The following is a 105,188-nucleotide window of genomic DNA, read 5'->3' on the forward strand; positions in this document are numbered from 1 at the left end:
AATAACCATGTCCAGATTGAAGTGAACTATCACCACTTTCAGATGACATGATACTATGTGTAGAAAGCCCTGAAGAGTCACACAAAAAAACTAACAGACAAAAAATGAATTCAGTTAAGTTGCAAAAATTAATATGCAGAAACCTCTTTGTTTCTATACACTAAAAACAAACTATCAGGAAGGAAAATTAAGAAAATAACCCCATTTACAACTGCATCCAGAAAAATACCTACAAATAAACTTATCTGACGTCAAAGACCTATATACTCTTAAAACTGTAAGACACTAATGAGTAAAACTGAAGCCACTACAAGCAGAATGGTATACCATCTCATAGCCTGGAGGAATAAGTATTGTAAAGTTGTTTACACTACCCAAAGAAATCTATGAATTCAGCTCAATTCCTATTAAAATGTCAGTGTCATTTTTCACTGAGCTAGAAATATTGTAAAATATATAAAATAAACATTTCTGAGTTGCCAAAGCAATACTGAGGAAAACAAAGTTGGAGGCATCACCCTTTCCGATTTCAAATAATATGACAAAGTTACAGTAATCAAGTTAAGTATGATAGAATAGAAAGTCTGCAAAAATACCCACACACATTATCATCAACTGATTTACAACAAGGAATCAATAATGTGCAATGGGAACAAAATAATCTCTTCAATAAATGGTACTAAAAGAATGAAACAGTCACTTGCAAAATGATGAAACTGGACCACTGCCTAAACATCACACATAAATATCAATTCAAAATGGATTAGGACTTGAGCATAAGACCTGAAACCATAACATCTAGAAAAAAACAGGCAGTACGCACCTTGATGTCACTCTTGGTAATGAATATTTAGATGTGAACCAAAGCAGAGGCAAAAAAAAAAAAAAAAAAAAAGATAATTCTAAACAAGTGGTACTAAAGTAACAGGAAACAAAACCATCAACTATAAAAGGCAAATTAGTGAATGGCAGAAAATATTTGCAAGTCAGGTATCAGATGAGGGGTTAATATCTCCCCCAAATAATATACATATAATTTACATATGTATTTTAGGATATATTATACATATCATATGCATGCAGGTCCATACTGAAAACAAAAACTATTAACAAATGAGCATAGGATCTTAGTGGACATTTTTTCCAAGAAGACACATAGATGGCCAAGAGGTTCATGAAAAGATGTTCAACGTTACTCATCATGAGGGAAATGCAAATTAAAGCCACGAGGAGATAACACCTCAAGCCTATTAGATAAACTACTACCAAAAGTCAAAAGTAACATGTGTTGGTTAGAATGTGGAGAAAAGTAAACGCTGTGAGTGGTCATTGTGAATGTGGACTCTACAGTCTTTGGGAATCAATATAGAATTTCCCAGAATCAAAAATCTAACTCCCCCAACATGCAGCAATTCCCCTTCTGGCTCTGTATCTGAGGAAATAAAAGCTATATTTTATTTTATTTTCTATCTGCACCATATATTCACTGCAGCATGGTTTATACTAGGCAAACTATGGAAACAACCTAGAACCCATCGACAGAGAAAGAGACAGGGAAATTTGATATAAGTACAAACATAAACACATGCATGTATAAAAATAAATGTGCATATAAGTGTACATTATATTTTACTGAGCCATAAAAAAGGAAGGAAATCCTGCTTTCTGTGACAGAATGGATCAGTAGACATAACCATGTTAAGTGAAAACAAAATGCCAATTTTTTTTATATTTTTGTTGTATTTTATATCTAAACTCTTAAAAAGATGAAGAAAGGGAAGAAAAAAACCCACAAACTCATACAGAAGACATTAGTGGTTGCCAAATAAAGTATTTGGGGTGGGGGACGAAATAGGTGGAGGTGGTGAAAAGGTGAAAACTTCCAGTTATAACATAAATAAGTCCTGTGGATATAATGCACACTATGGTGACTACAGTTAATTATAACATATTGTATATTTGAAAGTTGCTAATGGAATAAATATTAACAGTTCTTACCATAAGATAAAAAGTGCTCAACATGTGATGGTGAATGTCACCTACATACTGTGGTGATTTCTAACACATACATATACTGAGAAACAAAAATAAGCTCAAAGTAAAAACTTTTCTAATAACTTAGGCAGAGATACAAAAAAGAAAAAAGGAATGAAGAAAAGTGAGGGCACCTAGGTGGCTCAGACGGTTAAGCGTCTTATCATGATCTTGCAATTTGTGAGTTTGAGCCCTGCGCTGGGATCTGTGCTGAGAGTGCAGAGGCTGCTTGAGACTTTCTCTCCCCTCTGGGCTCTCTCTGCTCCCCCTCTATCAAAATAAATGAACAAACTTAAAAAAAAAAGAAAGAAAAGGGAAGTATATCCAAAGGACTAATGGGACACAATCAAGCAGAACAAAATATGTATTATGAAAGTCACAAAGAAGAATGTGGGTGTTGGAAGGTTTGAAGAAATGCCAAGAAATCCTCAAACATTAGAAAAATTAACGTAAAATTAAAAATTTCACTGAACTCCAACCAGGATAAATCCCTAACACCTATCTATACAAATATTTATCACAAGTCAACTGTCAAAAGACACAAGAAAAAAGAAAGATCGTATCTCCAAGGCTGAAGAGAAAGGCAACTTGTCATATACAAGTGTACTCTTTTTTTTTTTTTTTTTTTTAATGTGTACAGAGAAGAGAGACAGAGCATGAGCAGGGAAGGGGCAGAGAGAGGGAAACACAGAATCTGAAGCACATCCAGACTCCAAACTGTCATCACAGAGCCCAATGTGAGGCTCGCATTCAAGAATCAGGAAATCATGACCTGAGCTGAATTTGGATTCTCAATGAACTGAGTCACCCAGGCGCCCCACAGGTGTACTACTGTTAAAGTATTCATAGAATGTTCAACAGAGACCATGTAGTTTAGAGGGTGTGGGATGATATATTATGGTGTTGAAAGAAAAATGCTAACAACTAAGAACTTTATATCTGGCAAAATAATTCTCTGAAATTCAGGAGAAGTTAATACATTTCCAGATAAAAAGCTGACATCATTCACCGCCTGACATGAACTACAAAATGGTGATGGTAGTTCTTCAAATTTCTTCCAGGTTAAGTTAAACTTACAGAAAACACAGAACTCTGGAATATTACAATGTAAGGGTAAACCACGTTAGTGTAACACAGAACTTTAAAAAAACAAAAGCATAATGCAATTAAAAATTTAGATTAATGGATCTGTATTTATAATTTTTTTATTTATTTTTGAGAGAGACAGAGAAAGTAAGTGGGGGAAGTGCAGACAGAGAGAGGGAAAGAGACAGAATCCCAAGCAGGCTCCATACTGTCAGCATAGCGCCAGATGTGGGACTCAAAATCATGAACCATGAGGTTATGACTTGAGCCAAAATCAACAGTTGGATGCTTAACTGATGGAGCCACCCAGGTGACTCTAATGGATCCATGTAAAATACATAGTGAATACAGAAGTAATAAAAAGTATATAAGTCAGAAATGTGAAAGAGTATATTTTACATGTGTTTGAAAGGTAAACTTATATCAGTTAAAATAAACTAATTTTAAGATTTTTCATATAATTGCAACATTAACCAAAAAGGAAACCTCTAAAGAATATGAAAAAGAAATGAGAAGGGAATGAAATCACGTAACTACAAAAATATACGTGAAACATGAGGGAAGGCAAAAAAGGTGCGAAAGGACAACAAGCTGCAAGACAGAAAATAATTAAGAAAATAGCAATAGCAATTTTACACCTGTAATTAATTAAATGTATATTACTTAAATTTCCCTAAATAAAAGTCTCCAACTATATATTATCCATAAGAAACTCATGTTTCACCTTAGGACACACACAAGCTAAAATAAAAGGATACAACACATAGTACATGCAAACATGTACTAAAAACTGGCAGGGACACTAATACCACTGTCAGACAAAACAGACTACAAGCCAAAAACTGTAAATGAAAGACAATGTCATTAAAATGACAAATTTAATATTAGATTTTAGTACAAATACACACACATGTATATATATGTAAAAATATATATACACACACACATATACCTACGTATATATATATATATATATATATTACCTACATATATATATATATATATATATATATATATATATATATATATACGTTTATATATATGTTTATATGTATATGTTTATATATATATTTAGTACATATATATGTACATTTATGTAAAAAAATATATATATTTAGTACAAATATAATTTAGTACAAGTTTAAATACATAGCTGACATTGGGGCATCTCAGTGGCTCAGGTGGTTAAGTGTCAGGCTTCACCTCAGGTCATGAACTCAGGGTTCATGGGTTTAAGCCCCTCATCATGGTTGTGCTGATAGCTCAGAGCCTGAAGCTTGCTTCTGATTCTGTGTCTCCCTCTCTCTCTGCTCATCCCCACTCACGCTCTGTTTCTGTCTCTCTCTCTCTCTCTCTCTCTCTCAAAAATAAACACGACAAAAATTTATATATTTTATATATATATATATACACATACATATATAAATATATAAATATAAGCTGAACTAAATGTTTTAGAGATGTCTAAAATGATTGTTCTATTATAGGTTAAATTTTAACATGGTTTACATATGTTAATAGTAAATTGTTATATGATTAATTTCACACCGAAAAACCAACATAAGGACAAATACACAGAAAAACCAATATAAGGACAAATAAATGGCTTTAATACTTAATTTGAAATAGAGTTTAAATCATCCAGATGTATAATTCACAGTGCGATTTTACACTTAAATATTTATGGATATATGTTGCTTTTTATGAAACTTATTCTTTATTAAACTAATGCATACTACATGTAATCAATATATACTGAAATGAAGGACAGACAGTAAACATTACGAAATTTTCCAGGGAGTTTTAGATCATTATGTATAGTTTAATAGCAACATTAAAAATACATGTCATTCAGAAAACTGTATACTTTAACTGAGAATGTTGATGAAAATTTAATTCTGCATTTGTATTTTAATGCACCGCTTTTATTCATGTGTCAGTGGAATATTTTAATCAATTAACAGGACTATGAGTCAACTACTATAAGTAGAAATAGTAAGGCCAGAAGTTCATGCAATATACTTGTACTCATTTGGATTTTCTTTATCTCTTTCCATGTAGTCTCTGTCAATTAAAGATTCTATTCTCGTCTTCAGATCAGAAGGCTACAAAATAAATTATTAATGTTAATAAAAATGAAATCACAGCATTTTATTTTCTACTCTCATCCTAAATATATCACATTTTGTATCTCATATTTTTATTGTTCATAATTTTCAGGAAACAATAAATTTCTTAACTAAAAAATTACTATAATCAAATCCGAAATACATTAGAAAGGTGCTAACTAGGAATAAAGTACAACTAATACATAAAGAATAGAATAAAATGCATCTGGGATGCATTTTGGTAAAAAATCATACTTTCAATTTCTTTAATAAAAAAGAAGTTATACTCATTAACTATTCCCCATAAGGAGGGCTCTAAAATATAGAAGACAGCCAATACCCTAGGCACTGATGTTTCTATTAGGCACATGGTTAGTTTTGGTGTACGGATTGCACTCACCAGAAATCACATTAAAGAAAGTAATTCTATAATTTACTAAATAATAAGCACCCCAGTTGAGCCATGTGTAGAGCACTGCAGAGAACTCGAAGAGTTTTTTTTTTTTCCTCAAAGGAAAAAACAGCTTTTAAATTTTAAAAATCACAACATTGATAAAGTAGCAGCTACAGCTAATAATTCCTTAGCACTTACTATATGCTTCAGGAAACTCTTTTGTCTTAGTAACATTTGAGTGAGTTGTTAATATTATCACCCTCCGTGAGGAAGTGGAGGTACACGCGTTATGTAAAGAGTTTGGCAAGAGTCAGAAAATGAGAAAGATATGAGACGAAGCAGGATTGAAAAAAATCATAGCTGACAGGCTTTGTGAACCAAGCCATAAACACTAGACTAGAAATCGAAGTGTTTGTAGCAATTCTATTTTGATTACTTAGGATACACAAAACTACAATTTTCATTTTATTTTATGACGACATACGAACCAATAGCTTGACATTTTTAATAATTATGGCAGAAAAAAGTTATTAAAATGTCTAACCTATAAGAATCAGACAAATTAGCTACATATTGTGTTTAAAAAGACTTTTTGAAAATGGCTAAGTAAGCGGTAATTTGCCAAATATTGTTAACAATTTGTTAGGTTGTAGTATTTAATAATGTCACAAAGATCAACCGTTATAAGATGTAAAAATAGACAAAGGACTATCATAGTAAGACCAAAGGCCACTCTGCTAGGAACTGTGAAGTATTTGCTCATAAGCAGTGCAAATAAAGGCAACTTCTAACTGTACTTCATCAAGAAGATACATCAAGGAAGTGAATCTAAACCATGGAGGTACAGTGAAAATACTTAAAATAGATCATGAGACTAATTTCTTTTTCTATTTTTTTGTGTTACCTTTCAAAATGTTACAACTTTTTATTTATAAAACTGATAAAATTTAATAACCTAATCCAGTAAACCATAACACAAAAAGGGACCTAAGTCCTGTGATAATCACACTCACAAGTTTTACTCCATATCATAGATAAATTTTTACTTGAAATTACCGTATAAACCTATGGTTTTATTCAAAAGTACTCAATGCCACTGGATTTTTGGTAGATTTGTTTACCTGTAGTGTAAATTTTAGCTGGTTATACAATTCTGAGAGAAGTACACTGTGGGTAAGTGTTTTCCTTATCTTCATAATGCGAACAACTGCAGCATCAATCTGATATCGTCGATCTTGGAAAACTCTCTGTGTGGTGATGGTACGTTCCTCTATCTAATGAAAATAATTAAAAGTTAAAATGACAATACGTAAAATTTCAATAATAATTAAACTGTTATGAAAATTAAAGGTTTCAAAAGATCACTTTTTGTAAAACCAGTAACAGAAACGATATATAATTCACTTTTGCTTCTATCGCAAACCTTTTATATACTACACTTTTTGGATTTAAGTTTGTATTAAGTCATCCTCAATTTTAGACTCCTTTTAACCAGAAAAGCTATTAATAGGAAAGCATCGTGCTATGATTTGAGCAGTTCTTTTAAACAAGTTAGTTGTATGACTTCGGTGGTAATAAACACGCTCTTGCAATTCTATGTTATAGGTTTCAAGATACGATATTTAAATGTCATGTCATAGATACAAAGTAAAACTTATCTTGTACATATAAAATTACTCCATTAACAATTATTCTATTTATTCAAGCTAAAGCTTTATTTTCTATTTTACTTTACATTAAATCATGTATTTCAGAGACTTTTCTTATTTTAACTTCTGGCAATTGGAAAAGGATATGTGTAACGAAGTTTGGTTTTTTTTTTTAATTTTCATATGTATATTATTTTTTTGAATTTTTTAAAATGCTTATTTATTTTTGAGACAATGCGAGAGACAGAGTGCAAGCGGTGGAGGGGCGGACAGAGGGAGACACACAGAATCTTAAGCAGGCTCCAGGCTCTGAGCTGTCAGCACAGAGCCCTACGGGGAGTTTGAACTCAGGAACCATGAGCTCATGACCTGAGCTGAAGTCAGACACTTAACGGACAGAGCCACTCAGGCACCCTATACGTATATTCTAAAAAAAAAACAATTTTTTTGAACTTCTAACTGCAAATATTTTTTCATTCATATCCTAAACCTTCAACAGTGATCCTCCAAATCATCTGAGTTTCCAGGAATATAGAATCTTTTGAATTGCCTTCTGGGTTCCAAATTCCAAATAAAGCCTTCCAAATTCTCAAAGCAAGAGTTGCTTATTTTTAATTTGTCAGTATTTTCTTCATTTTTACTACTTCATTTTCTGTGTGTGCTTTCATCATTACATTTTCTTAAATGCTCATTTTATACTTCTCATTTTTAAGATGATCTCAACTCCTGTTTTACCAGTAAAGCTTTAAATACACTATGTCTAATAAAACTATCTTACTTTATCTTCTACCATTCAGACATACATTTTTTATTGAAGTGGAATCACAAAATACAAAATTAACAATTTTAAAATGGTTTAAAAATTTTAAATATACAGTTGGAAGCATTTAAGCATACTCAAAATGTTGTGCAACCACTATCTCTCTCTAGTTTCAAAACATTTTTGCCACTCAAGAAAACACCCTGTGCACATTAAGTAATCCTTCATCATTTCCCATTCACTCATGATGTGGTTACCACTACTCTTCTTAAATATGGATTTTATGACTTTTCAAATATAATGGAAAGAACTATACTATAACTGACCTGTTATGTCTGCCTTCTGTCACTTAGCATAAGGTTTTATACACAAAATACTTCTATACACATAAATAATGCTTTTTATACATAATGAAGGGTAATTCTTACTGAAGGATGTATTGGTACTTTGTTTCTTTTGTATATATGAGTAATATTTCATTGTATGTGTACAATACAATTTACTTATCCATTTATCCAATGATGGACATCTGGGTTATTTCCATTTTGGCTACTATAGGTAATTCTGCAAGAAATTCTTGTGACAAGCTTCAGTGGACATATATTTTTTTCTCTTTAATGGTTAATGAGAATAGCTGAGTCAAATGGTCACTCTGAGTTTAACTGAGAAATCTCAAACTATTTTGCACAGATGCTGCAATACTACATATTCACACCAGAAATGCACAGGATTCATATTTCTTTTAAAAACCTCTTTGTATCTGATTTGTCGATTCAAGCCATCTGGGAGTAATGTGGAATCTCACTGTAATTTTGACTTAGGTATATGTGAAGACCAATGATGATGAGCATTCTCTCATGTGTCTGTGTACCATTTGAATAACTTCTCTCAAGAAATATCTACTCAAGTTCTTTTTTTTAACGTTTATTTATTTTTGAGACAGAGAGAGACAGAGCATGAACAGGGGAGGGGCAGAGAGAGAGGGAGACACAGAATGTGAAACAGGCTCCAGGCTATGAGCTGTCAGCACAGAGCCCGATGCGGGGCTTGAACTCATGGACCATGAGATCATGACCTGAGCCGAAGTCGGATGCTTAACCGACTGAGCCACCCAGGCGCCTCATCAAGTTCTTTATTTGTTATCTAGATTACTTTTTATTTTTTATATTTTTTATGTTTTTATATTGTTAAGAGTCTGTGAACTGGAATATATATACAGTTATATACATACACATACATATGCATATATAATGTCTAGATATATATAAATACATAGATACACAAATATAAGTACATACACACATATATATGCATACACACATATATATTCAATTGTAAGTAAAAAACTTACAAGAGACCAAAGGATATTTACATTGATGAAATGCTCAATTCATCAGGAAAATAAAATAATCCTAAACATATATATACCAAAGGGCCACAAAATAAAATGAAACAAATGCTGAGAGAATTATGTGAGAAAATATTTGAAAATAATTATTCGAGACTTAATACCACACTTTCAATAATACACAGAACATCTAGATAAAAGATTAATATAGATATAGGAGATGTAAACAACACTATAAGCAAATAGATTTAACAGGCATATATAAAACACCCTAAGCAACAAAATAACCCAAATGTCCGTCAGTGGATTGCTGTAAAATTACTCATGTATAAAAAAGGGAACAAAGTTGAGGCCACCTAGGTGGCTCAGTTGGTTAGCCACTTGACACTTGATTTCAGTTCAGGTCATGATCTTGCCTTTCACCCCGAGACTGACATTTGCTTTTGGTTCCATGCTGGATGTGGAACCTGCTTAAAATTCTCTCTCTCTCTTTCTGTCTACCTTGCCCCTTCCTGCTGCTTGTGCTCTCTCTTTAAAAAAAAAAAAAAAAAAGAGGGGCGCCTGGGTGGCTCAGTCGGTTAAGTGGCGGGCTCTGGCTCAGGTCATGATCTCGCGGTCTGTGAGTTCGAGCCCTGCGTTGGGCTCTCTGCTGACAGCCCAGAGCCTGGAGCCTGTTTCAGATTCTGTGTCTCCCTCTCTCTGACCCTCCCACGTTCATGCTCTGTCTCTCTCGGTCTCAAAAATAAATAAACGTTAAAAAAATTTAGAAAAAAAAAGGAAAGAAGTACACCAGGTAACAAAGCAGTAATACAGTTTTGTGAGGTCACTTGGGATGTTTCCCAGAACAAACCATATGTTAGGACAAAAAATGTCACTTAAAATAAGTTTTAGGAGAGCAAAATCATTAAAAATATTTTCTACAATCAATCAATCAATCAAGAAAATGACAAGGATATAAATAGCAGACGCTTAAATATCCAATAGACTAAAAACTAAATCATCAGGGGAAACAGAAGATATTTAGAAAAGAATCAGAAAGAATAGGAAGTCAAAAATAAAACCATGGAATGCTGCATAGCAGTGCTCAGAGGGAAATTTAAGGCTATAAATGCACACCTAACAGAGAGAGGGGGATCTCAAATTGATAACGTAAGAAACCAGAAAAAGAAAAGTAAACTCAAGCCAGTGGAAGGAAAGAAATAATAAGATCAGACACAAACACAATAAAGAATAAAACAGACAATCAGTGAAACAAGCTGGTTATTTGAAAATACTTGCAAAATAGGTAAAACTTACTTTTACTAGGAAAAAAGATGGATTTCTTTACCAAAGTCTTGCACAACTAGGGAAGCTGGGCACCGTCTCATCTGGCTTCCTTTCTACCATGGTAGAGCTTTTCAGCTTTTTCTGCTTCTCATCTTGAGTGAAGAGGTGATGTTACCTGTCTTAGCCATTTCACTGCATCCGAACTTACTTTATCTTTGTTTTGCTCTACCATAGAGGTGGAATTAATGTCTCCTGTTAATCCTTGACTTCTACCAAGACTCTTCCATTCCTGGGTATCTCTCTCAATTCTTTTGTTTTCCCCCCAGCAGTTTGTTCTACCCCCAGCAGTAACACTGTCATTTGTCTTACTCTTTACTTGCTAAAGCACAGCGATGGAGAAGGAAGGGATCATTCTGTTTTTCTGACTCACCGTCAAACTTAAGTTAGCCTTTTGTGCCTGTGTCTTGAAGGTAGCCCCTTTTATTCCATTTTATCCCACTGCAATTGCTAAATGTCTTCAAAAGGCTTAAGTGTACAATACTTTTCTACTTCTTTATAGTTAAGAGAAGTTTTCTCTTACATTTTCCCTTTACTATGTCAAAAGTTAAATGTTTACTGTTTCCCCCTGGTGGTTTAGGATTTTATTTGTAAAAGAAGAGTCCAGGCATTTCTTGCAGTGAAACTTGCGTGGGGAGAGCTCTCTCTGGTTTCTGTGTAACCTTTCCTCTGAGTTCTCACTTACTGAGATCTGTAGGATAAATGTGAACTCCTACTATGTCTTCATTTCCATGTATTTTATATCTCATAGTAATTTTATCAAGCCTTTAGCAGTATGTTAAAATATCATACCCACAGGTATAGAGGTTACTTCCTTTTAGGCTAACGTGAGTCTGTACTTGTGTTTTGCCTCTCTTTAGATTTAGCTCAACTCAATAAAAGTTGTATTTTGAAGACTATCCACTTGTTTTTTGCTGTAAAGTTAGAGGGATTATAGGCCAATATTCCTGATGAATACAGATATAAAAATCCTCAACAATATATTATCATATCAAATGCAACAATACATTAAAAGAATCGTAGAAAAAGATCAAGTGCGATTTATTTAAGAGATTCAGGATGGGTGGTTCAACATCTGCATATCAATCACTGTAACAAAACACACTGAAAATGCATGATGGGGCATGTGGGTGTCTCAGTTGGTTGAGGTTAAGATTCTCTCTCTCTTCTTATATCTTCTCCCCACTCTCTCTCTCTCTCTCTCTCTCTAAAATAAAGGCGAGGAAAAATATTTTTAAAATGGATGACAAAGAAAACAAGGAGTGGCAAAAATCATGATCATATCAACAGAGGCTGGAAAAGCATCTGATAAAATCCAAAACTTATTTGTGCCCAAAACTCTCAACAAGGTGGATAGAGAGAAATGTACCTCAACGTAATAAAGACCATGAATGACAAACACACAGCTAACATCACATTGAATGGTGAAACTTATTCCTGTAAGATCAGGAATAAGACAAGAATGCCTTCTCACCGCTATTACTTAACACAGTACTGGAAATCCTAGCCATAGCAATAAGATAAGAAAAAGAAACACAGGCAATCAAATTATAAGAGAAGTAAACTATCACTATTACATAAACCAACATGATACTATATGGAGAAAACCCTAAGGACTCCAGCAAAATATGATTAAAACTAAGTTATGAGTTCAGTCAATTTACAAGCCAGTTATGTGTTATGTTCTATACAATATTAGTTAACTATAAAAAATAGAAAACAATCCACTGACAATTGCACACAAAACACAAATAAAATAAATGTAAGCATTAAAAAAAAAGCAATCCAACTAAAAAGGGAGCAGAGGAAAGGAACTGTAAGATTGGTAAATGAAACTGATGATGACACAAATACATTGAAAGATACACCATGCACCTGGACCGAAAAAAAAATATTATTAAAATATCCTGGCCACCCAAAGCAGTCTAAAGATTCAATACAATCTCTATTGAAAACAATGGTATCTTCTAGAAAACTAGGGGGAAAAATCCTAAAATGTATATGGAACCACAAAGGACCTTGAATGATCAAAGAAATCTTGAGAAAGAAGTACAAGCTGGAGATATCAGGCTTTCTTATTTCCAACTATACTATAAGGATATGTTATCAAAGTAGGGTGGTACTAGCACAAAAACAGATACATGGAATACACAGTCCAGGGATAAACCCATGTTAACACAGGTAAATTAGTCTTTGGCAAAGGAGGCAAGAATAAACACTGGGGAAAGACCGGCTCTTCAACAAGTGTTGTTGGGAAAACTCAACAGCTACTTGCAAATAAAGTTGAAACTGGACTCCTTGCTTACATCATATACAAGATAAACTAAAAGGGGATTAATGAGTTAAGTATAAGACTGGAAACTACTAGAAGAAAACCACTAGAAGAAATCCCTGACATCGGTCTTAGCAATGTGTGTGTATATACATATATTTGATCTGCCTCCTCAGAAAAGTGAACAAAAGCAAAAATAAACAAATGAAACTAAATCAAACTAAAACTCTTTTCCATGGCAAAAAAAAAAAAAAGACAAAAAAAAACTAAAAACACAAACAACAACCAAAACCCCACCAACAAAATAAAAAGACACTACTGACTCAGGGAATTTATATATTTGCAAGTGATACAACTGTAAGGGATTAATAGCTAAAATACATAAAGAACTCACACAACTCAGTATCCACAAACATGCAAACAATCAATCCAACTAAAAACAGGGTAGAGGTCATGAACAGATATCTCTTCAAAGAAGAAATTCAGATGGTTAAGAGACACAGGAAAAAAGGCTCAACATCAATCATCATCAGGGAAATGAAAATCAGAACCACAATGACGTATCTCCTCACACCTGTCAGAATTGCTATTATCAAAACCACCAGAAATGAAACTAGAAAAGTCCCCAGATAGCCAAAGCAATCCTGAAAAAGGAAAACAAAACTGGAGGTATCACAATTCCAGATTTCAAGATTACAAAGTTTTTGTCATCAAGAGAGTATGGTACTGGCGCAAAATACAGACATGTGTATCAACAAAATCGAACAGAAATCCCAGAAAGAGACCCACAATTATATGATTAACTCGTCTTTGACAAAACAGGAAAGAATATCCAATGGAAAAAAGACAGTCCCTTCAACAAATGGGGTTGGGAGAAGGGAAGGGAAGGGGGAAGGGAAGGGGGAAGGGAAGGGGGAAGGGAAGGGGGAAGGGAAGGGGGAAGGGAAGGGGGAAGGGAAGGGGGAAGGGAAGGGGAAGGGAAGGGAAGGAAAAAGGGAAGGGAAGGGAAGGGAAGGAAAAAGGGAAGGGAAGGGAAGGGAAGGAAAAAGGGAAGGGAAGGGAAGGGAAGGGAAGGAAAAAGGGAAGGGAAGGGAAGGGAAGGAAAAAGGGAAGGGAAGGGAAGGAAAAAGGGAAGGGAAAAGGGAAGGGAGAAGGGAAGGGAAAAGGGAAGGGAGAAGGGAAGGGAAAAGGGGAGGGAAGGGAAGGGAAAAGGGAAGGGAAGGGAAAAGGGAAGGGAAGGGAAGGGAAAAGGGAAGGGAAGGGAAAAGGGAAGGGAAGGGAAAAGGGAAGGGAAGGGAAAAGGGAAGGGAAGGAAAAAGGGAAGGAAAAAGGGAAGGGAAGGGAAGGGAAGGGAAGGGAAGGAAAGGAAAGGAAAGGAAAGGAAAGGAAAGGAAAGGAAAGGAAAAAGGAAAGGAAAGGAAAAAGGAAAGGAAAAAGGAAAGGAAAAAGGAAAGGAAAAAGGAAAGGAAAGGAAAGGGGAAAGGAAAGGAAAGGAAAGGGGAAAGGAAAGGAAAGGGGAAAGGAAAGGGGAAAGGAAAGGGGAAAGGAAAGGGGAAAGGAAAGGAAAAAGGAAGGGAAACAGGAAGGGAAACAGGAAGGGAAACAGGAAGGGAAAAAGGAAGGGAAGGGAAGGGAAGGGAAGGGAAAGGGAAAGGGAAAGGGAAAGGGAAAGGGAAAGGGAAAGGGAAAGGGGAAGGGAAAGGGAAAGGGAAAGGGAAAGGGAAAGGGAAAGGGAAAGGAAGGGAAGGGAAGGGAAGGGAAGGGAAGGGAAGGGAAGGGAAGGGAAAACAAAAGCAAACCGGAACTAATTAATGGGAGTTCAACAAGATAAAAAGGTTGTGCAGAGCAAAAGGGAACAATCAACAAAACTAAAAGGAAGCTTATGGAACCTGGGGAATAAGCTCAGGATTTCCCTGGGCTTGCACTGATGGATTAACAAGGCATAAAGGACTATAAAGCTACAGGATGCTGACACCCAAGTCTGGGTAAATAAGATTAGGTAATTAGCATAAGGAGGGTGGGGCTAAGCCCCCTGTACAGAGAGGGTGAGGCAAAGGCCAAATATAGAACAAAGGTATATGAGGTAAACAAGATTAGGTATACAGGGCAGAAACGCCCCCCAATTTAGTACTATAGCACAAAGTTGTTTTCTCAGGAAGGAAGGACCACATTAGGTAAACTAGGTAAACAGGTAAATAGGGAGATAAATCACTGTGAGGTGAAGCTGCCCAGACCAGAGCTAAAGAGCAAAACAAAGGTGCCTTGTTGACCCTGACGTAGCATGCTCTTTCTTGTCCCCTCAACCAGTTTAGGTAAACAGAGGCCATGTCTCATGTTTGCTGTAAACAACCTTCTGCCTGGCCACTGGGCGCCAGGGTTTTGTTTTGTATTAGCCCAAACCCCTAACCCCACAGATCTTCAAAACCCTCTTTTCCTCATGTCCATGAGTTAATGTTAACAGTCTCATTGTCTCTTTGTGTATGTCCATTACAATGTTTGTAAGCCTTCAGATCCTAAAAAAATGGAGCAAGGACTCTTAATCAGGGCTCTTGTCTTCTCCCTGACATTAGCCATCTCTCATAGTTTAATCCTGCATCCCGCTTTCTTGCTAGACGAGAAAGAGCTCCAGACCCAGAGTCTACAACAATGGAATAGGAGAGGATATTTGCAAACAATGTATCTGATGAGGGTTAGTATCCAAACTCTGTAAGGAAATCATCAAACTCAACACCCAAAAAACAAACAACTCAATTAAGAAAAGGGAAGAAGACATCAATACAAACTATTCAAAGATCACATCCAGAAGGTGAACAGACTCATGCAAAGGTGTTCTACATCCCTCATCACCAGGGAAGTACAAATCAAAACCACAATGAGATACCACCTCACACCTGTCAGAATGGCTACAATTAACACAAGAAACAACAGGGGTTGGTGAAGATGCAGAGAAAGGACTACCCTCCTGCACTTGGTAGGAGAGCAAACTTGTGTAGCCATTCTGGAGAACAGTATGGAAACTCCTCAGAAACCTAAAAATAGAACTACCCAAAGGATACAAAGGATACAAAAATAAAAATTCAAAGGGGTCCATGAAACCTTATGTTTATAGCCAAGCTTATTATAAAGCCAAACTAGGGAGAAAGCACAAGTCAGTTTCACTGACTGATGAAAGAAAGGATAAAGAAAATGTGGTACAGATGTGCCTGGATGGCTCAGTTGGTTTAGCGTCAGACTTTGGCTCAGGTCATGATCTCACAACTCGTGAGTTCAAGCCCCATGTCAGGCTCTGTGCTGACAGCTTGCAGCCTGAAGATTCTGTGTCTCGTTCTGTCTCTGGCCTTCACCTGCTTGTGCGCGCTCTCTCTCTCTCTCTCTGAAAAATAAACATTTAAATTAAAAAAGAAAACAGATGTAGTATGTATGTACAATGGAACATTACTTAGAAGGTATTATGCTAAGTGAAATAATTCTGAGAAAGACAGACCATATGATTTCACTCATATGTAGATTTTAAGATAGAAAAGAAGACCAGATAGGAAGGTGGGGAGAAAGAGAAGAGAGGGAAACAAATCACGAGAAATGTAATCATAGAGAACAAACTGAGGGTTGATGGAGGGATGTGGGTGGGAGATGGGCTAGATGGGTGATGGGTATTAAAATGGAAGTTGTGATGAGCACTGGGTGTTGTTTATAAATCACTGAATTTTACTCCTGAAACCAATATTGCACTGCAAGTTAACTAAAATTTAAATTAAAAAAATAACTTCAGTGACTGTAATTTTGTAATAATTACCAATCAAATGAGTAATCTGTGACAGACGATGACAGTAAAGTAAGACAGATTAAACAGGTAGTGTTTTATGCTAATTTAAGTTACTGTCAATAGAATTATTTACTGTTACATCTACAAGACATTTTATATTAGCCCATTAACTACTAATCAAAAACCCACACTAGTTTCACAAAGAGAGAAAATCAGACAATGTAACTGTAAAAAATCACCCATTCTCAAAGGTAAGACAGTAATAGATGAAAAACGGACCAATGGTACTATAGCACTACCAGAAACAATTAGCAAGATGGCATTAGTTAGTATGTATCAATAAACAGCATATAGATGGATTGAATTTTCGAATCTACAAAGTGGAAGAGATTGAAAATAAGACCCAATTATTTTCTGCCTTCAAGAGATTCCATTCAATTTAAAGACTTAGATACAATATTAAGTGGAGTTATTCCATACACAGGAATCCAAAAGAAAGACAAAGTAGCTATATTAATATCAAGCAACACACACAGAATAAGCCAATATGGTAACAAGAAACCAATCAGTGTCAGATAATGATAAAGTAGACAAGTCATTAAGAAGATACAACATTGACAAATATATACACATTCAAGATTGATCAGATCATTTACATATATTAGGTAAATAGAGATCTGAAGGAAAAAATAGATACTAAAGGAAAACAGAGAATAAGATATAATAAATAATAATAGTGTGCACTTCAAAACCACTTCCAGCAGTGAATAAATCATACAAACAGAACACTGAGAGGAAAACACTGACCTTGAAAAATACATTCCATCCATAGTAGTATATTACACATTTCTTTCAAATACATATAGAATATTTTTCAGGACGATATGATAGACCACAAACACATTTTAGCAAATTTAGTAAGACTGACATATCAAGTACTTATTTGATCACAATGATTATTAACAATATATCAACAACTGTAAAGCTTGCAAACTTACAAATAGATGGGAATTAGCTACACATTCCTTAAGGAAAAAAAAACAAACTATGGACTAAAGAAGAAATCAAGGGGAATTTTTTTTTTAATGTTATCTGTAATTCTTTAAAATTCCAGTATAACTAACACAGTGTTAAATTAGTCTCAGGTGTACTGCATAATGATTCAACAATTCTATACACTATTCAGTGCTGATCACATTAAGTGTACTCCTTTATCCCCTTCACCAATTTCACCCATTCTTCCACTGAACTGTTCACTGGTGACCATCAGAATATTCTCTCTGATGAAGAATCTCTTTTTTTCTTTGTTCATTTGCTTTGTATCCTAAATTCCTCATATAACTTGTGGAAATCATATGGTATTTGTCTTTCTCTTATTTCACGTTTCTCTTATTTCACGTTAACATTTTACACTCTAGCTCCGTTTATATGGTTGCAATGGCAAGATTTCGTTCTTTTTTATGGCAGAATAACATTCACGTGTAGGTGTTTATGTGTGTCACATCATTACCCATTCATCTATTGATGGACCCTCCAGTTGCTTCTGTATCTTGACTGTTGTAAATAATGCAGAAATAAACATAAATAAACACAGAGGTGCATAAATCTTTCCAAATTTGTAGGGTAAAGACAACACTGGAATTCCTAGTTCATATAGTAATTTTATTTTATTTTGTTATTTTTAACATGAAATGTATTGTCAAATTGATTTCCATACAACACCCAGTGTTCATCCCAACAGGTGCCCTCCCCAATGCCCATCACCCACATTCCTCTCCCTTCCACCCTGATCAACCCTCAGTTTATTCTCAGTTTTTAAGAGTGTCTTATGGTTTGGCTCCCTCCCTCTCTAACTTTATTTTTCCTTCCCCTCCCCCATGGTCTTCTGTTAACTTTCTCTGGATCCACATAAGAGTGAAAACATATAGTATCTGTCTTTCCTGTATGACTTATTTCACTTAGCATAACACTTTCCAGTTCTATCTATGCTGCTACAAAAGGCCGTATTTTCATTCCTTCTCATTGCCATGTAGTATTCCATTGTATATATAAGCCACATATTCTTTAGCCATTCATCAGTTGATGGACATTTAGGCTCTTTCAAAAATCTGGCTATTGTTGAAAGTGCTGTTATATACATTGGGGTGCCAAGTGCCCCTATGCACCAGCACTCCTATATCCCTTCGGTAAATTCCTAGCAGTGCTATTGCTGGATCATAGCGTAGATCTATGTTTGATTTTATGAGGAACCTCCACACTGTTTCCAGAGTGGCTGCACCAGTTTGCATTCCCACCCACAGTGCAAGTGGGTTCCCGTTTCTCCACATCCTCTCCAGCATCTATAGTCTCTTGATTTGTTCATTTTAGCCACTCTGGTGTGAGGTGATATCTCAGTGTGGTTTGGATTTGTATTTCCCTGATGAGGAGTGATGTTAAGCATCTTTTCATGTGCCTGTTGGCCATCTGGATTTCTTCATTGGAAAAGTGTCTATTCACATTTTCTGCCCATTTCTTCACTGGATTATTTGTTTTTTTGGGTGTGGAGTTTGGTAAGTTCTTTACAGACTTAGATACTAACCCTTTATCCAATACACCATTTGCAAATATTTTCCCCATTCTCTCGGTTGCCTTTTAGTTTTGTTGATTGTTTTCTTTGCATTGCAGAACCTTGTTACTTTGATGAAGTCCCAATAGTTCATTGTTGCTTTTAATTCCCTTGTCTTTAGAGACATGTAGAGTAAGAAATTGCTGCAGCTGAGGTCAAAGAAGTTGTTTCCTGCTTTTTCCCCCAGGGTTATGATGGTGTCCTCTCTCACATTCAGGTCCTTCCTCCAATTTGAGTTTATTTTTGTGAATGGTGTAAGAAACTGTCCTAGTTTCATACTTCCGCATGCTGCTGTCGAGTTCTCCCAGCAACATTTGTTAAAAAAAACTGTCTTTTTTCCATTGGATATTCTTTCCTGCTTTGTCAAAGATTAGCTGGCCATACTTTTTTGGGTCTAATTCTGGAGTTTCTATTGTATTCCATTGGTCTATGCATGTTTTTGTGCCAATACCCTACTCTCTTGATGATTACAGCTCTGTAATAGAGGCTAAAGTCTGGGATTGTGATGGCTCCCACTTTGGTTACTTTCTTTAATATTACTATAATATTTGGGGTAATTTGCGGTTCCATACATTTTTAGGGTCCTTTGTTCTAGCTTTGAGAAGAATGCTGGTGCAATTTTGACTGGGATTGCATTGAATGTGTAGATCGCTTTGGGTAGTATTGACATTTTAATAATATTTATTATTCCAATCCATGAGCATGGAATGTTTTTCCATTTCTTTGTATCATCTTCAATTTCCTTCATAAGCTTTCTAAAGTTTTCAGCATACACATCTTTTACATCTTTGGTTAGGTTTATTCGTAGATATTTTATGCTTCTTGCTGCAATCATGAATGGGATAGTTTCTTTATTTGTCTTTCTGTTGCTTCATTATTACTGTATAAGAATGCAACTTATTTCTGTACATTAATTTTGTTTCCTGCGACTTTGCTGAATTCATTTATCAGTTCTAGGAGACTTTTGGTGGAGTCTATCAGGTTTTCCACATATAATATGTCATCTGTGGAAAGTGAAAGCTTGACTTCATCTTTGCCAATTTTGATGCCTTTCATTTCCTTTTGTTGTCTGATTGCTGATGCTAGCATTTCCAACACTATGTTAAACAACAGCGGTGAGACTGAACATCCGTGTTGTGTTCCTGATCTCAGGGGGAAAAGCTCTCAGTGTTTCCCCACTGAGGATGACAGTAGCTTAGGGCTTTTCATAAATGGCTTTTATGAAGTTTAAGTACGTTCCTTCTATCCCGACATTCTTGAGGGTTTGTATTAAGAAAGGATGCTGAATTTTGTCAAATGCTGCTTCTGCATCGATTGACAGGATCCTATGGTTCTTTTCTTTTCTTTTGTTAATGTGATGTATCACACTGACTTGCAAATGTTGAACCAGCCCTGAGGCCCAGTAATGAATCCCACTTGATCATGGTAAATAATTCTTTTCATATGCTGTTGAGTTCAACCTGCTGGTATCTTATTGAGAATTTTTGCATCCATATTCATCAGGGATACTGGTTTGTTGTTCTCTTTTTTTGCTGGGTCTCTGGTTTGGGAATCAACGTATTGGTGGCTTTATAGGATGAGTCTGGAAGTTTTCCTTCCTTAGTTTTTGGAAAAGCTTGAGAAGGGTAGGTATATTCTCTGCTTTAAATGTCTGGTTTAATTCCCCAGGGAAGCCATCTGCTCCTGGATTCTTCTTTGTTGGGAGATTTTTGATAACTGATTGAATTTCTTCACTGGTTATGGGTCTGTTCAAGTCTATTTCTTCCTGTTTGAGTTTTGGAATTGTGTGGGTGCTTAGGAGTTTGTCTGTTTCTTCCAGGTTATCCAGTTTGTTGTCATATAATTTTTCATAGTATTCCCAGATAACTGCTTGTATTTGAAGGATTGGTTGTAATGATTCCATTTTCATTCATGATTGTATCTATTTGGGTCATCTCCCTTTTCTTTTTGAGAAGCCTGGCTAGAGAATTAATAATTTTGTTTATTTTTTCAAAAACCAACTCTTGTTTGCATTGATCTGCTCTACAGTTTTTTGAGATTCTATATTGCTTATATCGACTCTGATCTTTATACTTTCTCTTCTGCTTCTGGGTTTGGGGTGTCTTTGTGCTATTCTGCTTCTATTTCCTTTAGGCGTGCTATTAGACATTGTATTGCGGATTTTTCTTGTTTCTTGAGATAGGCCTGGACTGCAATGTATTTTCCTCTCAGGACTGCCTTCACTGCATCCCAAAGCATTGGCCTGTTGTATTTTTATTTCATTTGTTTCCATATATTCTTCAATTCCTTCTCCAATTGCCTAGTTGACACATTCATTCTTTAGTAGGGTGTTCTTTAACCTCCATGCCTTTGGCAGTTTTCCAGACTTTTAACTGTGGTTGATGTCAGGTTGCATAGCCTTGTGGTCTGACAGTATGCATGGTATGATCTCAATTCTTTTATACTTATGAAGGGCTATTTTGTGACCCAGTTAAGTGATCTAACTTGGAGAATGTTCCATGTGCACTCGAGAAGAACGTATATTCTGTTGGTTTGGAATGCAGAGATCTAAATATTTCTGTCAAGTGTATCTGATCCAATGTATCATTCAGGACCCTTGTTTCTTTATCGATCCTGTGTCTAGATGATCTATCCATTGTTGTAAGTGGGTATTAAGGTCCCCTGAAATTACCACTTTCTTATCAATAAGTTTGCTTATGTTTGTGATTCACTGTTTTATGTATTTGGGGGCTTCCACATTCAGTCCGTAGACACTTCTAATTGTTAGCTCTTCCTGATGAATAGACCCTGTAATTATTATATAATGGCCTTCTTCATCTCTTGTTACAGCCTTTAATTTAAAGTCTCGTTTGTCTGATATACGTATGGCTATTCCAGCTTTATTTTGTCTTCCAGTAGCATGATAGATAGTTCTGCATCCCTCACTTTCAATCTGGAGGTGTCCTCAGGTCTAAAATGAGTCTCTTGTAGACAGCAAATAGATGAGTCTTGTTTCTTTATCCATTCTGATACTCTATGTCTTTTTGTCGGAGCATTTAGTCCATTTACATTCAGTGTTAATCTTGAAAGATACGGGTGTAGGGTCACTGTTATGTCTGTAGGTTTCATGCTTGTAGTGATGTCTCTGGAACTTTGTGGTCCTTGCAACATTTCACTCACAGAGTCCCGCTTAGGATCTCTTGCAGGGCTGGTTTAGTGAAGATGAGTTCCTTCAGTTTTTGTTTGTTTGGGAAAGCCTTTCTCTCTCCTTCTATTCTGAATGACAGACTTGCTGGATAACGGATTCTTGAGGGCATATTTTTTCTGTTCACCACATTGAAGATTTCCTGTCATTGCTTTCTGGCTGGCCAAGTTTCAGTAGACAGGTCTACTACTACTCTTATGTGTCTATCTTTGTATGTTTAAGGCCCGTTTATCCCTAGGTGCTCTCAGAATTTTCTCTTTATCCTTGTTTTTTGCCAGTTTCACTATATGTCATGCAGAAGATCAATTCAAGTTACATCTGAAGGGAGTTCTCTGTGCCTCTTGGATTTCAGTGCCTTTTTCCTTCCTCAGATCAGGGAAGTTCTCAGCTATGATTTGTTCAAGTACACCTTCAGCCCCTCTCTCTCTCTCTCTCTCTCTCTCTCTTCTTCTGGAATTCCTACGAAGGGATATTGTTCCATTTGACTGCATCACTTAGTTCTCTAATTCTCCCCTCATACTCCTGGATTTTTTTTTTCTCAGCTTCCTCTTTTTCCATATTTTTATCTTCTAATTCACCTATTGTCTCCTCTCCGGCTTGAATCCATGCTATGGCCGCCTCCATTTTATTTTGCACCTCATTTATAGCATTTTTTAGTTCCTCACAACTATTTCTTAGTCCCTTGATCTCTGTAGCCATAGATTCTCTGATGTACTCTATGCTTTTTTCAAGCCCAGTGATTAATTTTATGACTATTATTCTAAGTTCTTGTTCAGTTATATTGCTTAAATCAGTTTCTGATCAACTTGTTAGCTGTCGCTACTTCCTGAGTTTCTTTTGAAGAGAGTACTTCCGTTTTGTCATTTTGGGTAGTTCCCCTGGTAGTTCAAAATTTCATGGAACTTACCCTGTGCTGTCCGGAGTAACTTTTGGTGGGTGGGGCCACAGTCAGACCTGAAGTCGGCCCCCAGCCCACCACTTGGGCCACGGTCAGACTGGTGTGTTCTTTATCTTCCTCTGCCCCAGGGGTAGTATTCAGTGTGCAGTGGTGTGTCTTGCTGTTGTCTGGGCTACTTGTCCAGTGAGCTGTCCAGCTCCTGTCTGAGCTACTTGCACACTGCCAGGCTTGTGGTGCTGGTTCCATGGAATCTGGCCAAGGATGCATTAGCGGGGGTGGATCTGCAACGTTCACAACAGCAGGAGGGACAGGCTAAGCTAGTTTTGCCACTGGTGGTCCCAGGAGGGAGGGGCCCTGCAGCACTGGAATGGAGGCAGGCCCACCGGAGGGATGGATCCACAGAAGCACAGCGTTGGGCTTTCTGCGCGGTGCAATCAAGTTCAGTGACGCGAGCTGGTTTCCTCTGGAATTTCATCTGGGGGATGGGAATAGGGAAATGGTGCTGGCCACCACCTCTGTTCTCAGGCCGAGCTCAGCTCTGTCTTCTGGGCCTCAACAACTCTCCCTCCCAGCGTCCTCTCGTCCTCCCCGCTCTCCGAGAGCAGAGCTGTTGCGTTTTAACACTCCAGATGTTAAGTTCCACTGGCTGTCAGAAATCACAGATTCTGACCTTTCTGCTTTTGCATGGCAGACTTCGGGGGCTCTACCTCGCTGGGCGAGCTGCCCCTCTACCACCTCAGCTCCTTCCCGCCAGGCCCTGTGACGCGCACTGCCTCTCTGCCCTTCCTACCCTCTTCTGTGGGCCTCTTGTCTATGCTTGGCTCTGGCGAGTCCATTCTGATGGTCTTCTGGTGGTTTTCTGGGTTATTTAGGCAGAAATGGGTGGAATCTAAATGATCAGCAAGACGAGGTGAGCCCACCATCCTCCTACACCATCTTCCATGCCTCCTTGAGTAATTTTACTTTTAATTTTTTGAGGAAATTCCATAATGGATGTATGTTTGCATTTCTATCAACACTGCCTGAGCATTCTCTTTTTCCCACCTCGTTGTCAATATTTGTTGTTTCTTGTGTGTTTGATTTTACCCATTCTGACAGGTAAGAGGTGATCTCTAATTGATTTTTGGTTTTGATTTGCACTTCCCTGATGATGACTGATGTTCAGACTTTTTTCATGTGTTTGTTAATCATCTGTACGTCTCCTTTGGAAAAATGTTCTTCTGCTCATATTTTATTTGTATTCTTTGCTTTTTTGGTGTTGAGTTGTAGAGTTTGAGTTGTATAATTCCTTACATACTTTTATTTTACATACTTGAGATATTAACCCCTTACTGTACATATCATTAACAAACATATGAAGGTTTATAAATTACTTCTCCCACTCAGTAGCTTTGCAAAATCTTGTTAATTTGATGACGTCCCAATAGTTTATTTTTGCTTTTGTTCCCCCTGCCTCAAAAGACACATCTAGAAAAATGTTTCCAAGAAACGTAGATATAAAATTCTACCCCAAATTCACCATAAAAGAGAAGTTGACTTGTGAACTCAGTTCTCACTTTTCCATGCTGTGGCCATTACAAATAAGGCTTGTTCTCCTGAATACTAGGCTTTGATATTGTTTTTTGGCCTTGTAACACCAAACAGAGAAAGGACTCTCAAAGAGAGGCATGGGGTTTCTTCCCCATCATCCCTTGTTGGGGAAAGAAAAATTAAACAGAACCTCTTTGGGCACAGAACACAGCTGCAGTTTTAAACAACAACTAGTTTATAACAGAGACAGCCCTAGAACCCTGCCAAATGGCAGAGGACTTGCTAAAACTCCTTCTGGGTCAGAGAAACTGGACAGAAACATGGTTTACATCCCACTTTGAAAGTGCAAACCAGAGATGAGTAGGGATGCCATAACAAGCTTACTGCTTTAGCAAACTCCAGGTCTAAACTAGTCTATTTCCAGACATAGTCACACTTGGGTATATTAAAACACAAAAACAAAAACAAAATTAAAATCCAGTGGTTTAAAAGAGCAACTAGCACTAGAGAACCACCCTTAGAACTCCTCCAAATAGCAAGTGGACCTACTAGAATTTTCTCCGGGGAGGAGAGGTTGACAGATATGTCTATACTCCCCCTCCATCTTGAGAGCACATAACAGTGCTGCCAGGGTACCCTAACTAGTCTGTTGCCTGAGTGAGCCCCAGGGAAACAACCCATACCAGTCCCAGCCATCCTACAAAAGGAATATTGGAATATTCCTGGTTAATTCTTACTACACTTCTAGACTTCGTGAAAAGGTGAAACTGTAGCAAAGCACCACTGAATACTCCAGGACATGCACCACTTACACTTCAAGTGGATTTCAAGGGAATTACTGGTGGCGGGGGCACTCTGGGACCTCTCAGCTAATGTCTGCTACAGGTCCAGCTGTCCCATTAAGCACAAAGTGCCCCAGAACCTCAGCCTGTGCCAGCATCAGTTCCAGTCACCATAAGAGTACACCGTCTGTGTGGAAAAGTCCTGGCATACTCAAGTCTACATCCACTTCAGTGATCCTGCCAAAGTACTTTCTGTGTGTAGAAAATCCCCCACCCCAATTTACTTTCAGCAATCTAACTAGGGCACCCTCTGTGCTGAGAGCTCAAGAACATCATGGCCTGCCTGTACAATGCTTTAGCTACAGCAGAACTGCAAAGGCATCCCCTGCACAGAGTTCCCGAGGACGAATCTCAAATTCAGCTGTCTTGTGAGGGTGTATTTAATACAGAGGGTCCTGCTACATTCCAAATAACACCTACTTCATATTCAGCTATCATGCTAAGGAGCCCTCTGGTTGTAGAGCCATAGGACACCTGGCTTTGACCCACTTTAGTTTTTGCTGTTCTGTGAGGACACCCAGTGTGTGGAGAGCCTAGAGGCCACACGGATCTGTGACCAAATCAGCTATGGTAGTTCTTTTGGGGTGCCACTACAAATCATGCAAATTATAGCTCTAGCCAGCCAGCAAAAGTCAACAACTACACAGTCTACATGAGGGACAACTATACAGAAGACCATTTCTTCAAGATTAGAAGGAACTATTCAAAAGAAAAAAAATAAAAGAAGTGGTTGTTCCACCAAATACAAAAAACAAACACAGAAAGTCAAGCAGAATGCGAAGACAGAGAAACGTTATCCAACAGAATGAACAACAAAATTTCAGAAGAACAACCAAATGAAGCGGAGAAAAGCAATATGCCTGATAAAGAATTTAAAGTAATGATCATAAAGATTCTCATGGTGCTGCAAAAGAACAGTGAAAGATTTCAGTGAGACTCGGTAAGGAGACAGAAAATATTAAAGAGAGGCAATCAAAAATGAAGAATACAATAAATGAAACTAAAAAACAAAAACATGACAGGGAATCAACAGTAGATCAGAGGAGTTAGGAGAATGTACCAGTGATCTAAGAAAGTAATGGAAAACATTCAGGCTGAACAGCAAAAAGACAGAAGATTTTAAAAATGAGTATAGATTAAGATATATCTTGGATGGGCAATATCAAGGGAACAAACATTTACATTATTGGGGTTTCAGAGAAGAATGTGAGAGAGAGGTGTGTTAATCTTACTTGAACAAAATAATACCAGAAACATTTTCTCACATAAGGAATTAAACAGGTTCCAAATCCAAAAAGCTCACACAAAGATGAGCCAAAGAAGCTCTATACCACACACATAATAATTGACATATCAAAAAATAAAGATAAAGCGAAAATGTCAAAAGCAGCAATATAGAAATGAAAAGTTACCTGTAATATAGGGAAAACTAACAAGGCTAACCAGCAGATTTTTCAACAGGTTTTTCAGGCCATAAAGTAGTGGCATGATATATTCAAAGTGCTGAAGGGAAATCAAAACAAAACAACTACGATCAAGAATACTTTCCCCAGCAAGATTATAATTTGGATTTGAAGGAGAGACAGAATTTGCCAAACAAATGAGTTTATCACCACAAAGCCAGCCATAAGAGAAACGTTAAGCAGGCTTCTTTCAGTGAAAAAAAAAAAAAAAACGGCTATAAGTAGACACTGAATTAAAACACATAACATATGACAATGTTGGAGAATGAATGGACAATGGTAAGAGACAGGTAAAAATAAAAAAAAATTAATGTGTTTCAACTTAAATGACTATAAAATTAATACAGACTTCTACTTACATAGGACCTTATAGTACACCTCTTTGTAACCACAAACTACAAACCTATGAGAGATACAAAAAAAATAAAGAGAAAAGAAAGGCAAATATATCACTACAAAAATTCGCCAATCACAAAGAGCACAAGACAAGAAAACAGAAACAGAGAAAAACTAAAAAAAAAAAAAAAAATCAAGAAACTAATAAAAATAGCAACAGATACAAAGGTATCAATAAACTTAGTTAGCTAGTAAGTAAAATAGGCTTCATGCCAAGCTCAGAGACCAATGCAGGGCTTGCACTCATGACTATGTCCAAAACCTGAGAGGAGATCAAGAATCAGATATTTAAATGATTAAGCCACCCAGGTATCTCTGTCAATAATTACTTTAAATGTAAACAGTGTAAGCACTCCAATCAAAAGACAAAGGGTTGCAAAATGAATTTAAAAAGGTTAGTCCATATGCTGCCTAGAAAAGAGTCATTTCAATCCTAAAGATACATACAGACTGTAAGTGAAGTGCTGGGAAAAAATAATTATACAAATAGAAGCAAAAATAAGCCTGGGTAGAAATACTAATATCAGATGAAATAGACTTTATTTTTTTTTATCGTTTTTACAGTTTTTTAATGTTTATTTATTTTTAAGAGACAAAGAGAGACAGAGCACAAGTCGGGGAGGGGCAGAGACAGAGAGGGCGGGGGGGAGGGGAACACAGAATCCAAAGCCAGCTGCAGGCTCTGAGCTGTCAATACAGAGCCCAACGCGGGTCTCGAACCCCTGAACAGTGAGATCATGAACTGAGCCTAGGTTGAAAGATTAACTGACTGAGCCATCTGGGGTGCCCTAGACCAAACAGACTTTAAACAAAGACTACAGCAAAAGAAAAAAGTGCATCGCATAATGATAAAGGGATCAACCTAATAAGAGCACGTAACAATTGAAAATATCTATGCACGCAACAATGAAGCACTTGAATACAAAAAGCAAATATTAACAGACATAAAGACAAACTGATGGCAATTCAATATAGTAGGTGACTTCAACACCCACTTACATCAATAGAAAGATCATCCAAGAAGAAAATCAGTAAGAAAACAATGTCAGACTGAATCAGATGGACTTTAAAAGATATATTAAGCACATTCCACCCCCAAATAACAGAGCACACCTTATTTCCAAGGGCACATTGAACATTCTCCAGAATACACAGATGTTAGGCCACAAAACACATCTCAATAAATTTAAAATGACTGAAATTACATCATGCCACTTTTCCAACCACAAGATAAAACCAGAAAGCAATCACAAGAAAAAAAACTGGCACAAGCACAAACACACAAAAGTTAAACAAGAGGATACTAAATGTGTCAACAGAGTAATCAAAGAAGATATACAAAAATATGTGACAACAAATGAAAATGAAACCAAAATGATCCAAAATCTTTTGAACACAGCAAAAGCTGTATTAAGAGGGAAATATATAGCAACACAAGACTACCTCAATAAATAAGAAAAAGCTCAAATAAACAAATAAAGCAGACCAGAATCAGTAAAATAAAGACTATGAAAACAGCAGAAAGTTTAAATAAGTAAATCCACGCCTGGATCCTTGAAAATATAAACAAAATTGATAAACCCTTACCCAGGCTCACCAAAAAGGGAAAGAGAGCATAGGAGAGAGAAAATGGACCCAATATATAACATGAGAAACAAAACAGAACTTATACGACACAAATATAAAGAATTATAAGAGAATGTTATGAAAAAATCCCAACAAAATGAACAACCTAGAGCAAATGGATACATTCCTAAAAACATCTTCCAAGACTGAATCAGGAAGAAACAGAAAATCTTAACAGCCCAAGCAGTAGTAATGAAATTGAACTGTTAATTAAAAGTTACCAAAAATTAAAATCCCAGGATCAGATGGATTCACAGGGGAATTCTACCAGACATTTAAATAATAGTTAATATCTACTCTCAAACTATGCCCCCCCCCCAAAAAAAAAAAACCACGTACGATGAAGAAATGCTTCCAAATTCATCCTATGAGGCCAGGTTTACCCTGACATGCAAACCAAAGACACTCCAAAAAAAGAAAACTACAGGCCAATATACCTGATAAACAGAGGCAAAAACCCTCAACAAAACATTAGCAAACTACCTTCAATAAAACATTAAAAACATCATTTACTACAATTAGGAAGGATTAACTCCAGAGATGCAAGTATAGTTCAATATTTGCAATCAGTCAATGTCATACCCAACACATCAAAAATTGATCGAAAAAAATCGTATGATTGCCTCAATAGATGCATAAAATTCTGACAAAATTCAATATGTATTTATGAAAAAAACTCCCAAGAAAGTCAGTTTAAAGAGAACATACTTCAATATAAAACATCATCTATGAGAAAACACAGCTATCAACACACTGAATAGGGAAAAACAAAGCTTTTCTTCTAGGCAGCTAGGAGCTCAACACTTTTAGTTAGCCTAACATAAGAAATTCTAGCTGCAGGGGCGCTTGGGTGGCTCAGTTGGTTAAGCATCCGACTTCAGCTCAGGTCATGATCTCAAGATTCATGAGTTCGAGCCCCGCATCGGGCTCTCTGCTGACAGCTCAGAGCCTGGAGCCTGTTTCGGATTCTGTGTCTCCCTCTTTCTCTGACCCTCCCCTGTTCATGCTCTCTCTCTCTCTGTCTCAAAAATAAATAAACGTTAAAAAAAATTAAAAAAAAAAGAAGACATTCTAGCTGCAGCAATCACAAAAGAAAAGAAAATAAGAGGCATCCAAATTGGTAATGAAGAAAGAAAATCCTAAAGCCTCCACCAAAAATGATTAGAAGTAATTAGTGAATTAGGTAAGTGCCAAGACACAAAATCAATACCCATAAAATTGCACTGTTTGTAACTAATAACAAAGTAGAATATAAATTATGAAAATAATTCAATTTACAATTGCAACCCAAACCTATACAACACCTAAGAATAAACTTAGCCTGAAAGTCCTGAATTCTGAAAAACACAGAACAAAAAACACTAAACAGAGAACCCTAAAAAAGTTGAAGAGGAGACAAAGAAATGGAAAAACATTCCATACTCATAGGACTGGAAGAATAAATATGGTTAAAATACCTTCACTACCCAAAGCAATCTACAGATTTAAAGAAATATAATGAAATCAAAATATATTTTCACAGAGGTAGAACAAAATATCCTAAAATGTCTTCAAACCACAAAAGACCTCATATAGCTAAAGCAATCTTTAGAAAAAAAGGAAACAAAACAAAGCTATCACAATCCCAGGTTTTAAGATATGTAACAAATATGTAGTAATCAAAAGAGTACCATACTGGGTCAAAAACAGAAATACAGATCAAGAGAACAGAATAAATCCCAAAAATAAACCTATAATTATTTGGCCAATTAACATATGCCTCTAAAAGAGGCACGAACATGCGAATAGGGAAAAGACAAGTCTCTCCAATAAAACGTGCTCAAAAAACTGGGTAACTGCATGTAAAATAAAGAAACTGGACCGCTTTCTTACACTATACACAAAAATACACTCAAAATGAATTAAAGAGCTAAACATGAGACCTGAAAGCATAAACATCCTAGGATAGATAGAGCATAGGTGGTAACTTCCCTTGACATTGGCCAAAGCAACATTTTGCTAGATTTATCTCCTCTAGCAAGAGTAATATTATTATAAAGCCAAAACAAACTATTGGGACTACATGAAAAATTAAAATTTTTGCACACTGAAGGAAACCATCAACACAATGCAAAGGCAATGTACTGAACAGGAAAAGAGTCATGATATATCTGATAAGGTTTTAGTATCCAAAATATATGATGAAAACAGTAAAAAAGAAACGCAATTAAAAAATGGTCAAAGGAAATGAATAGGTATTTTTCCAAAGAAGACCTACAGAAGGCCAAGACTCATGAAAACATGCCCAAATCACCGATCATCTGGGAAATGCAAGCCAAAACCACCATAAAATATATTACACCTATCAGAAAAGACAGAAACAAAGACCAAAAATAAGTTATCAGTGAGATTATGTAGAAAAAGGAAATTTTGTACACTGTTGGTTGGAATATGATTTGGTACAGCCACTGTAAAAAAAAAAGCATGGACGTGCCTTTACAGGTTAAAATATTAATTCCGTATGATTTAGTATTTCTACTATAGGGTATTTATCCAAAGGAGGAAAAAAAAAAACCACTAATTCAAAAAGATACGTGCATTCCTATGTTTACTGCAGCATGATTTACAATAGCAAGATATGGAGGTAACTTAAGTGTCCACTGATAGATGAATGAATAAGAAATATGTGGTGTGTGTATGTATATAAACATGTATTCAGCCATATAAAAGGATGAGTTCTTGCCATTATCAACAGGGATGGAACTAGAGGATATTATGCTAAGTATCATAAGTCACACTGAGAAAGGCAAATGTCACATGATTTTACTCACAGGTGAAATCTAAAAATCAAATGCATTAAAAAGCAAAAAGCCAGAATCAAACCTATAAATTCCACAGAGAATTCAAGGTTGCAAGAGGGTGGAGAATGGGTAGGATGGGCAAACTGGGTGAAAGGGAGCAGGACACACAGGTGTCCAGTTGTGGAATGAATAATTCATAAGAATGAAAGACACAGCAGAAGTAACACAGTCAAAGCCACTGTAATGGCATTGTATGATGTCAAATAATACCTATACTTGTGGTGAACACAGCATAATATACGGAGTTGCAGAATTACTGAGTTGTAATTCTGAAACTAAAGTAATACTGTGTCAATTATATTCAAATTTAAAAGTAATTAAAGAATTAAATACTTACGATTAAATGGGAGATGAAAGACTTGTATACTAAGCACTAGAAAAACTCACAAAAGACATTTATAATAAATAGACATCCTGTGTCTCTGAAAAGTTAGACTTATTATTAAGATGTCCACACTACCCACAGCAACCTTCAGATTCAAAGCAATCTCTAGCAAAATCAAAATGTCACGTCTTACAGAAAGAGAAAAAAAGCCTATTAAAAGGTATTTGAAACCACAAAGACCCAGAATATTTAAGAAATATTAAGAACACCTAGGGGCTCCCGGGTGGCTCAGTTGGTTGGATGCTGGACTTCAGCTGAGGTCATGATCTTGCAGTTTGTGGGTTCTAGCCCTGTACTGGCCTCTGTGCTGACAGCTCAGAGCCAGAAGCCTGCTTCAGATTCTGTGTCCCCCTCTCTCTCTGCCCTACCCCTGCTCTGTCTCTCTCTGTCTTTCAAAAATGAATAAACATAAAAATTTTTAAAAATAAAAAGAACACCGAGATAACACTATGATTCTCCCTGATCAAAACATACTAAAAACTACTCTAATCAAAATAGTAGGATACTGGAATTTGAGGATTAAACTTAGGAACTCCCTGGGCTTGCACCATGGGTTAACAAGGCATAAAGAATTACAAAGCCATAACATGATCACACCCAACCTTGGGTAAACAAGATTAGGACCTGAGGATAGAGCAGGGGTGGGTAAAGGCCCCCAGAACAGAGAGGGGGCAAAGGCTCCCAATACAAAGTTATATGAGTTAAACAAGATTAAGCATTCAGGGTAAAAGTGTCCCCCAATTTAGTACTACAGCAGAGAGCTGCTTTCATAGGAAAGAAGGACCAAATTGGGTAAACAGGTATACGGGGCTACAGATTCCTGCTATGCTGGTTAAGCTGCCCAAAGTGGAGCTGGTTAGCAAAAGAAAAGGTGCCTTGTTAACCCTGAGGTTGCATGCTCTATCTGTCTTATCCCCTAGGCTAGCTAAGATAAACAGACATGGTACCTCCTGTCTGCCATTAACATCCATCTGCCTGGCGCCATGATTTTGTTTTATACTGACCCAAACCCAAACACCGATATCTTCAAAAACCCCTTCTCCTCATGCCATGAGTTTATGTTCACAGATTCACTCTCTCTTTCTGCGTGTCCATCACTTTTGTAAGCTTTCTGATAATAATAAATACGGGGCAAGGACCCTTATTCGGGGATCTTGTCATTTCCTGGACATTAGCCATCTCTACTTTTCATCCTGAATCTGCTCTACTGCTGGCCAAGAGAGAACTTCAGACTTACGAGTCTACAACACTGGAATAAAAAGAGATATATGCCAACAGAATAAAACTGACAGACCATTAAATACCCTAAAACACAAGACTATGCCAGGAGGCCAAGAAAACACAGTGGGGAAAAGGGATCTCTTCCATAACTGTTGGGAATACGGGACATCCATCTATAACAGAATAAAACTGGACCCTTAGCTCAAGTCATACACAAAATGAATTAAAATTAAAGATGTGACACACAAAACAATAAAATGTTGATAAGGACAGATGGGGTGGGGGATACCTGGGTAGTACAGGTGGTTGAAAGTCTGACTCGACTTCAGCTCAGGTCATGTTCCCATGAAATAAAAAAATAGTTTTAGTTATGCAAGATGAATGAGTCCTACATATTAAATATAGAGCAATGTTAAATATACTTAACAACTGTTGTATGACATGCTTGAGATTTACTGAGAGTGTAATTTAATATTCTTACCACTAAAATCACACACACAAAAAAGTTAACATATGAGAGAGATTTAAGGATATGTCAAATTAGCCTTATTATGGCAATTATTCCACAATGTCTATTTATGTCAAAACATCAAGTGTACAGCACGAATCATACAAGTTTTAACTGTCAACTGTACCTTAGTAAAAATGGAGAAACAAGAAATAAAGAAATGTACCACTTTCATAAGCATCAAAAGTAAAAACAACAGTTATGAGTTAAACTAGTGGAGTATTGGTAAAAGACACCCACTGAACTACAAAATATTGCTAAAAGAAATACATATGACAGACATAAATGGAAATCCATCCCATATTCATCAACTAGGTGAATATTGTTAAGGTATCAATAATACCTAATCCATCTCCAGATACTTTGTAATGCCTATCAAAATTCTAAATCAAATTTTTGCAGATGCAGAAATAAGAAACGATTTTAAAATCATGTGATTTTAAAAGTAAAATGAATAATGAAAAAAGAACAAAGAAGAAAAGAACAAGGAAGAAAACAATGGATGACCCCCATTGTGATTTTACACAATATTACAAAAGCTATAGTAATACAAATAGTATGGTAAAAGGGCAGAGAAACATAGACAATGAAATAGAAACAGAAGATGAAAGAAAACATACTTGCATATATGGTCAAATGATCTTGAACAATACTGAACACCCCTCAATGTATAAAGGATACAAGTGTGTTCAACAAGAAAAAACAAACAAACCGTTCAGTGAAACCAGGATCTTATTCTCTGAGAAGATAAACAAAATGGATCAATATCTAACCAGACCCATAAAAAAAAGCACTCAAATTAACAAAACCACAAACAACAAAGGAGAAATAATAACCAACACCACAGAAACAACTGGAAGACCATATTATGAAAAATCATATGCCAACAAATTAGACACTGTAGAAATAACTGATAAATTATGAGAAACGTAAAATGCCAAAACTGAAAATAGGATGAAATAGAAAATTTGATCAAACTGATTACTATCAATGAAATTACTCAATAATCTAAAAACTCTCAACAAACAAAATTCCAGAACAAGATGGTTTCATAAGTGAATTCTATCAAAACAGAAGGATAATACCACTTCTTCTCAAACTATTCCATAAAATAGAAATGGAAGGAAACTTTCCCAATTCACTCTATTAAGGCCAGCATTACCCTGAATCCAAAACCAAAGAAAGACAACACAAAGAGAACTACAGGCCAATATCCCTGGTGGACATGGATGCAACAATTCTCAACCAAATAACAGCAAACAAAATTCAATAATACATAAAAAATCATTCACTATGATCAAGTTAAATACATTCCCAGGATGAAGGATAGTTTGATATTCCCGTATCAATCAAGGGAATATGTTACACTAACAAGAGAAAATATAAAACCATACGATCATTTCAACAGATGAAGAAAAAGCATTCTCAAAGTACAACATTCATTCATGATAGAAACCCTCAACAACATAGCTTTAGAGAGAACATATAAAGGTCACCTATGAAACCTGTAACAAACTTCATACTCAATGGGGAAAAACTGAGAGTTGAGGAACAAGACAGGGATAACCCACTCTTACCACTTTTATTCAAATTAGTACTTAGAAGTCCTAGCCACATCAATCAGACAACAACAACAACAAAAACAAAAGGCATACAAATTGGTAAAGAAGGAAAACTTTCACTATTTGCATATGACATGAGGTACTGTATACAGAAAACCCTAAAATCTCCATGAAAAAAACTACTAAAACCGATAAATGAATTCAGTAAAGTTGCAGGATACAAAATCAACCTACAGAAAAGGCTGCATTTAAATACATTAAAAACGAAGTCACAGAAAGAGAAATTTAAGAAAATACTCCCACTTACAATTGCAGGAAAAATAATTAAGTCCCTAGGAATGAACCTGACCAAAGAGGTGAAGGACCTGTACTCTGAAAACACAAAACACTTATGAAAGAAACTGAAGATGACACAAAGAAACGGAAAAACATCCCATACTCATAGATTGCAAGAAGAAATATTGTTAAAATCCTAAACAACCAAAACCAAAACCTAAACAATGTAAATGCATTACATTTAATGCAACCCTTATCAAAATACCAAGAGCATTTTTCATAGGACTGAAACCAATGATCCTAAAATCTATATGGAGCACAAAAGACCCCAAATACGTGAAGCAATCTCGAAAAAGAAGAACGAAGTTGGAGGTATCACAATTCCAGATTTTAAGTTATATTATAAAAGTGTAATAATCAATACAGCAAGGAAATTACATAAAAGTAGAAAGAACAGAACAAAAAGAAACAGAGCAAAAAGAACAGAAAACCCAGAAATAAAACCATACATACATTAATATTCAACAAAGGAAGCAAGAATATGTAAAGTCTCTTCAATACATACTGATGGAAAAACTGGTCAGGGACATGAAAAAGAATTAAAATGAACCACTTTCTTACCCAAGACACAAAAATACATTCAAAATGAATTAAAGACCTAAAAATGAGACTTGAAACCATAAAAATCATAGAGAGAGCATGGGCTTTCCAGAGAGGTTTCCTATGTCAAGGGAAAACAAACAACAAACAAACAAACAAACAAACAAACTATAGGGACTACATCAAAATAAAAACCTTCTGCATACCAAAGAAAACAATTAACAAATTACAAGACAATGTACTCAATGGCACAATAACATCACTGCAGATGACATAACTGATAATGGGTTAGTATTCACAACATGTAAAGAACTGATACAACTCAGCATCCAGAAAATAATCCAATTTAAAAATAGGCAGAAACCTTGGACAGATATTTCTCCTAAGAGGACATCCATATGGCCAACAGACACGTGAAAAGATGCTCAGTATCATAGATCATCAAGAGAAATACAAATCGAAACTACAATGATATATCACCTCAAAACAGTCAATGGCTAAAATAAAAAAAAAAAAAACAACAACAGAAGAAAAAGCAGGTGCTGATAAAGATGCAGAGAAAGGGGAATTCTCTTACACTGGTGTAGCTACTTTGGAACACAGTAAGGAGATACCTCAGAAAGTCAAAAGTAGAACTACCCTATAATGCACCAATTTGGTACTTACCCCAAAATGCCAAAACACTAGCTCAAAGGGATACGTGCAGCCCTGTTTTTTGAAGCATTATTTGCAAAAGCCAAATTAAGGAAGTCACCCAAGTGTCCAGGGAAGCATAAAGAAGATGTGATACACGCACACAACCAGAAATCCTAAAAAAGAATAAAATCTTGCCATTTGCAACATGGATGGAGCTAGACAAATCCTGTATGATTTCACTCATTTGTGAAATTTGAGAAATAAAACAAACAAGTTAAAGAAAAAAAGCAAGAAACAGACTCTTAACTCTAGAGAACACACTGATGGTTTCCAGAGGACGGGTGGGTGCCTGTGGGAATCGGATATATAGGTGTTGGGAATTAAGGAGGGCATCTGGAAGAGCACTGGGTGTTGTGTGGAAGGGCTGACTTACTATACCGTCTACGTGAAACTAATATTCTAACGTATGTCAGCTACAACGGGATTAAAAGTTAAAATTTAATAAAAAATGGTTCAATAGATATTCACATGCAAAAGAATGAAAGTGGACATTTAACTCACACAAAAATTAAATTTAATTAAAACCAGAAAACAAAACAAAACAAAGAAGACAAATACACAAACAGAAACTCCTCAAAGGAAACAGGAAAAAAGCTTCAAGAGACTGGATTTGACAAAAAGCACGGGTAAAAGCAAAACAGACAAATGTTACTACATTAAACTTTTTTGTGCATCACGGGATAAAATCAAGAGTTGAAAAGCATGCTACAGAATGAGAAAATATTTGTAAATCATATACATATAAGTCATTAATATCTCAGAGGTATAAATAATTCCCAAAATTAAACAACAAAAATATTAAATAACTCAAATTAAAAAAAAAGGCAAAGTGCTTGAATACACATTTTTTCCAATATTGATATACGAACGGCCATAATGCACATAAATAGTTGTTCAAACTTATAAATTCTCATAGAATGCAAATCAAAATGATAATATCACTTTTTTGTCCTAGCAGAATATCTACTATAAAAATATAAATACTAATACTAATACTAAGACGACGACTGCTACTACTACTAACAATAATAATAATATCAAGAGAGAAAATAAGTTTTGCCAAATATGTGGAGAAACTGGTATTCTTCTGCACTGGTGGTGGACTGTAAAACTTAGAAAATTCTATGGAATACAGTATACTGGTTCCCCAAAAGAAAATTAAAATAAAATGACTCTATGATCCAGCACACCCACTTCTGGCCAAATGTCCAAACAATTAAGAGCGGAGCCTCAGAGATACTTGTATCTCTGTACAGGCATGTACACTCATATTCACAGCATCATTATTCACAACAGCCAAGAGGTGGAAGCAACCCAATGATCATCAGTGAATGAATGGATAAACAAAATGTGACATATTCATGTAATGGAATATTCAGCTGTAAATGAAAAAAAATCCTTTTACTTGCTCTGTAGCTACGTATTTTAATGAAATTTGAGGACATTATGCTAAGTGAATTACGCCAGTCACAAAAAGACACATACTTGAAATACTTATGGCTCTTCTTATATAAAGTACCAAAATTAGTCATATTCAACTAAAATAAAATAAAAATGTTATTTACCAAGGCTGGGGTATGAAGAAAACAGAGTCTTGTTAAAACAAATTTTCTATTTTTTGAAATGAAAAAGTTCTGCATATCTGTTGCACACAGTGTAGATATATTTAACATTACTGAACCATACACTTCAAAATGCTCATGATGGTAAAATTTTATGTTTTTTACCAAAACACAAAAAACATATTATTCTAACTACTGAACCAAAAAAAAAAAAAAAAAAAAAAAAAAAAGACTTCTTAAAAGGCATCAGAAAATTAAAGTGACATTAAAGTGAGAAAAAAAGTACCGTTTCTTTCATCTGGATTTCACTGATCTTTATCTTGAAGAGTTTGTGTTTGAATTCCTCATTACAAAAAAATACATCACCATCTTCCACATCTCTGCCCTTGGGACTTTTGATAAGAACTCTAGCTCTGCCACAAGCTAATGATTGTAGAGTTCTTCTAAGTTCTCTATCCTCTGAATGAGAAAAAAAAAATGTTTAGCATTTTTATTACAGCACAGAGTTAAACAATTACAATCAATACTTACCTACTCCAGTAGCCACCTTAATTTCTTCTAAGCTGAACCGATTTCCTTCATTAAACATCAACAGCACCAATGTTTGGAAAAGGGTTACCTGGAGTTCTTTTTTGCCCTGTTAAAAGCAACATTCTATTAATTTCTTATAGAAAAATACCAATTTAATGATGATGTAGGTATGATTTTAGCTACCTAAAATCCTCGCTATTTATTATATTAAAATATTAATAGTAATTGAAACTTGAGTCCTGTTGAGGTCAAAATAGAGCTAAAAGTGGCAGACATTAACAGAAAAAAACAGCATTGGCTGTTTCCACAATAAATAAACATACTTTCCACTTTAGAACTAACAATACATTAGATACTTAAAACCCAGAAAAAATATTTGTGTTATCACCACTCATAATCAAGGTACTAAAAGTGGGTAAACAATTTCCCAGATGCTTCTTTCAGTCACTATTCACTGACAGTAACAATAAAGATTACAAAATTGTTCTCCTATTTGAGACCATTCCAAATATTAACTTTAAATTAATTAAATGTTAAAGGTGAAATCTGAAGTTTCAAGCATAAGGGGAAAACTCCATGACACTGGTCTTGACAACAACTTTTTGGATATGATACCAAAATATATGATTTGGCGTTTACGAACCCAAAGGATGAACACAGAGGAAGGGAAGGAAAAATAAGATCAAAACAGACAGGGAGACAAACCGTAAATACAGTTCTCTTAAATACACAGAACAAACTGAGGGTTTGTTTGTTGGGGGCAGTAGGGTGGGGGCATGGGCTAACTAGATGATGGATGGGCATTAAAGGTGGCAACTGTCAGGGTGAGCTATGGGTGTTATACGTAAGTGATCATTCACTGAATTCTACTCCTGAAACCAATACTATGCTATTTTAACTAACTTGAATTAAAATAAATTTCAGAAATAAATAAACAAAAAACAAACATATCATAGACCAGATCATAATGGAAGTTTTTGTGCAGGAAAGTAAATAAATTCATTCATTCTTCATTTCAAGAAAATAAAAGGTAACCTATAGAATGGCAGGAAATACTTGCAAACCCATCTATCTAATAAGGAGTAATATACAAATACATACAGTACTCATAACTACTCAACAGGAAAAAAAAATCCAAAATAAATCCAAATGAAAATAGGCATAGGGCCTGGATAGTCATTCTTCCAAAGAAGCTATGTGAATGACCAACTACATGAAAACTGTATAAAACATCATTAGTTAGGGAAATAGAAAATCCAAAAGGGAAGTTCCTCATAAAATTAAAAATGGAACTAACATGCAATTCAGCAATTTTACTTCTAAGGATATAGTTGAAAGAAAAAAATAAAATCACTACCTCAGAGAAATATGTGCACCTGCTGTTTTGCAGGACTGTTTACAGTAGCCATGACATGGAAACAACTTAAGTGTCAATGAACAGAAAAATGTATAGAGAAAATGTGATAGATTAGCTTACACAGACAGGTAAGATAGGTATGACAGACACACAGGTTAAGATCAGTATAGAGATATATAAACAGAGTTTAAAAAAATAATAATACAGAAACAATGGAATATTATTTATCAATAAAAAAGAGAGAATTACGCCATTTCTGACAACAAAGATGGATCTTGACAGCGTAACTGTAAGTGAAATAAGATACAGAAAAACAAACACCATCCCATGGAAAGGGAGAACTACAGACCAATTTCCCTGGTAAATATAAATGCAAAAATTCCCAAGATACTAGAAAACCAAATCCAACAACAGATTTAAAAAATTATTCACCACTAGCAAGTGAATTTATTCCTGGGCTGCAGGATTGGTTCCATACTCACAAATCAAGCAACGTGATAAAACATACTAATAAAAGGAATGACAGGAACAACATGATCCTTTAAGTAGGTGCAGAAAAAGCATCTGACAAAATACAACACCCTTTTTTGACAAAAAAAAAACCCTTAAGAAAGTAAAAATAAAAGGAACACATATCAACATCATAAAAGACTAATATCCTCAATGGGGAAAACGAGACCTTTTCCCCTACAGTCAAGACCATGACAAGAATGTCCAGTCTCACTACTGCTGTTCAACACTGGGTTGGAAGTCCTAGCCTCATCAATCAGACAACAGAAAGAAATAAAAAGCATCAAAATCAGCAAGGAAGAACTCAAACCTTCACTCGTCTACTCTACATGGAAAAATCCAAAAGACTCCACCAAAAAACTGTTAGAAATGATACATGAATTCAGCAAAGCTGTAAGATATAAAATCAATGGACAGAAATCAATGGCATTACCACACACCGATAATGAAGCAGCAGAAAGAAAAATAAAGGAATGCCATTTATAATTGCACTAAAAACCATAAAATACCTAGGAATAAAATTAACTGAAGAGGTACAAGATCTGAATCTTTAAAACTATAGAAACTTTATGAAAGAAATTAAAGAAGACACAAAGAAATGGAAAAGGGTTCCATGCTCATGGATTGGAAGAAAAAATGCTATTAAAACATCAATTCTATCCAAAGCAATCTACATATTCATAGAAGTCCCTATTGAAGTAGTATCAGCACACTTCACAGAGCTATAACAAACAATTCTAAAATTTGTCTGGAACCAGGAAAGACTTCAAACAGCCAAAGTAATGTAAAAAAAATAAAGCTAAAGCTGGAGGCATCACAATTCTGGACATCAAGCTTTATTACAAAGTTGTAATTGTCAAGATAGTATGGTCCTGGCACAAAACCAGACACACAGATCAATGGAACAAAACAGAGAGCCCAGATGGAAGAACTGGAAGATGGTGATGTAGGAGGACACTGGGCTTACCTCGACCTGCTGATCACTTAGACTCCACCCACATCTGCTAAAATAACCCAGAAAACCACCAGAAGTCTAGCAGAATGGACTCTCTAGAGCCAAGTGTAGACAAGAGGCCCACGGAAAAGGGTAGGAAGGGCAGAGAGGCGGTGCGCGCTACACGGACTGGTGGGAAGGAGCCAGGGCAGTGGAGGGCAGCCCGCCTGGCAAGGTGAATCCACGAGTCTGGATTACAAAAGCGGAGGGGCTGGACTACGTGAGTTCTGACAGCCAGTGGCACTTAACATCTGGAATGTTAAAAGTCAACAGCTCTGCTCTCGGAGAGCAGGGAGGGTGAGAGGACACTGGGAGGGAGAGTTGTTGAGCCCCGGAAGACAGAGCTCAGCTCGGCCTGGGAACAAAGGGTGCTGGCAAGCGCCATCTGCCTCTCCCCCCCCCCCCCCCCCGAGCTGAAATCCCAAAGGGAACCCAGTTCCTGTCACCGAACTTGCTTGCACCTGGCAAATGCCCAACACTGTGCTTTGGTGGATCCATCCCTCCAACGGGTCTGCCTGCCTGCCTCCCTCCCAGTGCTGCAAGGCCCCTCCCGCAGGAGACCACTGACAGCAAAGCGAGCTAAGCCTGCCCCTCCTGCCCCATGCACCTTGCGGATCCACCCCGGCTAATACACCAGATCCCACTGAAGCAGCACCACAAACCTGGCGTGTGCAAGTAGCCCCGACAGGGGCCACTCCACTCCACAGTGAGTCCTGCCCCTGGGAGAGGGGAAGATAAGGTACACACCAGTCTGACTGTGGCCCCTGGCGGTGGGCTGAGGTCAGACATCCGGTCTGACTGCGGCCCCGCCCACCAACACAAGTTACTCCACACAGCACACAGGGGAAGTGCCCTGCAGTTCTGTGCCAGTCCCGGGACTATCCAAAATGACAAAACGGAAGAACTCTCTTCAAAGGACTCCAGGAAGTAACGACAGCTAACGAATTTATCAAAACCAATTTAAGCTATATAAGTGAACAAGAATTTAGAGTAATAGTCATAAAATTAATCACTGGGCTTGAAAACAGCATAGACGACAGCAGAGAATCTATTGCTACAGAGATCAAGGGACTAAGAAATAGTCAGGAGGAGCTAAAAAATGCTCTAAATGAGGTGCAAAATACAATGGAGGCGACCACAGCTCGGATTGAAGAGGCAGAGGGGAGAATAGGTGCATTAGAAGATAAAATTATGGAAAAAGAGGAAGCTGAGAAAAAGAGAGAGAAAAAAACCCAGGAGTATGAGGGGAGACTTAGAGAACTAAGTGATGCTATCAAACGTACCAATATCCATATAATAGGAATTCCAGAAGAGGAAGAGAGAGGAAAGAGGCTGAAGATGTACTTGCACAAATCACAGCTGAGAACTTCCCTTATCTGGGGAAAGAAAAAGGCACTGAAATCCAAGAGGCACAGAGAACTCTCTCCAGATGTAGCTTGAATCGATCTTTTGCACAACCTACCATAGCGAAACTGGCAAATGCAAGGGTAAACAGAAAATTCTGAGTGCAGCTAGGGATAAACTCTCTCTAACATATAAAGGGAGACCCATAAGACTAGTAGCAGACTTAGCTACTGAAACTTGGAAGGTCAGAAAGGAATGACAGGAAATCTGCAATGTGATGCAGAGACAAAATATGCCCTCGAGAATCCGTTATCAAGCAAGTCTGTCATTCAGAATAGAAGGAGAGAGAAAGGCTTTCCCAAACAAACAAAAACTGAACGAATTCATCACCACTAAACCAGCCCTACAAGAGAGCCTAAGGGGGATTCTGTAAGTGAAATGTTGCAACGACCACAAAGTACCAGAGACATCACTACAAGCATGAGACTACAGACATCACAATGACTCTAAACCCCTATCTTTCTATAGTAACACTGAATGTAAATGGACTAAATGCTCCACACAAAAGTCATAGGGTATCAGAATGGATAAAAAAAAAAAAAAGACCCATCTATTTGCTGTCTACAAGAGACTCATTTTAGGCCTGAGGACACCTTCAGATTGAAATGAGACTGAAAGATGGAGAACTAGCCTAGTACCAGAAGTCAAAAGAAAGGTGGAGTAGCCACACTTATATCAGACAAACTAGACTTTAAATGAAAGGTTGTAACGAGAGATGAAGAAGGGCATTATATAATAATTATAGGGTCTATCCATCAGGAAGAGCTAACAATTATAAATGTCTATGCACCAAATTCTGGAGCCCCCAAACATGTAAAACAACGAATCACAAACATAAGCAACCTTATTGATAAGAATGCGGTAATGGCAGGGGGCTTTAATACTCCACTTACAACAATGGATAGATCATCTAGACACAGGATCAATAAAGAAAGAAGGGTCCTTGACAGATATAGTTAGAACTCTGCATTCCAAACCAACAGAATATACTTTCTTCTCGAGTGCACATGGAACATTCTCCAAGATAGAGCACATACTGGGTCACAAAACAGCCCTTCATAAGTATAAAAGAATTGAGATCATACCAAGCACACTTTCAGACCACAGGCTATGAAACTTGACATCAACCACAGGAAAAAGTCTGGAAAACCACCAAAAGCATGGAGGTTAAGGAACACCCTAGTAAAGAATGAATGGGTCAACCAGGCAATTAGAGAAGGAACTGAAAAATATATGGAAACAAATGAAAATGAAAATACAACAATCCAAGCGCTTTGGGACGCAGCAAAGGCAGTCCTGAGAGGAAAATACATTGCAATCCAGGCCTATGTCAAGAAACAAGAAAATCCCAAATACATAATCTAACAGCACACCTAAAGGAACTAGAAGCAGAACAGCAAAGTCACCCCAAACCCAGCAGGAGAAGAGAAATAATAAAGACCAGAGCAGAAATAAATAATATAGAATCTCAAAACACTGTAGAGCCGATCAAGGCAACCAAGAGTTGGTTTTTGAAAAAATAAAATTGATAAACCTCTAGCCAGGCTTCTCAAAAAGAAAAGGGAGATGACCCAAATAGATAAAATCATGCATGACAATGGAATTATTACAACCAATCCCTCAGAAATACAAGCAATTATCAGGGAATACTATGACAAATTATATGCCAACAAACTGAACAACCTGGAAGAAATGGACAAATTCCTAAGCACCCATACGCTTCCAAAACTCAAACAGGAAGAAACAGAAACAGACCAATAAACAGTGAAGAAATTGAATCAGTCATCAAAAATCTCCCAACACGTAAGAGTTCTGGACCAGATGGCTTCCCTGGGGAACTCTACCAGACATTTAAGGCAGAGAAAATACCTATCCTTCTCAAGCTTTTCCAAAAAATAGAAAGGGAAGGAAAACTTCCAGACTTATTCTAGGAAGCCAGCATTACTTTGTTTCCTAAACCAGACAGAGACCAAGCAAAAAAAGAGAACACTAGGCCAATATCCCTGATGACTATGGATACCAGCAATTCGAATTCAACAGCATTTAAAGGGATTATTCAACAAGATACCAGCAAATTGAATTCAACAGCATTTAAAAGGATTATTCACCATGATCAAGTGGGATTCATTCCTGGGCTGCAGGGCTGGTTCAACGTTCTCAAGTCAATCAATGTGATACATGGGAGGGGGAGGGGGAGCGGGAGAGGGAGAGGGGGAGAGGGAGAGAGGAAGAGGGAGAGAGGGAGAGGGAGAGGGGGGAGAGGGAGAGGGAGAAGGAGAGGGAGAGGGAGAGGGAGAGGGAGAGGGAGAGGGAGAGGGAGAGGGAGAGGGAGAGGGAGAGAGGGAGAAGGAGAGAGGGAGAGGGAGAGAGGGAGAGGGACAGGGAGAGGGAGAGGCAGAGGGAGAGGGGGAGAGGGAGAGGGAGAGGGAAAAAGGGAGAGGGAGAGGGAAAAAGGGAGAGGGAGAGGGAGAGGGAAAAAGGGAGAGGGAGAGGCAGAGGGAGAGGGAGAGGGAGAGGGAGAGGGAGAGGGAAAAAGGGAGAGGGAGAGGGAGAGGGAGAGAGGGAGAGGGAGAGACGGAGAGGGAAAAAGGGAGAGGGAGAGGGAAAAAGGGAGAGGGAGAGGGAAACAGGGAGAGGGAGAGGGAAAAAGGGAGAGGGAGAGGGAAAAAGGGAGAGGGAGAGGGAGAGGGGAAAAAGGGAGAGGGAGAGGGAAAAAGGGAGAGGGAAAAAGGGAGAGGGAAAAAGGGAGAGGGAGAGGGAGAGGGAAAAAGGGAGAGGGAGAGGGAAAAAGGGAGAGGGAGAGGGAAAAAGGGAGAGGGAGAGGGAGAGGGAAAAAGGGAGAGGGAGAGGGAGAGGGAGAGGGAAAGGGAAAGGGAAAAAGGGAAAGGGAAAAAAGGGAAAGGGAAAAAGGGAAAGGGAAAGGGAAAAAGGGAAAGGGAAAAAGGGAAAGGGAAAGGAAAGGGAAAGGGAAAAGGGAAAGGGAGAAAGGGAAAGGGAGAAAGGGAAAGGGAAAGGGAGAAAGGGAAAGGGAAAGGGAGAAAGGGAAAGGGAAAAGGAAAGGGAAAGGGAAAGGGAAGAAAAAAGAAAAGAAAAGAGGGGAGGGGAGAACCATATGATCCTGTCAATCGATGCAGAAAAAGCATTTGACAAAATTCAGCATCCTTTCTTAATACAAACCATCGGAAAAGTTGGGATAGAAGGAACATACTTAAACTTCATAAAAACCATTTATGAAAAGCCCTCAGCTAATATCATTCTCAGTGGGGAAACACTGAGAGCTCTCCCCCCTGGGAACAGGAACACAGATGTTCACTCTCACCGCTGTTGTTCAACATAGTGTTGGAAGCTGTAGCATCAGCAATCCGACAACAAAAGGAAATCAAAGGCATCAAAATTGGCAAAGATGAAGTCAAGCTTTCACTTTTTGCAGATGGCATGATATTCTACATGGAAAACCCGAGAGACTCCATCAAAAGTCTATTATAACTGATACATGAATTCAGCAAAGCTGCAGGATACATAATTAACGTGCAGAAATCAGTTGCATTCTAATACACTAGTAATGAAGCAACAGAACGACAAATAAAGAAACTGATCCCATTCACAATTGCACGAAGAAGCATAAAATACCTAGGAATAAACCTAACCAAAGATGTAAAAGATCTGTATGCTGAAAACTACAGAAAGCTTATGAAGGAAATTGAAGAAGATACAAAGAAATGGAAAAACATTCCGTGCTCATGGATTGGAATAATAAATACTGTCAAAATGTCAATACTACCCAAAGCAATCTACACATTCAATGCAATCCCAATCAAAATTGCCCCAGCATTCTTCTCAAAGCTAGAACAAAGGATCCTAAAAATGTATGGAACCACAGATGACCCCAAATAGCCAAAGTAATACTGAATAAGAAGACCAAAGTGGGAGGCATCACAATCCCAGACTTTAGCCTCTGCTACAAGGCTATAATCATCAAGACAGTATGGTAGTGGCACAAAAGCAGACACATGGACTAATGGAATAGGATGTAGATTTCAGAATTGGACTCACAAAAGTATGGCCAACTAATCTTTGACGAAGCAGGAAAGAAGATCCAATGGAAAAAAAGACAGTCTCTTTAACAAATGCTGCTGGGAGAACTGGACAGCAACACGCAGGAGAATGAAACTAGACCTGTTTCTTACTCCACTCACCAAAATAAACTCAAAATGGATAAAGGACCTGAATGTGAGACAGGAAACCATCAAAATCCTGGAGAAGAAAGCAGGAAAAAAAAAAAAAAAAACAACCTCTCTGACCTCAGCCCCAGCAATTTCTTACTTGACACACCCCCAAAGGCAAGGGAATTAAAAGCAAAAATGAACTACTGGGACCTCATGAAGATAAAAAGCTTCTGCACAGCAAAGGAAACAATCAACAAAACTAAAAGGCAACCAACGGAATGGGAAAAGATTATTGGCAAATGATATATCGGACAAAGGGTCAGTATCCAAAATCTATAAAGAACTCCCCAAACTCCACACCCAAAAAGCAAATAATACAGCGAAGAAATGGGAAGAAAACATCAGTAAGACACCTCTCTAAAGAAGACATCCAGATGGCCAACAGGCACATGAAAAGATGCTCAACGTTGCTCCTCATCAAGGAAATACAAATCAAAACTACACTGAGATACCACCTCATGCCAGTCAGATTGGCCAAAATGAACACATCAGGATACTATAGATGCTGGAGAGGATGTGGAAAAACGGGAACCCCCTTGCGCTGTTGGCTACAAACTGGTGGCAGCCACTCTGGAAAACAGTGTGGAGGTTCCTCACAAAATGAAAAAATAGATCTACCCCATGACCCAGCAATAGCACTGCTAGGAATTTACCCAAGGGATACAGGAGTGCTGATGCATAGGGGCAATTGTACCCCAATGTTTATAGTAGCACTTACAACAATAGTCAAATTATGGAAAGAGCCTAAACGTCCATCAACTTATGAATGGATAAAGAAGATGTGGTTTATATACACAATGGAATACTACATGGCAATGAGAAAGAATGAAATACGGCCTTTTGTAGCAACATGGATGGAACTGAAGAGTGTCATGGTAAGTGAAATAAGCCATACGGAGAAAGACAGATACCATATGTTTCCACTCTTATGTGGATCCTGAGAAACTTACAGAAGACCATGGGGGAGGGAAGGAAAAAAAAAGTAGAGAGAGAGGGAGCCAAACCATAAGAGACTCTTAACAACTGCGAACAAACTGATGGTTGATGGGGGACGGGAGGGAGGGAAGGGTAGGTGATGGGTATTGAGGAGTACACCTGTTGGGATGAACACCGGGTGTTGTATGGAAACCAATCTGACAATACATTTCATACTTAAAAAAAATAGAGAACCCATAAATCAACCTACAAATGTTATGGCCAACTGATCTTTGGAACAGCAGGAGAGAATATCCGAAGTAAAAAGACAGTGCCTTAAGCAAATGGTGACTGGAAAACTGGACAGTGACATGTAGAACAATGAGCCTACACCATGTTCTCATACCACACACAAAAATGAATTCAAACTGGATGAAACACCTAAATGTAAGACAGGAGACCCTCAAAATCCTAGAGGAGAAAATAGGAAACAACCCCTTTTTGTTTGGCTGCAGAAACTTCTTACTGGTCATCGCCAGAGGCAAGGGAAATAAAAGCAAAAATGAACTACTGGGACCTCATCAAGATAAAAGCCTTCTGCGCAGCAAAGTAAACAATCAACAAAATTAAAAGGCAACTAATGGCAGGGTGAACACCTGGGTGGCTCAGATGGTTAAGCATCCTCCTCCTGGTTTCAGCACAGGTCATGATCTTGCAATTGGTTTGTGAGATCAAGCCCCAAATTGGGCTCTGTGCTGACAGCATGGAGCCGGCTTGGGACCCTCTCCTCTCTTTCTCTGCCCCTTCTCTGCTCTTTCTCTCTCCGCCCTCTCTCAAGATACATAAATAATCAGTTTTAAAAGAGGCAACCAACAGAATTGGGGGATAGGTGCAGATGACGTATCAGATAAAGAGACAGTATCCAAAATCCATAAAGAAATTATCAAACTCAACACCCAAAAAACACATAATCCAATAAAGAAATGGACAAAAGACATGAATGGACACTTTTTTAAAGAAAACACCCAGATGGATAACACACACATGAAAAAACATTCCACAATATGCATCATCAGGGAAATACAAATCAAAACCACACTGAGATACCATCTCACCTATCAGAATGGCTAAAATGAACAACTCAGGAAACAACAGATGTAGGTGAGGATGCAGAGAAAGGGGAACCTTTTTGCACTGATGGTGGGAATACAAACTGATGTAGCCACTGTGTAAAACAGTATGGAGGTTCCTCAAATAAATAAAAATAGAATTACCCTACAACCCAGCAACTTCACTACTGGGTATTTATCCAAAGGATACAAAAATGCTGATCTCAAGGAGCATGTGAGCCACAATGTTTATGACAAGTGCTATCAACAATAGCCAAATTATGGAAGGAGCCCAAATGTCCATCAAGTGACATTAACATTAAAACAGACGTTGTATATATGTATACATATGTATACACACACACACACGCGCGCGCACACACACACACAATGGAACACTCCTTTGTGATGCAGAAAAAAGAATGAAGTCTTGCCATTTGCCACAACTGGGATGCAACTGGTGTGTATTATGTTAAGCTAAATAAGTCAGTCAGAGAAAGATAAATACTGTATGATTTCACTTACATGTGAAACAAAACAAGGAAACATAGAGAAGGAAAAAGAAAAATAAGATAAAAACACGGAGGAAAACCGTAAGAGACTCTCAGATACAGAGAACAAAACTGAGGGTTGCTGCAGGGGTGTTGTTTGGGGGAATTATCTAAGTGGGTGATGGGAAATGAGGAGCACACTTGTTGGGATGGGCATTTACATTAATATTAATTGATGGATCACTAAATTCTACTCCTGAAATCATTATTACATTATAGGTTAACCTACTTAGATTTAAATAAAATTTAAAAATTAAAAAAAAATAATTAAAAAAATTTTAATTAAAAAAAGAAAAAATACTCTATGATCTCGTAATGTTTTCCATGGTACACACCATTCTCAGAGCACGGTCCGTGTCCTACTAATTTCCCAACACTGAGCCTTTTTGCCCATATATGCTAACAGCTGAAGTTTTCAGTACACCTAGCTGAGCTGCCTGGTGAGGGTCTCCCCATGCCAAAACAAACCAGTGGAGTCTGTAAGAGGAAACTGCTTAGTCTAATGTGTAGGTAGTAATTCAAGGAATCAAGAATTGTGACTAATACAGTGAACATTACACCATGAAAAGCTACTAAACAAAGCTCCAATAACTGATGTGAAAGAAATGAACTCTAAGACAAAGAATTCAGAATAATCCTGAACTATTAGAGAAGTTCACTGAACTACAAAAACATCCTGAAAGACAACAAAAGAAAATTAAGAAAACAATACATGAAACACGTATGTTCAACAAAAATACAGAAACCATTAAAGAGAAAAAACAAATTCTCCAGTGGCATAACACAATGACTGATTGAATTATTCAGATTAGAGCTTCAACAGCCATCTCATCACACAGAATAGAGAATCAATGATCTAGGATTATAGGAATCCCAGAAAGAGAGGAGAGAGACACTGGGACAGAAAGTATATTTAAGGAATACGAGCTGAAAACTTCCTACACTGTGCAAGAGATATGTACATCCAGACCCAAAGAATCCCAAATAGGTTGAACCTTTTCAGGACTATAGTAAGATTCATTGTAGTTACATTATCAAATTTCAAAAATAAAGAGAGTTTTGAAACCAACAAGAGAAAAATAACTCATAATATCTAAATGAGCCCAAAAAAGAATACGAGAATTCTCACCAAGATTTTGAAAGCCAGGAGAGAGTGGCATGATATACACAAAGTAGTGAAATAAACTTTCAACCAAAATGCTATTAGTAGCAAAGTTATTCCTTTTAATAAGGAGGACATAAAGATCTTCCTGAACAAAAGCAGAAGTGGTTCATCACCACTGGATCTACGTTATATGAAATTCTAAATGGTGTTCTTCAATCCCAAATAAAACATGCCAATTAATATCATGAAAACATAAGAATTTACGATATGTCCTGGTAATTGAAAATACTTTACCAAAGAAAATCCTCTAATATTGTAATGACAGTGCTTAATTCAGCATTCTAAAATAAAGTTCACAAACATGAATATTAAAAATAATCAAGATGTATTAATTTGTTATTGAATACACATGTAAATTGTAACTATTAATAATCCAAATGTGAGGGGAGAGAGCTAAAAGTATAAAATTACTATCAATATGTTATCAATATGTTATCAGTTTAATACACAATGGTAAACACCACATGGTGACCACCAAGGAAAAACATGTAGCAGATAGATAAGGCATTAGGATAAGGAATGAAAGCACCACTAAAAGAATTTGTCAAACACAAAGGGCATGCAAGAAGGAAAGATCTGTAAAACATTTGGAAATCAATGAAATGGCAATACTAAGTCCTTATCAATCACTAATTACTTTACACTTACTTAAAAAACTAAGTCTCCAAACAAGCGATAATTATAATCAATATATAAACAATATAATCAATATAATGTATAATCAATAATAACAGAGAGGCGAAAAAATAAGATCCAATGATATGCTGGATACCAAAATACATTTTAGCTTTCACAGCATATACAGAATGAGAGATAAAAGACATAAAAAGATATTTCAAGCAAATGGTGACCAAAAGAAAGCAGGGTAGCTCTATTTATTTTAGACAAAATACACGTTAGGCCAAAAATGGACAGAGAGACAAAATGTTATACAACGATGGGCCAATCAATCAAGAATGTAACAGTTTAAAATATATATGCAGTCAACATTGGAGCATCTAAGTCTATTAAGCAAACAGTGACAGAACTAAAAGGAGAAATAAGTACAACACAGTAATAGTTAAGAACTTTCTTTTCATACACTGTTTTCAAAACAGAGAGTTCATCCAGACAGAAAATCAATTAGGAGACAGATTTGAAAAACAAAACAAAACAAACGAAACTACTGAGTTAAGCATACAAAGAATCTTTTCTAGGACAGATCATGCATGCCATAAAAATAATTCTAAAACTGCAAAAAGACACAAATTACACCAAGTCTCTTTTCTGACCACAATGGTATCAAATTAGAAATCAGTGGCAAAAGAAAAATTCACAAATACATGGGAATTGAATGACACAACCCTGACTAACTAATGGATTAAAAACTAAAAAGGAGAGAGACATTTTTAAATTACTCGAGACAAATGATAGTGGAAACAAATGTAACAAAACTAAAAGGGCTGTACCTAAAACAGAAGTTAGAGGGAACTTAATGGCAATAAATATCTACATTAAGTAGTATCTCAAGTTAACCTAATATTACACTGGAAGAAAGCAGAAAAACCAAAACTAAGACCAAGTTAGCAGGATATAATGGATATCAGAGCAGAAATACGTGAAAGAGAATGAAAAAAAAAATTAAGTAACATTAGCAAAACAAAAAGTTGGTCCTTTGAAAAAATAAAACTGACAAACCTCTTATACACTAACAAAGAAAGAGAGAGAACACAAAATTATAGAGAAGACATTGCAACAGATACCACAGAAATACAAAGAATCACAGAGACATCTACGAACAATCATACACCAAGACATTGGACGACCTGTAAGAATTAACTGAATTTCTAGAAATATACAGCTTACCACCAAAGAAACATAAAGCAACAAAAACTTGAACAGACCGAACTAGTGGTAAGGACATTGAATAGCTAACCAAAAACCTATCTACCAAGAAAATCCAAAACCTAACGACTTCACAAGAGGAAAACTATCCAAAGAATTAGTGCCAATTATTCTCAAACTTCTCAAACTCAAACTCTCATCTTCTCAAAAGAACTGAAGGTGAGGAAACATTACCAAACTCATTTCACTAGGCCAACGTTCTTACCTTTATAATAACAAGAAAGTTACAGGCCAATAGCCCTTGAATATGTGTGCAAAATTTCTCAGCTAAATACCAGGTAACTGAATTTTTAACAGCTTCTTAAAAAGATTTCCCATGATAAAATGGGATTCATCCCTGGATTGCAAAGAGGAGTCAACATATGGAAATCGATCAGTGTCACACATCACATTAACAGAATCAAAGATGCAAATCACATGATCACCTCTAACAGTTGGGAAAAAAAAAAGCACTTGAAAATAGTTAACATCCATTCCTGATAGAACTTTTAACAAAGTGGGCTGAGGGGGAACATACCTCAACATAATAAAAGCCACAAAGGAGAAGCCCATAGTCAACATTTAACTCTACAGTTAGATGTCAGACTATAAACTTTAACTGGTTTCAACGGCCAGCTTATTTATTATATCTTGATTCCCTCCAGTTTCCCCCACCAATTTTCTTTTCTTCCTGCTTCAAATTCAGATATTTCCATTCCTCCAACTTTAAGCCCTCTATGTTAAACAATTTTTTATGTTTTATAATTTTTGAGAGACAGCAAGTGCATGCGCAAGAGGGGGAGGGGCACAGACAGAGACAGAGAATCTGAAGCAGGCTCCAGGCTCTGTCTGAGCTGTCACCACAGAGCCCAACGTGGGGTTTGAACTCACAAACTGTGAGATCAGGACCTGAGCCAAAGTCAGGCGTTTAACCAACTGAGCCGCCCAGAAGCCCCAAAGGCCTTTACTTTTTGTTACCCCAGTCTTCTCCATTCCCTTTTATCCCCCATTCTCCAGTTATGTCTTTCTCTCTAATGTTTTTCCATGCTCTTCAGACTTTGGTCCAAAACAGGAATAGATCCAGCTTTTGTGGCATGTGAATCTTACACAATTTAGAAACCACTCTCAAAGAAAATGATGAAATTTCAAAGTTATACAGCTAAGTAAATATATATTGAAACAGGTAAATTATATTTATGGCTGAAAAAATAACATATGGTGATTATGTATCAGGATCATGATTGTAGCTGATTATAACTATAATTTGCATTTACTGCTAAATACTTTTTTATATTGTTTTTCTTTTCCATATATCAATACATCATCAAGCTTTCAAGAAAGGTACTATTTCCTTTCAAATGTATTCAAACAAACCAGAATGTAGAAACAATTTTTAACACCTACATTCATATTATTATATATTAATAATATCATGTATTATTCAGGTTATACTGAATGCAGATTTCCATAGATATGGATATACTAATTATGAGTTCCATCAAAAACTGCACTAGTTCCCTTTCCTCCCAACCCTTGCTTATCTTGGGATGAAACTTTGAAGAAGGTAATGTGACGACTTATATATGCAACAACCTCTGCCCTACACCAAGACAGGGAGAGAAGCAAATACTTTCCAATGAAAATTATTACTCCTAGATAACAGTCTCCAGGAGAACAGTAAGAGTCAGAAATCTTAAAATTCTGGAACATCTCCATAATCACAGTCTAAATCCTTGCTTCTGAAATATAAAAGGTAACTAATTCCACACAGGTAATACTCTAGGTATACAGACATCATTTAAGTCTTAAGACAGACTTATTCTTTGATCTAGTCTAAGCAAAATGTGTTTAAAAAGCTCTAACCATGCAGAAGGTTATTTACATTTTATCTACAGTGCCATAACTGAGTTTATTCAATCTTTTAGAAGGCAATCTTTCCAACACCCTCTGAACACACCGGCTCCCTATGGATTCCCTTTGTGTTTCCACAGATGGATGTCCATTCCCGTATTATGACATCTGTCTTATAATCGGTCATTTTGATGCAGTACATTTCCTAAAGTTCCCAGAGACAGAATAGATGGAAATTATATTTTTATGACTTTGTGTGCCTGATATAGGACAATTTCATGTATATATCCGAATAATTATTTTCTTAAGCACATAAATTGCACCTGGACATCATTTTCCTTAGAGAACTGAAGACAATGTAATCATATTCAAGTTCCTGCTACTGAGCAATCAGATGCCTTGTAGCCTCCAGTCATACATTCTATGAGTTTTAGTTTCTCACTCTCTCAAGGCTTTACAAATTTTTCTGTGTCTCTTATCTAAGATTTCATGACAATATACTTTGATGGGGTCTAGTTTATCTTTTTTTAAATTAAAATACCAGAGTAAATCTTTTGCAATGTATAAATCATATTCAATTCTCAACATTTTTATTCAACTGTTTCTTTGATTAATCTTTATTTCAAATACTTCATTTTCTCTATTCTTCTTTTCTCCTATCAAATATGGCTTCCTATTGAGAGCTTCTAATTTCTCATTGTTTTAAAAGAAAAAAAAAAGCTCAATCATAACTTGATTTAATCTTAGGAACCCAAATCAAAATGTTAGAGAAAGGCATCCTCAGAAATTTTTGGAAAAAAAAAAAAAGGTACTTGGAGTCAACAGTGATATGGTGCAATGAATATTTCTATAGGAAATTTCTAGAAAAAATGAATATTATTTACTATATTCCAAGGGGCATCATTTATATCATGGTAATGAAAAATAGGCTCTAGAACTACTTTCCCTATTGCTCTTAGAATTTCGCTGTTTACTACTCATACATATTCTTTCAGATGAACTTAAAAAAAATGTTAAGGTTTTATTGATACCAATATAGTTCACAAATTTGGTTAAGATTACATGAACTTCCAAAGTAATTAAGAAGAGCTGATTCTTTTACATCATTAGAATATTGTGTCAAATGCTCTACAATGATGAACGGTATTTTCCTAGTAAAGAGTCAAATGTGTGTAATTTTCTATATAAGACAAAAACAAACACGGAACAAAACCATCATTTACATTTTTTTACTGGGAAAATGTAACTCTTCTGAAAAAAATAATGTATTCACAAAATTATAAAGTAAAAATACATGTGGAATTCAAGTGGAACACTGAGGAATTTTAGGGACTTGAAACTAGTCTACATAATACATGTCATAATACCTTGTCCAAACCCATAAAATGCCAACCTTGAACACTAAAATAATCTATGGGATTTCAGAAATAATTATGCATCAATGGAATACTAACAACTGTAATAAATGTACTGCTCTGGTTGGAGTTGTTCATAATGAGGGACCCTGTACCTTCTGTTCAATTTTGCTATGATTCTAACCCTGTTCAATTAAAGAGAATGTATGTGCTGTCTACGCTAGAATCTTTTTTAATAGGGGGTGAGGTGCACCTGGGTAGCTTAGTCAATTAGGAATCCGACTATTGATTTTGGGTCAGGTCATGATCACAAGGTTGGTTAGGAGATGAATCTCCACATAAGCCTCTTTGCTGGGCATGGAGCCTGCTTAAGATTCTTTCCCTCCTTCTCTGTCTGCCCTTCTCCTTCTTGCTCTTTCTCTTTCTCTTTCTCTGTCTCTGTCTTTGTCTCTCTCTCTCTCTCTCTCTCTCTCTCTCTCTCCCTCCCTCCCTCCCTCCCTCCCTCTCTGTCCTCTCTCTAAAAAAGAATCTTTCTTATGAAACGAGGAGCTGTTTTGAAAATATGCTTTCTCAGGATGGCCCGGGTAGCTCAGTTAGGCATCGGGTTTATGCTGAAGTCATCACCGTGGCACATCAGTGTGAGCCCAGCACTGGGCTCTCTGCTGTCACCACAGAACCCACTTTCGATCCTCTTCCCCCCTCTCCCTCTCCCTCACCCTCTCCCTCTGCCCCTCCCCTGCTTGTTCTCTCCTCCATCTCTCTCAAAATAAGTCAACTTAAAAACAGATAGAAAATATGCACTCTCAAAAATCAAAGCCAAAACATACGTGCCTAATCACAAGAAAACTGTTTCTGTGTGGTATTATCAGCATTTAACTACTCAGGAAAATATAGTCTTTCATGATTCCCTTTTCAATTGTATTACAAACAATGCTTACTGTTCTCTAATTGGGGATTTTTGCCCCTGAAGATCATTTGAAATATTAAGAAGAATTATAACAGAGAACAATTAAAAACGGTATCTTCATAGTTTAATTAGCATAGATGCTCATGATGAATCCATTAGAGGGATAAAAAGAAGTAGCAGTGTGACATGTACACTAGTAATCTCAGTAAATAATCAGTAAAATGAGACAAAACTAAGTGTTACATGTTTGCATCATCACATAAAACAACATGGTTGTATATAAACTTGTTTATTCATTTCAGGATTCTGAAGTGAAAGGACTGAGATTATTTTTTTTTTAATTTTTAACTACAGCTCTGTACTATTTCACTTGTTCTACTGGCATATACTGAGTTTTCCACGTGTGTTAAGGGCCAAAAGTAATAAAGAATTCACACATATACATGAAAAATTAGTTATGATTAGTTATTATCTTGCTTCAATTCCTCCAGTAACATTAAATACTCAGGTGTAGCCTGAGGATTTAAATCATTTCGGCCCAACTTTACCTTGGGGGAATCAAGTGAATCTCATGTTATTGTAGAGAACCATAAGCATCTAATTGTCATTACATAAACATAAACATGTGTTTCTTTCCCTCTGCTTGTATCAAACTTTAGTTATTACCTTTCAGCAAGGCCACCCCCAAACCGGCAGAGGCAGGATTAAAAACAAAACCTCTTTTCTCATCCATTAATACTTTGATCACGGAGGCGCCATACTGAAGTTCGACACTAAGGAACAGGTTCAGTCTCTTCTTTGAATGCTGACTAAAACATGTTGGACATACTTATGTATAGATTGTCAGTGCCTGGGCCATCTATGAAAAAACTAAGTCACACAGTAAAGTGCATATGAGGATGTATAACTTCTTGTGGCTGCTGTAACAACTTACCACACACATCGTGGTTTAAAAAGACACAAATAATGTATTTTCTCCAAGCCTGAAGGCCAGAAATTCACATCAGCATCCTTGGGTAAGAATCAAGGTGTAGCAGGACTTTAGTCTCTTCAGAGGGTTCAGAATATCTTCTAGCCTCAGGTTCTATCTTTACATCACCCTTCTCTTTCTGTTTCTTTTCTCTGTCTCTCTGTCTCTGGGGTGGGGGGGGGGCAAAGGGGCGGGCACCCTGTATGTGGATTTCTGTGTATAAGCTTGCCAAGCCTCTCTCTCATAAGGAAAGTTGATATGGATTTTAGGGCCCATCATATAGTCCAGGATGAGTTCCTCAGCTCAAGGTCTTTCACCACATCTGCAAAAACCTTCTTCAAAATATAGAAACGTTAGTTCCAAAGCATAGTAAGTTTACGGACTTATCTTTGGGGCCCAATTTTCAACCTACAACACAGGGTAAGAGTCAAAGCCGCTGGATACGAGGAGACATCCAGCCAATTCCTGTGTCATTATTTCAGAAGTTCCAACAATGGATGCCACTAGACACAAAGGGAGTTCATCGCCTATTATATCCCAACAGCTCCTTACACACTAGACATCAAGAAATGATCTCTGGGATATCAGTCTACATTTTTCTTCTGTGCTTCATTTATGCCATCGCATCAGAATGTTACTGTGTTTCTCTATTCCACACAATCCAGGAGCTTTTGTACTGGTCTTTTTTCTTTTTCAATCTTGAGAAATAGTTTTAATAAAACAGTTCACTCAACTATGTCATAACAACATCACACCATTGCCTCAAACTCAGTGCATGCGTCCATTAGCTATGTGAGTCCCGGGTGGTTAACATCCCAGGGCTCTAATGATGACTGATTGGGATTCTGAGACATCAGAGATCAAACAATGTGCACTGGTATCACAGAGATAAAAATGGCAAGTACTATGTTTTAAAAATTCACTTATACACAAATGATTGATCTGTCAGCATACTCATAATGCATAAACACACCATTATTCAACAAATGAGCTTTCTCCATAAAGTACGTATTAAAAATATATTTTATCAGGGACCATGGGTGGTTCGGTTGGTTAAGTGTCATCTGACTCCTGATCCCACTGTTTTTAGGACAGAGACCCACATCTAGCTCTGCATTGAAAACAAAGAGCCTGCTTGGGATTCCCTCTCCTCCTCTTATCCTCTGCCCCTCTTCCCATTCGTGCTCTCTGTCTGTCTCTCTGTCTCTGTCTCTGTCTCTGTCTCTCTCTCTCTCTCTGTGTGTCTCTCTCTCTCTCTCAAAATAAATAAAATTTAAAGTAAATATTCTTTATCAAGGTAAAATTGTTATTACTTAGAAGTCTAAGTAAAATGCTATCTTAAAGATCATTTGCTTGCCTTTTTAAATTCAGCTCTAAGAACACAACGTCCAAGAGTTGACTGCCACTGAAGTTTCCGGCCACTGTGTCTGCTTAAGTAGAAATTCTTGAAATTTTTCTGAAGTCTTTCCATCTGGAGGAAAGAAATAAAGAAAAATTGATATACTGTATACCAATTAAAGTCCTACTTGCAGCCCTAGAATATTATATTTAAAAACATATGTCATGACCATGCATGGTTTCCCCAAGGGTATGTAACACATTTCTGTGGAGAAAAGACTGGGTGGGGGCCAAAAAGACTTCTGAAACAAGGAAACAACCTCTGTTGATTCTTCTAGTTCAACTGTAGTGCATTCAGTAACTTACAGGAAATCCACCAATATGGCAATACAATTATACAAATTAAATAAATCCATGGAGAAAGAAAGTAAAGATAATAGCAACTGAGGTGCCACCAGGTCCCGGTAAGAGGAACAACCAACAGGATGGGTAATTGATTTATGGAGAAGAGAAAGCTAAAACCAAAGCTGTATGGTAAGAAAGCTAAAAACCGGTAGCAGTTGGAGAGGGGTTTCCATGATTACTAAGTGGAGCAATCAATAGATACTGAGTGATTTGTTGATGACTTTTTCTATCATATGTTTATGTGGTACATGAGTAAATATTTTTACTGATACACAGTAAGAGAAATAGAAGTCAATACCAGTAAATGCAAAGCATAAAAGCAAAAGGAAGCCAGGCTGGTCGATTCAAAATCTACAACTGACTACATGAAAAAGACAGACTATTTAAACTATGAACTACTGAATTATTTAACACTGAACTATTTTACCTGTGTGCCCCCCTAAAAACTGTATGACTACATTTCAAAACAGAGAACATTAAGGAGACATTTATATGAACGTAAAGTATGGCCTAAAGACTTATTAAAGAGTAAAGGCTGGGGTGCCTGGGTGTCTGGGTGTCTGAGTCAGTGAAGTGTTGACTTTGGCCAGGGTCCTGATCTCATGGTTCGTGAGGTCGAGCCAAGCATTGGGCTCTGTGAGGACAGCTCAGAGCCTGGAGCCTGCTTCAGATTCTGTGTCTCTCTTTCTGCCCCTCCCCTACTCATGCTCTGTCTGTGTCTCTGTCTCTGTCTCAAAAATAATAAACATTAAAAACTTTTACAAAAAAATTAAAAAAGATTAAAAGGTACTTGAAAATTAATCTACTATATAATATAATAATGTAAACAGTGAATTTCTTACATCTGGGGGTAACTGGATCTCCTTAGGGATATAGGTTGGCCAAAAACTCATCGTCAGAATATTCACAGTTAAATCAATGTTTCCTGGTATATTTTGGTTCTTCGTATACTGCAAAAACGTAGTGATGTAATGAATGTAAGAATTTTAAAACTCTTACATAGCTATAACTCTATATTAGAAATGCATTACTAAAATTAATCTGAGTAATAAATTACTCATTGAAAATACAACCTGCATTTAAATGAAACAGACATTTTCATTTTAATAAAATGCTTGAAAAGAACCAAGAACGTGCAGTCTGGTTGCCTCAATTAATTAAACATAGAATTAAGCTTCCACTGTATTTTCTAAAAAATCCATCTTACCTCAAATGATCTGAAGAAAATTATGAAAAAGATACACACAGAGTCAAAAATACTGAAACTAAAATGTACATAGCAAAGCAATGGAAAGCCAAGTAAGAGTAAAAAAAAAATAAAAATGGTTACTCAAAATATGTTGTAATCAGTTCTTTAAATATGCGGTGGGAAGGTTATAAAAGTATGAACTTTCTTTCAAAAAACACAAAAAGTGGAGTCTTATTTAAACTTCCTTTAATATGTCTCTAATGTAAGTATAAATCTTAAGGGAACCAAACCATTCAAGAACTTTATACTACATTAAAAAATCTCTTAGGCTAGGAATACCTGTTTTAACTGAATCATGATATCTTTGGAAAGCTCCATATCTTTAAACATTCCTTGAAGTTTATTAGTGAAAGCAGTTCCACATTCTGTAAAATATTTAAAACAACCAATTATAGGTGGCATTGGAGAACACCACCAAGCAGGGAACTACAAGAGTCCTTTTCCCTGAAATAAACACTGATAAATCTTGGGAAAGTGTCAAGAATATGCCTCATCAAAGTTCTAAGAGATAGCCAAAGGTTCTTATCAACCAAGTGAATATTTAACCAGAATATAGTACATATGGTATTTTACCTCAGTCAAATTCTACCCATTTTCCTGTTCAAAAAAAATCCTGTACATGACTGTTTGTGCTTCTACTGTGAGTTCCTGGTTCCCAACGAATCATGTTTGGACTGGATTTAGGTAACCTAGAGTAACTGACTCAACTCTTATCTGTGTGAGCATCCATACAAAGAAAGCTTGCCAAAAACATTCACAGACAAATAAGTACACTTTTCCTCTCTGAAACACAAATAACCATTGGGGAAAAAATTATACATGCCGACAGACTAGGAGGTAAAGCCAGAAAGTGGAATATTCAGGAATAATAAATATGAAAAGCACAGGCAAGTTAAGGAAATCTAGTAGGCTCACTTGTATGGCCTAGTAAGGCCACTCATAAGCCCAAGTCAGAAGGCACGTTAAGAAAAAATTGTGTCAAATTATTACCTCTTTAAATTCATTATTTTACCTCTTTAAATTCAGGCTCAGTGAAAGCAGAACAGAAAAGCTACTAAGAAAACATTATCATAACTGAGAGTAAAAAAAAAAAATTACCTAACACAGAACCAATTTTAAAAGACCAATATAAGCTTTTCTTTTTCCTTCTTTTTTCTTTTCCCTTATCCTATCTGTGTCTGTCTGTGTGTGTTTTTTTCTCTTTTCAAGGGTTTCAGAAAATCTGTCCGTTACCAGTACCTACTGAGATAATTCAAAGGAGCCTTCATTACCACACACCAGAGAAAATATACTCTGAAAAAATGGTAGGAAAATCACAAAACAAGTGGACAACTTCAGCTCACAAGAGGCAACAACAAAGGCTGGACAGGGAGAATATCTTCTTTCTAGAGTTACCATTTATTAGTAAAACATAAAATAACTAGCACTGGTCTAAACTACAGTAATAGATACTTCAGAGATATCCCAAAAAAGGAATACTATTTTTATTTAGATGGAAAATTGCCATTTTTAACAAAAGCTGTAAGACATACAGAAAGTACGGAAATATGGCAATTTATAAGAAAAAGAAATTAACAGAAACTCTTTGGGAGGGAGTGTAGACATTAGACTTACAAAAATGACTATAAATCCACTATCTTATACATAATCATGAAAACCAATCAAATAAAAGCATCCAATGTGACAGTCACAAAGAAAAACAATGAAGAAAAATAAGCAGAAACTATAATACCTCCGGACATGGGTTAAGTGTGCCAATGTATAATTAGCGAAGCTCAGAGATAAAATAGTGACAAATGGGAAGAAATAATACTTGCTATATTAAATGGCAGACAATAACCTACACATGCAAGAAGCTGAATTAACTCCAAATAGGTTAAATTCAAGCAGTTCTACACTGCACCACATTATAATAAAAATGTCTAAAGACAATTTTCAAAACACCTAGATAAACATGATTTGTTCATAAAAGAACACTCAATAATATGACTGATATCTCCAAAAAACAGGGACAGTGGGACAATATAACTAATAAAAGGGAAAAACCTCAAATACAAAATCTATATTCCTAAAAAGTAATTCAAAAATGAAAGAGACAGTAAGACCAAAAATGGTGAGGGGCTGGATTCAGTTAGCTCTGTCCTACAAGAAATGATAAAGGAAGACCTTTCAAGCTTAACAGATGGTATATCAAAGGTCTAAGAAGAAATAAGGAACGCTGATAAAGGAGGCTACATAGGTAAATATAAACCCAGCAGTATTATATTTTTGGCTTGGAACTCCTCTATTTCCTACATGATTCATTGAAGAAAGCAATATTTATCATAATATACATTACAAGTATATCCACAACTGTACATAATGTACTATATATAGCATAAACACATGCATAACATACACACAGAGTTACATTTATTACACATACACATATTTCACATACATTACATATACATTTCTATATTATTATATATTACATGGTACATTATATATGCTTTTTGCAATAATTTTCATACTATATATTTATTAAATTTACATAGAGTCTTATAAATATACCATGAAATATATAAATATATCATAAAAGTACATATTACAAATACTACATTTATATTTATATATTATGTATATACATACATATTCTATATACGATATTGGCCACGCAATATATGAAGGTAACTTTTGTAATAACATAAATACAGGACTAAAATACAGGACTAAAATTTTGGGGTAATATCAGATCTCAGTTCCTGTTAATTTGAACTACTGCACTTTGTAAGTTTAAGATACTAATTTCTTATAAAGTTTATTTATTTATTTTAAGACAGGGACCATGCAAGAGAGGGGACAGACAGAAAGAAAGGGAGAGACAGAATCTCTGGCAGGCTCTACAGACAGCCACACAGGACTCAATGTGTGAACTGTTGAGAGTGCATGACTTTAGGCGCAAAAAAGACTTGTACACTTAACTGACCGAGCCACCCAGGTGCCCCTAAGATACTCATTTCTATTTCCAAAGGAACACTTAGGAAAATAAAAGATGTAGATAAAACGTTGTGTGAGAAAGAATTCAAAGCACAAAATGAATTCAGTTAAACACAAAATGAAACAATAAGGGAGAAACTGTGAAACAGAAGACACAAAATGCACAGAAAGTAAACATCAAATTGGCAAGATTCCTTAACAAGCAATAATTAAATTTCTCTGTGTGGTCAATTTTATTTATTTTTTTCTTTTCTCCCGCCCCTGTCACTTCTCTCTTTGTATGGGATAAGGCCTACGCCATCAACACTGCCCATTTAGTTTAGCTAGTGTTATTTCGTTGTAGCTAGTGTTTATAGTTTTTTGATTTTGTTTATGTTTTGTTTTCATGCTTTTGCTTTGTTTCTTTTTTGTTTTTCTTTGTTTGTTATTGCTTTATGTTTCTTTTTGTTTGTTTTCCTTTCCAGGGCTACTTCAAGGAACAAATCAAAGAAAACCTGGTGGAAGGTCCAAAACATCACTATGAGAAGGGAGACAAAGCAACTAAAGTCACCACAACAGACAGCAAGTAACACTCTCCAAAAAACATGTCATGTAGGGCCAGGCTCTCGACACGGTATAATCCTTCTATAATATCGTAGCGCTCACAAGTGCAGAGCACGTAACAAGTTTTTCAACCACATAAGAGACAGAAAACTAGCCGAATGATGAAACCGAAGAATTCTCCTCAAAAGAAATTCCAAGAAGAAGTGATAGCTAAACACTTTATCAAAACAGATAGAAACAATGTAACTGAACAAGAATTTACAGTAACAATTGTAAGGTTAATCGCCGGGCTTCAAAAACGCACAGAAGACATTAGACATCCACTGCTGCAGAGATGAAGGCACTAAAAAATGGACATAATGAATTAAAAATGCTGTAAATAAGGTGCAAAATAATCTAGAGGTAGTGACTAAGAGACAAAGGGAGAATAAGTGAAATGGAAGAGAAAATTATGGAAAAAGATGAAACTGAGAAATACAGAGATAAAAAAAATTCTCAACCACCAGGGAAGAATTAAGAGAACTAAGTGATTCAATGAAACATAATGATATCCGCATCACAGGAGTTCCAGAAGAAGAGAGAGAGAAAGGGGCCGAAGAAGGTGTGCTTGCACAAATCATTACTGAGAAACTCCCCAATACAGGGAAGGAGACACACACTGGAATGCAGGAGGCGCAGAAAACTCCCCTCGGATAGAGTAAGAATCAATTTTCTGTATGACATATTATAGTGAAACTGTCAAAATTCAATACAAAGAGAGAAAACTGAAAGCAGCTAGGAACAAATGGGCCCTAACCTACAAGGATAAACACAAGGTAGCAACAGACCTATCTATTAAAACTTTCTAGCCCAGAAGGGAGTGGCACGAAACAGTCAATGTGATGAACAAGAAACCTATGCAGCCAAAAATCCTTTATCCAGCAAACCTGTCATTCAGAATAGAGGGAGATATAAAGGTTTTCCCAGACAAACAAAAACTGAAGGAGTTCATCACCAACTAACCAGCCCTGCAAAAGGACTGTGAGTGCAAAGGTGCAAAGACCACAAAGGAATAGAGACATCACTACAAGCATGAAACCTACAAATTACAGTGACTTTAAATCCATATCTTTCAAAAACAACACTTAATGTAAATGGACTAAATGCTCCAAACAGAAGACATAAAGTATCAGAATGGATAAAAAAAGAAGACCCATCTATTTGCGGTCTACAAGACCCATCTATTTGCGGTCTACAAGAGACCCATTTTAAACCTGAGGACACCTTCAGATTGAAAGTGGGGGATGGAGAACCATCTGTCATGCTACTGGAAGTCAAAAGAAAGCTGGAGTAATCATACTTATATCAGAAAAACTAGATTTTAACTAAAGATTGTAACAAGAAATGAGGAAACACATTATATTACAATTAAGGGGTCAAGAACTGACAATTATAAATGTTTAAGCACTGAATTCAGAAGCACACGAATACATAAAACAACTAATCACAAACTTAAGCAATCATATTGGTAACAGTGTGGTAACTGCAGGGGATTTTAACACTCCACTTACAACAAGGGACAGATCATCTAGGCAGACAATCCATAAAGAAACAGTGGCCCTGAAGGATACACTGGACCAGATGTACTTCACAGATATAGTCAGAACTTTTCATCCCAAAGCAGCAGAATATACGTTCTTCTCAAGTGCACAGGGAACATTCTCCAAGATAGTTCACATAATGCGTCACAAACAGCCCACAATAAATATAAGAGAATTGATATCATACCAGCACATTTCAGGTCACAATGCTATGAAACTTGGAATCAACCACAGGATGAAGTTTGGAAAACCCCCCAAGTGCATGGAGATGAAAGAACATCCTACTAAAGAATGAATGGGTCAAATGGACATTGAAAGAAGAAATATTTTTAAATATGGAAACAAATGAAAATGAAAAGTAACGGTTCAAATGCTTTGGGATGTAGCAGTGCAGTCCTAAGAGGAAAATACACTGCAATCCAGACCTATTTCAAGAAATAATAAAAACCCAAATACAAAATCTAACAGCACACATACGGGAACTAGAAGCAGAACAACAAAGAAACCCTAAATCCAACAGAAGAAGAGAAATAATAAAGATCAGAGCAGAAGTAAACAATATAGAACTCAAAAACAAAAACAAAAATCCAGATCATCTTAATTTCTTAATCAAATTAAGAGCAGATTAAAAACAAAATAAAACAAAACAAAACAAAATTGATAAACCGCTAGCCAGACCTCTCAAAAAGAGAGAGGATCCAAATAGATAAAATCATGAAAGCAAATGGATTTATCCCAACCAACCCGTCAGAAATACAAGCAATTATCAGAGAATACTATAAAAAATTATATGCCAAAAAAACTGGACACTCTGGAAGAAATGGACAAGTTCCTAGACACCCACATACTACAAAAACTCAAATGGGAAGAAGTAGAAAATGTGAACAGTGAAGAAATTGAATCAGTTATCAAAAATCTCCCAACAAATACAAAGCCTGGACCAGATGGTTTCCCTGGAGAAATCTAGCAGATATTTAAAGCACATTTAATACCTATTCTTCTCAAGCTATCCAAAAAACAGAAACAGGAGGAAAATTTCTGGACTCATTCTCTGAAGCCAGCATTACCTTATTCCCCAACCCAACAGAGACCCTACAAAAAAAGGAAAACTACAGGCTAATATCCCTGATGAACACAGATGCAAAAATTCTCAACAAGATACCAGCAAATCAAATTCAACAGCATATAAAAAGAATCATTTGCCATGATCAAGTGGAATTCATTCCTGGGCTACACGACTCATTCAACATTTGACAATCTATCAATGTGACACATGACATTAATAAAAGAAACGATAATAACCGTATGATCTTATCAATAGATGCAAAAAAGCATTTGACCAAATGCAGCATACTTTCTTAACAAAAACCCCCAAGAACGTCGGGATAGAAAGAACATACCTTAACATCATAAAAGCCATATATGAAACCCCATAACTAGTATCATCCTCACAGTGGGGAAAAACTGACAGCTTCCCCCCTGAGCTCAGGAGTACATGGATGTACACTCTCACTACTGTTGTTTAACATAGTTTTGGAAGTCCTAGCATCAGCAATCAGACAACAAAATGAAATAAAAGGCATCAAAATTGGAGAAAAAGGAGTCAAAGTTTCACTTTTGCAGATGACATGATTACTCGACATGGAAAACCTGGAAGACTCTACCAAAAAGCTGCTAGAACTGATACATGAATTCAGAAAAATCGCAGGGTATAAAAATGTACAGAAATCATTTGCACTTCTATACAATGCCAGTAAGGAAGCGACAGAATAAATTAAAAAAAAAAATGATCCCATTTACAATTGTACCAAGATCCGTAAGACACATAAAAATAAGTCTAACCAAAGATGTAAAAAATATGTATGCTGAAAACTATTGAAAACCTATAAAGGAAACTGAAAAAGACACAAAGAGATGGAAAAATATTCCATGCTCGTGGATTGGAAGAAAACAATATTGTTAAAATTTTAATACTGCCCATAGCAATCTACACATTCAATGAAATCTCAATCAAAATTGCACTGGCATTCTTATCAAAGCTAGGACAAACAATCCTGAAACTTTTACGGAACCACAAAAACTCCAAATACCCAAAGTAATGTTAAAAAAGAAAACCAAAGGGGGAGGCACAAAAATCCCAAACTTTAGCCTCTACTACAAAGCTGTAATCATCAACATAGTACAGTACTGGCACAAAAACAGACACATCGATCGATGGAGTAGAATAGAGACTCCAGAATTGGACCTACAAATGTAGGACCAACTATCCTTTGACAAAGCAGGGAAGAGTATCCAATGGAAAAAAGACAGTTCTTTAGCAAACGGTGCTCGGAGAACTAGACACCAATATGCAGAAGAATGAAACTGGACCACTTTCTTACATCATACACAAAAATAAACTCAAAATGGTTGAAAGACCCAAATATGAGAAATAAAACCATCAAAACCTTAGAGAGTTTGCCTTAGAGACAACAAGCTCTTTGACCTCAGCCACAGACGGCAATTTTTTGCTCCATACATTTCCAAAGGCAAGGGAATTAAAAGCAAAAAGGACTACCGGGATATCATCAAGATAAAAAGTTTCTGCACCGAAAAGGAAACAATTAACAAAACCAAAAGGCAACTAACGGAATGGGAAAAGATACTTGCAAATGATGTACAGGATAAAAGATTAGTATCCAAAATCTATGAAGAACTTTACCAAACTCAACACATGAAAAACAAATAATCCAGTGCAGAAGCTGGCAGTAGACATGAACAGACACTTTTTCAAAGAAGACACCAAGATGGCCAACAGAAGCATGAAAAGATGCTTAGTGTCCCCCCATCATCAGGGAAATGCAAATCAAACCCACACAGAGATACCACCTCACGCTGGTCAGAGTGGCTAAAATGAACAAATTAGGAAACTATAAATGCTGGTGAGGATGTGGAGAAACAGGAACCCTCTTGCACTGTTGGTGGTAATGCAAATTGGTGCAGCTGCTCTGGAAAACAGTGTGGAGGTTCCTCAAATAATTAAAAATAGAACTAACACGACCCAACAATAGCACTACTAGGAATTAATCCAGAGGATACAGACGTGTTGATTCATAGGGGCACATGTACTCCAATGTTTACAGCAGTTCTTTCAACAATAGCCAAATTATGGAAAGGGCCTAAATGTCCACCGACTGATGAATGGATAAAGAAGATTTGGTTTATATATACAATGGCACACTACTTGGCAATGACAAAGAATGAAATCCTGCCTTTTGCAGCAACAAGGATGGAACTGAAGGGTATCATGCTAAGTGTAATGTGTCAGTCAGAGAAAGACAGATATCAGATGTTTTCACTCATATGTGGAACTTGAAAGGGGGAAGGCGGGCAAGGGGGGAAGGGAAGAGCAAAAATAGTTATAAACAGAAAGGGAGGGAGGCAAACCATAAGAAACTCTTAAATACAGAGAAGAAACTAAGAGTTACTGGGCAGGGGGGAATGGGTGATGGGCACTGAGGAGGGCACTTGTTGCGATGAGTACTGGGTGTTATATGTAAGTGATGAACCAAGGGAATCTATCCCCCAAAACCAAGACCACACTCTACACACTGTATGTTAGCCAACTTGACAACAATATATATTTTCAAAACCATGCTATAAATAATGTATATGTAAGTATAATAAACTCTTCAACAGACAGCAGAGACTGACAGATGCATTTAAGAAATCATCCATCCATGATGTATATAAAACACCCTTTTTAAAGAAGTGTAGGTTGAAGGAAATAATGGAAAAATGTATTTCATGCTGATAATATAGGCAAACTTGGGTGACTAACTACACTACATCCTACAGAACGGCGTTTACATAAAAAATTATAACTAGCAACAGAGAACATTATATATTAATAACAGGCAAAGCCATTAAAACTATATAAAAATGAAAATACACACATAACCAAGAGCCACAAAGTACATAATCCTAAAATTACAAAGGAAGCCATCAATATTCTGCTTTCAATAATACATAGAACAATTAGATAAAAGACTACTAAAGAAGTAGAACACACACACATACACAACAACAACAAAAAAAGAATGCAATATATCAACAAACCCAAAAGATGCAGAGATGAGTCATCAAGGAGTAGATGACAGATTCTTTCCAATGGCACTGGAATATTTTCCAGCACAGAGCACACAGTAGGTCAAAAATTAAATCTAAATACAACTTGAAATATTAAAGATGCATCAGAAAGATGACAGACTAGGGATATTCAGACCACCAATTAGACACATGGACATAACAACATTCAAAACAAGATACCTTTGTAAGAACTATACAGTACAGAAGATACAACACATGAGTTAGTGGAGAATAAACAGACCAGAAAAACGGGTAGGAAAACTCATGACATTTTGCAAATTCCTCTGCTACTAGCCAGCATACCATGATGCAACTTCTGTGGGAACAGAGCTCCTTCTGTGGGATAAAAACAGAAGTGTAAGCCATACATCTAGTATTGTGGCTGTCTGGAGGGTACATGAGGGAGTGGTGAAGTTTCATCTGAATTAGAGTACCAAAAAGACCGTCAGTGTGGAAGTACAGTTTGGAAGGTACTAAAAAGAGGCAAACACCACAGCTTATGTATTAGTATGCTGCAGGCATACTCTGGGGGTAACAGGAAATCACAGTCTTGCAAGCAGAAAATCAACTAGGAAACAACAGCGCTGAATGACACACTGGACCAAATGGACTTAACAAATATATTCAGAACATTTCTCCCTAAAGCATCAAAACGCCCATTTTTTAAGGCACATACGAACATTCTCCTGAATGGATCACATGTTGGGTCACAAATCAGCCCCCAACAAGTACCAAAACATTAAGATCTTAGATGCAGTATCATATTTTCAAACCACAACATTATAAAACTCAAAATCAACCAAAATAAAAACTTTGGAAAAGTCCTCAACTATCTGGACCTTAAGTTATCATCCTACTAAGGAATGACTCGGCTAACCAGGAAATTAAAGAGGAAATCAAAAAGGAAACAGAAGTGAAAATGAAAAAACAAACAAACAAAAAAAACAATCCAAAATTTGGGATGCAGCCAAGGCAGTCGTAACAGGGAAGCACACTGCAATTCATTCAGGTCTATCTCAAGAAGCAAGAAAGGTCCCATGTATACAACCTAACCTTTTCTAAAGTTGCTAGAAAAGGAGCAGCAAATAAAGCCTAAAGCCAACAGAAGGTGGGAAATAATAAATATCTGAGCAGACATAAACAATATAGAAACGAACAAAAAGAATCACAGAACAGATGAAGGACACTAAGAGCTGGTTTTCTGAAAGAATTAACGGAATCCATAAGTCCCTAGCCACTTAAATAGAAAAGACATAGGACCCAAATAAATAAAATCATGAATGGAAAGAGAGAAATCGCAACCAACACCACAAAACTACAATTACAAGAGAATATTATGAAACATTATATGCCATTGCACTGGGCAATCTGGAACACATGGAAAAATTCCTAGAAACATATAAACTATCAAAACCGAAACAGGAAGAGATAGAAACTTTTAACAGACCCAAAATCAACAAATAAAGTGAATTAGTGATCAAAAATCTCTCAATAAACAAGAGTCCTGGGCCAAATGCCGTCCCAGGGAAACTCTACCAGACATTTAAAGAAGAGTTAATACCAACTCTTGTCAAACTGTTCCAGAAAACCAAAAACAAAAAACAAAAACAGAAATGGAAGGGAAACTTTTAAACTCATTCTCTGAAGCCAGCATTACCTTGGTTCCAAAAATGACAAAGACCCCACCATCAAGGAGAATTACAGGCCAGTACCCCTGATGAACATGGATGCAACAATTCTCAACAGGATGTTAGCAAATAAAATCCAACAGCACATTAGAAGAGTTATTTAACACGAATTATGGGGCTGGTTCAATATCTGCAAATCAATGAACGTGATACACCACATTAACAGAAGAAAGGAGAAGAACCCTATTATCCTGTCAACAGAGGCAGAAAAACCATTAGACAAAATACAGCATTCTTTTGTGACAAAAACCCTCAACAAAGTAGTGACAGGTGGAACATACTTCAACATCATAAAGGCTGTATACAAAGGACCCACAGTTAATATCATCCTCAATGGGGAAAAACTGCCAACTTTTGCTGTACAGTTAGGAAAAAGACAACGATATCCCTCCCATCATTACTATTTCACATAGTACAGAAATCTTAGCTTCAGCAACAAGACAACAGAAAGCAATAAAAGGCATCCAAATTGGCAAGGAAGAATTCAAATTTTCACTATATGAAGACAACATGATATTTTATGTTGAAAACCCAAAGGTCTCCACCAAATGGCAGAGCTAATATATGATTCAGCAAAGTCACAGGATATAAAATAAACATGCAGAAGTCTGTTGCATTCCTCCATACCATCAATGAAGGAGCTGAAAAAGAAATCCAAGAATTGATCCCATTTCAATGCACCAAAACCATACATAACACACCTAAGAATAATTGTACCTAAGGAGGTAAAAGACCAGTACTCTGAAAACTATACAGCTCTGGTGAAAAAAATTGAGGATGACACAAAGAATTTGAAAAACATTCCATGCTCATGAACTGGAGAACAAACATGGTTAAAATTTCAAAGCAATCTATACAGTTAATGTAACCCCTACTAAAATATAACCAGGAATGGGGACAGCATGGAAGTTTTTTGTGTATCTCGAGTCCATGAAATACAATCAGACCAACACTAAACCATTCTGCACACCTAGAAAACGGATTGGAGGATTAACACATCAATCTGAAAAACCTGAACCACAGAATTCAGCAGGAATTCACCCCAAAAGAAAGAGCACGAAGAAACAACAGCCAGGGATTTAACCAACAGATACAAGCAAGATGTCTGAACCAGAATTTAGAATCACGGTAATAAGAATACTGGCTGGAGTCAAAAATAGATTAGAAATCCTTTCTGCAGAGATAAAAGCAGCAAAAAATAGAATGAAATTAAAAATGCTATAACGGAGCTGCAATCACAGATGGATGCTGTGGCGTCAAGGATGGACAACGCAAAACACAGAATCACGGATATAGATGACAAACTTATGGAGAATAATGAAGCAGAAAAAAAGGGAGATCAGGGCAAAAGAGCACGACTGAAGAATTAGAGAAATTGGTGACTCATTAAAAAGGAACAACATCAGAACCATAGGCGTCCCAGAAGAGGAAGAGAGAGAAATAGGTGTAGAAGGGTTAGGTGAGCAAATCATAGCAGAAAACTTTCCTAACCTGGGGAAAGACACAGACATCAAAATCCAGAAAGCACAGAGGACCCCCATTAGATTCAACAAAAAATGACCCTCAACAAGGCATATCATAGTCAAATTCACAAGGAGAGACAAAGGAGGACATTCTCTCTCAGGCAAGGAGAGACTCATGAAAGCACCAAGGGAAAAAAAAGTCCCTAAACTACAAGGGAAGACAGATCAGGTTTGCAGCAAACCTATCCACAGAAACTTGGCAGGCCAGAAAGGAGTGGCAGGATATATTCAATGTGCTGAATCAGAAAAATATGCAGCCAAGAATTCTTTATCCAGCAAGGCTGTCCTTCAAAATAGAAGGAGAGAGAAAAAGTTTCCCAGGCAAACAAAAATTACAGTTTCTGACCACTAAAACATCCCTGCAATAAATTTTAAGGGGGACTCTCTGAGGGGAGAAAAGATGAAAAAAAAAAAAAAAAAGACCAAAACCAACAAAGACTAGAATGGACCAGAGAACACCACCAGAAACTCCAACTCTACAAGAAACACAATGACAATAATTTCGTATCTTTCAGTAGTCACTCTAAACATCAACGCACTCAATGCTCCAATCAAAAGACACGGGGTAAAAGAATGGATAAGAAAAAAAGATCCATCTATGTGCTGTTTACAAGAGACCCACTTTAGACCTAAAGACACCTTCAGAATGAAAATAAGGGGATGGAGAACCATCTATCATGCTAATGTTCAACAAAAGAAAGCCGGAGTAGCCACACTTCTCAGACAATCTAGACTTTAAAATAAATCCTGTATCAAGAGATGCAGAAGGGCATTATAGCATAATCAAGGGGCCTATCCACCAAGAAGGCCTAGCAATTCTAAACATTTATGCACCAAATGTGGCAACACACAAATACATAAATTAATTGATCACAAGCATAAAGACACTCATCATAATAATACCAAAACAGGAGGAGACTTCAATACTGCAATCAGAGGAATGGACAAATCATCTAATCAAAAAATCAATGAGGAAACAATGGCTTTGAATGACACACTGGACCAGATGGACTTCAGAACATTTCATCCTAAAGAACAGAATATACATTCTTCTCCAGTGCACTTGGAACGTTCTCCAGGATAGAGCATATATTGGGACAAAAATCAACCCTAAGTAAGTACAAAAAGATCGAGATCATGCCATGCATATTTTCAGACCACAATGCTATGAAACTCTAAATCAGCCACAAGAAAAAAATTTGGAAAGGTAACAAATACTTGGAGACTGAAGAACATCCTACTAAAGAATGAATGGGCTAACCCAGCGGTTAAAGAGGCAATTAAAAAGTATATGGAAGTCAATGAAAATGATAATACCACAACCCAAAACCTCTGGGATGCAGCAAAGGCTGTCATCAGGAGAAAGTATACAGCAATCCAGGCCTCCCTAAAGAAAGAAGAGAGATCTCAGAGACACAACCTAACCTTACGCCTTAAGGAGCTGGAAAAAGAACAGCAAATAAAACCCAAAACCAGCAGAAGACAGGAAATAATAAAGATCAGAGCAGAAATCAATGCTATCGAAACCAAAAAAAACCAAACAAAAAAAAAAGAAACAAAACAAAACAGAAAAAAAAAAAAAACACCCAGTAGAACAGATCAATGAAACCAGAAGCTATTTCTATGACATAATTAACAAAATTGATAAACAACTAGAGTGATTGATCAAGAAGAAAAAGAAAAGGACCCAAATAAATAAAATCAAGAATGAAAGAAGAGTGATCACAACAAACACAGCAGAAATAAAAACCATAATAAGCGAACATTACGAGCAATTACATGCCAATAAAAGGGGCAATCTGGAAGAAGTGGACATATTCCTAGAAACATATACACTGCCAAAACTGAAACAGGAAGAAATAGAAAATTTGAACACACCCATTACCAGTAAGGAAATTGAATCAGTAATAAAAAACCTGTCAAAACCAAGAGTCCAGGGCCAGAGGGCTTTCCGGGGGAATTCAACCAAACATTTAACGAAGAGTGAACACCTATTCTCTTGAAGCTGTTCCAAAACACAGAAATGGAAGGAAAACTTCCAAACTCTTCCTATGAAGTCAGCATTACCTTGATTCCAACACCAGAGACCCCACTAAAAAGGAGAACTATAGACCAATTTCCCTGATGAACATGGACGCAAAATTCCTCACCGAGATATTAGCCAACCATACATTAAAAATACATTAAATACATTAAAAGAATACATTTAAAAGTATGAACATGGATGCAAAAATCCTCAACAAGCTAGTAGGCAACTGGATTCAACAATACATTTAAAAAAAGTATTCACCACAACCAAGTGGGATTTATACCTGGGATGCAGAGCTGGTTCAATATCCACAAAACAAATAATGTGAATCATCACATCAATAAAAGAAAGGACAAGAACCACACGATCCTCTCAAGAGACTAAGAAAAAAACATCTGACAAAATACAGCATCCTTTCTTGATAAAAACCCTCAAGAAAGTAGGGATAGAAGGAGCATACCTCGAGATCGAAAAAATCCATGGATAAATGACCCAGCGCTAATATCATCCTCAATGGGGAAAAACTGAGAGCTTTCCCCCTAAGGTCAGGAACAAGACAGGGATGCCCACTCTCACCACTGTTCCTCAACATAGTAGTGGAAGTCTTAGCCTCTGCCATCAGACAACACAAAGAAATAAAAGGCTTCCAAATCAGCCAGGAGGAGGTCAAAAATTCACTCTTCACAGACGACATGATACTCTATATGGAAAACCCAAAAGATTCCACCAAAAACCTGCTAGAATTGATTCATAAATTCAGCAAAGTTGCAGGATATAAAGTCAATGTACAGAAATCGGTTCCATTCCTATCCACCAAGCATGAAGCGACAGGAAGAGGCATGACGGAATCGATCCCATTGACAGTTGCGCAAAAACCCATAAAATACCTACGAATAAATCTAACCAAAGAGGTAGAAAATCTATACACTGAAAACAATAGAAAGCTTATGGAAGAAATTGAAAAGACACACACACACACACACACACACACACACACACACACACACACACACACACAAATGGAAAAGATTCCATGCTCCATAGGAAGAACAAATATTGTTAAAATGTCAATACTACCCAAAGCAATCTATATAATCAATGCAATCTTTATCAAAATAACACCAGCATTCTTCACAGAGCTAGAACAAACAATCCTAAAATTTGTATGGAACCAGAAAATACCCCAAATGGCCAAAGCAATCTTGAAAAAGAAAACCAAAGCGGGAGGCCTCACAATCCCAGACTTCAGGCTACACTACAAAGCTCTAATCATCAAGACAGTATGGTACTGGCACAAGAACAGACACTCAGATCAATGGCACAGAAAAGAGAACCCAGAAATGGACCCACAAATGAACGGCCAACTAATCTTTGACAAAGCAGCAAAGAATATCCAATGGAATAAAGAGCGTCTCTTCAGCAAGTGGTGCTGGGAAGACGGGACAGCGACACGCAGCAGAATGAACCTGGACCATTTTGTTACCCCATACACAAAAATAAACTCAAAATGGATGAAAGACCTCAATGGAAGAAAGGAAGCCATCAAAATCCTCGAGGAGAAAGCAGGAAAAAACCTCTTTGATCTTGCCCGCAGCAACTTCTAACTCAATGCATCTCCAGAGGCAAGGGAAACAAAAGCAAAAATGAACCACGGGCACCTCATCAAAATTAAAAGCTTCTGCAAAGCGAAGGATACCATCAGCAAAACTAAAAGGCAACCCACAGAATGTGAGAAGATATCTGCAAATGACATATCAGATAAAGGGTTAGTATCCAAAATCTACAAAGACCTTATCAAACTCAACACCCAAAAATCAAATAATCCACTGAAGAAATGGGCAAAAGACATGAGTAGACACTTCTCCAAAGAAGACATCCAGACGGCCAACCAACACATGAAAAAATGCTCAACATCACTCATCATCAGGGAAATACAAATCAAAACCACAATGAGATACCACCTTACACCTGTCAGTATAGTCACGTTACCAACTCAGGCAAAAACCGATGTTGGTGAGGTAGCAGAGAAAGAGAATCACTTTTGCATTGTTGGTAGGAATGCAAGCTGGTGCAGCCACTCTGGAAAACAGTATGGAGGCTCCTCAAAAGACTAAAAATAGAACTACTGTATGACCCAGCAATTGCACTGCTAAGCATTTATCCAAGGGATACGGTGTGCTGTTTCGAAGGGACACATGCACCCCCATGTTTATAGCCGCACTGTAAGCAACAGCCAAAGTATGGAAAGAGCCCAAATGCCCATCGATGGATGGATGGATAAAGAAGATGTGGTATATACATACAACGGGGTATGACTCGGCCATCAGAAAGAATGAAATCTTGCCATTTGCAACTATGTGGCTAGAACTGGAGGGTATTATGCTAAGTGAAATTAGTCAGAGAAAGACAAAAATCATATGCCTTCACTCGTATGAGGGCTGTTAAGACATAAAACAGATGAACATAAGGAAAGGGGAACAAAAATAATATAAAAACAAGGAGCGGGAGTAAACATAAGGGATTCATAAATAAGGAGAACAAACTGAGGGTTATGGGAGGGGCTTGGGGAGGGGGGATGGGCTAAATAGGTAAGGGGAACTAAGGAATCTACTCCTGAAATCATTGTTGCACTATACACTAACGAATTTGGATGAAAATTTAAAAAATGAAAAGGAAAGAGAACCAAAAATACTGTTAAGATGTTAAATATAGATATATTTAAAATATATATACATATATTTATAATATATATTTATTTATATATATTGTAAATATATGTATGTATATATTTGTATATATGTAACATATATGTGTGTGTGTGTGTGTGTGTGTGTGTATATACACACATACATACATATATATATATATATATATATATAAATAACCAGGACTTTTCACAGAGCTAGAGCAAATATTCCTAAAATGTGTACAGTACCAGAGAAGACCCCAAACAGTCATAGATCCGGAATAAGAAAAGAAAAGAAAAGAAAAGAAAAGAAAAGAAAAGAAAAAAGAAAAGAAAAGAAAAGAAAAGAAAAGAAAAGAAAAGAAAAGAAAAGAAAAGAAAAGAAAAGAAAAGAAAAGAAAAGAAAAGAAAAGAAAAGAAAAGAAAAGAAAAGGTGGAGGCATCACAACTAGACTTCAACTTGTATTACAAACCTTTCGTCATCAAAACAGTTAAGGTCCGGGCACAAACACACACACAGATAAATGAAACACAATAGAAAACCGAGAAACAGACCCACAACCATAGTATGGTTAACTAATTTTTGACAAAGCAGGAAAGATATCCAAAGGAAAAAGTCCCTTTATCACATGGTGTTGGCAAATGGGAAAGCAAGATGCAGAAGAATGAGAGTGTACCACTTTCTTACACTGTACACAAATATAATTTCAAATGGATAAAAGAGCTAAATGTGAAACATGAAACCATAAAAATTCTAGAGGAGAACATAGGCAGCCACCTCTTTGACCTCAGCTGTAGCAACTTGTTTCTAGGCACATTTCTGGAGGCAAGGGAGACAAAAGCAATACGGAACCACCGGGACTTCATCAAGATAGAAAACTGCATAGTGTAGGAAACAATCAACAAAACTAAAACGCAGCCTACAGAATGGGAGGATATTTGCAAATGACATATCAGATAAAGGGTTATCTATAAAGAACTTATCGAGCTCAACATCCAAAAAGAATATAACCTATTAAGAAATGGGTAGAGGACAAGAAGACTAAGTGTCTTCTTTGGAAGAAGATATCTGGTTATCTTTTTTGGATAAAGATGGCTAACCGACACATGAAAAGATGCTCAATGGCACTCATCACAAGGGAAATACAAATCAAACCCCAAAATGAGACACCTTCTAACACCTGTCAGAATGGCTAAGATGAACAATTCGGGAAACGGATACTGTTGATGATGTGGACAAAGGGGAACCCTCTTGCACTGAAGGTGGATATGCAACCTGGTGCAGCCACTCTGGAAGCAATATGGAAGCTCTTCAAAAAATTAAAATTAGGGACACCTGTGTAGCTCAGCTGGTACATCTGGCTTCAGCTCAGGCCATGATCTCACTGCTCATGGGTTCAATCCCCACACTGGGTTCTGTGATGACAGCTCAGAGCTTGGAGCCTGCCTGGGATTCTGTGTCTCCCTCTTTCCCTGCCCCTCCCCCACTCACTTTCTGTCTTTCTCTCAAAAATAAACAAACACTAAAAAAATTAAAAATAGAACTATACCACCATCTAACAATGCAAAGGATACAAAAATTCTGATTCAAAGGGGTACATGCACCACAATTTTATAGCAGTAGCATCACCAGTACCCAAACAATGGAAATAGCTCTCGAGCTATGTCCATGAATGAAGAATATAGAAGATGTGGGATATATATACAATGAAATACTACTCAGTGATAAAAAATAATTAAGTCTTGTCATTTGCAAGTGACATGGATGGAGGTAGATCATACTATGTTAAATGAAAGACAGAAATATTAAAACCACATAATTGCATTCATATATGAAATTTAAGAAAGAAAACAGATGACCCTACCGAAGTGGAAGAAAGAAAACAAAAGGAGGGGAAAAACAATGAAAGACTCTTAAAAATAGTACAGACTGCAATTTGATGGAGGGAGGTGGTGGGGGGAATGGGTTAGATGGGTGATGGGTATTGAGAAGGACACTTGTGTGATGAGCACCATGTTGATGAGCTCATGGTGTGATGAGCACCATGTTGTGGTGAATCACTGAATTCTATTCCTGAAACCAATAATGCACTGTATGTTAACTACCTGGAATTTAAATAATAATTTGGGGAAAAAAAGAAGTAATAATCTGAAAAAAAAAAAGAATAACTAAAAAAAGAGCAATCCCCCAAAACAAAACTGAAAGGAATAAAACCTACTTAGCAAAGAATTTAAAATAAGTGCGATGAGCATTGTCAATGAGTTAAAAATGTAAAAACTAAACAAAAACAAAAAAAAAAGGAATGCATGAAGAAAAGAAGACAATCACCGCAGAGATAGAAAAGCTAAAAATGAACTAAGAATAAACTCCCATTTCAAACATTCAGTAACTGAATTGAAAAATTCCTGGGTGGCTCATTGGTTAAGCATCTGACTGTGCTCACGTCAGGATCTCGCAGTCTGTTAAGTTCAAGCCCTGCATCAGTCTCTGTGCTGACAGCTCACAGCCTGGACCTTACAAATTGAACAGCATTAAGAGAAACAATCTGCTCATCAATGCAATGGAGTTCCAGAAGAAGAAGAGACGCAGAGAGGGTGCAAAGCATAAAGAAGCAATGGCCGAGGACTTCCCAAACTTTCGGAGACATCTGAATATCCAGTTAATGAAGCTGATATGCAACCCCATAATTTTAATCCAAAATGATGTCAACCAATTAATTATATAGTATACTAATATAAATAACATCAACAGTTTTATGTATGTGATAATGGAATCTAAAGTCAAAGAAAGGAAATAATTTTAAATAAAAGAAAAATATAAAAATATACATCTACATGTATACTTACATATATATAATAAATAACTGTAAGTAAAATAAAAATATAAAAATATAAAAATACGTATTTACATGTATACCAACATGTATATAATAATTAAAGTTTAAGCCAATTTCCATATATTGCAAAATTTGTCAACAAAATCCTGGCAAATTGAATTCACCAACACATTTAAGGGATCAGTCACCATGACCAGTGAGATTTATCCTTGGAATGTGAAGACAGTTCCAAATAAGGAAACAATAAATGTGACAGACAAATAGAATGACAAATTAAAATCATGTGTGATCATTTCAGCAGATGCGGAGAAAGCATCTGACGTATTAAGTACAGTTTATCGTGGTAAGAACCCTCAACAAATTGAGTGTAGAAAGAATATGCCTCAATCTCATTAAGGCCATCTAGAAGAAATCAGAGCTCACATTCAACTTTAAAATTCCTCCAAGTTTCTTTCTCTGTGCTCAGGAGCAAGAAAATGGTGCCCACACTCAGCACTCTTTCAATACAGTACTGGAAGACCTAGCCAGAGCAATTACTTAAGAGACATTTTAGAAAGGCATCAAAATAGGAAGAAGGAAGCAAAACTGTCATTTTAAGTATATGATGTGATCTTACATACAGAAAATCCCAAACACTTCAGCAAAAAACTGTTCTAGGGAGGAGCATTAAAGATGGCAGAGTAGGAGGACCCTATAGGAGGACTCATAACTCACTTCATCCCACATTTACAACTAGATGCCATCCACATCCAAGTCGATAAAGCAGACAGTGACCTGAAGACTGGACAACAAACTCCACAGCTAACTACAGACACAAAACTGCATCTGAAAGCACAGGAAGGTCAGAAAGATGGAAGGAGGCTGCCTGCAGGTAGGATGGTGCTGCATGTGCAGAGGGTAGAGAAATAGGCCTTCACACCAGGGAGCTGACATGGGGAGGACTTACCCCATAACATTTGGCTTTAAACACCAGACAGGCTGAATTCTGTCAACTTATACAAGTGGGACTTAGAGCCTGGACCTATAGAGGTCAGATGACTCAGCAGCACTGGGTGAACTGAGAGGATGAGTGATAGCTGGTCAATGCCCTTAAGGACAATGCCCTTGGAGAGATAACATAAAATGGCAGTTTATACAATACTAGGGAAGCAGAAAGATCTGTTGATAGTGATTTTGGAACATGCTGGGGAATACTGAAGACAAAGGACCTGGTAGGTCCCATTTTTCTTCCATGCTCTCCAGCACAGGCACAGAGACAGGAGGCAGGGATCCACAGATACTTGTCACCTAATCCGCTAGCATTGTCATTCCAGGAGTTTACTAAAGCCAAGTTGCGAGAACCCAAATGTTAAAAAATAATAACATAACTGAATACACTGATAACAAGACAACAATAGTAAGAGACTTTAGCAGCCCACATCAATGGACAGATCATCTAAGCAGATAATTAACAAAGAAACAATGGCTTTGAATGACACGCTGGACCAGATGGACTTAACATGTATATTTTTAGAACATTTCAATCTAAAACAGCACAATGCACATTCTTTTCAAGTGCCCGTGAAACACTCCCCAGAATAAATTGCATATTAGGACACAAATCAAGTCTCAATAAACACAAAAAGGTTAAATGATTCTATGCAACTTTTCATGAAACTTAAAGTCAACCACAAAACAAAAATCCAGGAAGACCACAAATACATGGAGATTAAAGGGCCCTCTACTAAACAATGAATTAGTCAGCCATGAAATCAAAGGAGACATTTTAAAAAATACATGGGAACAAATGAAAATGAAAACATGACAGTTCAAAACCTCTGGGATGTAGAAAAGGCAGTCCCAAGAGGGAATTATATTATACAACAGATCTACCTCAAGAAGAAATAAAAAGCTCAAATACACAAATTAACCTTACAACTAAAGGGACGAGGGGGGGAAATGTAAAGCCTGAAGCCAGCTAAAATAATAAACATGAGACAATTAAAGTATTCAGAAATGAAAAAAAAAACGTACATCAGATCAATTAAATGAGTTGTTGGTTCTCTGAAAAAACTAGCAAGTCTTTAGCCAGACTTTACCAAACAGAGAAAGCAAGAACTCCCACAAAGAAAATAAAAAAAATTACAAACGAGAAACAAGAAACACCACCACAGAAATCACACGCAATTATGAAAGAACTATTATGAAAAACTAAAGGCCAACAAATTGTACAACCTAGATAATATGGATAAATTCCTACAGACATAAACTACCCACACTTCTATAGTAAGAAAAGTTGAACAGTAAGACATAGAAAACTTGCAAGGAAACTGAATCAGCAATAAAAGATCTCCCAACAAATAAAAGTGCAGGACCAAATGGCTTCACTGGCAAATTCTAGCAAAAACTGAGTGAAGAGTACAAACCTATTCCCAAACTATGCCAAAAAACATAGAAGAAAGGAAAACTTCCAAATCCATTCTATGAAGCCAGTATTTTCCTGAAAACATAACCAGATAAAGACGCCACTGAAAAAGAGAACTATAGACCAATATCCCTTACGGACACAGATGCAAAAATCTTCATTAAAATACTAGGTAACCAAATACAACAACACATTTAAAAAAATCATTTACCACAGTCAAGGGGGATTTATTCCTGGCACTGCAAGGGTGATTCAATATTTGCAAAACAATGTGCTACATCACATCAATAAGAGAATGGATAAGAACCATATGACTGACTCCTTTCAAAAACTACAGCATTCACTAGTGATAAAAACCCTCAACAAAGTAGATTTAGAGGAGACATACCCCAACATAATAAAGACCAATATGAAAAACCCACAGCTGCTATCTATCTCAACTGGGAAAATATCACAGCTTTTCCCATAACTTCAGGAACAGGACAAGGATATCTACTCTATCCATTTTTATTCAGCATAGTACTGAAAGTTCTAGTGAGACCAATCAAATAAAAAAAAAAGAAATAAAGTTATTCCATAAGTAAGTAATAAGTAAAACTTTCACCATTTACAGATAACGTGATACACTATATGAAAAAAAAAAAAAAAAACCCAAAATGCTCCAGACCTGATTTACAAATACAGTAACGCTGCAGGATACAAAATCAACACACAGAAATCAGTTGCTTTTCAAAACACCAATAATGAAAGCAACACAGAGGGAAATTAAGAAATAACTCCCATTACAATTACATCCAAAGTCGTAAGATACCCAGGAATAAACCGAACCAAGGGGGTGAAAGACCTGTACCCTGAAAAAACTGTAAAACACTGTTGAAAGAAACTAAAACTGACACAAAGAAATGACACATTACATGCCCACGGACCGGAAAACTAATACTGTTAAAATGTCTATACCACCACAGTAATCTATACTTAATGCAATTCTTATCAAAATACCAACAGCATTATTCACAGGGCTACACTAAACAATCCCAAAATATGTATGGAACCACATAAGACCACAAACAGTAAAAGCAGTCTTGAAAAAGAAAAGCAAAGCTGGAAGAACTGAAATTCCTGATTTACAGTCATATTACCAAGGTGTGGCAATAAAGACTGTATGGTGATGGCACAAAAACATACACTAAGATCAAGGGAACAGAAAACTCATAGATGAAGCCACAACTATAAGGTCAACTAATCTTTGACAAGGCAGGAAATACTACCCAATGGGGAAAAAATACCTGTCTCTTCAATAACTAGTGTTGTCAAAAATGAAATTAGACCACTTTCTTACACCATCCATAAAAATAAATTCAAAATGGATGAAAGGTCTGAACATGAGACTGGAAGCCATGGAAATCCAAGAAGATAACACAGACTGTAGCCTCTCTGACCTTCGCCATAGCAACTTCTAACTAAATATATCTCTGAGACAAGAGAAACAAAAGGAAAAAGAAACTATCTGGACTTCATGAAGACAAAAGGCTCTGCACAGCAAAGGGAATAATCAACAAAATGAAAAGGCAATTTATGGATTAGAAGAAGATACTTGCAAATGACATATCTGCTCAAGGGTTAATTTTCAAAATCTGTGAAGAATTTATAAAACTCAAAACCAAAATTAACAAACCAATTAAAAAATCAGAAAACATGAAAAGACATTTTCCCAAAGCAGACATATAAATGGCCAACAGACAGAAGTAAAGATGCTCAACATCACTCATCATCAGAGCAATAAAAATCAAAACCACAATGAGATACCACCTCACATCTGTCACAATGGCTAAAATCAACAATACAAGATACAGCAGGTATTGGCAAGGATGTGGAGAAAGGGAAACCCTCTCCCATTGTTGGTGGTAATACAAACTTGGGCAGCCACTACAGAGACCAAAATAGAGGTTCCCCGAAAAAATTAAAAACAGAACTACCCTATGATCCAACAATCGCAGTACTGGGTATTGACCCAAAGGAAGCAAAAGTACTGATAGAAGGGATACATGCACTCCTATCTTTGCAGCAGCACTGTCAACAGTAGTCAAGTTATACAGAGAGCCCAAATGTCCATTCACTGATGAATCAATAAAGGCACAATGGTATATAAATACAATGGTATAATACTCGCTCATGAAAAAGAATCACTCATTTCAGACATAAAGACACCTGCAGACTGAAAATGAAGGAATGGAGGAAAGTTTCTCATGGAAATGGATATCAAAAGAAAGTTGGAGCAGCAATACTTATGTCAGAAAAACTAGGTATTTTTTTAAATGTTTTCATGTTTATTTGTTTTTGAGAGAGAGAGAGAGAGAGAGAGAGAGAGAGAGAGAGAGAGAGAACAAGCAAGGGAGGGGCAGAGAGAGGGAGACAGAAGATCCAAAACAGGTTCTGCATGAGATCATGACCTGAGCTGAAATCAAGAGTTGGACGCACAACCAACTGAGCCACCCAGGTGCCCCTGAAAAACTAGATTTTAAACCACAGATTGTTAACAAGCAATGAAAACACAGTATCATATAGACGGGCCTATTCAACAATACGATCTAACAACTGTCAATGTTTATGCCCTAAACTGGCTCCCCCAAATATATACTCCACCTAACAGCAAACATACAGGAACTCACTGACAAAAATACAATAGTACCAAGGGACTTTAACATCCCACTTTTACAGCAATGGAAAGATCATCTATCCAGAAAATCAACAGGGAAACAATGGTTTTAAATGACACACTGAACCAGAGGAACTTAACAGATATATTCACAACATTTCATCCTAAAACAGCAGAACACACGTTCCTTTTGAGTGCATATGGAACATTCTCCAGAAAAGATTCCATACTGGGTCACAAGTCAGGTCTCAACACATACAAAAAGAATGACATCATATAATGCATATTTTCTGACCATAATGCTATGACACATGAAGCCAAACATAAGAAAATATTTGGAGAGACAACAAATACATGGAGGCTAAAGAACATCCTACTAAAGAATGAATGGATTAAATAGGCAAAGTAAGGAATAAAAAAATACATGGAAGCAAATGAAAATGAAACTAGGGCAGTTTAGAACGTTAAAAGGAGCAAAAGCAGTCCTAACAGAACAATACTGCAATGCAGGCCTATGTCAAACAGCAAAAAAAGTCTCAAATATAAAACCTAAGTTTACACCTAAAGGAGCAAGAAAAGGAACAGCAAATAAAGGTTGAAGAATGAAGGAAATAACAAAGATTAAAGCAGAAATAACTTATATGCAAATGAAAAAAAAAAAAAACAATAAAAACAGTAGAACAAACCGATCAATGAAACCAGGATCTGGTTCTTCTAAAAAACAATATTGATAAACCCCTAGCCAGACTTATCAAAAAGAAAAGAGAGGGGCGCCTGGGTGGCTCAGTCGGTTAAGTGTCCGACTTCAGCTCAGGTCACGATCTCGCGGTCCGTGAGTTCGAGCCCCGCGTCGGGCTCTGGGCTGATGGCTCGGAGCCTGGAGCCTGCTTCCGATTCTGTGTCTCCCTCTCTCTCTGCCCCTTCCCCGTTCATGCTCTGTCTCTCTCTGTCTCAAAAATAAATAAACGTTAAAAAAAAAAAAGTTAAAAAAAAAAGAAAAGAGAAAGGACACAAATAAATGAAATAATCAGTGAGAGAGGAGAGATCACAAATAACACAGAAATGAAATTATAAAAAAGAGTATTATGAAAAATTAAATTCCAACCAGTTGGACAATCTGGAAGAAATGGATACAGTCCTAGAAACATAAAAACTATCAAAACTGAAACATAAATGAAAAAAAAAAACAAAAAAACTGAAGAGACCAATAGCCAGTGAAGAAACTGAGTAATAAAAAATCTTCCAAAACATAAAAGTCCAGAGGCACATGGCTTTGTAAGGGAATTTTACCAAACACAGAAAGAGGAGTTAGTAACTATTTTGCTCAAACTATTAAAAAAAATAGAAATGGAAGAAAACTCCTAAACTCATTGTATGAAGCCAGTGTTACCTTACTCAAAAACCAGATAAAAACTCCACTAAAAAGAGACCTATAGGCCAGTGTCCTGATGAATATAATGCAAAAAATCTCAATAAAATACTAGCAAATGGAGTATCACAATATATTTAAAAATCCATTCAACTTGATCAAGGAGGATTTATTCGTGGGCTGCAACGGTAAGCTCATTATTCACAAATCAATCAATGTGATACACCACATTAATAAAAGAAAGTAAGAGAAGTATATGAGCTTCCCAGAAATGCATAAAAAGCATTTGACAAAATACAATACCCATTCATGTTAAAAACCCTCAACAAAGTAGGGATACATGGAACATGCCTCAATATAATAAAGGTCATACCAGAAAGACCCACAGCTAGTATCATCTCAATGGGGAAAAACTGAGAGCTTTTCCTCTATAATCAGGAACGAGGCATGTCCACTGTCACCATATTTATTTAACATAGTACTGGAAGCCCTAGCGTCAGCAGTCAGACAATTCACAGAAACAAAATGAATCCAAATTGGCAAGGAAGAAGTCAAACACTCACTATTTGCACATGACATGATTCCCTACGTAGGAAAACGCAAAGACTCTATCTACCAAAACAATTGTTAGAACTGATAAATGAATTCAGTAGTGTCATAGGACACAAAATCAAAGTACAGAAATCTGTTGCGTTTCTATACACGAATAACGAAGCTGCAAAAAGAGAGACAAAGGAATTGATCCCATTTATAACTGCACCACATACCTAGGAGTAAAGGTAACCAAAAACATAAAAGATCTGTACTCTGAAAACTATACAGCTCTGATATAAGAAATTGAAAAAGACACAAACGTACGGAAAGGCATACCATGCTCATGGATTAGAAGAACAAACATTGTTATAATGTGTATACTACCCAAAGCAATATACATATTTAATGCAATCCCAATCAAAATACCACCAGCATTTTTCAGAGCCTAAACAAACAATACCAAAATTTATATGTAATCACAAAGATCCCCAAAGCCAAAGAAATCCTGACAAAGAAAAGCAAAGCTGTAGGCATCACAATTCTGGCTTCAAACTGTATTGCAAAGCCTGTAGTAATCAAGACAGCATGGTGCTGGCAACAAAACAAAACAAAACAACACAACAACAACAAAAAAACCCCGACACATGTATTAATGAAACACCACAGAAAACCCAGAAATATACCCCACAAGTACATGGTCAACTGTCTTTGACACAGCAGGAAATACTATCCAATGGGGAAAAAACAATCTCTTCCACAAGTAGTGTTGTTAAAACTGGACAGCATCAAGTAAATGAGTGAGACTGGACTACTTTATTACACCATGCACAAAAATAAGTTCAAAATGGATGAAAGATCTACATGAGACATGAAACCATCAAAATCCTAGAGAAAAAAAAAAACACAAGCAGCAAACCCTTTGACCTCAGCCATAGCAACTTCTTACTAGATATGTCTCCAGAAATAAAGGAAACAAAAGCAAAATAAATTATTGGACCTTCATACAGAAAAAAAACATTCTGAACAGTGAAGGGAATAATCAGCATTTCCAATGGGAAATCAGAATTTCCCATTTCCATTCTATGGAACGGGAAAAATGTTAGCAAAAATACATGCATGCTAAACAGTGAGTATTCAAAATACATAAAGAACTTATACAACCCAACACCAGAAAAACAGCTCAGTTAAAAAACAGGTAAAAGACAGGAATCTACATTTTTCCAAAGATGACATCCTTATGTCTAACATACACAGGAAAAGATGCTCAACATCACTCATCATCAGGTAAATACAAAGCAAGACCACAATGAGATACCACCTCACACCAGTCATAATAGCTAAAACTAACAACTAAAAAAAAAAACAAAACCCAGCAGGTATCGGTGAGGATGCAGAGAAAAGGGAACCCTCTCGCACTGCTCATGGGAATGCAAACTTGTGCAGTCTATCTGGAGACTAGTGTGGAAGTTCTCAAAAACTTCAAAACTGAACTGCCTTGATCCAGCAAGTGTACTAATAGGTTTTACCCAAAGGATACAAAACTACTGATTTGAATGGATACCTGAACCCCTATATTTATAGCATCACTATCAACAATAGCCAAATTATGGAAAGCATCCAAATGTCCACTGACAGATAAATGGATAAAGATCTCTCTCTCTCTCTCTCTCTCTCTCTCTCTCTCTCTCTCTCCCCCCCCCCCACCCCCTTCACGTGTGTGTGTGGGGGGGGTGGTCTGCAATCAAAATGAATGAAATTTTGCCATTTGCAGCAACATGTATGGAGCTAGAGTGGATTATGAAGTCAGAGAATGACAAATACTGTATAATTTCACTAGTGTGTGGAATTTAAGAAACACAACAGATAAACATAGAAGACGAAAAAAAAGACGGATGGCAAATCAGACTCTTCACTATAGAGAACACAATGATGGTTACCGGAAGGGGAGGTGGGTGCGAGATGGCTTAAATGGGTAATGGGGATTAAAAAGGACACTTATTTTGATGAGCCGTGGGTGTTGTATGGAAATTATGACTCACTAAATTGTACACCTGAAACTATTATTACACTGTATTTGAACTAACTGAAATTTAAATAAAAACCTGAAAAAAATACAAAGAAAAAAACAAAGAAATTAGTACTTCTACAACTTATTTCAAATTGTTTAAATAATCCTGCTTCCAGGGTACAAAACAGTTATCACAGACAAGGTCTCCAAGGTCACGCAAAATCTTACACCTATTAACTTTTCAGTTTAGCCTTTATGACAGCTCTTGTGTGTTCTTCTCTGATTATTCTGATTCCCCAGCGTTTCAAATTGCTAAACTCTTTCTAGCACGGACTAACTTCTGCTATCATCGTCAACATTTCTGTATCTCCACATTGTATTTCAATCATGCTTCCTTAAAGAAACTGTCCTCAATTTTCTGACTAGGTTAAATTGCCTTTTTATACATCTTCATGCTTCTCTTACTTTTTACTTATGTTTGTGAGATGATCCCACCTTATCCAGAGTTTAGCCAATATCCTAAATTTATAAATACAAATCTTAAAATAACCTGCCTGTGGGAACACATAAGGATGATGACAGAGCTGCCAAATGAGTGCATACACTTTTGGATAACCACATTAAATTAGTAGTTTGTAAAATGATGTGTAGAACAAGCTCTTACCAAATGAGAGGTAAACACTGAAATGAAATCATAGTTCTCCACCCAGATTCATGAAGCACAAAAGCCCCCCCCCCTCAAAAAATATGACTGAAACAAACAATATACCTGTCAAGACACACACCTTGTTTAAGTTTGCACAGCATTGACTTTTCTGCATCAACTGAAGCACTCTTATCAAGTAAGAGACGTTTTGCTAAATCTTTTTTGTAGAAGGCTTCAGAAACATCTTTCTCTGTGACATTTAAGGAAAAACACCTTAATGCCAAAGATGGAAAATGCAAAATGGCAGAAAATTAAATGAGACACTATATTCAATACATCTGAAAACAGCAAGTGAAACAGATGGTTACGTATTATCTGAATGCACTTATATAAAGTATCTCGGAACACTTAAGTTCATATAGAGAGCAGTCAAATTTTTGGTTTCCAGAAGCTGAAGGCAAGAAGGAAATGACAAATGACTGCTTAATGTGTATGGAGTTTATACTGAAATTTTTGAGATTAAGTAATTGTGATGGCTGCACAATCATGTGAACGTACTTATTGCCACTGAATTGTTAGCTTTTTAAAGTTATCAGTTTTACCACCAGAAAACATTATTTGAATTCAATTTAGGTTGGGATTTGCACTTAGTGCTTTATACTTCCCCAATGTTACCATTTTTTAAAACTTTTAAATAGACATTTAAACCAAATTACTCACCATGAATAAACCTAAATAAAATTACCACTTTAGCTAATAATTCTTCAAGTTCTTCATCCGTAGCTTCTTTGTTACCTGTACGGAGCTTTGAATCCACATACTTTGCTAAAATGTAAAAAAATAATTTTCTAAGTAATGCTATATTTTCAAATATGTATATGAACAAAAACCATTTATTCAAGCAAATACTTTCCCCCAGAGTGAGGTGCATTAATTTTCATGAAACAAAAAATGAATAAATGAGTTAACGGACAGATGAGTGGCAGAAAAAGATAAATTACTTCCTGTAAGTTCTACACTGATATTTTTATATTTCTATAACCTCAATGATCAAATATTACAATATAGTCATTTCCTCACTACCATGCCCCTAATCTATTTTTAAAAACAAAATATTGCGAGATATTGCATGAAACTGAGATTATATTAACCCCAAAGTCTTAAGGACTTATTAAATGTTGATTGTACTCATCTAAATAATTTATTGTTCTTGAAAAATCAAATTGATAATGTGTTTCAGGTTTCTTGAACAATCAAATTGATACTGTGTTTCAAGTTTTTATGTCAGCAAAAAGATATCCCTTATAATATAAAATCATTAGGTTTCATGAGAGTAAGGAAAGCTTTCATTTATTTTAAAATGAGTCTTATCTACTGATAAGAGAAACTGATAATTTTATAGGACGCTAAAGACACATGAGCTTCCAAAGGGCTGGGTTACTATTAAACAAAGGAACAAAGTCTTGTGAACGCTAAAGTTGAGAGAAATAGTTTATTACAAACATTGGTAGTCAATCTGGCAACATTATGACCAATCAGGAGGTCAAACTGAACTCTTGTTACATAATTTAAAACAACAAAATAAAAAATAAAATACATATTGCGTAAAATTGAAAACCATACCTAGAAGCTCAGCTGGTTTGTTAGGTCTTTTATTAATAAACGTTTCAAAAGCACCTTTCATAGCAACAATAATTTTCTCATTTTTCAGAAAAGACGCTTCAATAATAAAATCTATCTTATCTTTAAAATCCAGAAGCTCTTGCACCATTGTCTTATCTTTCGTAGGGTTAATAACTATGCTGCTACCAAATTTCTGGAAAATAAAAGTAAGTCAGGTTATTGTATTTACACAGCAAGTAAAACACCTTTAATAGAAAATTTTACATCATTTACAAGGAAATCTCAGAAATGCAAATATTCAGTAAATCTCAAAAGAAAAATTCATTTCTAGATAAAGACAAGATAATCTGGAAACGAAGCCAACATAAATACATGTAAATCAAAAGTTCATCTGAGTGGAGAATTATTTAGAAACATATCAGAAATGCAAGTCTATGGTGCCTAATAAATCAAAAAGGAGGGTGAGTGTATAGAGTAACAGGGACATATAGCAGAAGAAAAGTATCTGAAAATACACAAAACAAAAACCAAAAAAAAAAAAAAAAAAAAAAAGAGGTAGAAAGGGAAGTGAAAGGGATCACCAAAAATGGATTGCATTAAAAGAATCATAAAGCTATCAAAACTTGTCAGTATCAAATTTTCCAAATTCTGGAATAAAATCAGGAACTTAAAACTAGGGAAAACACTTAATGAAGAAAGAAACTATGAAATAACACAACTTCTTGACATCTCACCTTCAACATCTAAATGTTCTTAGAGGCAGTTAAGAGAAGCAATTCAATGGATCCTCAATAGTAATAAACCCCATTATATGTGTGAAAGTCAAGAGGCAACAGGATAACCTCTTTAAAGTGCTGGGCGGAAAAACTGTCACCAAAAATTCTATATCTAGAAAAAACATTCTTTAATAGTGAAGAAAAATTAGGAAATAAGAAGATAAACAAATGCTGAGATAGTTCTTTGCTAGTAGACCTGCCCTCTAAGAAAAACTAATGGGATTTCTTAGTGTTGAAATAAAAGAACAACAGGTAATAGTTTGAAGACATATTAAAAATGAACAAAAACATTTGTAAATGTATTAGCACACATAAATATAAAGGCCAGTTTCTTCTAAGTATAGATTATAATTCCTTGTTACTATATATGATTTAGGAGACAAATGTATTAAGCAACGAACGTAAACCTATTTTCATAAACATGGATGTGTAGAGATTCAATGTGAGACAAAAGCATAAACATGAAGGAATGGAACTGTATACAGCAGAGTTTTTGCATACTACTGCACCTAAGTCATTATTATTTCAAACTATATATTTTTTTAGAGATTTTGATTATTTTTAATTTTTTTAACGTTTATTTATTTTTGAGACAGAGAGAGACAGAGCATGAACAGGGGAGGGGCAGAGAGAGAGGGAGACACAGAATCTGAAACAGGCTCCAGGCTCTGAGCTGTCAGCACAGAGCCCGATGCGGGGCTCGAACTCACGGACCGCGAGATCGTGACCTGAGCCGAAGTCGGCCGCTTAACCACGACTGAGCCACCCAGGCGCCCCAATTTCAAACTATATTTAATAAAAAAGATTCTCCTTACAATCCCCAAATCAATCAATAACAAAAGAATTTTAAAATACACAGACAATTAAATCAGAGATGAATCTAAGGAGTGCACTAGAAAAAGTCAGCAGTAAAGTCAGGCTGTAATTTTATACAGCCTTTATAAAAGCCTATAAAAAGGCATTTATAAAAGAACTTTTATATACACATAAGACACATAAAAAGCAAACATTATAATGGCAGAAGGCCTTTCTTGTCAATAATTAAGTGTACATGGAATAAACTCCCCAGTTGAAAGGTAGATACTGGCGAAACAAATTTTGAAAACCTAATCTACTACTTGGACTCCCTTTTGATCCAAAGACACAAATAATATTCAAAGAAAAAGGAAGGAACAAGTCGTAATATCACACAAGTCGTAATAAAAGAGAGCTGCAGTGGCTATACCCCTATTAGACAAACTTGCCTTTGTTACAGTAGAAAAAGAAAAATATTATATTTTAAAAAGGGTCAGTTTAGAGGTGCCTGGCTGGCTTAGTCTGTAGAATACCTGACTCTTGACCTCAGGCTTTTAGTTCAAGCCCCACAATGAGTATAGAGATTACTTTTAAAAAAGAGTCAATTTGTCAAGAAATAGAACAATTTCTAAGATAGAGCTTTAAACCTTCTGAAGCAAAAATTCACACAAACGGGGGAGGAAGTTGTACAATAGTGGGATACTTTACTGGCCCGCTTTAATAAACTGATATAACAAGTGGACAAACATAAAGAAAAAATAGACAACAAAACAACATTTAAACTAGACCTAACAGATATATTAATAATCCACAGAACATCAGAATGTACATTTTTCTTAAATTCACCCAGAACACTCTCAGGATTTTAGGCCACACAACTATCTGCAATAAAATGTAAAAGATTAAAATCACACAAAGTATATTATCTCACCACAATGGGACAAAACCAGAAATGATTTTCAGAAAGAAAAAGTGGAAAATTGCAATTATGTGCAAATTAAACACATTCTTAAACAGCCAAACAAGTCACGTAGGAAATCAGAAAACAGACACAAATGAAAATTACAACACCATATACCAAAATTTATAAAACGATGCAAGAGAGAGAAATTTACATCCATATATGCTTACATGAGAAAGACCTCAAATCAAATCGCTAGCTTTACGGTTCAAGGAACCAGAAAAAGGAGAGAAAACTAAACAAAACTAGCATGGGAAGTACAGAAGAAACAAATCAAAAGATAAAATCAAGAAAATGAAAGGAAATGAAAACTGAAATGAAAAGTCAGGATCATAAAACCGAATGCTTCACAGCAAATATAAACAAAACTGATAAATGATAATGAAATCAGCAACACTCTGGAATAGGTGGTCCTGGACCCCGGTCTCTCCACATAAAAACATGGATTAACAAGCAACAGTCTAGTCTATTCTATAGAAAATTTTGAGAAGAAAACTTGGCAACACAAGAACACACTTTTGAAAACCCTAGAACCTCCTGGGTGAGTCTGAAGTGCTCCTTTCTAGAAGCACAAAAACTGGGAAAAGCTGCATCAAACAGTAATGTCAGCAATTTCACACTGACTATACATACATACTGTCCTCCCCCAGGCCGGAATAGTACCACACTGAGAGATGTACTCTGGACCTAGTTTTTCCAGTGGTAAAAAGATAGTTTAAGGCTGACACTTAGCTTTGCCAGTATTCATGGGTGGCCCCAGGAAGAAAACTACTGTGTAGGGAACACTGACAGACCACCTATGGTAAAGGCTGGACCATGTGTAAGCTAGTCACAAAGAAGGACACAGAGCTCACAATAATCAAAGGTCAGATTATGGCAGAGGCATTGCATCCCAGACAGCACCCACACAAGCAAATGCAACTGAGTAAGGAGTACAGCTGAGGTCACCAACCAGTGATTTGGTTTGGCTTGGAGCTGGGTCTGTGACCCTTCTGGGCAGAAAACCAGGCAAGCTGCCCACTGACCCACAGACTATAACTTGAAGCCCCAGTCATCCCGGAAACTTGACCATGTGGCACAGACTTTGACTCCGCCCAATCACAAAGCTAGCCACCAACCTAAATCTAACTATCTTATCTGGGAGACTGGTCAGCCACTCTGCTGAAAAACAACACACAGTGGCTCTGGTCTAATACTCCTCTCACCTAATGCAGTGCACAATCTGAAACACCACTTCAGCCAGGTAAAAGAGCTGGTGGTCCCACTCAACCAGTGGCAAAGGTAGAGAGCCCAGCGAATGGTCTTGCCTGACAATGGATTCCCACTTGGTGGCCTCTCCTGATCATGAAGCCCAGCATACAACGCTACGTAGCCGCACAGTAAATCCAATCCTGGCAAAGGAGCACATCCTGTCTTTCGCCTAACCACAGAGGCATCTCAGCAGCCCTCGGAATAGTCAATGGATGTGCCCTGATGCAAGTCCAGCCTGTCCTCAGTGTTGGTGGTAACCCTGCCTGAGCAGACACACCAGAAGTAGCCCTAATCACCCATCGATGTTCTACGCTGGCCTGTTCAGAAACCTCATATAGATGGACTGGTAAAAATCTTCCCACCAAAGTACACTTGTTAACCTTGTATGAGCTCATCACTTTCAAATACGCAGGTCTCACACACGACAATAAAAGAACAAGGAACAAGGGGCATGTGACAACACCACAGGAAGTTTTTAATGAAGTTGAATGAAAACAGGAAAAATTACATAAATGGGAGAATCAACACAAATAGAGAAATGATTTTAAAACCAAACTAGAACACCTAGAGCTAAGGAATGCAATTACTGCTTTGAAAAATTCAGCAGAGAGTTTAAACAACACATTCAATCAAGCATAAGAAACAATCTGTGAGAGTCCTGGGAAGATGGTGGAGTAGGAGGATCCCCAGCTCACCTCACCCCAAAGACACACCAAGAAAACAGCCACATCAGTGGAACTAATCTGAAAATTACACAAAGACTGGCATAAATATTTTCCAGTTTATCACAGATGAGGCCAAAGCAGAAAACATAGGAGAACGAAGACTTTATTAGGACCAAACCTCTGGTGAGACTAACCAAAAAATGGAAGAACACCATAAGCATGGAGAAGGAAGAAGAGCAGGCACATACTAGGCACCCACAGCACAGGAGACCTGCACTAGAAGATAACTCACTATAACTTGTAGCTTTGAAAGCCACTGGATCTCAACTTTTAGCTACTATGTACATGGGCTTAACTCCAGGTATTTTTAAAAATCAGTCGTCTCAGTTACAGGAGAGCCAGAAAGTAGCAATAAATTGAGTCTGCTGTGCCTTTGTGACTCAGCTGGTTGGGCATCTGACTCTTGATTTTGGCTTAGGCCATGATCTCTGAGGTCATGAGACTGAGTCCTGTGTCAGGCTCAGCACTAACTGTGGAGCCTGCTTAAATTCTCTCTCTTCCTCTGCTTCTCACCTCACTCATGCTCTCTTTTTCTCTAAGAAAGAAAGAAACTGAGTCTCTATCTTGAAGAGCAAGTATAAACAATAACCTGGATAAGATATAGCACAGAAGCAGGACTTCTGAAAGAGCCTGAGGTATATGTGAAGGAGATTTATTTACTAACCTCAGAATACGTCCTGGGAGTGGAGCAGAAATTTTAGGATGCTATGCCAGGAACGTAAGTGTTAACAGATGCCATTTCTTTCCCATTCCCCGGTCGAGATACACAGACATTTATAGGAACTAGTGTGAACACTCTGCACCTATCTTTCTATCAGAAAGAGTTCCCCTGCCTCCGAGGGAAAGAGTTCCCCTGCCATCTGGTTCCCCTGCTTCCAAGTTCCACTGTAGATCCACTCCATCCAACCTTCCTCACGTAGCAGGCATTCCTCCAAAGCAGCTCCTACACCAACACACCCTGTCTCATCCATGCAATGCAGCTAGATGAGCATCAAAGATGAGCATCAAACCATTTTGAACACCTACGGCATTGATCTGAGGATTAATGCAATAGTCTGCATAATTTGAGACAGAGGACTTAGCAGGTACATTGTATGGAGAGATTAACCAGCGGAGAGATGCCACAGAGTCTCCTATGTGGAAGGAAGGGAGAAAAGAGAAAAGGGGACAGCGTAGCATATCAGGATCATGCAAGAAAACCACCCCCACCCCCCCGCCCGAAAGTAGCTGAAGAGAAAAAAATGAGTGAAAAAACTCAGAGAGGACTGGACCAATATTCTGTTTCCCAAAACCACTGATGGAGAGAAATGAGAGGGTTTCAATACCACAGGATTCTATAAACAGTGGAGCACAGTGTCTGAGGTTTGAAGCTTAATACCTGGCAGTGCTCTGGTGAGAAAGTACCTGGCAGTGCTCTGGTGAGAACGTCCACGAGTAGACAGAGGGGTCTGATGGGTCCACGTGCCACACGGGGAAAAGTGGCACCCCTGCTTGGAGGACATTTGGTAGAAGCCATACAGCCTCCCCATAAGCAAAAGTCCCAGCAGACCCTGGAGAGCAGCCACATTTGCTGGTATTGGAACAAAGATACCAGAGTGCGGTGAAAACGGGCACCAGCTGTATGTTGTGAATATGCCATTAACTCTAAATATCCACTGCTGCACAATCACATGAGTGTCTTGTCATTGAGCCAGGGTACTGGCCATTGCTCAAAGGGAACTGCCCCAGAGAATCAGTACAAACAGACCCCAGAGCCACCAGGGTCTCTGAACTGTGGGGTTTTCAACACAGCCCCATCTGAGATAGAAGTCTGGAAGGAGACACCACCTGGCAGGCAGGTATCTTGGACCCAGAGTAGAGGTGGGGAGTGGACAAAAGCACCAGACAGAGGAAGGATGCTTGACTGTGGGATGTGAGAGCGTGAAGTTTGCCTTCCAGAGACTAGGCAACTGAATAAAGCCATTTTTCTCCTCTAGAGCATGTGAAAACTCACACACAGATCAAGCCCAGTAGGCTAAGCAGTGCCATCAAGTGGAGAACAGAGCTGTTATACCAAGCCCTGCTAACTGCTCTCCATATACATCCTCAAGAAGACCAGCACAAATTCCTTCTACCTTCTTATTAGACTACGGACTATAGTGTTCTGCACCAGGGAAACTAGATGTAACTTCATTCAGGTTTCTTGCTGTTTGCTGTTTCATTTATTTGTTGATTTTCTTTCCTTCTGTTTTTGTTTGTGTTATTTTTCTATTTCTATATCAGAAACAAGTTATTTTTTATTTTTAAAATTTTTATTCTACTCTATTATTTAATTTTTTTTTTAGTTTTTAATTTTTTAACTTTTTCCCTTTCTTTTTTTACTCTATCCTATTAAGCTTTCCTCAACAAGAAGACCAAAACACACCTAGGATCTAGATTCCTTTATTTATTTCGTGTTTAAATTTTTAATTTAAATTTTTTATTTTATTAAATTTTTTCTTCCTCTAAAATGACAAGACGCAGGAATTCACCCCCAAAAAAGAACAGGAAAAAAATGGTGGCAGGGATTTAATCAATACACGTATAAGTAAAATGTCTGAACTAGATTTTAAAATCATGATAATATGAATACGAGCTGAGTCGAAAAAAAAAACAAAAACAAACGCATAGAACACAGGACAATCCCTTAATGCAGAAATAAAAGAACTAAAACCTAGGCAGCCCAAAACTAAAAATTCGCTAACCAAGATGCAATCTCAAATGAATGCCGTGACAGCCGAGAATGGATGAAGCAAAACAGCATACAGAAGATAAAATTATGGAAAATAATTAAGCAGGGAAAAAAGGTAAACAAAACCAAAAGATCACTACAAAGACTTGGAGAAACCAATAACTTATTAAGAAAGGAATGACATCTGAATCATAGGAGTCCCAGAAGATGAAGAGACAGGAAAATGGGCAGAAGGTTTATAGGAGCAAATTGTATCTGAACACTTCCCTAATCTGGAGGACAGACATAAAAATCCAAGAAGCACCAAGAACTCCCATTACATTCAAGGAAAACTGACCATTACAAATGCATATCATAGTCAAAATCACAAAATATAAGACAACAATTTGAAAGCAGCAAGGGGAAAAGTGTTTAACCTACATGGGAAGACATATCAGGTTCCCAGCAGGTATGTCACAGAAACATGGAAGACGAGAAACGAGTAAAAGGATACATTAAATGTGCTGAATACCAGATATTCTTTATACAGCAAAACTGTCATTCAGAATAGGAGAGATACAGAGTTTCCCATAAAAACAAAAACTTAAATGAGTTTGTGAACCACTAAATCAGCCCTGCAAGAAATTTTAAGGGGGACTCTGAATGGAGAAAAAACAAATCAAAACAAAATAAAAAGACCAAATCAACAAAGACTACAAAGGAACAGAGATCATCACAAAAATAACACTTCTATGAGTAACACAATGACACTAAATTGATACCTTTCAATAATTATTCTAGATGTAAATGGACCAAAATGCTCCAATAAAAACACGTATGCTATCAGAATGGATAAAAAAACAAGACCCATCTGTATACTGCCTACAAGAGACTCATTTTGCTCCTGAAGACACCTACACACTGAAAGAAGGGGACTGGAGAACCACGTATCAAGCTAATGGTCATTAAAAGAAAGCTGGAGTAGGCGTACTTATGTCAAACTAGATCTTAAAACAAAAACTATAAAAAGAGATGAAGTGAATTATAATTAAGGTACCATTCATCAAGAAGACCTAACAATTGTAAATATTTATGCCACCAGTGTGACAGCACCCAAATATGTAAATTTTAATTACAAATATAAGAAACTCGTTGAGAAAAGCACCGTAATTGGAGGGGATTTTAACACTCAACCTACATCAATGGACAGATGATCCAAGCAGAAAATGAAGGAAACAATGGCTTTGAATAACACACTGGGCTAGATGGACTTAACAGATACATTCAGAATATTTCATCCTAAAGGAGCAAAGTACACATTCTTTTCAAGTGCACATGGAACATTCTGTAGAACAGATTACATAATGGGTTACAAATCAGCCTTCATGAGATACAAAAAAAAAAAAAATACCGAGTTAAGACCATGCATATTTTTCAGATCCCAACAGTATGAAACACAAAATCCACCACAAGGAAAATTTGGTGCAACCACAAAACTTGGAGATTAAAGAACATCCTAAAGAATCAATGGCTTAGGGGAGGAGGGGACAACATGGTGGAGAAGTAGGCAGATCCATACTTCCTGCGACTCTCAAACAAAGAAGTGCACAAGCCGAGGGACTTTGAACACCAAAGCCTGGAGGAAAAGAGGCTGAATCTACCAGGAAGAAAATTTGAAAGTTGGAGAAAAACATGTGGGTGACTGTGAACTGAGGGAGATAAAAAAAAAAGCCCACGTGGGCATGGAGGGGAGGGACCCCCTTCTGCGGAGAGACAAAGGGAAAGGAAAGAGCAGCTAGGGAAGTGTAGGACCATATCCAGACAGGAGAAAGACCTCAGACTGAGATGGAGAGGGATCTGATCTCTAAATGTGGGGTTTTCTTCGGACTGGGTCTGGCTCCCTGTTCCCGGACAGGGGGAGGAGGGCAGCCAAGGCCTGGGTGTGGTGGTTAATCAGGGGCTCAGTCCCCAGCTGGGACCAAGTGGTTCCCTCCCTGGAGGGCTGAGCGATAGTACAAAGCCTGCCTGCAGCTGCCACCCCCAGGCTCAGTGGCTAGGCTGAGGACACAGTCTGCAGTAGGAAAAGGCGGCTGTCTCCCTGGAGTGCTGTGGTAAAGACAAAGCCTGCCTGTGTCTGCCTGAGTCTGCAAGGGCGGTGGCTCAGTCCGCAGTAGGAAAAAGCAGTCCTCCCTGAAGCGTGGCGGCACAAACCCAGCTGGAGCCACATATTGGAGCACACTGAGAGGCGCTCCCCCAGTGCCAGAGCGCAGGGAAGCAGGACTTTGAATCCTAGCCAAGCACAGGGTCGGGGGAGTTAGTGGAGCAAGAAGGACCGCCCCATCTATGCCAGCGGCACAGTAAGGAGGACTCAAACAAAGTCCACTGAGTCTGGTCCCTGGAGAAGAGACTGGGGGATTGCCATTCCCCACCCCCCCCCCGCCCCGCCACCACCACCATCAAGGCAGGGCCTCAAGGATCACCCCTGGGGCCCACAGTGGAGGGAGCTGGGTCCCGATTATACCAAACCACACTCCTCAGCACTGGGTAACCACCAGAGCGGCACAGACCCTGTGGAAAACTCCCCCCGACAAGCACTTCAACACTGCCTGGATTAACTCTAGATCAATTCTGGGTATTTAAGATATATTCTCCCCCCACCTCCATTTCTCCTCCTTATCTCTTCCCTCCCCTAGGCTGGTTACTCTGTTTATTGGTTTGTCTAAACAGACATATTTAATCCATTGTCTTGATACATGTTCTACACGTCCTTCTTTACATTTCTTTCTCTCTCTCTGGAATAATCAAGCCATATAGTTTCTCTGTCTGGGTAACTATCTTCGTTTCGTTTCCCTGCCTCCTCCTTTATTTTCCTTTCTCTCTATGGATTAAGCCTTTTAGTCTCTCTGCCTAGTCAACGTTTAGTTTTTCTTCTTCCCACACTCCTATCATTTCTCTTCTTGTATGTGCTCTTCCATCATCAACGCCTCCACTCTCTAATTTAATTCTAGTGGGTCATTTTCAGTTTGTTTTTTCAGTCTTTAGTTTTTTGTTCTTATTTGTTTCTTTGTGCTGTTTGTTTGTTTCTTCTGTGCTTGAGTGGTTTTGTCTCCTGTTTGTCTGTTTTCCTTTATAGGTTACTCAAAGGAACAAATCAAAGCACGCCTGGTGTAGGGTTTAAAATATCACTATCAGTAGGGTAATAAAATAACCAAAGTCACAACAACACAGAGCGAGTAACAATCTCCAGAAAACACCTCCTGAAGGGCCAGACCCTGGACAGTGTATGACCCTCCTTTAACATAGCAGTGCTCGCAGGTGCAGAGCACACAACAAGCTTTTAAAATGCATAAGGGACAGTAAAATACCCCAAATGAGGAAACAGAAGAATTCTCCTAAAAAGATATTCCTGGAGGTAGAGACGGCTAATGAATTGATCAAAACCGACTTAAGCAACATAACTGAACAAGAATTTAGAATAACAGTCATAAATATTGCTAGCTTGAAAAGAGCAGAGAAGACAGCAGAGAATCTATTGTTACAGAGATCAAGGGACTAAAATATAGTCATGAGGAATTAAAAATGCTCTAAATGAAGTGTAAAACACAAGGGAGGCAGCCACAGAGCAGACTGAAGACAGAGGGGAGAAAAGGGGAAGTAGAAGATAAAATTATGGAAAAGGAGAAAGTTGAGAAAAAGAGAGAGAGAGAAAAAATCCAGGATTATGAGGGGAGAATTAGAGAACTAAGTGATGCAATCAAATGGAACAATAGCCATATCATAGGAATTCCAGAAGAAGAAGAAGAGAGAGAAAGGGGCTGAAGGTGTCCTTGAACAAATCATAGCTGAGGCTTCCTTGATCGGGGGAAGGAAACAGGCATTGAAATCCAACAGGCACAGAGAACCCACTTCAGACATAACTTAAATTGATCTTCTGCGCAACATATCACAGTAAAACTGGCAAAATACAAGGATAAAGAGAAAATTCTGAAAGCAGCTAGGAATAAACATGCTCTAACATATAAAGAGAGACCGATAAAACTCGTGACTGATCTGTCTACCGAAACTTGGCAGGCCAGAAAGGAATGGCAGGAAATCTTCAATGTGATGAACAGAAAAAAATATGCAGCCAAGAATCTTTATCCAGAAAGTCTGTCACTCAGAATAGAAGGAGATATAAAGGTTTTCCCAAACAAACAAACAAAAAATGAAGGAATGCATCACCACTAAACCAGCCCTACAAGAGATCCTAAGGGGGAGTCGGTAAGTGAAATGTGGCAAGGACCACAAAGGACCAGAGACTCCACCACAAGCATGAAACCTACCAGTAACACAATGACTCTAAACCCGTATCTTTCAAAAATAACACTGAATGTATGGAAAAACACAGGGTATCAGAATGGATAAAAAAAAAACAAAAACCAACAAGACCCATCTATTTGCTATCTACAAGAGACTCATTTTAGGCCTGAGGACACCTTCAGATTGAAGTGACATTGAAAGATGGAGAACTATCATGCTACTGGAAGTCAAAAGAAAGCATGAGTAGCCATACTTATATCAGAAAAACTAGACATTAAATTGAAACCTGCAAGAAGAGATGAAGAAGGGCATTATATAATAATTACAGGGTCTATACATAAGGAAGACCTAACAATTGTAAATGTCTATGCACCAAATTCTGGAGCCCCCAAGTATCTAAAACAATGAATCACAAACATAAGCAAGCTTATTGATAAGAATGTGATAATGGCAGGGGGATTTTAATACCCCACATACAACAATGGATTGATCATCTACACAGGATCAGAAAGAAAAAAGGGCCCTGAATGATACATTGAATCAGATGGACTTGACAGATATATTTAGAACTCTGCATTCCAAAGCAACAGAATATACTTTTTTCTCGAGTGCACATGGAACTTTCTCCAAGATACATCACATACTGGGTCACAACACAGTCCTTAGTAAGTATAAAGATCATACCATGCACACTTTCAGATCATAATGCTAGGAAACTTGAAATCAACCATAAGAAAAAGTCTGGAAAACCTGCAAAAGCATGGAGGTTAAAGAACACCCTACTAAAGAATGAATGGGTCAACCAGGCAATTAGAGAAGGAACTGAAA

The 105,188-nt window shown here is 37.0% G+C and overlaps 1 protein-coding gene across 1 annotated transcript; it reads right to left on the reverse strand.

Annotated features, from left to right (window-relative positions):
• Positions 1-4,709: 4,709 nt before the first annotated feature.
• LOC145715028 (cullin-4B-like) lies at positions 4,710-93,098 on the reverse strand. The gene is made up of 10 exons (XM_081794615.1): positions 92,865-93,098; positions 91,962-92,066; positions 91,381-91,491; positions 61,911-61,996; positions 61,225-61,332; positions 59,997-60,110; positions 39,463-39,568; positions 39,218-39,390; positions 6,744-6,896; positions 4,710-5,225 (listed from the first exon to the last, which is right to left on the reverse strand). The coding sequence occupies exons 1-10, from the start codon at positions 93,010-93,012 to the stop codon at positions 5,130-5,132; spliced, it is 1,200 nt and encodes a 399-aa protein (XP_081650741.1). The 5' UTR covers positions 93,013-93,098; the 3' UTR covers positions 4,710-5,129.
• Between the last annotated feature and the right edge of the window lie 12,090 nt (positions 93,099-105,188).

The sequence above is a fragment of the Panthera onca genome, chromosome Y, assembly GCF_046562875.1.
Source record: "Panthera onca isolate mPanOnc1 chromosome Y, mPanOnc1 haplotype 2, whole genome shotgun sequence".
NCBI classification, from domain to species: Eukaryota; Metazoa; Chordata; class Mammalia; order Carnivora; family Felidae; genus Panthera; species Panthera onca.

Excerpts from the sequence above, each read along its gene's own strand:
- LOC145715028 (XM_081794615.1), bottom strand. The coding sequence starts at position 93,012 with ATGGTGCAAGAGCTTCTGGATTTTAAAGATAAGATAGATTTTATTATT. Across the intron at positions 92,067-92,864 it reads CAAACCAGCTGAGCTTCTAG|CAAAGTATGTGGATTCAAAG; the intron begins GTATGGTTTTCA and ends TTTACATTTTAG. Across the intron at positions 5,226-6,743 it reads AGCTAAAATTTACACTACAG|CCTTCTGATCTGAAGACGAG; the intron begins GTAAACAAATCT and ends TTTATTTTGTAG.